Below are 124,021 nucleotides of genomic sequence, written 5' to 3' on the forward strand. Positions count from 1 at the left end.
CCAGTGAGCCACCAGGCAACCCTACTGTTTCATTTTGAAGGATAACAGAAGAAAGTCTGAGAACTAACACCATTGCCCAGGTGAGTTGGTAGTGGAAGGAAGAACAGTGAGAACCACCATGGCCAAACCCTAACAAGTAGCTGATGTGAGAGATCCAGAAGGAAGGTGGAGCCAAAAGAAATGCCCAGGTTGAGGGCAGGGCAGTGACAGTTCCAACAGGGAGATGAAATCCAAGAAAAGGAATATATCTCGGGGGAGCTGAGCAGTTCAAATTTAAAGTGGTTGAGTTAGAGAAGCCAATGGGAAACGCATTAATTTATAATATAAGGCTAGTTAAATAAATTTGTTAAATAAGTTAAATATGATTTATTTCTTTATATTTTTTAAATGTTTATTTATTTTTGAGAGAGAGAGAGAGATCGCACACTAGCAGGGGAGGGGCAAAGAAAGAAGAAGACAGAGAATCTGAAGCAGTGCTATCAGCACAAAGCCCGACTCAGGGCTTGAACCCATGAACTATGAGATCATGACCCAAGCTGAAGTTGGACACAACCAACTGAGCTACCCAGGCACCCCTGTTTCTTTATTTTTTTAAGTTTATTTAAAGAGAGAGAGAATGAGCAGGAGAAGGGCAGAGAGAGGGAGAAAGAGAATCCCTATCAGGCTCCACACATTGTCAGCTCAGAGCCCAACTTGGGGCTCAAACTCACGAACCGTGAGATCATGACCTGAGCTGAAATCAAGAACCAGACGCTTAACAGACTGAGCCACCCAGGTGCCCGCTTCTTTATTTCTTAAACTGGAAGGGAGAAGTCCATGGTAGACTCAATAGGGTTAATGATTTGATAACTCCTGCCCCACCCCACTCCCTCTACTGAAACCAGATCCTTTGTAAATTGGGTTCATACTGTAGATTGAGACACCCCTCTCCAAAAGATAGAAACTACACAATAGAGGCCTAGCTATCTCAGTCAGTAGAGCATGCAACTTTTGATCTTGGGTTGTGAGTTCAAACCCTACACTAGGTGTAGAGATATCTTAAAAAGAAAAAAATCTGTAAAAAAAAAATTAAAGGGGCACCGGGGTTGCTCAGTCAGTTGCTCCCAACTCTTGATTTCGGCTCAGGTCATGATCTCACGGTGGTGAGATGGAGCCTCGTGTCACACTGTGAGCTAGGTGTGGAGCCTGCTCAAGATTCTGTCCTTCCTCTTCCCTCTGCTCTTCCCCCACTTTGTGTGTGTGTGTGTGTGTGTGTGTGTGTGTGCACAAGCATGCATGCTTTCTCTCTCTCTCTCAAAAAATAAAAATATATATAAAAATATTAAAAAAGAAGGGCATTTGGGTGGTTCAGTCAGTTAAGTATCCAACTTCAGCTCAGGTCATGATCTCACAGTTCGTGGGTCCAGGCCCCATGTTGGGCTCTTTGCTGACAGCTCGAAGCCTGGAGCCTGCTTCTGATTCTGTCTCCTTCTCATTCTCTCTCTCTCTCTTCTCCTCTCCCGCTTGTGCATGCTCTCTCTCTCTCTCTCAAAAGTAAATAAATAAACTTTTTTTTTTTAAAGGCAGATTCTGCTTGTGCAGGTGGGTGGGGCTTGAAGTTCTGCCCTCTAACAAGCTCCCTCCCTGGTGATGTGGATGCTGCTGGTCTAGGAAGCATTCTTGAGTAGCAAGAGGCTGGAACACAGTGCTGCGATGTTGAGAAGGCAGGAGGGGAAGAGAAAGGAAAGAGAAGGAAAACTACCTTCTCAGCCTCAGAAATCACCTGCGTAACCTCCATCCTGCAATGCATCTGAGTTTGAGAATGCCTCCAAGGGCACGTGGACAAGTGATGGGAAGAAGTCTCAGGACAGACAGATCTGGTTTGGGATCCCAGGCTCTGAAACCTATTAGCTATGTAACCTGTGGCAAATTACTTCTGTCTCTAAAATGCCTCAATCTGTAAGTGATGCAGTAATGGCTACTTCCCAGGATGGGAAGTGTACAAGGAAATAAGCGTCAAGCCCAGCTCCTGGCATGCGTTAGGGATTCTGCCAGAGCTAAACGTGTTTTTCTTTTGAAATCTAAGAGAAGCCTATTGTACGTAACCCTCATGGACTTGTTAATAGACTATGAACAAGGACAGGGAGATGGGGGACAGGGGACAGATTAGATGTTGGCTAAGCTGGTGAGCTCTGGAGCCAGGCTGTCTGGGTTCAAATTCAGAGCTCTGTCGTTTATTCACTGTGTAAAGTGCTCAGGCTTCAGAGCTAAGTGGAGATGGTAAGAATGCACATCCCTCACAGACTTCTAATGAGCATGAAATGTGTAATGCCCTTCCACTTAGAAAACCCTCAATACAAGATAGCAGTGGTTAAATTGTGTCAAATTAGCAAAAGTGATCTTTCATAAGGAAGTAGTCAAAGACGGACTTTGTGTCCCTTGGCCGAACACCATCTGCAAGGTTGAAGACTCCACTCAGCTGCCCTTTCCCTCTGTGCTTTCCAGGCAAGCTCCCTGCCCGACACGCCTTTCTTCCTCTACCTCTTCCTTTACCATTCATTTTCTATTCCCCTTCTGTTTGCCAACAAGCATAGTCATGGTTGCCAAATTAATTCATCCTGGGAAAAATTTAAAAGCTGGCACGCCCGAGCTTTCTTAGAATAGTCATTTTTCCATGAGCTCTTTGCCTGCAAGCCAGCGGGTTTGTTGAAACCCGCCCCGTCCTTCTCCCCTCTTTTCCCAGGAGTGTGGACCTGGGGTATTTTTCAAGCCCAGGTTTACTGACCCCCTGAGACTCTCTTAACAGAGTTTAGGATCAGGAGAAACTGGACAGTGTTTTGCTCCAGATAAGATCTGAAGGAGGAGGGAAGCCACACCCACAGCATAGGCGCCTGTGTGCGTACACACACACACACACACACACACACACACACACACACACATTCCCTCCAGAAAAACCTCTTTGTCAGGAGTTTCCTGAGGGACAAAAGATAGGAGCTCACTCTTCACTGCCATTCCTGTTTGTCCAGACCCTGGAGAGTCTCCCATCCAAATATGGAGAACAGACCTTGTTTACAAGGGTTACATCCTTAGGAGTCAAAGATCAGAGTTGCAGATCAATCCCACTCAGAGACTGAGGTCATTCTGTTATGGCCTGAATGAAACTTGTTTGTATTTTAAATTATAAAAGTCACTGTCCTATCAGTGGCTAAAATACTCTTTAATGGGAGGTAGACACATTATTTTTTTTTTTTAACTGTATCTTTGCTTGTACATTTCCACTCCGAGAATGGCCAGCATCATGTCTTGCCTAAACTCTCGCCGGCCCCATCATCCCACAGTAACCCAGGTTCAAGTTCCTCCCGCATTTCCCTGTCAGCTCCCTGTTCCAAACCACTCCGTGTCTCCCTGTACCTGCAGCATAAAGCCCTGATCCCCAGTCTGCCACGTGGACATATAAGATGTCCCACAATTGGTCCTCATCTGTCTTTCACTGTTCTCTCCCACACACCCTCCACTCCACCCAAACAGGCTGATTCACTGTTCTCCCAATAACCCAAGCACATTCCAGCCTTAGCTCAGACCAGACTTCTAACCTCTGTTGATAAAGCTCTTTGTTCCCTGATTCAACACATTTTCACAAAGTCCCCACTATGTGCCAAGAGGAGAGACTTCACAGTGACAAGGCTTGTGAGGGTGGCAGACAAGGAATCGGACCGTCCCTTGACAGTGTGAGAAGTGGTATGGGGGTGGAGAGCAGGGTTCTGGGGGAGAGCAAACCAGTATGGGGGCAGGGCAGTGCATGGGAAGGAGGGGAAGAATAGCATCAGCCATCCTTACTGAGTACTTTTTTTTTTTTTAACTTTATTTATTTTGAGAGAGAGAGAGAAAGCACAAATCAGGGTGGGGCAGAGAGAGGGAGAGAATCCCCTCCACACTGGCGGTGCCCAGACCAACAACTCAGGGCTTGAACCCACGTACCATGAGATCATGACCTGAGCCCAAGTCGGACGTTCAACCAACTGAGCCACCCAAGCGTTCCCTTACTGAGTGCTTTCAATAACTGCTGGATAGCTATAGTTATCCCCATTCTGGAGAGGAGGAGGCTGAGAGCTTGCAAATGGCAGGGGTCTGGGTGCTGCTGGCCACCCTGCTGCATGTCACTGGGAGGCCCACCTCCACCACCAGTGCCCCCATATCAGACAGACCTAAGGGACCACCCCTGGCAAACAGAAGCTCTTGCCTTCTGCATTTCACTTGGCGAGCAAGGGCACCGACCCTTGTTCTTTGCGATGTTTTTAAACGTCGCGTGCATGTCGTATCTTGTCGTCCTAGCTGGCTGTGTCTCCGTGGGCAGGGCATGGTTTCACACACACTATTTTGCAGAGAGTAGGCAGCCCATAAATGCCTGCTGAATGAATAAGTGAATGAATGTACTCATAGCACCTGGTTATCAATCCGAATCATCTATCCTCAAAATTGCTGTACAAAAGAGAGAAAATTGTTCTTTCCTACTTCACAGGGAGTGCTGAATCGATCAGTTCACTCGTGTCCCTGATGAGACTTGAGATCTTCAGATGAAAAACACTAAATCCTGCTGGATGGAAAAAAAAAGAAAAGCTTGTAAATTAAATAAAATATATTTCACTTCACAACTGGGGCCTCTATGAAGCATAACATCTCATTTAAACTCAAATTGAAACAAAGAGAGTGGAGAGCAGAGGGGAAAATTAAGTTTTCTTCTTTAATGTCCTTTCTCGTTTTTGCAGCATCTAGGAAGATTTCTGGGCGCTGGGCTTGTGCTGCCAAAATGAGAAGAAAAGTACAAAGGGACGCTCGGCTCAGAATTGGCCTCTTCCTGAAGAGTGGGTGGCCCGCCTCCCCCAAGGCTGGGTCGCCAAAGCTCTGGAGGAGCTTCTCACTCAGCAATTATGGCTGCTGGAGCCACACCCAGGCCCCAAGCACCCTCCAGCTTTCGTCTCTGGGAGAAAATGCTGCTGAGCACTGAGGGAATCTGCAAGGAGATTAAAAATAATTGAGGGAGGTCTCCAGCTTTGTGCTCCTCGCCTTCCCTTCAGGGTGTGTGTCTTCCACTCCCAGGTGCCTCTGCTGGGTGGGAGGGGGCCTTCTGGGGAGGAACCAGGTTCGGCTGACCACACCCTTCTTCAAGGCTGTCCTCCCTGTGTGGAGGACTCCTTGCCTTCATTTTCTTCTCTCTCTCTGATCCTTCTGGCCACTTTTGCTGTCTCCCCTGCCTTCTCCTACCCTGTGCCGTCTTACCTGCCTTCAAGGTTGAAAGAAAAATTGTCTTCCCTTGTCTACTCATGTAACAGAACCCTAGTTTGTCGTCCGGTTGCACAGGAAAGCCCATCGCTGAGGAAGAAGTTTATTTGAAAGGCCACCAAAGGAGGGGACAGGAGCAAGGGCCTCAAATCAGCCTCCAGAAAGGGAAAAGTTGGGGTTTTTTAAAGGCAGGCCGAAGAGGGTCTACATGAGACAGGAGCTAGTGACTCAAAATCAGATAAAGGAAGTTACCAAGTAAAGGAGGGTTAGTCTCATTTTGTTGGTCTCAAAGAAGAGGTGGGTGGTCCCAACTGGTTCCAGCCAGCTTCTTGATGAAACCTTGAGTTCTCGCAAAACAACTAAATTAATACTTGGCTATCGTGGGCATCTTCAAGCAAGAATATTATCTTACGGGAACATGGTGGCAGACGGCGTTCTGAGAAGAGGCAGAAGTGAGGAAAGAGCTCCAGCTTCCCTTATCTGCCCAGTCAACTCCTTGGTTACTGGTTTCACTCACACTCTGTCTGGGCAACTCACTTATTCATACAGTCAAGTACCACCCCACACCCAGTAGGAACATCCATTTATACACTCGCCCTCCCAAAGTACCAACTCATTGTGCCCCCAAAGTATCTCATTCTGTCTCCCCAAACCTGGTCATCTCCTGATTTCCATCTTGATGGAAACAGTCAGGCCACTGTCTAGCCTGCTACTCTGGGACGCAGAAACCCAGGAATCACTGAGACACCCCACCCCCACTCCTTTCCCTCTAGCCACATGGCTGCTATGTACTGCCATGTCTAATCTGTTCCATCTCAACTGCCACTGCCTTGGTGCAGGTGCCACTTTCTGTCTCCAGAATGGCTTCTCTGTCTCTAGTTTCTCCTTCAGTCCAACTTCCATCTTGTGGCCAAGGGGATATTTCTAAAATGCCAATCTGATTATGTTCTCACCCTACCTAAATACCTTCAGTGGGATTGTGCTGCCTAAAGCAATAGTTTCTTAGAGATTTTGAAAGATCGAGATTGAGAGGACCCAAGAAAGGCTGAGTCAGGATCTCCAGGGACTCATAGGCAGTTAGCCTGGCATGGACCTGATACTGAAAATCACTTGCCTAAAGAATAAACTTCAAATTCCTTCAAAAGACCTTGGCCCCAATACTCATCCATTCTTCAGCCATCTTGATTTCATTTCCCCAAAGATGCACCCATTCTCTGCCCTGCTATTCTGCTACCCAGATGCCCTCCCCAACACAGGGCTTTCTTATGCCCTGGACAAAATCAATCGCATCCTCCTTTGGGCCTCCTCTGGACCTTGTAGTCAAGAAAACCCCTACTATATTACTTGTCATGTTTTACCTATACTGCATTTTTTAAAACATGTCTTTCCCTCCAGTTAGACTACAGACTAACCCCTTGAGGAAAGTCTTAACTAGTTTTGCACCCCTCAGCTCTTAGCACAGGGCTGGAACATCACTGGTTCTCGATAAATGTGTATGAAAGGCATGACTAAGTGAAGATAAATATAGAAGACACCTTCTTTCCACATATGGAATTTTAGAGAAATGGAATGATATGAAGAGCTACAAAAAAATTTTGCAGTTATGTAGGTTTTAAACTTTCTGAGACTCCAGAATCTTTCCATTTTTCTGCCTTGAGGTTTAAAATCTCCACATGATCAAGGGCACCTGGGTGGCTCAGTTGGTTAAACGTCTGACTCTTGGTTTTGGCTCAGGTCATGATCTCACGGTTCGTGAGTTCGAGCCTCACCCAAATCGGGCTCTGCGTTGACAACGCAGAACCTGCTTGGGATCCTCTCTCTTCCTCTCTCTCTGCCCCTTCCCTGCTTGCTTGCTATCTCTCCAAGTAAATAAGAAAACTTTAAGAAATAAAATAAAATCTCCACATGATCACTACAAGTTTCTTTTTCCCAGGATCCTCAACTAAAACCACCAAGCAGTGATGCACTAAGGTGAGAGTGCCATCAGCTCAGGTGCAGACATAAGGGATGGCTTTGTCTGTGAAGATTCCAAAGACAGTAATGAACCAATCAACATTCCTTCTGCTTTTATGGTCACCATGTGCTGGCAATTCTAAGCAGTGTGAGTCTGGAGAATCCTATGCCCTTCATTTTCTTCTGGCCTCTCTGACTGCTTCTTGCCTGTCTCCTCTACCTTCTCTCTATCCTTCCAGTCCTACCCGCCAAGTAATCTTGTGGTTCTTCTTCCTTTCACCATCATCTTGTGGTTCTTCTTCCTTTCACCATCATAAGTGAAGAGATATATGATGTTTAAAGCTTTCTCAATTAAAAAGAGAGAGAGAGGGGCGCCTGGGTGGCTCAGTCGGTTGAGCGTCCGACTTTGGCTCAGGTCACGATCTCGCCGTTCGTGAGTTCGAGCCCCGCATCGGGCTCTGGGCTGATGGCTCAGAGCCTGGAGCCTGCTTCCAATTCTGTGTCTCCCTCTCTCTCTGCCCCTCCCCCGTTCATGCTTTGTCTCTCTCTGTCCCAAAAATAAACGTTAAAAAAAAAATTTTTTTTTAAAAATAAAAAAAAAGAGAGAGAGAGAGAGAGGGGCGCCTGGGTGGCTCAGTCGGTTTAAGCGGCCGACTTCGGCTCACGTCATGATCTCGCGGTCCGTGAGTTCAAGCCCCGCGTCGGGCTCTGTGCTGACAGCTCAGAGCCTGGAGCCTGTTTCAGATTCTGTGTCTCCCTCTCTCTGACCCTCCCCAGTTCATGCTCTGTCTCTCCCTGTCTCAAAAATAAATAAACGTTAAAAAAAAATTTTTTTTTAAAGAGAAAGAGAGAGAGAGCAGAAAAAGCTTTTGACTGATGATTCAGTTCATCAATGATTGCCTTCCTTGGCCTGCTTGAAAAGATTCTTAAGAGGTCATGAAGATAAAAGAATTAGGCATTCATGTAAATATAATATTTTTAATTTTCTTTTCTTAGGTGCTCACACCAATGAAATAAAAAATTTCTGGGCCATTTCTGCAGTGTTTGTATATCCTTAACTAAACAATTCTTTTAGAATTTGTGACATAGTTCTGGGTAAAGATATGTGATGAGCACACACACACACACGTGCATCTAATTTCGTTCCCCTGAAATGTTAAAACCACGGCGAACAAAACCTGCACAGGGACAGGGAGAATGAGACAGGAGACAAAATAAAATTTTGGAAGCTGGAAATGGACCTGTGGTAAATGACTTTAGCTAACTTGAAAAGCTGAACACTGAGAAAATGGGGAAAACTGAGAACAACTTGATTTAACCCCAGAATCCTTAAAACACTCAGGAAATGGCAGCACCATTTCTGAGGTATCTCAGAAACCAGGGGTAAAGGAGATGTGACTCCCATCCTAGGGAGGATGAGGTGAAAGCTGTTTATGAAGCAGTTAATTAAATCCATAGATTCCCTCCCGCATTCCACGACTGCCTCTCCCCCACCGCAGTGTGAGGTGGGAGATCTGTTCTCAGGGGAAGGCAAAGAGAGGTTCTCTGATCTGGGAGACACCAGGTACAGTTAGGGGTGAGGAGACTCTCCTGAAGGGGGAAGATGACGTGAATGTTTACACACTGAGGAATAAGGCAGTTAAAGCCTCTACCTGTGCTAGGCTGGTTAACCAGGCTCTTGCCTCCCAGCAGGATGCTGGACTATCTATCCTGTGTGTGTGTGTGTGTGTGTGTGTGTGTGTGTGTATGTGTGTGAGCACCAAGGCCACAAAACTGGGTCAAGACAGAATTTTTTTGTAAACTGTATTGCAAAGATATGGAAGAAAGTATATTCATAAAAGAAGAATGGGATAATATGAAAAAGCTGCATTGAGACGATTTTTAAAAAGATATTGGAAATTAAGACTTTTCAAAAATGCAAATTCAAGAGCAAAAAGACAAAAAGATGACAAATAAAACACAGAATTGGAGATCCAAGGCAGAAGAGAGGTGAGGGGAACCTCATGAGACAATGAAGAGAGACCCCAGAATGACAGGTGTGCACCTGCACAGGGGTAACCGGCCCAGGGAGCTTTTGTGAAGATGAAGTTGATAGGATGTTTGATGGAAAGGAACATTTTGGGAAGGGATCTGGACAATTAGCAGAGAGTTTGGGATTGAATTAGTCATAGCCACACAGAAAAGGAGGCAATTTTTTTTTTTTTTTTTTAAAGAAGAAGGGCACCTGGGTGGCTCCGTCGGTTAATGTCTGACTTCAGCTCAGGTTGTGATCTCGCAGTTTGTGGGCTCCAGCCCCACATTAGGCTCTGTGCTGACAGTTCAGAGCCTGGGGCCTGCTTTGGATTCTGTGTCTCCCTCTCACTCTGCCCCTCCCCCACTCATGCTCTGCCTGTCTCTGTCTCAAAAATAAACATTAAAAAATGAAAAAAAAAAAAAGAAGATAGTTGTTAATATTGGGGAGGAAGATTTTTCCTATACCTTTTTAGATTCTTTTGGTTGGTCAAAGAATTACATTGGCATGAGATTAACCAGAGAAAATCAAATGTAATTACACATATATGGTGAATCCATATAAACACTACAGATTCCAAAGACAGGCAAAATGAGGTATATGTCATCCTGAACTAAGGAGAGGGGGCAGGAGTCTGGGATGAAAGAGTACATGATAAGCAAATGTTTGCAGGGCCACTCAGAAACACTGGAACATAAGGAGGAGTTTTAACAAACAGACTTTGCTAAGTTCCTTCCTTGTCTACTACACCTATTTTATATTATACTGTAGATATCTATGGTGATACTTCCCTTTCTGGAGCAGGTCCTCTATCTAAATTCTTCTAGACAGGGGAAAGGTCAAGGTTTTTCCTGAGCCTTCTGTTTCTTCAAAATACTGAGGCTAAAAGAATCTGCATGCCAAGAAGACACATTTGAGGGTGGCAAATTTTGCTCCTCTACATTAATTTGGGGAAGAACTCATAGCTATAATGGTTCAGGATCTGCTCTGAACAGCAGAAGTCCCACTGGCGTAAATACTGAAACTGATGTGAAATACAACTAACTGACCTGGAGACAGGGGAGAACAAAGGAAGTGTAAGTGTGTGGGCTGGGGCTAAGGGAGGATTAGACCTAATTCTCGTCTTTCATAGAAGAAAAATAACTAATGCCTTAGTCTGGAAATGAAGCAATGGTAATACAATCTTGCTAATTGGAGATATAGAGGCAAATACGAAAGAACCAACTAAGAAACAACTAAAATAACATAGCTGACACCAAAGGAGAAATAATTGGGGAGGGGGGAAGCATGGGGAAAGTGGTCTAAGACTATTTTCTGTGTAACTTGGTGACTTGACTTTTCAAAATAAATAATACATACACTTGACAATAAGGAAAACAATGAAATATGGGGATCTATTTGCAAGAGCAAAAAATGTTTACTCTAAACTGAAGCAACTTATTAATATAAAGTTTAGAATTTTTTAAGTAAAGAAAGAATCCACTGGCTAACACCAAAGTGAGTCAAATTTCTCACCTTAAGCAGGTGGAATTATTCAATTTCTGTAAGCAATTCATGACACATTTTTGAAAGAATGGTAATAATGACATGAACTATCTGTAGGAAATGCAAGTTGTGCACACAGAAAGCATACTTTCTACCAGTGCTTTTTACAGAACTAAAAGACATCTTTGTAAAGGCCAATTTTCATATTTCAGTATATACATAAAATATGATAGCTTTTAGAAGGTTTCAACCTTGGGGGCACCTGGGTGGCTTAGTCACTTGAGCATCCTACTTCAGCTCAGGTCATGATCTCACGGTTTGTGAGTTCGAGCCCCACATCAGCTCGCTGCTGTCAGCACAGAGCCTGCTTTGGATCCTCTGTCCCCCTCTCTCTGCCCCTCTTCCACTTGTGCTCTCCCAAAAATAGAAAATAAATTTAATAAATAAAGAAGTTTCCAACCTTGAAAGAAAACTTCTCCCAGTTGAGGTAAAAACTGATTTCAGGCTTTCAGAGTTAGAAGGGCCAGACCATTTGAACCATGAGTCTCCCAGTCAGGATTTGGGAATCTTATGTCTTTGACCAAACTTTCTTTGAAGAACCTCAGAGCAAGCATGGTATACCAGTCATGCTCCAGAGCAGATGAAACTAAAGCTTTTCTTTTTTCCCTTTGGATACAGGTATTCTCAAGACTTACATGTTTTTTTTTGTTTGTTTGTTTTTAATTTTTTTTTAACATTTATTTATTTTTGAGACAGGGAGAGACAGAGCATGAACAGGGGAGGGTCAGAGAGAGGGAGACACAGAGTCTGAAACAGGTTCCAGGCTCTGAGCTGTCAGCACAGAGCCCGACACGGGGCTCGAACTCACAGACCGTGAGATCATGACCTGAGCTGAAGTCGGATGCTTAACCGACTGAGCCACCCAGGCGCCCCAAGACTTACATGTTAAACTGGGTTTTGGATTGATGGTCTCCCCTCCTCACACCCTACATTCATTGCCTTTAGTTCAGAGATGTCCAGTCTACCCCCACCAGCCATATTGTTACCACCTGTCTTTTCTGAGCGCAGCCGTCACTCTCTGAATGGCCTCTTCCTTTCCCGTCCCCATGCTGCTCCCCACCCCCACACCCTGCAGACACACACCTAGCATCTGGGACTATTTCTCAGACAAGTTGCTCATGGAACAAGATTGAGAAACTCTTTAAGATGATCTCCTTCTTTCTCCCTTAAACCTGAGACTTCTTCCAGAACCGTAAGAATACAGTGCCAGTTCTGGGCTTTGTCTGCTTCCTCATATCCAGACCTGGTAACTTTCTAATTCCTTAAGACTTAAAGCTCTCTCCACAAATTCGTAAGGGCTACTTGAAAGTCTCTGAACATCAGCATTCCATGTATGAGCCCAAGGGCCAAGCGCTCTTGTGTTTTCAGGGAGGTTTCATCATTTGGGAAGAAGATCTATGTTCCCTGCATGCCTATGTAAGTGATACATTCTTAAGGAATACCCAAGAGATACAGGGGAAAAAAATAACCAAAGAACTCCATTTCTTTACAATAGAAAATGTTTGAAGAAAGGATGGCCACAGCGTGGGGAAAGCGACCATGCCTGTTTCTTGAGGAGTTTGCACTTTGGAAATGAAACTAGAGATAACATGGAAGGCAGAGGGGAGAGATAGAGGTTGCTCTTAGTCCAAACACACTGGAGTCCTGGAAATGCATTCCTTCCTGGCTGTGGGAGTGAAGATGAGGGTAAGATGGCTGTCCTCTGAGTCAGCTCACAGGGGCTTGGCTGGCTTCCACTGTGTTCTGGAGTGGATTAATTGTGGACTCTGCTAAACCAAGGCAGCTCCAAGCATTCGAGGGGGGTAGGGTGAGGTAGAATCCCCTACTTGACTGCATTGACCAGCTTGGAGGTTTCTTAGCAATGCTGAGTTCAATGTGTTCCTAAAGGCAACCCAAAGCTTCTCCTTCCCCAAGTGACCAAGGCACACACTGACCAACATGTCACATGTGATAAGAACACAGAAACGGTTTTATCCAGGAACTGAATACTAACTGAACAACAACATTCTCCATCCTAGAATCCTGCTGGGCCGAACTGGGTCATCTGCAAATTTTGAAGTATCCCACCAAGGCTTGCTCACCTCCTCAAGCCCGATGTAGGCACTGATTCCACAGCCACCTCTCCAGGTGGCTGCCAGCTCAGGACAGGAACCCCTTCGGAGTGCAGAGAAGTACATTCCTCCCCGCATAAATGGGTGCAGAGCGGATAACACAGTGTAGGACGGCAGAAGAGCTGACAGTTGTTTTTAGCATTGCTCATCCATCAAAAACTCTCTTGAAACCTCACACTCAGTTCCTACCTTTCCTCTTCTTCCTGTCCCAAATGACTAACAATAGGAAGTGAGGCAAAACTTTTAGTGTAGGAATAAATGGGATTTTATTTTTAATGGAATATAAAATGGTTATAATCCCTGTAAACTTTTAAAGTCATCCCATCAGGAGGAAATGGTAAATTATATTACCCTCACTTTAAAATAATAAGTCAAATAATTCCCAACCCTAATAGCTACCTGTCTTAGTCTGTTTGGACTGCTCTAACAGAATACCATAGACAGGGTGTGGTTTATAGGCAATAGACATTTCTCACTGTTCTGGAGGCTGGGAAGTCCAAGATCTAGGTGCCAGCAGATTCAATGTCTGTCCATGGACCGCCATGTTCTCACTGCGTCGTCACATGGTGGAAGGGGGCAGGAAGCTCTCTTTTGTAAGGGCACTAATCCCACGCATGAGGGCTCTGTGACCTAATCACCTCCCAAAGCCTCCACCTTGTAATATCATCACAATGGGAGTTTGATATTGACATATGAATTTGGGGGGACACAAACATTCAGTCTATGGAACGTTCTTAGAAGAGTCTTACAAGGATTGATTAATTAACTGAGATACTATTAGTTTCTTCCTCTCGGTAGTCCAAAAGAACAGAAACATTTCCTTCAGCAAACCACTGGCATAGCTTTCTATGAAGACTGAATAAGAAGGGACCACTATCCTAACATGGTACTGATATTTGGGATAATCATTTTGTGATAATCTTTTATTGTTTTGCCATAGTGAAAAAAATAATATATTAGAGTTGTGCATGATTTTAGACTTCATACCACTGTACTGTCTGTGTGATAATCCATCTGTGTGTATTCTTGTACCTCTTTCTTCATTTTTTTTTTCTTTTTTTTAAGTTTATTTATTTTGAGAGAGAGCACAGAGAGAGGCAGAGAAAGAGGGAAAGAGAGAGAATCCCAAGCCGGCTCTGTGCTGTCAGTGCAGGCCCGACACGGGGCTCGATCTCACAAACCATGAGATCATGACCTGAGCCAAAACCAAGACTTAGACGCCTAACCAACAGAGCCACCCAGGAACCCCATCTCTTCATTCACTTTCATGAGTGTCATATTGCATCATATGTGTAAGCCACTTTCCCCATCTATTGCAGGAAGACATGAAGCTGCTTCTAGTTTAGGGTCATTACAAGCAATGGGTCAGGAACATTCTTATATATGGCTCCAGGAGCACAAGTTTCTCTAGGGCAATGCTCTTTGGTAGAACTTTCTGCAATGATGGAAATGTTCTACATCTGTGTTGGCCAATTCAGTGGCCACCAGCCACATGTGGCTATTGGACACTGAAGTATGACCAGTGCCACTGAAGAACTTAATTTTTATTTATTTCATTTTACTTAATTTAAACTTAAATAGTCACCTGCAGCCTAGAGGCAACTATTGGACGGCACAAGTCTAAGAGATATACACAATAGTGGCATTTCATAGTGGTTCAGACCCTTAGCATGTCTGCACATCATTTCCAGAGCTTCCTTGTGGGGAAATAGGTTCAAGAATTCCTTATACTTTTATAAAAAGTTTAGACATTAAGTAGGAAAAAAAGCTTAGGGCGGAGAGCCGCCACCACAGGGCAAAAGCGCCCAAGGTTAGCTAGCGAGACATTATAATGGGATCACAAGTAACTTGTTATATCACCTGCAGGAAATTACTTTCCATCTGGCACCAATATACTATTGTCCTTTGATCACAAACTCCACCTGCCCCCCCCCCCCCCCGCAGACCCTTTGCTTCTTACACACAAGTTAATGATTACTATCTGATTGTTTTGTTCACGTTCACCACATGTGTAAGATACTGAGAGCTCAATAAATACAGAGACGAAACCCCCTGTTCGGGCCTCTTGGTCTCCTCCCGGACATTAGTCTCCCTTGTATTCAATTCTGCATCTGCTCTCTTGGACAAGAGAGAACTCCAGACTCATAGTCTGCAACACTTCCTAACTGGTTTCCATGCCATGACCTCTCTGCTTCCCAATCTATTCTGTGCCACGCTGCACTGAAACACCACTTCCATTAGCTGGTTGCTCCAGCACTGTCACGGTCTGCCTGTGGGATGGGTGCAGGGTATACAACCCTCTGGTACTCAGGTCCATTGTTTCTGGAGTTCCTGAGACTTCAGTGAGGTGATGCATATGATGTCTTTGAGCAGCATACACAGTAAGTGCTCACTAAGTGGTCGCCAACATCACCCCAATGGTTTTACTGATTAAGTCAACATTTCTCCACTCAGAGAAGGCCTTTTCCAACATGGTTCCATCTTACTTCATGTGACCTCGCTAGGCACACACTGTTGACTGCCTACCCAATGCCATTTCCTCTTTCCCCTTGAGAGAACCCCAAGTGCATCCCAGTAATACATCTTCCTCTGGGTGGTGGCCGTGTGCTTCAGGGGAAGTGGCCCATCCCTAATCCCAAGGGGAGAACCACAATTAGTCCTAGCCATCCTGGACTAGTCATTTGCAGTGCAATGCAATTTGCATGAAAATCTGCAAGGAGACCTCTGATAGATGTATTCTTAGCTGATAAAAAGAATAACGGGGAGGGGTGTCCTTTTTTTCTACCTCTGGATATTGTCATGAGAATGCGATTGCTCTGGTGATGGCAGGATAGAGTACCATAAAGAACCGGGTCCTGGATGAAGACCTTGGACTGCCAAGTTATCCAGCCAGGATGGGCCTGCCTCTAAACACGGGTGTAAGATAATGCACTAGCCCTGTTCAGGGCTTCTTTTCAGCAGGTACACACCTGTTGTCATATTCGTTGTCAGCATATTGAAATACGTCTGTGCTGCTTTGTTAATAGCATTGTCCCGAGCCTCCTGAGTGTCTCAGTACCACCCCAGCCCCTCATTCCTCCCCTAGAATTTGCTAGGCTTTCCCTTATCCCCGCACAATGGGTAAATACTGGCCATAGCAGAGGCCTCCAGGACCCTACTCCATCACCGCAGCCAGGGGCCATTCTTGTTATAGTATTAAAATCCATGCTGAAACTGGTATAACATTAAAAAATCAATTTTGTCTTTACTGTTTACACCACATGGGGCAGGGATTACTGTTACTTGCAACCCAAAGCATGCTAATGGACTCTTTCCTGCCAATCAGAGCAAGCCTTTCTAGGATGGCTCTTTGCCATGTAGCTCAGCTTTTCACCTTCCTACCCCCAAACTAACCCATCCCTTGATCTATTTCCAAGCCATACCCAACCACTCCAATCCGTACAGTTTGCTCCTCACTCCATATGCCTATAGCATATTGCCTATACCACACAATGTGGCTCTTAAAAAGGCTTGCATTATTTCCCAATTGTTCCGTGTAGGAGTGCACATGCACGTGTGTGTTTTATTCCATAAGGAAACAGTAACATTAAGGGCAGGAGCTGAAGTATAACCCTTGTCTATCCCCCAGTAGCATAACATCTGTAAGCTTACAATGATATTTAAATTAGAAAAGAAAGACTCCATGAATAATATGGCTACTGTTGATTTTCATTGGCTATTTATTCACGGGGGCCTTGTTTTTATTTTATATTTTTGGTGGGGGAATGGGCGTTTGGAAAATAAATCTAAGGTATGCAAGTCAAAATGGACTCTGAGCTCTCAAACCTCCCTTGTGACCTCAGTGCACATTTCATGTGGTCAAAGCCTCTCTAAGAATGCAATATGAAAGATCTATAAACCAGAGCCCAAGGAAGCCTCCAGATAGCATTTCATTCTGTTGTTCTACTTAAACAAAACAAAACAAAACAAAACAAAACAAAACAAAACCCAACACCACAAAACCCAGAGCAGACTCGCAGGCGGCTAAGAGGCTTGTCAGGGAGCTGGGGAACCAACCTTGGAGCAGCCTGGCTGTTCCCCTGGGTCGGCAGTCAAGCCGTTGCAACTTTGCCCTCAGAACTAGAGCAGAGTGCTGGCAATCACATCTACAGCTTTCTGCTTTCCCCTGGACTTCTTGGAACTGTGACTGAGAGCATCTAAAATCCCTTCAAGAACGGGCACCTGGGTGGCTCAGTCAGTTAAGCATCTGACTTCAGGTTGTGATCTCCCAGTTTGAGGGTTTGAGACCCACATCAGTCTCTCTGCTGTCAGCTTGGACCCTGCTTGGGATCCTCTGTCCCCTTCTCTTTGCCCCTCCCCCACTTGCTTGTGTGCTCTCTAACAATAAACATAAAAAAAAAGATTAAAATGGGGAGTGGGGGAGAGGGGAAATTGGGTGATGATCATTGAGAGCACTTGTTGGGATGAGCACTGGGTGTTGTATGTAAGCCAATTTGACAATAAATTATATTTATTTAATTTATATTTATTTATATAAAAATATAAAAAATAAACCATACTCTAACCTAGGGAAAAAAAAAGATTAAAATAAAATAAAATCCCTTCAAGAACAGGCCATGAGAAAGTGGACCTCGTTTCCACATCCAGGGCATAGATTCTGTGACAGCCCTCCCCTAAGCTGGGGACAACAACCACGGCCAGGAGGAGCCTTGAGGCTCCTTCAAGTGCCTGGATCTCTGAACCTTCCTCGCCAGCTTCAAGGAGATGACCTGATTGATGGAGGGGAGCAGGAACACCAGGAGTGGCTGGAGAGGCCAGACTGCCAAAGCCAAGACTGCCTGATCCTCACCCACCCCCACCCACTTAGGGGGCAAGCCAAGCTGTGTGGGGCTGGCCTCTGTGTGCAGTCTGAATGCCCATAAGCACTGACTGGGAGACCAGATGGATCCCGCACCACCAGTTCACAGGCACCGGGAATCGCCCTCGTCACTGGCCCTTGTTGTCTGCAAACACGTGGGTTTCCACTGTGCATGGGCGGTGCCTGGGCTGCCTCCATGTGACCATGGCACACGCCTGGGCAGCATCCACGCCCGTTCTCCGACGGCAGTATCCAAAGCACCCCTAGTTCATCTGATTCTCCACTCCGCCCCCCCCCCCCCCCCCCCCATCTCAAAACACATGGTTCTGGAAAACAGACTCCTGCACTCACTGGGCTGCTGATACCGGCTGGCACGTCACCCATCATGAGGGCCCAGGGGAGGTGGCTGGACCAGAGAGAGTCCACCAGGGCTGGGCCAGGACTCCCTTGGGCTTGAAGATTAGAAGCTGCTGAAATCTCAAACCCGAAATACAGCCATTCAGAGATCTTTTCTCCACTTGCCTTCTTGTCGGGGCTTGTTCTTTCTTTGTTACAAAAATGTTCTCCCTTTGTTAAGATGGTTGAAGGATTTTTTTTTCCCTTTTTTCTCCAGGACTGCCTTGTCTGCAGCAAGCTGGTCTAGTCAGAGAGCTAGATTTCCACCTTTGTGACACCTTTAGGAACTTGGATTCACTCTGAAGAGCTGTCCCTGGAGAATCCGATCTTCATTGCCCACCCCCTGACTCCAGAGGCAAGAGCATTTAAGCCCACAGTGGCCTATCCCAGGGACTCAGATCCACTCCCCAAGGTCTAAAGGATCTCTGAGAGCTGCTGGGATGGTGAATCCAGCTAATGTTCAGGACTGCTCACTGCCTTTTTGGTGAGGACACTTTCTGCCCTGGCAGGCACAGGCTAAAAGCAGTGAACATAATGTGTACTCATTCGTAAACTGGAGAAGAAGCAGTGAAACTAGTTCAGGGCGGAAGGTGAAATCTTAACCAAAAGCGAGCTTTCCAACAAAAGGGAGAGCTACTGGCTTTCTTCCCTTCCACTGAGCTGAGCAATTACATGTGCCAGAAAACAGCCATGACCTAAAGCAAACAGCCAAAAAGCAAAACGAAAAGACAGCCAAAGGAACCCAACCCATGTGTCTACTGGAGAATCCTAATTAAAACCTGGCCTGCCTGCCCAGAGGAACTCTGGGGTCCCGAAGTGGAGTGACATCCATTGCTCAGTGATTCACAGCCTCAGCCCCACAGCCCACCCTGTGGGATGAGCACGCACTCCTTCACCTAACTGGGAAGGCCAGCTTCTCCGAGTCAGGTGCTAGGTGTGGGTGCAAGCTCCCTGAAACAGCTCCACCTTGATCCGGGAGCAGCACACTGAGATCCCATGCCCCACATAGGGAGAGGCTTCCCAACAGGATGAGCAGGTCCTGAGAGCTAACTGACTCCTCCCGCTGTTTTAAGTGAGGGCAGGGCCGGCCCCAGGTAAAACTGTGAAGTCAGTAAGTTTGACTTTTGGACTTCTCCACCCTCCCCGTTCTGCAAACTCCTCACTTCCCACCACACCCCTTTGGGCATTCCACTGCCCTCTACCTCATTCAGGTCTGCTCAACAGAAATTAGCCTTTTACAATTTGGGGTGAATATGTCTCGAAATAAAATGCCTCATCTGCTCTTAAAAACTTATTTCCAGGGGCGCCTGGGTGGCTCAGTCGGTTAAGCGTTCGACTTCAGCTCAGGTCATGATCTTGTGGTTTGTGGGTTTGAGCCCCACATTGGGCTCTGAGCTGGCTTTGGATTCTGTATCTCCCTCTCTCTCTGCCCCTCCCCTGCTCATGTTCTGTCTCTCTCTGTCTCAAAAATAAGACATTAAAAAAAAATTTTTTTTTTTTTTAATTTATTCCCAGAAGCAGGTTGGTTGGTCAGTGATCCCACCGTATGTCAAGGGCTGTGCCATGGACTCCGTGGCCCCTTGCTCTGGAGTTCTTGGTTTTGAAGTTCTAAATTATCCTGTTTATAAAATAAAACATTCATTTTGGAAGAGGGTGACAGAGCAGTAATGTGGCGCTGCAAGTAAACTTGCATTCGAATTTCCTAGAATTCTGAGGGGAAACCGGCATTGATTACTTCCTACTTGTCAAGCATTGAACTTTCACTGACATTTGATTTCCATACCATCCTCATTTCAAATGAAGGAACAAGTTCAGAAAGTTCAGTTTGCCCATGTTGATCCCGCTAGTGAACACTGGAGGTGGAATTAGAACCAGTCAGAATTTGTCTGACTTGTAAGTCCTGTACTTAGGGATAGAAGAGACCTTAGCAACCTCCTGGTCTAGCCTCCTCATTATGGAGCTGAGGAGAAAAGGGCTTATATCAAATGGCTTCCCCAAGTTCACTGATCCTCTGCCCAACAGCTCAGGAAATTCAACCAGGCAACAAGTGTGTGTGTATATATATCTGTCCATACGTTTTTGGTATAATAACTTCTCCCTTCCTCCGAATGGCTTTGCTCTTTTTATTGACAGTATTGCAATATGCTGCTTACTGAAACCATTTAAAAATTCTTCGTAGATGCGGTATAAATAAAATAAGAAGGAATATCAGATCCTGGACTAGAGTTCAGTTTCTTAATTTAAATGTGGGACCTTTTCAGTTACAGCATGTGGCCATCTACCAACACCTGCATAAGTGTTGACAATACTATACATGAAGTGGCTATCCTACACACACTGAGGCAGTCTTTTATAACTTCATGTATGCTCCCCTAGTATAGTTCACATTTTCTAAGAAAAATCCTTACCCTCCACCCTTCATTTTAAATGGAATGGCACCTTTTAGAAACCAAAGGAGAAAAGTGACCAATACTTATTTTTTTTTTAATAAACATTTATTTTGAACTACGTGACTTACTACATTAATCCTCACTGCAGTATAATGGATACTATTATCTTACAATTTTCAAGCAAAGATCCTGCCACACTGTCCTCACCAGCAACAGACTTTAAAACACAATTATGATGGAGGCATCTGGGTGGCTCAGTCAGTTTGAGCCCTGCATCAGGCTCTGCGTTGACAGTGCAGAGCCTGCTTTGGATCCTGTCTCCCTCTCTGCCCCTCTCCAGCTCACACACACACTGTCCCTCAGAAATAAACTTTAAAAAAAAGTTAAAAAACAAAAACAAAAACAATTATGATGGTCCACAAGGGAACCTCAGATTAAACATGGGCATGACTGCCTGGAATATTAATATTACTTGGTGGTCATTTAAAACTTTCCAAAAAGTTTTTAGCAGGAATTTATTATTAATTAGAACACAAAATTCACATGGATTTTTTTTTTTAAGCTAAAACAAGAGATTTGAAAGAAATGTCATGCCTGGCAATAGAGTGGAATGCAGTGTGGGGCCATGCTTTTCTGTCCCAGTGAGTACCTTCAGTAGAAAAGTTTGAGGAGTAAACTAACAAGCTAACAAAATACTGTTAGAAAAAACAAGTATTGGGGCACCTGGGTGGCTCAGTCAGTTAAGCATCCAACTCTTGATTTTGGCTCAGGTCATGATCTCATGGTTTGTGGGATCGAGCCCCGCATCAGGCTCTGCGCCTGCAGAGTACAGAGCCTGCTTGGGATTCTCTCTCTCTCCTTCTCTCTCTGCTTATCTCCAGCACGTGCACACACACACTCTCTCAAAAATAAACGTTAAAAAAAAAGAAAGAAACAAATATTTAATGCCTCCTTATACTAATTTATTCTTAAGAAGCCCCATTTTTCTCTCTTGTATATATTATCTATTATCTATATTTAAGCCAAATGGAATGGCAATTTTACTTTCAGAAGTAATAAATATTCCTGAATATGAAATTTTAAAAACGTATTCATATACAAAATTTAGAATTTTCTACCCCACAAAAAATAGGTGCAATTAATTTTAATATATTTTCTTAATACTTATATGTTTAATATATTTATTAAATTATTAAAATATATTTAATATATTTTCCAATATAATGTAGTCCCCCTACCCCTTATCTAGGGGAATATGTTCCAAGACCCCTAGTGGATGCCTGAAGCCACAGATACTACCAAACCCTGTATATATAATTTTTTCCTGCACATACACACATAGGATAGTTTAATTTATAAATTAGACACAGTAAGATTGACAAAAACTAATAATGTAGAATAATGATAACATACTGTAACATAAGTTATGTGAATGTGGTCTCTCTCAAAATATCTTACTGTACTGTACTCACCCTTCTTGGGATATTTGATGATAAAATGTCATGTGAGGAGATGAAGCAAGGTGAATGATGTAGGCACTGTGACCTAGTGCTAGGCTGCTGTTGACCTTCTGAGGATACATCAGAAAGAGGATCATCTGCTTCTGGACCACAGTTGACCACAGGTAACTGGAACCACCGGTAAGAGGGAGCTACACCGCATGCAAAATATTATCATTGCAACATGGAATCAATATTAAAAAGTGACTAAGTTACTTGACATTCTTTTTTTCATATTAAGTTTTCAGAATCCAGTGTGTATTTTGCACTTTAACGATCCAGCCCAGCCACATGGCAAGGGCTCAGCAGTCATACGTGGCCTGTGGTTACCACCTGATGGCAGCTCTAGAATTCTGAGACCTCATCACTCAAACACTTTCACTTTCTAGAAGAAATTGAGGCCTAGAAAGAGAAAGTGAGTCTCAGCAAGTTAACAGCATGTCAGAGTCCCAATCTAAGGCTCTTCAAATGTCTGTTTCTGTGTGACTGTTACTCTTTTCTTGAAGTATGTGTGCTGTTTTCAAGTAAAACAGCTCCTGATTAAATGAGCTACAACTTCTGGAAAAATGTTATTGAGTTATTTCTCCAGGAGTTCTTTAAGAGGATTAATTCAAAGATCTGCCACCAAACATGCATCTGCCAACAGGATCCGTTCATTTAATCCTTTTCTAAGGGGAACGTAGAGATGAACTTGACCAGTGTAGCAGAGTCTAAAAGTTCTGGCAATCAGCAGCCTAAATGGCCATTGATACAGCTTGTAGGACATGTTGATAATCAGAACTCAAGAGCACACCTCCCTCTAGAGGAGCAAACATTATTACAAGGACAATGAACACAAAATTAAAATGGCACACAGTAAGAAAAAGTTGCCTTGAGATTATGATTCATATAAAAAGCAAATATGCCTTGTATGGTAACTGGCACCTTAAACCCATTTATTGTATCTTGAATAAACAAACTCTTTTAAAAGATGTAATTCTAGCCTGGTCCCTTGGTCTTTTTAAAATCACTGATGTGCTACACTTTTTAAAAATAATGAATTGTAAAGAAGAAAATTTAGGACTACCTGGTCTGACTCCCTCAATCCACAGATGAAAAATCTCCCCCCAGAGGAAAGTGGCTTACCCACTCCTCCAGCCAAGAGAGAGAGATTGGGCTAGTGGCTCCTTTAGCCCCTCAAGCAAAGTCTGACAGTGTTTACATGCTGGGGGAGCAGGAGACAAGCTCCCAACATTACTGCCAATGTTGGTACCATTTAATGAAAAACCAGGTTAGGCAAGACCAAATATGTAGTCAACAATCATGCCAATCTCCTGGGGATGGGGTATTCTTTTATGCCCTGTTGAGGGAACTGATCAGGATGGTGCCTCACTGTGGTAGTTTCTGAGCTTCTCAAGTGAGCAGAGGTCTTGTTTAAATTCAGAACCATCCTCTATTTATTTATTTAATTAATTTATTTAGGTTCCATGCCCAACGGGGCTTGAACCCATGACCCTGTGATCAAGACCTGCAGGGCACACCTGGGTGGCTCAGTTGGTTGAGCATCCAACTTTCGGCTCAGGTCACGATCTCGCAGTTTGTGGGTTTGAGCCCCACATCGGGCTCTATGCTGACAGCTCAGAGCCTGGAGCCTGCTTCAGATTGTGTGTGTGTGTCTCTCTCTGCCCCTCCCCTGTTCATGCTCTGTCTCTCTCTGTCTCAAAAATAAACATTTTTTTAAAAATTAAAAAAAAAAAAAAAAAGACCTGAGCTGAGATCAAGAACTAGATGTTTAAGAGGAGGGGCCCAGATGGCGGAGCAGCATGGAAGTTTTCTGTTTCTCTCATCCCTGAAATGTAGTTAGATCAACACCAAACCATCCTGCACACCTAGAAAACTGATCTGAGGATTAACACAACAATCTGCACAACCTGAACCACAGAACTTGGCAGGTAGGTGGCGCAGAGAGGTGAACTGGGGGAGAGAGAAGCCATGGAGGGTAGGGAGCTATTTTTGCTTGCAGAGAAAGGACAGACACAGAGGGGAGAGTACAGAAAAAGCACTCCCCCCCAAAGCAGCTGGAGAGAGAGAGAAAGAATGGAAACACCCATAAGGGACTGAACAAGAAAAGGAGAAAGGAGAGGGTTTAAATACCATTAGGACTCTATAAACAGGGCAGCACAGAGTCTGAAACTCTGCAGCTCAATACCTGGCGGAGTCCTAGTGGGAAGGGTGAATCCCCAGGAGCAGATAGTGAGGTCTGAGGGGTCCTCAGGCCACACAGGGAGAGGCAATTCCCCTGCTGAGAGGACATTTAGTAGAGGCTGTGCAGCCTTCCCATAGGCAAAGGTTCCAGTGGGCCCCGGAAAAGTGCCATGTTTGCTGGTGTTGGTACAAGGACGTTAAGGGGGAAGATTGACGCCAGATGTGTGTTGTGATTTACCATAATCCCTGAAATGCTGCTGCTACAAGATCCCTCGAACTTCTTCTGGGGTGGGCTGGCACCCAGCCACAGTCTCTGGGCATCTGTAGCAGCACAGTTGCACGAACATTCCTCAGGGAAGGCCGGCACCCGGCCGTTGCTCAACGAGACCCTCCCCCAGAGGGTCAGAGTAGGTCAAAGCTGCAGGGCCCTCAGAAGTGAAGGGTTTAGAAACACAGACCCATCTGAGATAATACTCAAGAGGGAGGTGCCACCTGGCAGGCTGATAAGTTGGCCACAGACAGTGTAGAAGTGGGAAGTGGATGGAAGCTAGAGACAAAGGAGAGGTACTTGATTGCCGGTCGGGGAGAGTACAGAGTTCTGATACTAGAGACTAGGTAGCCGGGTGATGACATTTTCACCCCTCTTGCGCATGCACCTACAAGCGTACATGTGTCACAGCAATTCAACCCAGTAAACTAAGCAGCAACATCTAGCAGAGAATGGAGCCATTATATCAAGCTCCGTCCAGCTGTGCCAACCGTGCTCTAGAGGAACACAAGTCTCTCCGCCTGCTTAGTTTATGAACTATAAAGTACTTCATAGTTTGACTTCTAGGGGAAACTGGATGTAATTTCAATTGTATTTCATTCTGTTCACTGGTCCATCTATTCAATTTTTTGTCTTTTTCTTTTCGTTTCTTATTTGTGAATACATAAAGAGAAACTTATTTTTATTTTCCATTTTTTTAAAACGTTTATTTACTTTTGAGAGAGAGAGACACAGACAGAGCACGAGCGGGGGAGGGGCAGAGAAAGGGAGACACAGAATCCAAAACAGGCTCCAGGCTCCGAGCTGTCAGCACAGAGCCCGGCACGGGGCTTGAACTCACAAACTGTGAGATCATGACCTGAGCCGAAGCCAGACACTCAACCAACTAAGCCACCCAGGTGCCCCTATTTTCCGTTTTATAAAAAGATTTTTATTTAATTTTTTATACTAAATTTATTTTTTTGTAAAATTTTTAATTCTATTTTGCTTTCATCATTTCATTTTATTCTATTTTATTGTATTTTTTTAAATTTCAAACGTTTTCCTACTTTTTCTTTTCTTTCCCTTTTTTCTCTATTCTACCAAGTTTCTTTCAACAACCAGACCAAAACACACAGGCGGTAGCATCCTTTGCTTGATTGTTTTGTGTCGTTTTTAATTTTTATTTTATTTTATTAATTCTTTTTCTTCCTCCAAAATGATAAAACGAAGGAATTCACCCCAAAAGAAAGAACAGGAAGAAATGATAACCAGGGACTAAATCAACACAGATACAAGCAAGATGTCTGAACAAGAATTTAGAATCACGATATTAAGAATACTAGCTGGGTTGAAAAAAGTATAGAATCCCTTCCTGCAGAGATAAAAGAAGTAAAATCGAGTCAGGATGAAATTAAAAATGCTATAACTGAGATGCAATCTTGAATGGCTGCCATGCTGCAAGGATGGATGAAGCAGAGCAGCGAATCAGCAATATAGAGGACAAACTTAAGATGAAGAGAGAGAAAAAGGGGTAGAAGGTTTATGTAAGCAAACCATAGCAGAAAACTTTCCTAATCTGGGGAAAGACACACACATCAAAATCCAGGAAGCACAGAGAACTCCCATTAGATTCAATAAAAACTGACCACTGACAAGGCATATCATAGTCAAATTCACAAAATACACAGACAAGTAAAGAATCATGAAAGCAGCAAGGGGAAAAAAAAGTCCTTAACCTACAAGGGAAGACAGATCAGGTTTGCAGCAGACCTATCCACAGAAACTTGGCAGGCCAGAAAGGAGTGGCAGGATAGATTCAAATCAGAAAGATTTGCAGCCAAGAGTTCTTTACCCAGCAAGGCTGTCATTCAAAATAGAAGAAGAGATAAAGAGTTTCCCAAACAAAAACTAAAGGACTTCGTGACCACTAAACTAGCCCTGCAAAAAATTTTAAGGGGGACTCTCTGAGGGGAGAAAAGACAAAACAAAACAAAAAAGACCAAAAGCAATAAAGACTAGAAAGGACCAGAGAACATGACCAGAAACTCCAACACTACAGGCAACACAATGGCAGTAAATTCATCATCTTTCAGTATTCACTCTAAATGTCAATGGACTAAACATTCCAATCAAAAGACAAAGGGCAAAAGAATGAATAAGAAACAAGATCCATCTATATGCTGTTTATAAGAGACCCATTTTAGACCTAAAGACACCTTCAGATTGAAAGTAAGGGTATGGAGAACCATCTATCATGCTACTGGTCGAAAGAAAGCTGGAGTAGCCATACTTATATCACACAATCTAGATTTTAAAATAAAGACTATAACAAGAGCTGAAGAAGGGCATTATATCATAATTAAGGGGTCTATCCAGCAAGAAGACCTAACAATTGTAAACACTTATGCCCCCAATGTGAGAGTACCCAAATATATAAATCAATTAATCACAAATATAAAGAAACTCATTGACAACAATACCATAACAGTAAGGGACTTCAACACCCCACTCACAGCAATAGATCATCTAAGCAGAAAATCAACAAGAAAACAATGGCTTTCAATCACACATTGGACAGGATGGACTTAACCAATATATTCAGAACATTTCATCCTAAAGCAGCAGAATACACATTCTGGAGGATGATGGAACATCCTCCAGAACAGAACACATACTGGGACACAGATCAGCCCTCGACAAGTACAAAAAGATTAAGATCATACCATGCACGTTTTCAGATGACAACGTTATGAAACTCGAAATCAACCACAAGAAAAAATTTGGAAAGACAACATATACTTGGAGACTAAAGAACATCCTAGCCAATGAATGGGCTAACCAAGAAGTTAAAGGGGAAATTAAAAAGTACATGGAAGTCAATGAAAATGTTAACACCACAGCCCAAAAACTCTGGGACACAGAAGGCAGTCATAAGAAGGAAGTATAGAGCAATCCAGGCCTTCATTAAGAAGGAAAAAAGGTCTCAGATATACAACCTAATCTCACACCTTAAAGAGCTGGGGAAAAAACCAGCAAATAAAACCCAAAACCAGCTGAAGATGGGAAATAATAAAGATTAGAGCAGAAATCAATGCTATCAAAATCAAAAAACCAGTAGAACAGATCAATGAAACCAGGAGCTGGTTCTTGGAGAGAATTAACAAAATTGATAAACCACTAGCCAGTTTGATCAAAAAGAAAAAGGAAGGGACCCAAATAAATAAAATGAAGAATGAAAGAGGAGAGCTAAACCCTTCACAACCAACACTGCAGAAATACAAACAATAATAAGAGAATAAAATGAGCAATTATATGCCAATAAGTTGGGCAAACTGGAAGAAATGGACAATTGCTAGAAACATATAAACTACCAAAACTGAAATAAGAAGAAACAGAAAATTTGAACAGACCCATAACCAGTAAAGAAATTTGTATTAGTAATCAAAAATCTCCCAAAAAAGAAAAGTCCAGGACTGGATGGCTTTCCAGGGGAATTCTACAAACATTTAAAGAACATTTAAAGAACATTCTTTTGAAGCTGTTCCAAAAAATAGAAATGGAGGGAAAACTGCCAAACCCATTCTATGAAGCCAGCATTATCTTGATTCCAAAACCAGACAAAGACCCCACTAAAAAGGAGAACTACAGACCAATTTCCCTGATGAACATGGATGCAAAAATCCCCAACAAGACACTAGCCAACCAATCCAACAATACATTAAAAGAATTATTCACCACGACCAAGTGGGATTCATACCTCGGATGCAGGGCTGGTTAAATATCCACAAAACAATCAATGTGATACATCACATCAATAAAAGAAAGGACAAGAACCACATGATCCTCTAAAAAGATGAAGAGAAAGCATGTGACAAAATACAGCATCCTTTCTTGATAAAAACTCTCAAGAAAGTAGGAATAGAAGGATCATACCTCAAGACCACAAAAGCCACATATGAAAGACCCACCACTAATATCCTCAACGGGGAAAAACTGAGAGCTTTCCCCCTAAGGTCAGGAACGTGACAGGGATAGCCACTCTCACCACTGTTATTAAACACAGTATTGGAAGTCCTAGCCTCAGCAATCAGACAACACAAGGGAATAATAGCCATCCAAATCAGCAAGGAGGAAGTCAAACTTTCACTCTTTGCAGATGACATGATATTCTATATGGAAAACCCAAAAGATTCCACCAAAAAACTGCTAGAATTGATCCATGAATTCAACAAATTCTCAGGATATAAAATCAATGCACAGAAATCTGTTGCATTTCTATACACTGATAATGAAACAACAGAGAAATCAAGGAATCAATCCCATTTACAATTGCACCAAAAACCATAAAATACCTAGGAATAAACCTAACCAAAGAAGTGAAAAATCTATATACTGAAAACTTTAGTAAGCTCATGAAAAAACTGAAGACACAAAAAAGTGGAAAAATATTCCATGCTCACGGATTGTAAGAATAAATATTGTTAAAATGTTGGTCCTACCCAAAGCAATCTACATATTCAATGCAATATATCAAAATAACACCAGCATTCTTCACAGAGCTAGAACAAACAATCCCAAAATGTGTATGGAACCAGAAAAGACCCCAAATAGCCAAAGCAATCTTGAAAAAGAAAACCAAAGCTGGAGGCATCACAATCCCAGACTTCAAGATGTGTTACAAATATCACCAGGACAGTATGGTACTGGCACAAAAACAAATACTTAGAACAATGGAACAAAATAGAGAACCCAGAAATGGGCCCACAAATGTATGGCCAACTAATCTTCGACAAAGCAGGAAAGAATATCCAGTGGAATAAACACAGTGTCTTCAGCAAGTGGTGTTGGGACAACTGGACAGCGACATGCAGAAAAATGAACCGGGACCACTTTCTTGGAACTAGAGTGTATTATGTAAGCAAAATTAGAGAAAGACAAATATAACATGATTTCACTCATATGTAGAATTCAAGATACAAAACAGATGAACATAAGGGAAGGGAAGCAAAAATAATATAAAAACAGGGAGGGGGACAAAACATCAGAGACTCAAATATAGACAACAAACAGAGGGTTGCTGGAGGGGTTGTGGGCAGGGGGGTTGGGCTATATGAGTAAGGGGCATTAAGGAAGACACTTGTTGGGATGAGCACTGGGTGTTATACATAGGGGATGAACCACTGGAATCTACTCCTGAAATCATTATTGTACTATATGCTAACTTGGATATAAACTAAAAAATTAAAAAAAAAAAAAAAGAGTTGGACACTTAAGTGACTAAGCCACCAAGGTACCTCTCAAGTCAGAACCATCTTTTAAAATAAATTTATCTTAAAAACTTTGTCTATTCAGTCTATATTTTAGAAAAGATGACAAAATGTGTAAACACAAATGTTGGTTTCAAAGATTCCCATTGTTACACATTGTGGTGATTGAAGAATTCATCAGTCAATCCAATTTTGGCTGAGCACTTTGGATAATGCTCAAATGGTGTCACATGGTCAAAGTCAAAATATCAATCTAGTTTAAAACCCATGAGTTCCAGGGACGCCTGGGTGGCTCAGTCGGCTAAGCGTCAAACTCGATTTCAGTTCAGGTCATGATCCCATGAACCGTGAGAATAAGCCCCAGCGTTGGCTCTGTGCTAACAGTGCAGGAACAGGCTTGGGATTCTCCCCCCCACCCGACACCCCCGCCACTCCCCTGCTCTTGTGCACACACGCTCCCTCTCAAATAAATACTAAAAACAAAAACCCATCAGTTCCATTGACTTGAGTGCCACAGGGGCAGTGCTATAGCCTACAGACAAAGCTCGGGTCAGCCACTTTAAAGTGGACACCGCTGGTCAGGGTAGGGCTAGAGAGGGTACAAAGAAGTCCACATCAACTTCTACTTTTCATTGTTATGAACATGAGGGGCGCATCCAATTGATGTAATACTCTCATTTTTGTTTAAGGAACACGACCTATCATTCACTTAAATATTTATGGAGCATTTACTATGTTTCAGACAGCATTCTAGGTGCTGGGATACAAAACTGAACAAAGGTAAAAATCCTTGCCCTTATGAAGCTTACATTCTAATCAGAGTTTCGGAAGTGAGCGAAGACACGTGATATACAGAAGTAAATTCAATATCTAAGTAAGTGAGTTAGAAGAGCTCTAGAAAAACAGTGCAAAGGTAATAAAGAATGTAGGGGCCTCAGGGAAGTGGGCAGACAGCCATGCCAAACAGTGGTTAGGATAGGGCACTCAGAAGGTGGCATCATATTTTAAAACAAGGATCAGGTTCGGCAGAACTAAAGCTTCCATCAGCCTTTGTTCTTTATACAGGTTCTCCAACTGCACCCTACTAGTGGCATCTGAATTTCAGACCCAAAAGTTCATTTCAAGTGACACCAAGCAAGTCCAGGACCAGTAGGCATCACGATTCTGCCTATACCGACTTTATTTGGCCCACATGGTTAAACCTTGATGCTCAGGCAAAAACAGTTACTTAAAAGTAATAAGACAAGTATATAGACACTAAGTGACAAGCCCTGTTTTTAATACGCTTTAAATCATCTTAAAAAACACTTTTATGGAAACTTTTATACATAGAAATAGAATAACACAATGAATCCTATACACCCATTACTCTCAGCTTTAGCACTTTACTAATGTTCTGATCTTGTCTTGTCTACTGCAGGGATGGGGATAAAGATGGAGTATTTTCAAGCAATCCCAGACATCCTATTTGTCTGACCCATAAAGTCTTCAGTCCACACAGAGAGCACAATTTTTAAAATGGAACAATACCACCCTCATATCCAGTAAAATTACAATTCCTTCCTATCATCATCGAATACCTACTCCATTTTAAATTTCTTCTGTTTGCCTAACAAACAAACACAAAAAGCCCATCTTCTTACAATTGATTTGGTCTAATCAGGATCCAAACGACGTCCCCAGCATTGGCATGCCTGCCTCTTAGACTTCTTTCACTTTTTGCAACAGTTTTTCTTCCTTTTTCCCTGACAGATATTCTGACTCTGGATTTGGATGACTGATTCCTCCCAGCCTCAGTTAATCCAGCCCCTGTGTGCCGCTGACCACATCTGGAGACTACCTGGATTCAGGCTCAGTGGCTTCTGTAGGAGGCAAGATACTTCACAGGTGGCTGTGTTGCGCTTCTTCCTACTCCACAACAGGAGCGCCCACGTGTCTGGCTGTTCCACTTTCAGTGACTGAGCAATGGGTCTAGGCATTGAAGGCCTGATCCACCCCTCACCAAGCTCTCCTCAGCGTCCTTCACAGGAACTCTGTGAGGTGGGCCCCACTACTATCTCCACAGAGGTCGCCGCATCTGTCTACTTCATGGCATCAGGTTCTGAGAACCCGAAGCCGCCAACACCACCAAGGCTTGGCCTGCACCTGAGCTCAAATAGATCCCTTCCCTTTCTAAGTCCTGAAACACACCCACGGGGTCTTTCAGAACTCGTTGTCAGACACCAAGAGCCTTGTGTCCTCAGCATCTCCTCTGAGGGTTCCCTTTTACTTACTGCATTTAAACTCTGGCTCTCCTGGGGGCACTGCTCGACTTGCCACCCTTAGTTTCATGTCATCAGACACCGCTCACTTCCCCTCCAAGTGGCAAGCATCGATGCCACGCCCTCCCCGGCCCACTTCCCTTCTCTCCCTGAAGACTGAAGCAGGGCTCCTACGGACACTCTAAAACTAGGCCTGTCCTAACACAGATGGCCCTGCCATGCCCTAGCCTCAGTTCCCTGGCCTTCCGGCCTTCAATGCTTTTGTCTGCTACCCTCCCGTGGCCACTCCCACCCATGGCTGCACCGCAGATATGTCCAAGGGCAGCTTTCCATTAGTATGACCTTAAACATACCTTTCTCTGGCCTCCTCTGTTTTTCCAACTTCTGCACGCTAGTAGCATCGTGACTCCAACAATTCTTTGGCCCCAAGGACCTACCACTTTTTCAATGACAAATCTAGAACCCCATGATGGTCATAAACAGTGGTTACACAGGTTAAAAATCTCATCCAAAGAGGATGAGGTTGATCAGCCTTTAAACAAAACTACTACTAAACAAACAAAAACTACTAAGTAGCACTCATGAGACATGGAAGCGTCTCAGAGAGCTACAAGTAGCTCTGCTCACACACTAGATGACCCCTTTACCATTCTGGGGGGGTGGAAAATGAGGACAAAGATTGTGTGGCTGTGTGGTTACTCTAGCTGTAGGACAGCCACCTCCTCACACTCATGGCCTGCCAGCACTCAAAGCACGATGTGCAGTGACACAGAAGATGAAGGAAAGCTGAAAACCAAAGTCAAGAATTCCACCAATTCAAGTCTTGGTTCCTCAAATTCAAGTCCAGAGGTTTCCATAACACTATCAACTGGGACCAAGATGCATGGAGAACACAGGTGCAAGAAAGGCATCTTCTACTTCGGAAACTAGCTTAGATGATTTGATACCCAGCATTCCAATTTGCCCTGGGGCATTTACAAAAGTCTTTATGTCCAAGGCAACACAAACCCAAAGGCTACAGAAGTTAAAAACTGCAACCGAAATGTAGGGACTGTGACAACTTAATCCGATTCAAAACACAGCATAAAGAGCTCTTGCTTAATGATTACCCATGGTTGAAAGCTGTGTCCATCTGATGTGCTCATAAAACATCTTCCTGGGAAACTATACTTTGAGGAGATGCTGATCAGTGCAACTCTTTCACCATGACAAAGTAACCCCCAGAAGTCAAGGTAGAACTCTGAACGGTCATGGTCTCTACTTACTGTGTGTATAAACAACTAAAAATTAGAAAACCTGTCAAGCTTTTGAAAACAAAAAGATTTTAATGTCTTCCTTTGGAGCCCATGACGTTTGAGATGTCCTTAAACCGAATTTTTTTTTTTTACCAGCTTTTAGAACTTTTCAACTCTTCATTTGCCAATCCAAAAGACTAATGAGATCACAGCCACAAAACAGGATAGGCCCACTACCAAAAAACAGCAAGCTGCTCACACTGAATTCAACAGAACATTCTTGAAAAGGAGAGACCATCTCAAACAACCCTTTGTACCAAACCAAAACGTTTTCCAACCTCTTGAGTCCATCTTCATCAAGGAGAGAGAAAACTGAAGGAAACCTGCTGCCAGCACAGACACCTGGGTTTCCTACTTGTCAGACTGAGACAAATAGTGCCACCATAGTTCCTGTCTTTTTGCTGCAAGGCCGTGCTCAAATGCTGGAGCATCTGGGCCTGTGCAAGTTCTGGTCCCAAACTGCTTCATCACAGGAAGGATGACACCTAGAGCAGCCCTGGAGATAGCTGTGATTTTGTGCTTCAAAGAAATTATCCAAATTTCTCACAGTTAACTTTTAGAAAGAACGTACATTATTTGAAAGGATTAAGTATCAACAAAATATGACAGGAAATCAGATACACGTACAATTGACAAAATTATGTACCAGCCTTTGAGTCAAAGACCCAAACCTCATCCCTCCAGATGGAAAGTAACTATACAACCAATAATCCATGGGCACTTAAAACCTGTCAGGCACTCAAAATTCAATTGCAACTGAAGTCAGCAAATAGCTCTAGAAGTCTGCCTAAGAAGAGACTCCTCCTAAGCCTTCTGGTGAGAAAGACAAGAATGGGGACATACAGTTTCAGACAAGTTTGCCAGGAATATTACCAGTGGCCCACAAATCCAAACAGGGAAACAGCCTATCAGCAAGACAGTTATTAGAAAAATGTTCCTCAAATTAGAATCTACCCCCCCCTTTGTTTAAAGTAGGTTCCACGCCCAGCGTGGGGCCCAAATTGGGGCTTGAACTCACGACCCTCATGCTTAACCAAGCTACCCAGACACCCCCTAGAATCTCCCTATAGTCCCAAATTTTGGTATTTTACAAGCCACTTCCTGCCGGAAGCAATGCAAATGAGAAGGAATTGTCCCTGTATCTTGCTGACACTACTTCTGCCCAAGAGAAATTGATTCCAAACTTCATAATTACATTAGATTCACCAAAAGATAGCACTGAGAAACTTGGCCTCTTCAAATACACCCTGTCAGAGAGTAAGACCAAACAAATACAACATAGGGAAGATCCTGAAGATAAAACCCTCAAAGGTGTATAGAATTGTTAAGTCTGTTTCTGCTTTCCCTTTGGTTAATTGTAGAATATTTTAGAGGGGCTGTTGTATTTCACTGAATTACATTTTGCATTTTGAACTTTTTGAAGTCAGGGAGAAGATCGTATTAACATAATAAATGTGACCTAATATTTTAAAAGCTTAGTTGACCACCCCCACTAGCCCACCAACCTTCAAACAAGCAGGTGCAAGCTTCAGTTTAAGGTAAACTAAGCTTATTTGTAGCAACTATTTCTGATGCAAGGGCTAAAACAGACATTTCTAACATAAAGTATATGGTAAAAGTTAAAAATTAATTTCTTTTGACCTTTGTGCTTTGTTGCAATGTAAGCTTTTATCTCATCTCTTACCCCCAAAACCTGCTCCAGCCACATTCCTTCCCAACACAGGAAGTGGCAACTCCAACAGTCTCTCAGTTGCTTGGGTCACAAATCCTGAAGTCATCCCTCACTGTCTGTCACCCACCTGATACATACTCCCCTCAGCACATCAGGGTTGCTCTACTTTGTGTTACACCCAGAATCCCACTGCTCTCTCCAAGTCCACTGCTACCATCCTAGACCAAGTCACCACCATCGCTCATGTGGGCTACCACCGTAACCACCCACTGGTCTCCCACCCTTGCTTCCTACTCAGGACTCCACACAGGCTAGAGAGATCAAGATCCTCCCAAAACCCAAGTCAGATCATATCCTTCCTCTGCTCAAAACCTTCTAATAGCCTGGCACCATCGGATCTCCTCTTTCTCAGTTATGGGAGTCTCTTGTTTCTAGAACTTTCTGGCACACTTCTGTCTCAAGGCCTTCCCACCTGTTGTGCCTGGAATACCCTTCTCTCCGAATATGCACACGACTCACATTCTTCAAGTATTTGCTCAAATGTAGCTACTTAGTGTGGACTGTTTGACAATGGCAGCCTCCTTCCTCCCCAGGAGTTCTCTCTTTTCTGCATCCTTTCTCTCCACAGAATTCACCACCTACTCAGATACTGTTTTTTATTTACTTGTTTAACGTTTTCCTTTCAAAATGTAAACTACCTGAAGGTAGTAATTTTTTGGTTTTGTTTACTTCTGTATCCCTAGCACCTGAGCCACTCAAATATTTGATGAGTGAACAAACAGGCCAAACAGCGGAGTGTGAAACAGCTTACGAACTGGGATGTCTGAACTCAAGAGTATCAGAGATGATGCATAAGTGCATCACAAATGAACATCAATGCATACCTCACGGTCGTAACAGTTGCAGTGAATGATTATGTCAACAGCCATGTGAATTCTCTTCGAAGGGAAACTCCCTTCTACAGAAACCGTGGCCCTGTGATCAAATGATTTCAGATGGGTCTCTGGCATGTACAAACAAAGCAAATACAATCTGCCAAGTCTGTCCAAAGTGACTTTACACTTAAAGACAATGAATGCTCATTACATTATAACATTTATGATGCCTCAAAAAACACACTGCAGGAGAAAAAAATACATATAAAAATAAAATTGTACAAAGTTCTTCATATAGTTGCTTAAATAAATCCTCTGTCAATACCACACAGAGGCAGTGACTGGGTCTAGATAAGAGAGCTTAGAGCTTTTTACATAATTAGATGAGAACACGTAACTCCGTCTTCACGACACTGCCGTGATAACCTCAGTTAAAATCAGTAGCACGTCTTCAAGATGCAGCTCATAGCTCACAGCGTGGGTGAGAAAAGTGACAGATGGTAAATTACTCTTATGTTGTGGCATTCTGATTCTATTTGCCCTTTTTCATCCTGGCGGTCTTCTCCTTTCTTTTTTTCACATGTTTTGGAATTTTGTTTTTTCTTTTCTCTCTCTGGGCTTCCTTGACCATCTTTTTTCTTTCCTGTAAAAAAACAAAAATAAACTAAAAGAACCTGCAGACTTCATTTGTTCAGGGTATTAACTTTACTATTACAACTAAATAAAAAAATATATGTGAAAAGATAAAAGTGAATATAGCTAGATGAAAATGATTATGATTTAGTAGTGCAATTTCGTTCGAAATTTGTCTTTGGAGTTTCTTAACAGAAATTTGCGGGGCACTTGGGTGGCTCAGTTGGTTAAGTGTCTGACTCTTGATTTTGGCTCAGGTCATTATCTCCCGGGTTCCTGGGTTTGAACCCCACATCAGGCTCTGCTCTGACAGCACAGCACCTGCTTGGGATTCTCTCTTTCCCTCTCTCTCTGCCTCTCCCTGACTCACACTCACTCTCTCTCTCAAAAATAAATAAACATTAAAAAAAAAACGGGGTGCCTGGGAGGCTCAGTCGGTTAAGCGTCCGACTTTGGCTCAGGTCATGATTTCACAGTTCGTGAGGTCAAGCCCTGCATCAGGCTCTGTGCTGACAGCTCAGAGTCTGGAGCCTGCTTCAAATTCTGTGTCTCCTTCTCTCTCTGTTCCTCTCCTGCTTACACTCTGTCTCTCTCTCAAAAACAAAGACTAAAAAAAATAAAATAAAAACAAAAAACAAGAAACAACCCTGAAGGCTGCCAGGTGCACCTAGATTAGTCAGTCGGTTAAGTGACTCTTAATTTCTGCTTAGGTCATGATCTCAGGATCCTGAGATCTATGCCCAGCATGGAGCCTGCTTAAGATTCCCTCCCTCCCTCTCTCTCTCTCTATCTCTTCCCCCCACCCTCAGCTCCTCCCCCACACCCTGTCTCTAAAAGAAAAGAAAAGAAAAGAGAAAAGAAAAGAAAAGAAAAAAGAAAGAAATTTGAAGACTGCCAAACAGAAATATCTGGGAGGATTATTAAATGTTTGCAACTAATTTTCTTCACAAGTTTCATACTCTAAGAGAAATAAAGGTTGGAAACAGACTAAGCATTTCTAGTAGATTGAAAGAGAAAATTCTGTGCACGTGAGCTCGGTATGTCTCTCAGAAGTCTTAGGACCCACATGTTGTAAAGTTTAAAGGATCAAGCTAAGAATGAAGAGTAACATTTACACAGCAGTCATGTATCATTCAGTCAGTAGTGTCTCTTGTCCATGGCTAGGAGTGGAGTAAGTCTTTTAGATCCTGGCAACACTTGACGGGGCCGCAAATCCCCTGTAAAATGGCGTTTCAGTATTTCATCGTGGGACAACTCCAACATCATTTGTATTTCAAGTGAATTACAATCATTTCTGATCAATGAATTCAGTGTGTCCTTCTCTCTAGGCAGTGCCCAGGGACCTCTTAATAGCAGTCCAATCCCTAAACAGTGTGACTTCCAAAGGCAAAGTTCACACTTAGAAACTAGATCTACAACTGGAAGCACTTACTGATCAATACTATTTTCTGCCATCATAATCTAGATACGTGAGCAAAGAGAAATGAGGCTGGCTTTGCTGCCACATTGAAGAACAAGGGAATCTGAGTTCTCACTAACCTTTTTATCAACTTCAGGGTCAGCAGCGGGTTTCCTGGAGCAGGCCTGGTCTCCCTGCTCTTCAGAGTCTGTGTCAGAACACTCAGAGCTTCCAGCATCATCTGAATCAGAACAAGCCTTTTCCTTAACCTGATCTTCCAGAAGTGCAGGAACCTTGAAAATATTACAAAACCATGTCATTCGAGACCACTTAGTTATCTATTGTTAAATGTGTTAAAGCCACAATTCAGATTTTTTAGCCTTGCAGATATACACTGAAAAACAACATCCTATACTGAAGCATCGAAAACAACAAAACATCAGGGCAGAAGCTAGAAAACAGCCCATCTCGTAAGGCTCAAGAACATACCCAAATGAAGGAACTGGGGCTTTCCTGGGTGACTCAGATCAAAGACAGAACTGAGCTGGAATATCGAAAGATGTGAAATATAGATGGAAGTAAGAATTAAAAGATTTATTTGGATAATCTCACAGCTGTTTTCCTATGAATACGATTTCAAGCAACAATTTATTGTTAATCAAAAGGGAAAACAATATTTAAACAAGAGAGATTTTCTTTTCTGACGTTTAGAAGTTTTAGCAGAAAGCATTTTTAAAGAACAAGAGGTTTTCTTTTTATAATAAAAAGTAAACTTTAAAAGGGAACTGTACAAAAAGGTTTCCTAGCCAGTTTTAACAAAATGTTCCTGGCCTGGAATTCATGGCACAACAGCCCTGTAACACTTGCTATATATAACACACAGTGAGTATGTGAGTTTTCCTAATTTGATTCTTCCAAAAACAAACACACATCAAATTTTCAAAAAGCAAACTATGATCCTTCACATTTAAGCCTTTAGTTAAGAACATTAAAATAACAAGAACTGCCTTTATTTACTACTGCTTAATTAGAATTAATCTGCACCATCCTGAAATGTAAAACAAAATAAAACAAGACTTTTCCAAGAAAAAACCCCTAAGGAATCCAGCGGTATAAGACTGCTAGACTCATGAGGAGATTGCTCTTCAACAGGTTATAAAGCAGTAGGAGACCAGATTCCATTGTGTTTTGTTTTTTTTTTTAAAGCTGACTGTAAAAACATTAAGAAATACATGGCTATCATCAATAATTTCACAAATGAAGACCAGGATATAAAAAATATCACTGCCTCAGCAACAACAATAGAACAATTCGGAGGCAGAATGAGAAATAAACCGTAAATTCCCAAATTTCAGTCTTAGGATTAAAAGAATGAACACAAAAAGGGCATTTCTGAAAATTCCCATGAACTTGGAAAGGATCTATACTAATATAATACCACTGTTAATTTAATTCTAGTATACATCAAGTTTTACACCCTCCAAAGGAGTATTCACGTAAGTAAACAGCAACACATGTTCTCATACCTTCTGAACTCCTGACAAATCTTTCTTCATTCCCGTAACAGTTTGGTACAGAATCTTATAACCAAAGAGACAAAAAAGAAGAGTCAACATAAACCTACGCTGTGAAGAACACACCCTGTAATATTATGGAAGAACGCTGGGAGCTGACCGGTACCTTCTGTGATTATTAAAAGGAGCCTAAAATTTACCTCCTCTTAACACACAGTTTATTCTTGGTGGGAATTATTCTTGCCCACCAAACATAAGAGACATGAGCAAACTCTGGCCCACAACCTGCCCACAACCTACCCACAGCTTGATGGTTTTTACAGATGAAACTCTGCCACCAACCTGATGACACAAAACTCTAACTCTGAATCTCAATTAAATGAAATGTATTCTGCTCCCCCAAATAACTCCATTCTTCTCTCATTAATAGGAATTGTGATTAGTAGGAATTGATTATTATTAAAGAGTGTTTAATTTCATCAATAAATACTTGGGGAAATTTTTTCTTTGTTATATAATGACCTACATAATAGCCTCCAATTTGCTTCCTGGCCTGCAAAGTCAAAAATATTTACTATCTGGCTTTTTCACAGAAAAAAAAATGTTCCAGACCTTGAAACACATATGTTAACAGACCCACTATAATAATGATTTATAGCCTAGACTTAAACAGATATCTTCAATTTTCTGCAACTATCGTCTATTGGACTCAAATGTGTCATTTTTTCACAAATGCCAGTGAACATCCTTTACATCCAATACACAGAAAGGACCTGTTAATGCAAAGGGAATTAGTCATCTCACTAGATTAGAAGCCAACAGTCAAGAGGCAGGTATGTGACAGTAGCTTCCTCTGTAAATTTGCTTGCTATATACAAATCAAGCTACTCACATTGTCTTGTTGGGCATTCATGGCCATATCCTCTTCCTTCAATTTCATCATTATATCCACATCCCTCTCGTAATTTTTTACTTCGTTTAAGGTTCTAGGAATGTATGCTCGCTTAAACACCTAACACACACAGAGAAAAGTAAAACCAAAAGTGTTATTCACATGCTTCTCTCATTCACTGAGCATCCCACACCCGTCATGTCACAGAATCTATCGTCATCTACAACACTGATTTTCAGCCAGGTTCTCCGCACACACTGGTGTTTACATCTGCTGTGTGGTGTGCCAAAAGGAATTTGTTACTAACGATAAAATATGAAATGATTTGAAGTTACCCTTAAAATAACATCTCTCTCCCTTCATTTGCATTCTCAAAAGCTTTTCTGAGTGGGAAAGGAAGGAATGGAGTTGCATTAGCAAGTGCTGCCCCTGGTTATGCCTTACAAAGGAACATGTTCTTACATGGAAATATTGTCTGTCCTGTGCTATGGTGAAAAGGGTTCAGAAATGGTGATAAATATAGGGTGCCTTATAGTCATCCATCACACTAATAGCTGTGAGAACATGGATCACACTCACAAAAAATCCACTGATCTTCAAGGCTAAAACAATTTTCTTTTTTACCAGAAATATTTAAAATCTACAATGTTACTGAAATCAACATATAAATCATTTTAAAATTCACAGTCATGAACTGAAACAGGATTTTCCTTCTTGAGTCAGATGTTTCAATAGCTTCTTTAAAAATGTGCTCTATCTCAAGTATTATACTCTCTGCTTTCAAACTACACTACAAAGCTATTATAATCAAGAGAGTATAGCACTAGCACAAAAACAGACACATAGATCAAGGAAACAGAATAAATAAGCCAGAAATAAACCCATGCATGTAAGGTCAATGAATTTACAACAAAGGAGGTAAGAACACACAATGGGGAAAGGACAGTCTCTTCAACAAATGGTGGTGGGAAAACTGGAAGCCACATGCAAAAGAATGAAACTGGACCACTTTCTTACACCATTCACAAAAATAAACTCACAATAGAGCCAAGACCTAAATGTAGGACCCAAAACTATAAAACTCCTAAAAGAAAATAAAGGCAGTAAAGTTAAACAACAGTGTTGGCGATATTTTTTGGATCTGTCTCCTCAGACAAGGGCAACAAAAGCAAAAATATGCAAATGGGACTGCATCAAACTTAAAAAGCTTTTTCACAGCAAACAAAGCCATCAACAAAACGAAAAGGCAGTCTACCGAATGGGAGAAAATATTTACAAATGATACATCTAATAAAGGGTTAATATCTAAAATATGTAAGGAACTCCTACAACTCACCACCAACAAAAAAACAATCTGATTTAAAAAATGGGCAGAGGACCTGAACAGAGATTTTTCCAAAGACACACAGATGGCCAACTTACCCATGAAAAGATGCTCAGGATCACTTATCATCAGGGAGATACAAATCTAAACCATAATGAGATATCACCTCACACCAGTCAGAATGGCTAATATCAAAAATAAATCAGTGTTGGCAAGGGTATAGATAAAAGAGAACCCCCATGCACTGCTGGTGGGAATGCAAACTGGTGCAGCCACTATGGAAAACTATATGGAGGTTCCTCAAAAAATTAAAAACAGACCTACCATAAAATTCAGCAATTCTTCTGAGTATATAACCAAAGAAAATAAAAATACTAATTCAAAGAGATAGATGTACCCTATGTTCACTGAAGTATTATTTACAAAAGCCAAGATAAGGGAGTAACTTAAGTGTCCATCAACAAAGAAAATGGAGTGTATGTATGTATGTGGATACACATACACACACAGTAAAATAAAATTATTAGTAAAAAAAAAAAAAGAATGAAATCTTGTCATTTGTTTAGATAACATGGACAGACCTCAAGAATATTACATTAAGTGAAATAAAAGAGACAGACAAATACTATAAGACTTCACCTATATGTGGATTCTAAAAAAAACAAAACAGAAACTGACTCATAATATAGAGAACAAGGTGGTGGTTGCCAGGTGGGGAGAGGATGAGGGGCAGAGCAAAATACGTGAAGGGGATTAAGAGGTACAAACTTCCAGTTTTAAAATAAGTCACATATAAAATACAGCATAGGGAATACGGTCAATAATATTGTAATAACTATGTATGGTGACAGATGGGAACTAGACTTATTGTGGTGACCATTTAGTAATGTATATAAATGTTGAATCACTGTGCTGTACACCTGAAAGTAATATAATACTGCACGTCAATTATTCTTCAAGTAAATAGAGTTCTCTATCTAGAAAAATTGTCTCATAGGCTGCTGAGTGGAATGATGTAGTGAAATGTATTTATATAATCTGGCTCAGTTAAATTATGCACAAGGAAAACAGTCATTTGAAAACTGCTTCTCTCTTAAAATCAAGTTTGTGACCTAGCATGCCCTTAAAACAAATAAAAAACAAAACACAAATAAAAAACAAAACACAAACAAAACTCAGTGTTTCCTAAGCCTGTGAGTAGATAATAAATCTTACCTCTTCATCCACATGATCTTGGCTGGACCTTTCTTCCTTGGTCCTTTGAGATGCTATTTCCATGGCCTTGGAAAGAAATCAGAAGTTACTTTCCTTTATATTCAACCTATAGAAGATGCATCCATTTCTCAATTTTAGTATAAACCTGCTCTAATTTTTACCAGTATCACCTCTACACTTCTGAAAGAAAAGACTCAGTGACCTCTAGTGATACAGGTTAGCTCTCTCAGTCAGACCTCACCAAAAAGGCTGCGGGAAGCTCACAAGTAACAGAATAAATCAAACTCACCTAGCCTCAGGGGATCCCCACCCCTTTCCTTAAGAGTAAAACTACTTTTCCTAATTTTTAAATGATTAGCAAAAACAGTTACTAACAGAAAACTGAGACCCAAAGAATGAAAGACGTATTCTTTAATTCTTGAATAGTCAATGAAAGAAATGAAAGAGGAAAGGTGGATTGTCCTTTTGAGTATGTGTCTCTAATGCTGTGGAAGCATCAACCACCAAAGAAAGCTCTTTGAACAAATGATGACTGACACTAAGGTGACAGATTTTACAAGAGTCTTCTGGCTTGTAAAATTGGATTCGTTCTCTACTTAGAATATACAGGAAAGAGGAAAAAATTGTGGTACTAGGTTTTTTTGTTTTACATTCAGACACTAAAATTAGTGCTTAAGAGTTTAGAAATAAAAATGATACCATTTATCCAATTAATATATGCAATTGCTTAGTATGCACCAGTACTGACTGAGGGACAGGCAATACAAGAAGAGAACTCCTGTCCCTTAACAGTTCATGGTCTAGTAAAGGGTGACAACACTAAAAAGAACTTAATAACAGAATGCAGTACAACTACTTCTATTACAGGCTCACATAATATGGGAAATACACCCGTGGAAACAATGATTTTTGCCTGATTCCTCCTGGAGAAAGCTTTTTGAATTGAGCTCTAACATTCACTAGGCAGAGCAAAATGTGCAAAGGTAGAAATGGGAAGGCATTCCAAGGAAAGGGGAGAATACAAAAAGGGTATGATAAAACCTGGAAAACTGTTTCGGGGCATATATGCCATGTATTCAGTATTCTAATATTTAGAGGCAACGAAAGTAAAAACAGATACACTGAAATCAAAAGGGTGTGAACAAGAGAGGGAAAAGGCAGCCCAAAGAATGGGAGAAAGTATCTATAAATCACAGATCTGATAAGGGGTTACTATTCAGAATATATAAAGAACTCCTGTAACTCAACAACAAAAAACAATCCAATTTAAAAATGGGCAAAAAAGTGGATGACATTTCCCCAAAGAAGATCTATGAATGGCCAACAAGCATGTGAAAAAACAGATGCTCAACATCACTAATCATCAGGGAAATGCAAATTAACAACTATAAGACACCACCTCACGCTCACCAGGATAGCTGTTCCAAAAACAGGAAAACACCAACAGGAAAACAAAACCAGAAAATGGCGAGGATATGAGTATGTGGAGAAACTGGAATGCTTGCACAGTGTTGGGTGGCAATGTAAAATGGTATAGCCACTAAGGAAAACAGTGTTAAAATTAAAAGCAGAATTACCATATAATGCAGCAATTCCACTTTTGGGTATGTGCCCAAAAAAAATAAAAGCAGGGTCTTGAAGAGGTATTTGTGCACCCGTGTTCACAGCAGCATTATTCACAACAGCTGAAAGGTAGAAGCAACTCAAGTGTCCATCCACACACGAATAGATAAACAAAATGTGCTGCATGCCACGAATGAATCTTGAGGACATTATGCTAAGGGGATCAAGTCAGCCAGAAACAGAAACAAACAGCTTGATTCCACTTATGTGAGGTACCTAGAGTAGGCAACATCACAGACAGAAAGTAGGATGGGCTGTGGGAGGGAAGAAAGAGGAGTTAATGTTTAATGGGCACAGAGTTTCTATTTTGCACAAGGAGAAAAGTTCTGAGATGGACGGTGGCGGTGGCGGCACATCATTGTGCATGCACTTAAGTGACATGTACACTTAAAAATGGTTACAATGGCAAGTTTTATGCTATGTACGTTTTACCACACTTTCAAAAATTCTAGGATTCAGAAAGACCTCTGAGAAACAAGGGAAACACCAAAAGCGAACAGGTCTCTCACTAAACATTCATGAACTTTGGCAGTCTATGTAACCCTGCCCAATGCTTCATGTCAAGAAACCTGGCTTTCTCATTGGCCTTTTACTGTACTTTTGATTCCCTATCTGCGAAATCAGAAGGAAAAGGTCTCAGGAAGCTGTCAAAATGAACATATGCTAAGCAATCTGAGTCCCTAGAAGCGCCATGTAAGTGCAAATTACTATTGCCATTTTCTGCCCTTTCCCTTCCTCGCCCCATCTCACCTTTGAGAGATAAGCATCTATGTTCTCATGTGTAATGGATGGATCTGTGACAAATTCAAAGAGTTCCCGCACAGTCATCACGGCAACGCTGTGCTTCAAAAAGAAATCTGTTGGAAGGAAAATATAATGATAGCTTTATGAGGGAAAAGGTTTATTCCAACTACTTTACAGAGAAACAAAGAGATGAATAAAAATACACAATCTCCTAGCAAATGGTAATCGCTGTATCAAATGATTTAGGGCCATATCAACAGCTTAACAGTGCAAAACCACTATACAAACAAGCTGGCTGGAAACTCCAATTCCCACTCACCGTTGATATTGGCACAGTCTTTTCTCAAGAACTCCAAGGCATGTGGGTGGTCATGCTCCACGGACTGGGAAACATCAATGATGTACACACCTCCGCTATGGTACCTGTGGGCCAGACACACAGGGACTTGGATGCTACTACTTTCCTGCATTCCTTGCTTAAAAAATTCTACTTTAAAAGCAAGGGAAATAACCCATAAGATGAACAAGGTGGGTAAGGATAAGAGGCCGCTTGACTAACAAGAGATGAAAACCCAGAAAATTTCCAAAGTCCTAGAAGCCTGTTAATGATCAGATGGTCAATTCTGTGACTGTGGTCACCAGAGGCAGAGAACACATCCTATACTATGACCGCATGGAAGCCAACTTTAAAACTTTAAAATTTAAAAATGACTTCTTAGATTGGGATTTTATTTTTTTAAAGGACATGAAACACCACGCAGGTGGCTCCTAAAGGACAAAATGCACTCACAGCATGTTAAATTCACTGAGATCCGCGTGGACGAGTCTGGCGTCTTGATACATCCTTCTCACGAGTTGGATGACCTGCAGATACAACTCCCGAGCCTTGGATTCTGAGAGCTGGACGTTTTTCAACAGTGGCGCTGGCCTTGAATAAAAATCAAATGAACTAAGATAAAATGCCCCAGAACAAGTTTTCCTGCTTTAGACTACATTGCTACATGCACTTCTTTTCGACAACTCATCGCTGAACAATTTGGCTCATGACAGATGTACCATTTCAATAAGCTGTCAAGAAACAAGTGCTCTTGCAGCCTACTATACAAAACATTTCTCAGAAACAGGGTGAACTTTGTTATTCTGAAGCATTTGGGGACTTAAAAAAGGTAGAATAAATTAACTCTATGCACTCATACAGTAAAAAAAAATCCTATGAAATACTTCAAGATAAAAGGAGCTATTTAAATGGGAAATATTTATACACTGTATACTTCAAAGCACTTAAAAATACCATTCTGAGCATGTAATTATTAGGCCTTCTACGTACTCACATGTCATCTTTACCAATGAAACCCATGACAAGAACATGACTTCTTAGCAGGATAGGTTCTGGGCATGGGATCTGTGCGGTGTTTAGCCTGTGATATTCAAACAGGTAAAAGGACGAGTGAGAAGGTGACACAGCATCTAAAGCAAATTATAATGGCTACAGAAGATTAGTATCACTGTTAGGAGGCAGCGCCAGCATGTTTCAACTGTATTATTGTTTGTCATAAACTCTAGGGCCCCAGTGATTTTCAGGTGACACCATGATGCACGACGAAGAATGACACGACACTGGCAATTCAACTACTCACAGTCTCTAACACTCGGTCCCATTCCAGAGATGTTAACCTGTCAAATGTACATCTCAGAATTGATGAGATACAGCAGGTATGTCTTTTCAGCTGACTAGCTAAACAATGATTAATAAAAACAGTTGGACTCAGGGTGCCTGGCTGGCTCAGTTGGTACAGCATGCGATTCTCGATCTCAGGGTCATGAGTTTGAGCCCCATGTTGGGCACAGAGTCTACTTACAAAACAAAACAAAACAAAACAAAACAAAACAAAACAAAACAAAACAAAACAAAACACAGTTGAACTCATACCTAACATCTAGCTAGCTAACTGAACACAGGAAGATTTCAGAAGGACTTTCAAAATAAGGATTTAATACTAAAGTATCCAATGTATGTTACCTCTGTATGGCACATACAAAGTTAAAAGTTATTTGAAAGAGAAAAAAATACTTCAAATTTTTTGAAAACCTTCATCTCAGCTAAGCAAGTTGCCTTCACTTGATATAAAAGGATCAGCACAAAGAATAATACATAAACATGTCCAAAACTGGAAAGAAAGAGGAGGGGTGCCTGGGTGGCTCGGTTGGATAAGCATCCGACTTCAACTCAGGTCATGACCTCGTGGTTTGTGAGTTTGAGCCCCGTGTCGGGCTCTGTGCTGATAGCTCAGAGCCTGGAGCCTGCTTCAGATTCTGTCTCTCCCTCTTTCTCTGTCCCTCCCTTGTTTAGGCTCTCTCTGTCTCTCTCTCTAAATAAACATTAAAAATTGTTTTAAAAACAACTGGATAGAAATAAGAAAAAGAAACTATAATAGAGTTTAGGACCTAGCAAAACTGTCTAAACTCCAATACCTATGACAAAATAACCCATCAGTCTCAGCACCAGATTGTGTTACTTCCCTGTTTAAAATCTTGCAACAGCCACTCTGGAAAATAGTATGGAGCTTCCTCAAAAAAGTAAAAATAGAACTACCCTACGACCCAGCAATTGCACTACTAGGTATTTATCCAAAGGATTAAAAAAAAAATGATTTGAAGGGGTACACGTACTCCAATGTTTACAGCAGCACTATCAACAATAGCCAAATTATGCAAAGAGCCCAAATGTCCATGAACAGATGAATGGATAAAGATATGATATATATAAAATGGAATAGTACTCAGTGATGAAAAAGAATGAAATCTTGCCATTTGCAACAACGTGGATGGAACTAGAGTGTATTATGCTAAGCGAAATAAATCAGGCAGAGGAAGACAAATATATGATTTCATTCACATGTGAAATTTTAGAAACACAACAGATAAATATAGGGGAAGGGAAGGAAAAATAAGATAAAAACAGACAGATAAACCATAAGATTCTTAAATACAGAGAACAAACTGAGGGTTGCCGGAGGGCACTGGGTGGGTGGATGGAGCCAAATGGGCAATGGGTATTAAGGGGGGCACTTGGGGTGAGCACTGGGTGTCACATGTAAGTGATGAATCACTGATTCTACTCCTGAAACTAATACTACGTTATACGTTAACTAACTTGAATTTGCATAAATAAATTAGGGGTGCTTGGGTGGCTCAGTCGGTTAAGCAACTGACTTCAGCTCACATCATGATCTCATGGTTTGTGAATTCAAGCCCCACATTGGGCTCTCTGCTGTCAGCATAGAGCCTGCTTCAGATCAATCCTCTGTCTCCTTGTCTCTCTGCCTCTCCCCACTTGCGCTCTCTCTCAAAAATAAACATTAAAAAAATAAATAAATAAAATAAAGTCCTGCAACAGCCCCCTATCATCCTCCGTATAAATTCTAAATGCTTTCACATGGTTACCAAGGTGCTTCAAACGACTCACCCTTGCTGAATAAATGTAAATTTTTCTATAATGGATTCTCAAAACAGAGAAGATAAGGTAGTTTCTATTTGCCCAGAAGTTGGTTTCTTTTGCATACCTCAGATCTAACACAACTGAACAGCACTATGAGTCCCCACCTTTACACAGAACCACACTGGGATTTGTCAGCAAGAAGGAGCTGGGGCCAGTATGCCTGGCACAGCACAGACACCCGCCCTCGAGAGTCACCTGATTAAGTTCCTCATTTCTTTTTCTGCCCAAGTTTTCACCATCTTTCTGGGGTTTCCTTTACAATAGCCATGACGAAATCTTGAACAAGAAAAACACTTGTTATTGTAATCGTTCTATTATTCTAGTTTTTATTTTTTTAGGATATAGAAATCAGGCCACTGGAAAAAGAATCTGAGCTCACTCACCTGAACTCCCCGCTTACATACTTATCCCGATCTTTGAACACCAAAATAGAAGTTTTGTAAATTTTGATTGCTCTGCTGTCTCCATTTGCTGTGCTAGCGTGGTACACATTAGCCTATTTTGCATCAAAAACAAAATAAGTTTGTATAAAATAACAAAAGTATTTTAATTTTCAACTGTTTGATTCTATCCTCAAAAGTCAAAAAAACAAAGTCAAGTGAACTGAAGTAGCATGTAGAAGAAACATCATCTTTTGAATACATCAATTAAAATATGAAACAATCATACCAAAAGGTACAGTAAGTAGATTTACATATAAGATCCAATTTATAATTAAGCATGAAGCAGTTTCAAACATCCTTGCATCTCAAGTATGTGAAAAATATTTCAAGACATTCTTACATCTCATGATTTATAAACTGAATTTTACTGAGGGCTGCTTCCCATAGAATGAGTTGCTAATTTACAAATGCCATGTCTGTCTGTCTCCATATCCACGTACAAAGAAAAACTGAGAAAGAGATTTGCTTATCCACAGAAACTAGACTATAAGCCCCTCCTCCCATAGTAACTATGTGGCAAGGACTGGGGCCTGCAGTAATCTGACCACTTATGCCTACCCTGGGCACTACCTGGACTCAGTGATCCAGTACAGCAACGATAGTGAAAAGGCCGATTTATGTGCACAACTTCCTACCTAGCCATAAATATTAATAAAGCTGTTTTTACAAACACTAATTAAACTATCCTGACTTGTGCATGCTTTTTTTTTCTTTTCTTTTAAAGGCACCATTTATTTACTACGTGCCTTAGTTTCATTTGGTATCTGAAATAAGAAAACTAACATGAAAACATTCAGGCATCCAAAGAAAAGCTCACTTCTTTTCCCGTGCTAATGCAGCCATTTATCTCTGATATGATTCCTCTAGTCAACATCTTGAATAGTATCATTCGTGTTCTAGGATCCAACACCTAAAAAAATGCAAAAAATAGAAAGTTCAGAAAGATAGTATCAAGTATTTCTCATTGAAGCACCTGACCATTAATAAACTGAAGAGCTTAAATACTATGCTATTCTGGCTGACTGACAGTCTCAATTGTGGTGTTTTTATTTATTCTGATTTTTAGTAAATAAAATACGACACGAAGGCCAAAGGAACAAGAGACAAACCAACAAGTTCGTTCAGACACAGAAGTCAAAGTCTACCAAGTTCAAAAGAAGCAGAAATGGACTCTAGATTGATATTAGCTAATAGAATATATAATGCAAGCTGCATAGCAGTTTCACATTTTCTAGTCACACTAAAAGCAGCAAAAAGTAGCAGGTAAAATTAATTTTGATATACTTTATTTAATGCAATCTATCTAAAACACTATCAATTTCAACATGTAATCAATATAAAAAGTTATCAGTAAGAGATTTAACATTTTTTTTTTACACCAAGTCTTCAAAATCTGGTTTATGTTTATAGCACATGTCAATCCAGACTAGCTACGTTTCAAGTGTTCAGTGGTCACTGTACTGGATTTGCAACTTTAAACTGGGGTCAGCACCCTACAGCACAGAAGTCAAATCCAGGCCACGGCTTTTTTTTCTGCAGCCTGCAAGCTAGGAATGGTCTTTACATTTTAAAAGTTGCTTAAAAAAAAAAAAATTGTGAGCCACAGTGCTTGAAATATTTATTATTTAACTCCTTATTTATTATTAAAAAAAAATTTTTAACGTTTACTTTTGAGAGAGAGTTAGAGCGTGAGCAGGGGAGGGGCAGAGAGGGAGGGAGACACAGAATCTGAAGCAGGCTCCAGGCTCTAAGCTGTCAGCACAGAGCCCGATGGGGGACCCATGGACCATGAGATCATGACCTGAGTAGAAGTCGGACACATAACCAACTGAGCCACCCAGGCACCCCATTTATTTTTTATTTGAGAGAGAGAGAGCAAGAACACGCGCACACACGAGTGGGTGGTTGGGGAGGGATGGGACAAGGGAGGTGAGGGAGAGAGAGAATCTCAAGCAGGATCTGCACTGAGTATGGAGCATGACCAATGTGGGCATAACCTGAGCTGAAATCAAGAGTTGGATGCTCAACCAAGCCACCCAGGCGCCCCTATTATTTAACCCTTTAAAGAAAGAGTCTGTGCACCTCTGCTATAGATGAGTAAATCAGGGAAAGGGTCTCTTTCAAAGTTAGAGCAATCAATCTTGAGTAAAAAGGATCCCAAAGTCCTCTTTAACAGAAAGCAAGGAATTTAAAGCCTGGTCTCATCCATGCCTGAACTCAACCAGCCAGATATTTACATGCAATTTCAAGGGACACTCACAGCAGCCCCTCCAGCTCCACAGAGAGAGACAGTGTGAAGTGGCCAAATCTAACTATACTTTAGGGTCTATCCTTCAGTGATGCAGCCACAGTCATACCAGAAACCTAGGGTTAATAAAAACAAAACAACCCTGGAAAGACTACAGGACAAAAAGCCAAACTGCAACTATGGCAACTAGAGAGGAATGAAAGGGAATCGGGCTAACGGGCCCTAACTGACATTCCCACTTCACTGCACAGGTCAGCAGAGGGAAGCGGCGCGCTGAGAATCCAGGCAGACACCTGTGTGGCTGCAAAACTGGGAGGAAGCCAAGGCAGGGGTGTAGGAGGAGCAACGTACCAAAATGGCTTAAAAACAAAATAGGGAAGAGAAACAGGAGAATGGAATAAACTTTACAAATACATATTTAAAAAGACAGCTTAAGACCAAGATATACATTGTTAATTCAAAATTAATTTTGAAAAAGGGGGAAAAAAGGATTTCTTGCCTTTGTTATTTTAGGGTGTTTGAAAATTATGGCTGCCTCACCTCTCTCAGCTGGACTATACGCTTTGTTTCCAACCACACACACACACAAAATAAATGAGAGGACAAGGAAGACACAGATCTCAGACCCACTCCTGCCCAACTACAGGTGGAATTCTTCAACTGCACAAATGGTTCTGGAGCTCAGGTTGGGTGTTACTCTGCTGGGGACTGAGGTGGCTAGTAGCAGGGGGTTCACATCTTGTATCAAGGATCTGGGGATCACAGGGGCTACTATTCCAAAATGTTTGTGCCTCTGTGTAGGGGTGAGAAGGGTGGTAGATAGCAGTAACAATGTTCTGACCCTTTTTACCACCTTCACGTCAAAAATCGGAGCCAATGCTAACTTCCAATTCACAACTCTCTACATATGGGAAAATTAGGAAAAATTTCCCCCATTCTTGAACAGAAAGAATAAAACCAGCATAATGTCTAAACCAAGTAAGGGATTTCTAGTGAAAATCTGAAGGCATTGCCCTATCCCTTCACTTTGTGACAGGTACCTTCTAATAAAGCTCACAAAATTCCTGCACATCTTAAGACAAAAGATTTCTGGACTTCCAGTAAATTCTGCATCCTCATAGAAGATGAAAACACCGCATGGTGGCCACAGAGGGGGGCATGACTCTAAGTTATCTATTATCAATAAAACAAAATGTAGACTTTTTTTTTTTTTTTAACGTTTATTTATTTTTGAGACAGAGAGAGAGCATGAACGGGGGAGAGTCAGAGAGAGAGGGAGACACAGAATCTGAAACAGGCTCCAGGCTCTGAGCGGTCAGCACAGAGCCTGACGCAGGGCTCGAACTCACAGACCACAAGATCATGACCTGAGCCGAAGTTGGACGCTTAACCGACTGAGCCACCCAGGCGCCCCTCAAAATGTAGACTTCTAAACTCAAAACTAGAAGGAGTAATTTTAGGTAACATTAGCATTAAGCAAGAAGAATGAATGCAAACTATAATCCCAAGAGAAAAGAAGTGCTAATTTAAAATGAGAACTTAAAATGCTAACTTAAAATGAAAGCACATTTAAATTGTACCTGTTCCACAGTTGCTCTGTCTGCCTTATCTTTGATGCGATACCTAACCAAAACCAAAAAAGAATGTGACATTCAAAATTCAGAAGCCAAAATAAAAAGTTCGAAATGTATCTCATCCCATAAAATTCCTAAGTAGGTACTTTCTTTAATAACCCATTTCATAATCTCATTGTAGTTTCATTGCTCAGTGTTGCTTCCTTTGTGTCCCCTTAATCATCAGTTCAGTTCCCTAGAGCAAAAGGAGCACATCTGCAGTAAGAAAAAATCATTCTATCCATATTTCAGAAGGATTAGATAAAGAGAGCAGCCGGGGTAAGGTGAACCATGCTGCAAAAAAGGAAACATCGGGTCTGTTAATATTGTCTTTCAATCTTTAATGATTCTATTAATCTAATGTGAGATTTAAAGTCATTTATATCACCTTCTCTTTAGAGTCCCTTTCTACAAAGACACGGGTTTTTGTCATCTAAAGACAGTTCTTGAGTTCTGCATTAAAATGCAGAGTCTGACTGGCTTCAGCTCAGACACTGATTCTATTAGCACACTAACCTCAACTCAAAGATTCAAACACAAAGATTCAGACACTTCTATGAAATAACAGATGACTATGGCAGTTCTCAAAAGGCTGGTATCTCTTGGGGATAGCAATAAACCAGAAGAAAAGTGATTTTCAGTCAGAAGAAAGTTGGTTTTTAAGTTCGGTTCTAACACTGCTAGTTGTATAAACTTAATATCATTTTCTACAATATGTCAATGCCCTAGTGTTTTTAGCATATAGAAGTTAGCTTGCACTTAAACAACTGGTTTTGAGAAGAATAAATAGAAATTATTCTTATTAGATCACTATTTAATTTTAAATCTTCCCTTACATTTTTTAAAATATTTCATGGAGGGGTGGCTCAGTTGGTCGTGAGTTCAAGCTCCACACTGGGCGTGGAGCCTACTTAAAAAAATTTAAAAATAATAAAATAAAAATTTAAAAACATTTCATGGAAGGGAAAAATTTTTAATAAGTTTTTAAAAGGAAGCATTTTTACATTTTAACACTTCAGTTTAAACTGGAATAAACATTTTAGTTTACCATTACCCTCCCAAGAGCACATTGTGAATTTCACAAGATTATAGTTTGACCACACATTTAAAACTCACTTAATATTCTCAACTTACTAAGGAAAGGACACCCTCATTTAAGCTAAAAAGAAAAAGAAAATAACTGGTTTAATCATATAAAGAAATATCCTTTCCAAAAGAATTATAACCAAGATGCTCATTTGTCTAGAATTAGTCCCTATCCGCCATGTTTTATAGTTAAAATATTACTTACATATCTGCTTCCTTTTGTCTAGACTTTTCGGTGACTTTATTTATGACAGAATCAGTAACATTTAGCTTATCTAAAAATTAAAAAATCCACAATGTAAACAACCGTTAAGACAAAAAGACAACATTTTGAATAGAATACTTTTTCCCTCTTCCTCCTCTATTTTCCAAATATTTTGTTACATATAGAATATCTTTTATTGATGAAAAACTATTAATGTTTTTAGATGTTGAGCATGAAGTTGTGTCTCCTTAGTGACAAGTGTTGTCACTGTCATCAACACAGCTCTAATTTGAGCCACAGAAACCCAGATCCAGGAATCTCCCCAAAATCCTTTACCTGCATATGCTGAATTTCAGACACTTGTTAATACTTTATACGGCTAATTTGGGAATATAAACTGCCCGAATTCCAAGTTTAACTCTAAAAACTACAGTTTCATTTCAAGTTATAGGTCAGTGATAGGATATGAGAGACACTGTGCTAGGTTTATAATGAATCAACTTCCATAAGACAAAGATGATCCTGCATTTTTTAAGAGGTGGTGGTTCAAATCAACATTCTGATTCCTTGCATTCAACAGCTCACTAAATGATTAATGCGTACATAAAAAGTGTCTAGTAAAACAAAACGTATTTATATTCAATATTCTAGTACAGTTGATACTTGAACAACATGTGTTTGAATTATGCAGATCTACTTATATATGGATTTTTCACAGTAGTGTACTGTACATGTATTTATGACTTAACATTTTCATTTTCTTTTATCTAGTTTCTTTTATCGTAAGAACTTAGTATATAACATACATAACATATAAAATGTGTTTATCAACTGTCTATGTGATCAGCGAGGCTTTTGGTCAACAGTGGGCTACTGGTAGTTAAGTTTTGAGGGAGTCAGAAGTTACACGTGGATTTTCAACTGCATGGAGTCAGCATCCCAACCCCCAAGTTCAACGGTCAACATATTTTCAACGTTCTAGTCTGAGACAATGCTACTTTAATACAAAACAGACGAAAACTTGAACAGATATCTGTAAATTTTTTTACAGCAGAGGAGCAAACAGAGCTAAAAAAGCAGAAGCTGAAGTCTCTTCCTAAAGCCAGGTCTTTAAATACTGAGTTTTTATCTTCTCTAAACATTATTATTATTCAGCCAGTAACACTGAACACACTCATTTCTTGACCTAACAAAATTTATGACACTTCATGGCTTCTGAATAACTTCCTCATAGCCCAAATATATTTTATGAACTCACCTAGATTAATTTTATTCTCAAATTTCCGTAAGACCTTGTCTGCTGGAGTAGATATTTTGGCCAAATTGTAGTTGGAAGTCTGCTGATTTGCCTAGAAGAAATAAGTTCCAGAGTTGAAGGCACTAGTTATAAATACAGACCTAAGGTTAGTTATTACATGTCTTTCTCCTTAGCTAACAGTTAACTATCAGAGCATCAATACTTGAAGGAGTACCCTAAGAAAAGGTTAAGAATCAATCATATTTGCTCAAGAAATTTTTTAAAAAGACATTTGAAATAGGACAAAGTTACTGGCTAAAATGAAGAGTCTGTATAATCTGTATTTTTTAACCTCCCTACAATGTATTCCTCATTATTATAAATAACAAATTGTAATTAAATGCATTTTTTTAATTCAACTGTTAATAGATTTAGAATTTGACAATGTTCATTTACCTCCAAAACGTATAATGAATGGCTAAGGCCAACATTAAACTCGTTCTAAGAATTTCATTTTGGGCCTATTGTCTCAAGAAAGGGAAAGATCAGGCATGAGGCTTACCACTTACACTGGCGCTATACACAAACTAAAATAATAACAAAAAGAAAGAACCCTTATTCAAAGGGAGTATAGTACAGATAAAAAGGGCTCATAACAATGACTGATTTACTCCACGTATCTCAGCTTACAAGTGTGAGGCTGACTGCATAGACCTATGCTGTCTGTATAGACCTATTTAAAGTTTTCTACCAGATATAACTTTAAAAACATTTCTAAGTACAGATTCACAGTAGAAAACACAGGTAAAATTTTAATCATCTACAATCCCAGCACCCAAAGATAATAGTTAACATTTAAGCATATACACTTGCCTTTTATTCTATCTTTATTAAAAGAGAATAAACTCTGTATTAAAATAGCTCAACGTCTCACCAAAACAGACAAGTGTGAAATTCATCTGGTTGTTTTTAAAATGCACTCATTCTTATCCACAATATAGCAATCTTAATATTCAAAGAAATACTGTTGGTTTTTTCCCCCTCCATCTCTTTCAGAAATCTTTATGCTTTAGTAAGATGTACCATGTTAATCCTAAGGCTCTGCAAAATCCTGAAACAGAGTACTTCCAGTTGAGAAGCAGGCTCTACAGTCTGATAACTTGTGCCCGGTACACAGTAGGTGATGGCAGATTCATGTCATTAATATAGTTTTTCACTGCAATGTATTTTACGGCTGCATAATATCCCATTGTGTGAAATCAGTCCCACAACAAATTTAGTCAAGCTTGTTTCCAGTGTTTCTCTATAAACAATGCTGGAGAATCATTCTCATAACACCATTCTTGGCACAATCTTAAAAGAATTGCTGAATCAAAGCATTTATTTTATGTTTTAAAAGCTTTTATCACATACCAGTTTATCCTCTAAATAAGTACTTATTTACTCAATCAGCAATTATAGATTTTGCATCTTGGTCAGTTTCATAAGTGAAAAAACAGCATTTCTACATATTTAATCTGCATTTTTTAATTATTAAGGAAGCTGAACTTTCTCTCCATGTTTCCTAACCATTTGTAGTGAACTGCCTATTTGCATCTTTTCCCATGCAGACTTTAAAGCTCCTAATCTTACCATAATTTAAATAGTTTTTAAAATGTACTGACTATGAAAAGAACCCACATCCAGGAAATTATCAGAAATACAAAAAGGATGAAGAACAAAACCCGTTAAAGGTTGGGGCTACAGGGCAACATAACCTGAGGGAAATCTTCCAATTCAAGTCAAGAACAACAAAAAGTCCTTTGAAAAAAGAAGACATAAATAACATAAAGATGTATACAATCATTTGTAAAATACCTGTGGGTTACTCCTTGCATTTGAGATACAACCTTTGGTGAGTTTTCCAACTCCATCATCCCAATCCCAGTCGTCATCATCATACTCCTCCTCCTCTTCCTCCTCCTCCTCCTTCTCTTCCATATCACCTCCACCCATCTTCTCAGGCACATTCTTCTGCAGATCTTCAAACAGAATATCTTCCTCTCTGATGGTCCTCAGGTCAATGTTTTCACTAGAAATAACAATGTGCAGCATGTTTCCACATAACTCTAATTGGATTTATACATGCAGCTATTTGTGATATAACAGACTAAATTTATACCAATAAATCTAAAAGTTTTCCTCTCAACGTTATCTCCCAGTAAACTCAAACTTAATACCAGGTTCTGTTTTTCAAAGTGGCATTCCCATTGTTTGCTTATCCTCCAGGTCCTACTAAAGAAGAGGTACATCAGATGTTAAACCACTTCGGCCTTAATGAAGTCAGGATTTACATTGTCATTTTCTCTGCTGAATGAATGCACTCTGACCAGTACACCAGACCCAATTCCAGGAAAACCATTCACAGATATGTCTTAAGAGTCAGCTGGGGGAAAGCTTTCTGACAAAATTTGGGACTAAGCCTAAAGCAGCCTTACCTTGAACTCAATACCACTCCAACAAAAGAAGCTATATCAAGATTTGTGCTACATAAAGAACTTCAAATCACCCCTATTCATAAAGGGAAGGAATGGTGAACATAAGCACCACAAATGAGTGGTGTAATTCAGAGCAGTCTGGGTGTAATTCAGTAAGAGAAGTGGTGATTGTCAAACCCAGAGATCAGGCCCAGAGTAAATGGAGCACAACCAATAGGGTGTTTTTCTGCCATGTGAAAATTCAGAGCCAGTGCTACCAGATCTTAGTTTTTCAAGAGAAGCCAGAAGTGTGGACTTTTAAATCTCCCACTTAACCGGTACATTTAATTTTAACCAAACACTGTGCATACCAAACAAAATATGTCTGCAGGTCAGATTCAACAGAGGTCCCACCAGTTTTGACCACTCATGTAGAGAACAAACACAGGAACCACATAGAACCCTGATAATGTGAACTACCAGCTTAAAAATGGTCAGACAAGAGTTCAGTAAATTCAGGTGATCAATCCTGATTATTAATTAGCCACAGCTCAAAGGGTTCCAAATCTCCATGGACATGGGTGGGAAGAGAATAATCATCAAACACCTGCTATTTACTACGATTTTGTAAACAAAATCCTTAATTTGATCCTTTAATTGCCAACAATCTACAATGGCACATTAAAGTTATACCTCATTTGTTTGTTGTTTTTTTTTTAATTTTTTTTTAATGTTTCTTTATTTTTGAGACAGAGAGACAGAGCATGAACAGGGGAGGGTCAGAGAGAGAGGAAGACACAGAATCTGAAACAGGCTCCGGGCTCCGAGCTGTCAGCACAGAGCCCGACATGGGGCTCGAACTCACAGACTGCAAGATCATGACCTGAGCTGAAGTCGGGACGCTCAACCGACTGAGCCACCCAGGCGCCCCAAAGTTATACTTCATTTGTACCAGAACTTCTCAACCTTGGCTGGACAATTCTTTGTGGTGGGAGGTCGTTTTCTGCCTTGTAGGATTTTAGCAGCATCTTTGGCTTCTACCTACCCAATACATTATGCTCTCCCCCCACCTCCCAGTGGAGTGGACCCTGGAGTGTGGCAGGGTCACAAAGTCCACTGGCTTATCTTCACAATATCCAGTGATGGATGGTAAACCAGTGTATACCCATTACTGCCAACTATTTACCAGCCACACTGGGCTGTTTCTTCTTCCTACTTCTTCCCTAAAGACTTTTATATGGTTATCTGGAAACATAAACCTGGAATGCATCTGAAATAAAATCTTCCTGTTTCTCTAAATCTTATGTAACCTTTCAGTATTAGATTATCATCATTTGGTCAGGAAAGTCTCCCATCTTCTTCATTCCTTTTTCCTTTGTACTACTTACCCAATTCTAATACAAATAATTTGTCCAATTATTTAATGTTTCTCCTCCTATCATGTAAGCTCTGTGTCAATCAGGGTGGTGTTTACAATGTATCCCTACCCACTAACACTAGACCTGGCACACAGAAAATGATCAACATATTTTTACTGGAAAAAAAAAAATCCCCAAATGACTACTAAAATCTACATGTAATGAATCTTTACTGTGAATATAAAGTAAAAAATGTTTTCTTGGAATTCCAAAGGAACTCTTATGTTTCATGTAGGAGTTATCCTGAAATCCTTTTGCCTCACATCCCACAGCCAATCTACCACCAAACCTTGTCACTTCTACCTCCAAAACATATCCCGTGACCCTATCTCTAGCTCCCCTCATGTCTGAACTGAATTACTTTATCACTTTTGAACTGCTTCCACTCATGCCCTCTACAACCATCCTCTCCATAACAGAGTAATTCCTTTAAATCATAAATCAGATTGTCATTCCCCTAGTAAAATCCCTCCTATGGCTTTCTGTTAAGACCTAGAATATCCCAACTGCTTATCGTCCCTTATAAGGCTCTATATGATCTGGCCCCTTCTCACTTCTACATCATTACCTAGCCATCTTCTCAACTACCTGTGCTGTGCTCTAGGTACACTGGCCTCTAGCCCTTTCTTTCACAGCCAAGAGTGATGCCAACGTTGGGCCTGTGCATTGTTGTCTCCTCTTCCTGAACTGCTGTTCCCTCTGCTCCTCCTGAGGTTAGTTCCAGATGTGGACTTAACTCATCCCTGACACTGTCATTACTTAATCTACCAACTGATTTTAATTATTTGCATAGAGTATATTATCTGTGGGGGGGTTTTGTTTGTTTATAAAATATCTGTATGTACTTAATTGTCTGCCCTCCTTCCCAAATAGAAGGTAAAATTCAAAGACTGCAGGGACTTAATCTTGTTCACCACCATCTCCCGCGCCGAGGACAAAACCTCGCCCACGACAGGTGCTCAAATATTTTTTGAACGCCAAATGCAGTTAAAGACTAAAAATCTACGTTTCCCAACCACTGTCTCCAACTCTGCCTTTCAGCGAGGCTAGCCAACCTGGAACTCCCTTGACAAGTGGCTTTCGTGAACTCCGGCGCAAAGTGGGATTAAAAGACCCGGCTGGCATGGAGAAAGAAGCAAAGGGCTGTGGAGAGACTACTCCGAATGAAATACCTGTCTCCCTCAAAAAGCCCGAGGCTGCCCGCGGCGGCGGAGACAGCAGAATCCTTACGGAGTCTGTGTGCCCAACGGGGCTCGCCCACCTGTCCGAGGAATCCGCGTCGTCGAACTGCCCGGGAACCACCCGACTCATCAGCAGCCGCCGGTAGTCCATGACGGAAGCGCGCAGAGCCTCGGCGCCCCTGGAGGCCGTCCGCCCCGCGCTGGGACGGAAGCCGCACAGAGACAGCGCTACACGCAGCCCATCCAACCCCCTCTGGGCAGATGCCCGCCTATCAAACTGTTCAGAAGCTCCAACGCCAAAAGCGAACGCCACGTGCTAAGAGAGATAAGGACCTACAACCAGGACAGTTAGGACCGCCCTGACCGGAACTCCCGCCCGACCGGAAGTCTCAATCCTGCCGGAAGTCCCGCCCTTCCCCCGGCCGCGCCCCTGGGGCGTGGGGCGTGGCGCAGGGCGTGGGAGCCCGCCTGGCGTCGTAGCGAGCCGAGACTGGCTAGGGCGGTGGGCGGGCGTCACACAGGGCCGTTCCAGCGCGCCCGTGTGCCAACTCCGAGTTTTTCAAAGCCTTTAGTGGATGAGGTCGTGAGGCGTTTTTCTTCCTCCCGCGAAACCCTGTGCGGAAGGTGGAAGCGCTAAATCCTTACAGCGGATCCAAGAAGCTATGGACCCTGAAAGTGAGCACACTTTTTAGACTTGAAAAGTTTGGTGCATTGTTTTGAGGGAAAATGAGAGGAGTGATTTTTAAAATGTTTGTCATACAACTGAGAGAATTTTACAACTAGAATGTTGGTGGTAACTCCAAATGACGACCCTTTTAGCGCCCATCTTAAAACAGCTTTATAATGTTCCTGGAATATCTACCCAAACATCTGAATAAATACTTTAAAAATGTTGGCAAAGACCTGGTAAGGACAGGATGAGAGATGGAAAAAGTAAACCTAACTTTAAAGTAAGTTGATAGATTGCGCCATGTGAACAAATTTATAAAAGTGTAAATGGAAGTTCTAGGTTCACCAAGAAAGAAATTGAAGAAATAAGGGCTTTGAGTTTTTTTGCGTTTGGAGAACGAAGATTTTTCAGATTCCTTTCACCACAGCCTAGGCAGCAATTATGTGTTCGGAAGGTGGAAAAGGTGAGCATAAAGTTAGGCCTTTCACTAAGCCCGACTAGCCTGCTTGTCTTACTGGCTTTTTATATTTCAGACGATGGCATGGCTTTGGGAAAACAAATCAAGCCTCAATAAATTGTTCATTAATTCGATAATTCAATAAAAGAATCCGAGCAAATAGGTAGCAACTGTAAATTGAGAAGTTTTAATAGAAATAAAATCTTTGGACTGCAGGATTCATTCGATCAGTATTTACTCTGCGAACAACATTGCTGTTTGCTGCGGTGATTACTGGAAAATCATGAATGGACTCTTCTGGAGGCATTTATAATCTGTAAATACTAACACCCTTGAAAGGGTGGTAAAAGCTAAAACGGTAAAACAAATAGGTGCTGAATTGTAGAGATTTCCCATGTTGCAGGAATTTTTTAGGTAGATGAATGGGTATATAGGAAGGCTTTAGGAGAGAGAAGCATTTGCCAGGTCAGACTGAAATAGTAAGGAGTAGGATCTGACTAGAGCAGGCGAGTATTAGATAGGTAATGTGGGTCCAGGCTATGGGAGTCCTAGAAAGTCCAGCAGAAGAACTTGGACTCCAGGTGATTGGACATCCTGTCCACTGCCATCCCCGACCTGAGGAAGTCATGAGAGTATGGGCCTGTGTGATGGCGCGAGTAGTAGAAAGAAAGCATGGGTTACGAAAAACATTTTTAAAAGAGAAATGGACGGACTTGGTAATTGGATGGCTCATAATGATGAGCTAGAAGGATACCAAAGGCATCTCCAAGTTTTCAAACCCAGTGGCCTGAGAGAATGGGTGTGGCATAGGAAAGTGGGGGAAACGGATTTACATTGTTGGATTTGACTTGATAATGAGATAATAGAAAGTACCAAGTACATAGAAAAACAGTATTCTGTGGAACCTAATAGTTCTCTGATAATATTTTGTAAATATCTTTTGATTAAGTAACTGAGAGGTCCCTTCACTTTCTGAGTCCCAAGTCTTCTAGGGAATTATTGGATAGTAGCCACACATATCGACTTGTTTTTGTCCAAATCAGTATTTGCACTATACAAAGTGAGCATGGTATACTCAGACTAAAAAATTTCTTTTTCTAATAACTTGACCAATGACATTTTAAAATTTAGGACACTGAACTTTGCTGCTTTCTTAATGTGAGAAGGCATGGGGGACAAAGCTCTCTGTTCGCATGTACTAATAAACATTAAAATTATGTTTTTTTTTAAAAGAAGACTTTCATCATTCACCAGTTAGGAACAAGGATTATCAAAAAGTTTGGTCATCACCTTCAGATCCTGTGCATTTTGAAGTGGATGCTTCTCATGAAAAATTAGAAAGCAACTTGGAAGCGGATGCCAGGAATGTCAGCAGTCTTTGTCAAGACTTAACTCGCTCAGATTCTCCCTTCTATATGGACACCAGCAGTACCAATTCAGACTTGCCTCAGGTGTGCATTACTTGTAAGTTCTAGGAGGTATAGATGTATTCGGCTTTCACGTTGTCTTCCTCTGAAAATGTCCTCAAAAATACGAAAAACAGTAAAAGAATCTCCAGTGGAGGCTCAAAGGAGGGGAATACACGGTCTTGTTTTCCCAAAGGTAGAACGTTACAAATAGAGCATTAAACCTGATCCTTTCTAGCCTCCACACAAAGTCCTAAGCATGCAGCCAGGGGGACATGGCCACAACAACTCGGTTACAGAGGCAGGAAAAGAGCCCAACGGGCCAGACATCTGGTCTTGAGCATGTTCTAATATGTCAGCATGCAAATGATTTAGATGTCATTCATCATGGTATTGACAGAGCCCTGCATGTAAATGACTTTATCTTAATGACAATTACAAGTGTCCTTTCTCATAAACTAAAAAAAAATTATACTGTCCCAAATTGTGATGAATGTTTGACAATTACTAGGAGTGTAGGGAAATAATAGGAGTGAATTAGTTTGTGCCATATGTAATTGCCTTTTTATAGTTTGAAAATGGACAAATATTGACAATTTCATGTGGGCTAACCCATAAATTGGCATAAACTATCTAAAGGGCTATTTAGTGGGGTGCCTGGGTGGCTCAGTTGGTTAAGCGTCTGACTTTTGATTTCAGCTCAGGTCATGATCTCCTGGTTTGTGGGATCGCAGAGACTGCTTGGGATTCTCTCTCTCCCTCTCTCTGTGCCCCTTCCCTGCAGACATGTGCATGCACAGGCGCTCTCTGTCTCTGTCTCTGTCTCTCTCTCTCTCAAAATAAATAAAAACAAAACAAACTGAAGAAACACATCTTTAAAAAAAATAAAGGGCTATTTAGTGAGACGAAATTGCATTTTATTTTTAATTCTATCTCAAGGAAGTATGCAAATGAGCTATGTGCAGGATTACCTATAATAAATAAACATCAGGGGTGCCTGACTGGTTCAGTTTGAAGAGCATGTGACTCTTGATCTCTGGGTTGTAAGTTCAAGCACCACACTGGGTGTAGAGATTATAAATAAACAAGTAAACTTTCATGAAAGGCATTATTTAAACACTAGAAGCAACCAAATTTTTACCAATAGGAACCTAGTTAGATGTTTGCACAGATGTACAGTAGATATGTAAACCTTAAATATGATAATACAGATACACAGTTGACCCCTGAACAATGCAGCACTTAGGAGTACTGACTCCCCTCATAGTTGAAAAGCTTCATATGACTTGTGACTCCCCCAAAAGTTAACTAATTGCCTACTACGACTAGAAGCCTTACCAATAACAAACAATTAACACATATTTTGTGTATTATCTTTATTATATACTGGAAAGAAATGTGATTTAGAAAATCATTAGGAGAATAAAATACATTTATAGTACTATACTGTATTTATAAGAAAATCTGTGTAAGTGGACCCGGGAAGTTCAAACCCATGTTGTTGAGGGGTCAACTGTATATTTGGTGACATAGAAAAATGATCACATTGCTTCTCACTGGGTAGTGGGCTTTTGAGTGTTTTTTACTTTCTCTCTTTTTTAAAATGTTCAAGATTATTTTCATAATGATAACTTTTATCATATTTTCGTTTATTTTTTTAAGTTTATTTACTTTGAGAATGCATGTGTGTGCATGTGCATGCAAGTGGGGGAGGGGCAGAGAGAAAGAGGGGGAGAGAGAGAGAGAATCCCTAGCAGGCTCAGCACTGATGCAGGCTCCAACTCACAAACTGCCAGATCATGACCTAAGCCAAAGTTAGAGGCTTAACCAACTGAACCACCCAGGTGGCCCCTTTCATATTTTCATTTTAAAAGAAAATTTCATCATAGTATTACAGTGTTAGTCAAAGTCTAACATATTATATATATCAAATTGTAAAGAATGAATCTCCTAAATTATGTAAGAGGTTCTCTGTCTTGGAACTCACGGAGTATTTTATTCTTTATAAAGAATTTATAAACCAAAGGAACAACAAGCATATTTTAAAGACAGTATTATCATAGAAGGCTAGAGTTAGAGGTAGTCTCCGAAATTCAACGAGTAGTGGAGTTCCAAGAAGTTTATGTAAATATAACATCAATACATGTGAATAGTACTATTTTTTTTAAAGGATATTCTTCTTGGGGCGCCAGGTGGCTTCTTGGGGCGCCTGGGTTGAGCGTCCGACTTCAGCTCAGGTCACGATCTCACAGTCTGTGAGTTCAAGCCCTGCGTCGGGTTCTGTGTTGACAGCTCGGAGCCTGGAGCCTGCTTCGGATTCTGTGTCTCCCTCTCTCTCTGCCCCTTCCCCGCTCATGCTCTGTCTCTCTCTGTCTCAAAAATAAGTAAAAACATTAAAAAATAAATAAATAAATAAATAAAGGATATTCTTCTTGATATGTTTAAAATCTAATTAGCAGGAATGGTCTAAATTAGCAAGAAGTCTAAAAAACAAATTTTTATAAAATATAACTCAGTTTTTATCATACTTATTAGGTACCTTCAATAAGTGGAACAATGTTATAAAAAGCATGATTGAATAGAAGCGTGTAACCAGCTGATTTTAGTAGGAGATACAAATTTTTTAGAGCATCATTTGTCTTACATGCCTGGTACACTGTTCATAATGAAACCAATGTTTTCCTCAAACATTTAAAATATTACTTAATAAAACCTTTCCCTTAGATAACATTGAGATAACTTTGAGAATAAGTCTTACATGAATTTTTATAGATTTTTATCTATTGGAAATCAGATTTCACCTCATTACTGGAACCCACTCTGTATCTTCACTGTTAAAAGACTTGAATGACAACTACCCTAATAGATTTTTAGACCAGATTTAACAGACTCCAAAGGATTATCAGAGATTTATACATTATTATATACTCATGTTTGTGGTACCACAATTTGACTTACAAAAAAAACTAAAATATTAAAATAGCAAGATACTTGCTTAACGTCATTTAATATCGTGACTCCCTTAGCATGGTTTTACTTTTTAGTAAAAGAGCTCAGATATACAGTAGGGAAGGATACTGGAAAGTACATTCTACCCATGCAACAAAAAATACTAAGAGAAAAGTTACATAGCAATGTACATACACATTTAGAAGAAGCTTCTGATGTTTGTTTAAAGTATTAACACTAATGCCTTTTTTATTATTAATACAGAATGAAATAAAGAATGTAAAAAGGGAAGATGAGTCTAAACTCACACTTGCTGAAGAAATTTATAGCACACTAGATGACTGGTTAGGTGGTGAGTATCTCTTTGTTGGCAATACACAGAGAAACAAGATTTGTGTGTGTACGTGTCCTGTGATAACAGCAATAATAATAATAGCCATTTGCTAATATACACTTTATATGCATGATCACACTCCACAAACAATCCTATGAAATAGGTTTTTTTTTTTCTTTTTGAATAAGGGTTGTTTTTATCTACCCAGATGAGAAGCATGAGGCCCAGAGAGTAACATGAGAAGTACAAACCATTAGCAACACATTTGACTATCTTAAAATAAAAAATAATTTCTATATGACCAAATTATAACCAACAAAATTAAAAAAAAAAACAAGACACAGACTAAAAACACATGCAATGTATACATTGACGAGATTAGTATCCAAAATAAAGAACTCCAATAAGAAAAAGACCCCTAGAGCTTGATAGACAAACAGGCCAAGTGTACGTATTAGCTTGCTGGAGCTGCCATAACAAAACTCCACAGATCGGGTGACTTCAACTACGGAAATTTATTTTCTCACAGTTCTGGAGTCTGGAAGTCCAAGATCAAGGTGTCAGAAGAGTTGGTTTATCCTGAGGCCTCCCAGATGTCCTTTCTTCCTTATAAGAACACCAGTCATATTGTATTAGGGCCCCACTTTTATGACCTCATTTAACCTTAATTACCTCTTTATAGGTCCTATCTCCAAATACAGTCACACTGTAAGATGCTGGGGGTTAAGCCTTCAGCATGTGATTTTTGGGGAGATTCAGTTGAGGCCATAACAGTATCTAACAGGCAGATCACAGAAAAGGAAACCTGCAAGACTATTCAAAAGACCACAAAATACCATTTAATGCATACCAGTTTAATATGCGTTGGAGGGACATAGTAGAGCAAATAAACTTCTATGCTCTTGTTGGAAGTATAAATTGGTACAGCTACTTTGGAGGGTAAGTTTGCAATGTCTAGTGAAGTTGAAGGTAACATTTTCTATAATCCAGTGATTCTACTTTGAGGTATGTATATCCAGAACCTAGACAAAAATTCTTAGTGTACAAGGAAACATGTATAAGGATGTTTACTGAAGGTTGTTTTTAACAGCAAAATTAGAAACATATCTAACAAAAAGGGATTAAAGTGTAATCCTTCAGTAAAATGAACCAAATCACAGATATTTACATGGCTAAGTCTGAAAAGCAAAATTTTAAGTGAAATAAAGACTTTTGTATGGATATAAGTATATACATATGTTTTATGTCTAATGTATATGTTACAAATGTAATTTGAGTCTATTTACATACAATTTTAAAGCACGGAAAATAGTACTGTACTGTATATCACCCAGGGTGCTGCATGACATTTTGAAATATTTAGGAAGCTGTGACACTGGACATCTGTTGGACTCCACAAGCTACCAGCTTGAGATAGTTTACTATTTCAGTGTAAAACCATACTATAACCCTTTCTATAAAGTATTATTTGCAAAGCTGGGTCTTTGAAGGTTGCTGTGATAAAAAGCAAGTATTGTACAAAAATCAATGTAGAATAGAAAGTGATGGTTGGCATTGTCCTATCTGATTCCAAGATTTGAGACATGTGATACCCAGTAGTGCATCCAAGTAGTAAGTTCAATTGTATGAGAATAAAATAAAGCATTATATTTTTCTTTCAGTTTGTGTGTAATTTTCAAACATCTAAGTTGTTGAGATAAATACTGAAGTTGAGCTTCACTACTTAATAAATGGAACTGTTAGGTATTTCTTTCCAATTCTTGGAAGTTGATATATATTATTTAAGGTACATAATTGAGTAATGAAAGCAGAAAAATATGGGTGGAAAGAATAAATACATACCAGCTTTTGTAGTTATCTCTCAAGAGGGGGAAAGGAGGGAATTTAGATAGAAGGAGGCATCATTAATTAGTTTTGTAACGTTTTATTGCCTATTTGCTTCTGATTTTTATCTTTTTAATTTTTAAAATGTTTACTTATTTTGAGGGAGGGGGAGAAAGAGTGAGGGAATGCTGAGCATGAGTGGGGGAGGGGCAGAGAGAGAGAGGGAGAGAGAGAATCCCAAGCAGGCTCCACAATGTCAGCCCAGAGCTCAACTTGGGGCTCAAACCCTAAGATAATGACCTGAGCCCAAACTAAGAGCTGGACGTTTAACCAACTGAACCACCCAAGCATCTCTACTTCTGATTTTTAAAAATTTCTTGGGGCACCTGGGTGGCTCAGTCGGTTAAGCATCCAACTTCAGCTCAGGTCATGATCTCGCAGTTTGAGAGTTCAAGCCCTTCATTGGGCTCTGTGCTGACAGCTCGGAGTCTGGAGCCTGCTTCGGATTCTGTGTCTCCTCCTCTGTCTTCCCTACTCATGCTCTGTCTCTGTCTCTCAATAATAAATAAACGTTAAAAAAAAATTTTTTAAATGTCTTAAGTCTGGATAACTTGTCATGTTGACAAACACAGCATTTAGAAATAGTGTTCTAGAATCCCAGATGCACTGCCTACCCAACCTGTGACATTAGGCAAGTAAGTGACTTAACATCTCTTATGTCTCAGTTTCGTTATCTGTAAAACAGGGATAATAACAGTGCCTGGCTCAGGGGATTGCTGTGAGATTAACCAAGTTTATGTGTGTTTGTAATTATACTGTTCATTGTGCTTTTGTATTCTTTGGACACATAATCAAAACATTTTAAAATTAAGTACAACAAAAGAATTTTGAAGATATCTTGGAATTTGTTGTAATGGCATTTGACCAGAATGATGTACAAACTTTTTTGGTAGCAGTCATTTGAGAACTTCTGGTCTCCATGTAAAAAGTAGTTTATTTTGTTTGCTAGCACAAAGCCATGCTGAAATACACTCAATAAAAAAATGTTGACATAAATATAATTTTAAAAAGACTCCCAACAGTTTATTTCATAAATGTAAATATAACTGTTAGCATGTAAATGTATGGACAGCTAATTCTTATTTCCATCTTTCTCTTTCTAATGAGATTTCAACATTGGAAATGACTCACAGAATGTACTACCTCAACTAGTTGACCCCAGCATTTCTTCCTTCAGACAATTTGAACCCATTTGCAAATTTCATCACACAGAAGCATTTAGTAATGAAATGATAACATTTCAAAATCTGAAAGAAGGCTTACCTTATACAGTACAACCCGAAATGCAAAATCATGTGTATTATTGTGCAAAAGGCACTAATATAAAGGAAGATTCATTTAAGGAAGAAAATTCACTGGGAACTAGCACTTCTACAAATGAAGAGCAATTTGCTCATAAATGTGTCATACAACCTTCTAGAAGTCCACCTGTAGTCCACAGCAGTGGAGAGACAGTGAAATTCATGGAAATGTCACTGGCTAAAAGTGCTGCCACAGAATCTGCCCTCAAACCTAGTCAACCTCAGAGCTTCTGGTATGAGGAAAATGTACCCAGTGATGTTGACAAACCGTTTTACAAAGAGAACGGCTTTAACCAGCTTGATCTGAAAGCTAATTATGCAACAGAGAAGGTAAATTTTGGGGTGGTCAATATAGCTTGTGGAGTATTAAAATATGTGCTTTCAAAAAAAACCCCCAAAACTATGTATATAATTTTAGACTTTTCCAAGTACCACTAAATCTAATAATCAGCAAGAGGGACATTGTTTCTCTGGGGAAAATACCTTCTGAGATCTTAATCAATTTAGAAACAGATTTTTGTATTAAAATCATGTCCATACATGGAGATTAGCCCTACTGAATCGTCATGTCTTTGAGGACCAAGGCTCTGTCTTACTCATCCTTTTATGTGTCTTAGCATCTACATGGTGCCTTGGCTTTTATATTTGTGAATCAAATTGGCTGGAACTCAAGAGTTTACAGTAAGGAAAAGGTTGAGAAGAGGAAGAAGGATGGAGGTATTAAGTTATTTGACAGGAAAATCTTAAAATTTTTCTATCATGAGGGATTTCAGTTAACAAGTATAAAATGTTAGTTTTTCTACCAAAGTGAAAATACTAATTTGTCTTTTGACTTATTGATTCTGGGCATACATGTAGTATCCTAAGAACACTGAAGATGCCACTAGTATAAATTCTATGTGCTCTCTGAAAATTTTTTAAAAGTAATAGTTTTAAGACTTGGTATGGGCAAATATAATCCAAGAATAGTAAAAATAATACCTTTTTATTTTAAGTCTGATGAGAAAAGCTATGACTATTTTTCATCTCCAAGTATGAGCAGTTTTTTTGTTCATTTATTTGGAAGCACTATTTAAAAGAGAACTTTATTTCCCTGTATTGATTCTGGAAAATGGCATTTAAAAAATCTGCTTAATTAGCATTTCTCAAGATTGCTCCTTCCTATTTCCACTGCATTTAGTCATTTATTCAGTCAATAAATACTTTCTGGAACCTATTCTGTGCTAGGCTCTATGCTATGTGTTGATTATATAATGGTTTTAAAGAATGTGGATTTTGTCCTCATGAAAGTAACACCTTAGTAGAGGAGACTCACATTAAAGAATCACACAAATAAATGTAAACTTTCAACTATGATAAGGCTCTGAGTGGTTACATATAAAGTGTATGTAAAGTGTAGATAACGTGCTGTAGTATTACATATAAACTGTAAGCTGCAAGGATGGTAAGAGCTGTGAATAAAATGACAGGAGTCTTACTGTCCTAGTCAGTGAGTTTGGGGGAGGCTTCTGGAAGTAGTGGTCATTGAGCTGAGCTCTGAAGGATAAGTTATGAGTTAAGGAACTGTGGGTGTGAGCGCATTCCATGCAGAAGTAACACGTGGAAAACCCTGTGGCTTCAGGGAACATGGCACCCACTAGGACCTGACAGAAGCCTGGATTGAAGGAGGCATGTAGTAGATGAGGACGAAAGGTAGCCTTAGGCAGCAAGACCGGATAGTAGAACCTGTAGGCCTCTGTAGGGATAGTTGTTTTTATCCCAGAATGATAGTAAACCATTAAAAGAGAGGTCCAGTGACACCTGAGTGGCTCAGTCAGTTAAGCTTCCGACTTCAGCTCAGGTCATTATCTGGCAGGTTCATGACTTCGAACCCTGCATAGGGCTCAGTGCTGACAGCTCAGAACCTAGAGCCTGCTTCAAATTCTGTTGTCTCCCTCTCTCTCTGCCCCTTCCAGGCTCGCTCGCTCTCTCTCTCTCTCTCTCAAAAATGAATAAACATTAAAAAAAAAATACAGGGGTCCAATATCTCTAAGTTCTAGGAAGTTATACAGCCCATCCTTGCAAATATCTTTTACGGGATTTTTAATGTCATATTCATTTCAGTATTTTCTTACTACAACTTATTGTCCTTTGAAAAAGGACTCCTAAATTGGTCTCCTAATTGAAAATTAGGAGATTGGTCTTTCCAATTGAAAAATTGGTCTCCTAAAACCTGTGTTGTGGGCAGAAAGTCAATGGCAAAACATGTTCGTCTGACATTCTTACATTCACAGGAGTCATAGCAATGAGATAATGGTTTAGCAGGCAATAAAAGTAGTTTTCATTCAGGGGAGCCTGGGTGGCTTAGTCGGTTAAGCACCCAGCTCTTGATTTCAGCTCAGGTCATAATCTCACGGTTGTGGGATCGAGCCCTGCATTGAGCTCTGCACTGAGCCTCATGCCTGCTTAGGATTTTCTCTTTCCCTCTCTGCTCCCCCTCCCCCATGTGTCTGTTCCCTCTCTCAAAAATAAATAACAGCATTTTTTATTTTTTATTTTTTAATGTTTATTTTTGAGAGAGACAAAGTGTGAGTAGGCAAGGAGCAGACAGAGAAAGGGAGATACAGAATCCAAAGCAGACTCTAGGCTCTGAACTGTCAGCACAGAGCCCAATGTGGGGCTTGAACTCACAAACTGTGAGATCATGACCTGAGCTGAAGCCAGACATTTAACCGACTGAGCCACCCAGGCACCCCAAATAAATAAATAAACATTAAAAGAAAGGTAGTCTTCATTCAGAAGAGGCCTCACAGACTGTAGGGTAATTGATAAATTTGTTTTAATTCATTTGAAGTCAAAGAAAGTACATGTGTTCAGAAAATTTCGCACCATAGAAAGTGGTCAGAGTATCAAAGCTGAGTTTTTCTTTTGTAAAAGTAAATATGATACCTATCATATACCTACTCTTTGTGCTCTGCTATCGGTGCTATATATATACTTAGCAGTTAATACCTAAGTATGTTTGTTAAATAGGTATTATTGGAAGTGGATATTATCATTGTTAGAGCTGAGAAAACCAAACTAGGGACCTAGGACTTAAGGCTAGCTCTGATTTCAAAACTTATGATCTTTATACTCTTTTTCACTTATTTTATTTACTATAAGATTTCAGTGTCTTCGAAAGGAATCCAGAGTTTCGGGGATATTCCTGAGATGCCAGTCAGTCACCAAAAGGAAGTCACAGTGGAGGACATGGACAGACCAGGGACTGTCTCATATTGGTCTCCTGCAGTCATTTCTTGGAGTAGTGGAGTATCTCAGGAGGACAGCAAGGCACCTGACATGGAGCAGAGTTTGGAGAGCTTACAACCTCTGGAAGAGGACATGGCTTTAAATGAAGTCTTACGGAAATTAAAACATACTAACAAAAGGCAGCAAACTCTGATCCAAGACCTGCAGTGTAGTAACAAGTATTTAGAGAAGAAGGTCGAAGAGCTCCAGAGGCAGACTACCAAGCAGCGGGTGTTCGTTGACATAAATAAGCTAAAGGAAAAGGTGGAAGAACTAATTGAAGACAAATACAGAGTGATGCTAGAGAAGAATGATACAGAGAAGACACTGCAGAACTTGCAGGAGGTTTTGGCTAACACCCAAAAACATCTCCAGGAATCTAGGAATGAAAAGGAAACCTTACAGCTCGAGCTTAAGAAGGTCAAGGGCAATTATGTTCACCTACAGGAAAGGTACATGACTGAAATGCAACAGAAAGATAAAACTGTAAGTCAGTGCATGGAGATGAACAGAACCTTAAGTGAGAAAGAAGAAGAGGTAGAGAGGCTGAAGCAGCTCAAGGGAGAATTGAAAAAGGCCACCACTTCTGCTTTGGACTTGTTGAAAAGGGAAAAGAAGACCCGAGAGCACGAGTTCCTGTCTTTACGGGAGGAATTTCAGAAACATGAAAAGAAGAACCTGGAAGAACGACAGAAACTGAAATCAAGACTGGAGAAACTGCTCACTCAAGTTAATAATTTACAGTTCATATCTGAGAACGAGAAGGGGAAGAATGCCAAACTGAAGCAGCAGGTCAGCTCAGTAAAACAAGAAAATGTGAGGCTACAGCAGCAGATTGCAGGGAGCAAGGAGCAAAATTATGCCCCTCGGTTTGAGACGGCTCATTTAAAGGAGGACTCTGGGGAGGCAGTGGAGGCAGATATCACAAAGGTATGGTCACAAATTCAGAATCTCTAACGCAGAATTTCAGGAGTTTCTAACAGTTTGCTCATGCATATTTAGATGCAGCACTTTGTCAGCAGAAAGAATTATTAACAACGACAAAAAAAGGGAGAGTTGGAAAAGGTACCACAGATTTGGAGAAGCTTCTCTGGTTCTTGGGTACTCACATTAAAGACAGCTACTTCTTGGATACTCACCTAAAGAGGCTATTTCTGGCCTCTTGTGACTATTTTGGTAGAGATGAAAATTAACATGGGAATTTTCTGGGTACCTATGACCAATCATCTGAAGTATCCTTTGAGAAAGGGTTTTCTACGTGGGGATCTCTATGTTTTCATGTCACTTCTGCCTATTCAATGATAAAACTAAATAACACAATTACGTATTTGGTTTACAAAGTAAAACAAAACTATATTATATCACATATTAATTTTATGAAAGTATACACTTTTTGATTGAGGTGTAATTGACCGATAACATCAGTTTCCAGTTTACAACATAATTCGTTATTTGTACGTGTTGCAAAGAGATCACCACAATAAATCTAGTTAACATCTGTTAAAAATAACATGAAAGCCTCATAACAGTACATTTCGAGAGGCTGTAATTTTGTATTCTATGCAGTTCAAATGACTTGGTAGACAAGAACCTGGAAGCATGTCCTGGAAGTGATCATTTTCATAAGCCAGAGCACATCTATTTCAGTTTTGAAGGCTTGTCTTGAGATGTTTATAGTATAGGGGCACCTGCATGGCTTAGTTGGTTAAACATCCAACTCTTGATTTTGGCTCAGGTAGGATCTCACGGTTGGCAAGATAAAGCCCCAAGTTGGGCTCTACACTGACAGCACGGAACCTGCTTGGGATTCTCTCTCTCTCTGCCCCTCCCATGTGCATTCTCTCTCTCTCAAAATTAATAAACTTAAAAATATTATTTATAGTACAGCCTTATTAATTCTGACTATTTAGAAAGAAGGCTAATCTGGGGGCACCTGGGTGGTTCAGTTGGTTAAGCGTCTGACTTCAGCTCAGGTCATGATCTCACAGTTCGTGGGTTTGAGCCCTGCATCGGGTTCTGCGCTGACTGCTTGGAGCCTGGAGCCTGCTTTGGATTCTCTGTCTCCCTCTGCCCCTCCCCTGCTTCTGTTCTCTCTCTGTCAAAAATAAACATTAAAAACTTTTTTAGAAGAAGGCTAATTTTTTTAATGATTCTTAGGAAAATATTGTCTTATACTTAAAAAATTCTCTCTGTGATCTTTTCTCCAGAAAGAAGTTAGGATTTTCTATGCCAGTGGTTCTCAAGCTTTAGCATTCATCAGCATTAGGTGTGAAAATGCAGATTGCTGGGGCCCACCTCAGCATTTCTGATTCAGTAGGTGTGCAGGGAGGAGGGTGGTGCTGAGAATGTGCATTTCTAAGAAGATCCCAAGTCTCACCCTTGCTGCTGGTCCCAGGGTCACACTTTGAAAACCACTAACCTAAGCAGAGATGACCTTAAGTTTAGCTGCTAACCAAATCATGACAAATTTTGAATTGGTAAACTCTGAATAAGTTAGTACAACTGTACAGAGGTTTATCACAGTACATATTTTTTTTCTTGAATTTTCTTTAAAAAAAAAAAAGTAGTGGTGCCTGGGTGGCTCATTCGGTTAAGGGTCTGACTTTGGCTCAGGTCATGATCTTGCAGTTTGTGAGTTCCAGCCCCACATTGAGCTCGCTGCTGTCAGCCTGTTAGCCCAGAGATCGTCTGCCCCTCCTCTGCTCATGCTCTCCCCCAAATAAATATTTTTTTTAAAAAAGGAAAGTTCTTTGTTTTATCTTGACTAATCAATTTCTTTAATATCCCTAAGTCATCCTTACTCTGCTTTTAGTTTTGCTTTTCATGAACTCTAGGTCTGTTTTCTCAAAAGTGTGGTCTGGGAATGTCCATGCGATGAAAAGTATTTTCATAGTAATAGGAAGATGTTATGCCCTTGCCAGTCTCATTTTTTTCACAAGTGCTCCCAGTGGCATTTTCTAGAAACTGTTGATCATTGCTTTTATGGCTGCTCCATGTGTGAAGCAGATGTAAGAATCATGCTGTCTTCTATGAAGTCAGCATTATAGATACTTACAAAAATGTAAAAGATGCCACTCTTTCCACTAATTTTTTCCTTTGGAAAATGTGGTAATTTCATATTAAAATTGTTATTTATGTTGACACAAAGGATTTATTGTTATTTGAATAGATTAGTAAAAATTTTTATTTTATTTTTTTAATGTTTATTTTTGAGAAGGAGAGAGAGAGAGAGAGAGAGAGAGAGAGAGAGAGAGAGAGAGAGAGAGAACATGCACACAGAGAGTGGGGAAGGGGCAGAGAGGGGAGACACAGAATCCAAAGCAGGCTCCGGGCTCTGAGCTGTCAGCCTAGAGCCTGACATGGGGCTCAAACTCATGAACTGTGAGATCATGACTTGAGCCAAAGTTGGATGCTCAACCAACTGAACCACCCAGGTGACCCAGTAAACATAATTTTTAAATGTTCTCAGTCATAATTTCTTTTTTTTTAAAGTTTATTATTTTAAGAGAAAGCATGTGCATACACACGCACCAGTGGGGGAGAGGCAGAGAGAGAAAGGAGAGGGAAAGAATCCCAAAAAGGCTCTGTACTGTCAGTGTGGAGTCCAACATGGGGCTCGATCCCACCAACCTGAGCCAAAGTCTGGAATGGGACGCTTAATCAACTGAGCCACCCAGGCACCCCCTCAGTCATAATTTCTAATACAAAAAATATTGATAGATATAACCCATATAAACAAAAAGGCTTTTGGGATTCTTATTAATTTTTGAGTCCAGAAAGGGGTCCTGAGAATCAGAAGTTTGAGAACCACAGCTCATAATTTTGTTTTTTTTAAGTATTAACATTTATCTCCAATTTCGTTTTTTTTTTTTTTTTTTAATGGTTATTTATTTTTGAGACAGAGAGAGACAGAGCATGAACGGGGAGGGGCAGAGAGAGAGGGAGACACAGAACCGGAAGCAGGCTCCAGGCTCTGAGCCATCAGCCCAGAGCCCGATGCGGGGCTCGAACTCACGGAGCATGAGATCGTGACCTGAGCCGAAGTCGGAGGCTCAACCGACTGAGCCACCCAGGCTCCCCCAATTTCGTTTGTTTTTAATTTTAGAAAGAGAGCATGAGCAAGTGGGGAAGAGGGACTGAGGGAAAGAAAGACTCTTAACCGGACACAGGGCTCGATCCCACAACCCTGGGATTATGACCTGAGCCGAAATTAAGGGTCAGACACTCAACCAGCTGAGCCACTCAGGTGTCCCACTATCTCTTCAAATTTAAATTTGAGTGCCACGTTGTTAGTGCTGCTCAAAGTTTTAAAGAGTGGTATTTAATTCAGAATTTTACTTAAAGAGCAATCCAGACTCTCTGTCTTTATTGTAACACCTCTGAATTGTGTACACATAGGATGCAAAGATGATACATTCTAATTTGTTCCTGAATTGCTCACCTTGTGAAAAAGAAAGCCTGAATCCCCCAGATGTGAAAAGAACCTCTCAGCTGGTCTCCAAACTTCACAGTCTTCTGGCTCTGGTCATAGGACTTCTCACATGTCAGGTAATTTAAAAAATTCATATTTTTTATTGGGGAAGGAAGAAATATAGAAGTTGGACTAAACCAAAGAAGCAATATAAGGCGTTGGAGTTAAGTCATGAGAGAAAAAAATGGAAAACAAAATTCATACCTCCTCCTGCTTCTTTTTATCTTTAACACCTAATTCCCACAAGTAAAATAATATAATCAGATACAAGATAAAGGCACCAGAGAAAACCTTTTATTCGGTACTTCTTACATGTCATGGAAACTCTATCAGAGTGATAGTCTTGTTCTCTGGCTCAGTTGGTTCCTAGTGATTAGTGAGTGTTCCCATCATGGAGCTGTTTGCCCAATCTAAAATTTAGCTTTTGGGCAGGGGGAGAGCAGTGGGGAGTTGTATACATTAGTGGAATGAAGAATGAAATTAGTGTAGGCGAGTTTAAATTCTGACTTCACCACTTTCTGGCTCTGTGACTTGGCCCAAGTGACTTTGCCTTTCTCAGCCTCAGTTTCTGCATTGTAAGTAGGGGAAATGATACTTGCCCCTGCCCTTGGGAGGTTACAAGCACTACATTTAATGAGAGATGACAGTACAGAGCATGACATTTGATAGCTTCTCAAATGAGCTAGCTGTCTTTCTTCCTCTTCATTATTGTCCATTTCTTTGATCTTGGGTGTAGTCATCAGAGCCCAAATTGGGGGGCATGGTCTATGATGTTCCTGATCCAACACAACCCTTATTTCTATTGTGTTTTAGCTAAAGTTTGTTGCATGCTAGCATTTATTTAATGCTAGACACTGAGCTGAGCATTTTATGCAGAGATCACAAAGTGGCAGCATGCAGACTATATCCACCTAACGTTTTGTTTTTATATATGTGACTCTGAATGTGGCACAGACTCTCCTTAGCTGCAAACTTTTCCAGCCTACTTTGTTCCTTCAAACATATGCTTACTTACTGTAAGCCTCATTGGAGGCTGCTTCTCCACCACACCTCCCCATGAGGAGTGTGTCCTCATCCCTCTTGTTGGTGGATGTCATCCCACACCAAATATTATCTGTTTGCTTATTCTGTGTCTCCCACCCCCACCAGAGTGGAAGGCTTCAACATCAGAAATGTGGTATGTTGTATGCCCCGTATCTAATTCTGATGAAGCCCTTAATCAGCACTCAACAAATATTTGTTGACTTTCCAACCTGTCCTTGGAGGCATTTAAATTTACTGTCCCTGCCTTTCATGGGTTATCTCATCCATTCCTTATGTCAGTCTTTATATTCTCAGGCTTAAAAAAAAAATGGAAACAAAACATGGAAAAACAAACTGGGACTTAGAACTGTAAGGTGTCTTGTCCAAAGTCTCACATAGGGTTAAGCGACAGAACTCAGATACAAACTCAGGCAGTCTGACTCATGCACACAGTTTTGGCCCTGAGGTTATACATACAAATACCTTCATTCTAGGCACCTAGAGCTTCAGTATTGTTGGGGATGTCTGATTACTCTGCTGTTAGATATAGCAATTTGGCTGAAATTTGGATTTGTAAACTGACCGGGCTAGGCTAACAGGAGATGTTCACCTTATTATAGGTGAGTATTAACTTCCCAGAGATTATACCAATCTGTCCCAATAACCACTTACATACAAGTGTGAATCTATAAGAATTCTTTCTTATAACCCTTTATTAGGTGTCTTATGGATGAGTAATTGAGTTCAATATTATTTTATCTCTTTTGGTTTGGTCAGGTATTATGGAATTGTGTGTGTGTGTGTGTGTGTGTGTGTGTTTTCTGTCCTTCTTTTAGCTTTAATGAAAACTTTTTAATATAGCTTCTCAAACTATTACCCTTTAGGACATTACTACTACTGATGCTGAATATTTCAAAGATTGTGAGAAAATCAGTGATATAATGCTACAAAAACTGAAGCACTTCCATCTTAAAAAGAAAAATTTAGATAAAGAGGTACTGCATTCTTTATTCTAAAACCTGTATCATTTTTGGTGAAAATAATAGTCAAAGAGAAAGGTAACATAAAACTCTCCAAATTTTGATTTTTTTAAAAGAATCATTTTGGAGGACCAGATTAGTTTTACTATGGCCCTAACTAAGGAGATACATTGTTCAACATTTGGCTTGTTTTATAACTTAAGTTTGTATTACAAAATATTATTCATCTACCAAAAAAAGGTATGATTATTTTTTCCACTTTTGCATGGCACTACTGATTCTTTTTTTTTTTTTTTTAATGTTTATTTTGAGACAGAGAGAGAATGAGCACAAGCCAGGGAGGGGCAGAGAGAGGGAGAGAGACACAGAATCCGAAGCAGGTTCCAGGCTCAGAGCTGTCAGCAGAGAGCCCTATGTGAGGCTCAGACTCACAAACCACGCGATTGTGACCTGAGCCGAAGTCAGATACTTAACCGACTGGGCCACTCAGGCATCCCAGCACTACAGATTCCTGAAGAACAGTGTATTTTGATATCCCGATAGTGGTTTCAAACTTTATCACTTGGAATAGTGGATACATTGAAAACCAGTCATTTTATTTTTCAAGTGGCACAAGCATAAGGGAAGAGATTCCTAGAATTTCTTCAATTATTCTTTTCTTGGTATAGTGGTACAGAGATGGAGGGACAGATTAAGAGAGTAAGTGAAATGGGGAAGGTAATACCAGGATGTTAACTTCTGCCAGTTTTCATATGAGAAGAAAACAGAAGTGACAAGTTTATCAGCTAACGGAATAAAAATATACTCAAGTATGGGATCTTGGATTGTAGTAACAAACTCAGTCCTATATTATCAGGAAATTACTTCTCTGAACTGGTGTGGGTAGAAATTTATGCAGGTATTCTGGGGAGTCTCTTTGTCTTCTAGTTAACCTGTAGAGAAAAGGATCAAGGAATAACAGATATGCAGAGAAACAGATACATCCTCCATTTTTTAAGCTACCCTTCAAAAATAGGCCCCATTGATGGGGCACCGGGGCGGCTCCATTGGGTAAGTGTCTGACTTCAGCTCAGGTCATGATCTCACGGTTTGTGAGCTCAAACCCCGTGTCGGGCTCTGTGCTGACAGCTCAGAGCCTACAGCCTGCTTCGGATTCTGTGTCTCCCTCTCTCTCTGCCCCTTCCCCACTTGTGCTCTGTCTCTCTCCGTCTCTCAAAAATAAATAAATAAATAAATGTAAAAAAAAAAATTAAAAAAAAAATAGGCCCCATTGAGGGTTGGAGCAGGATGTTATAAAAATACAATATCAGATGTTTGTGTTCTTTTGGTAAATTTACCGAAATATTGGCAGATGAAATGATGTGGGGTCTGTGATTTGACTTAGTGAAGGGGAGGATTGGAGTGGGGAAGACATGGTTGGGGATATAAATGATACAAGATTGGCTGCTAACCGTCAATGGTCGAAGTTGGGTGATAATTAAATGAAGGTTCGTTCAAGTTTTTTCTCTATCTATATTGGAAATTGCTCATAATAATAATTCTGTGCTTCATAGTTTACCTCACTGATTTTTAAAGAAGTTTGAATTTTGAAGATTAAGATTTATTGTTATTATACTGAAGGAACAAATTAACAAATAAGAAATGATTATAAATTACACCTAGGAAAAATTGGTAGTTTCTTTTTTTCCTCTAAAGAATTCTGATAGCCTGGTTGTAAAAACAACTGAATATTGGCATAAGCTCCCAGAGATTCCCAAGCCCACCCTCAGGTTCATTGATTGGTAGGACCCGTGGGACTCTGCACAGAGTCATACTCGAGGCTCTGTTTCACAGTGAGGGGATACAGAGCAAAGTCAGCGCCTGGAAAAGGTGCTCGGGGCAAAGTCTAGAGGAAAACAGATTCAAGCTGCCAAGAGTTCCTTCTCAGTGGAGTCACACAAAATGCACTTCATTTTCCCAGCAATGAGCTGTGACAATATATGTGAAGTTTTTACCAGGGAAGCTCATTAGAGACCCAGCACGCAGGATTTTTATTGGGGGCTGCTCACATAAGCACCTCTGACTAGCACATACTAAAATTCCAGACCGTCCAGAAGGAAAGAGGTGTTCAGTAAACACTATATCTTTGTACAGATAGATGAGGCACAATGAGCTGTTCATATTACGGAACGATGGAAATCCTCCTGCAATCCAAGTTTCCAGTCCCCAAGGGAGCAATCTGACTAGCAGGCCTTTCTAAGGAGAGCAGTCTCAGATCTGCTGTGTGATCGCTTTTCTGTACATGAGCTGTGAAAACAGTAGATCTTTGGAGACCAGGGATTAGATGGTGCATGATTTGATGATTTTATTATAAATGTTATAGAATGTAGTCTTATTTTGTCTTCTTTTCTGAAAGGTAAAATGCTTTTCTTCTTAGCTACTGAAACATAAAGACAGAATCACAGCTTTTAGAGAGTTGATTACTAATGAAAAAGCATTTCAAGATCGAGTTACTGAGGTGAGTGTAATATTTACTGTGCACTGTCCTTAACATACAAAAATACAATTTCAGATATTTATGTTCTTCTGGGAAATGTGTTGAAATCCTCCCAGCTGTATGTTCTATACGTCTATGATTCTAGCCATTGAAGATCTCTTTGATTGTTAAACTTATAAAGTATTTATTGTCAAATTTTCCAAGGAATGTGGAAGTGTTGGAAGTGAGCACAAATGTATGTAATCTCAGGTTACAGGCTTTGATTCAGATGAAACCAAGAATGTTGGAGATGTACCTATCTTACTGGGAGCCAAACGGAATAAGTACCACAGTTTGAATGAAGAGCTTGATTGCTTGGTAAGAAAGATCTTTTGTTGGTTTGCTATCCTTTTTATCCATAGCACCATTTTATGGACAAGTTTAAGAAACTATCAACCTTCGGGGCGCCTGAGTGTCTTTGTTGGTTAAGTGTCCAACATCAGCTCAGGTCATGATCTCACCGTTCATGAGTTCAAGCTCTGCATAGGGCTCTGTGCTAACAGCTCCAAGCCTGGAGCCTGCTTCGGATTCTGTGTCTCCCTCTCTCTCTGCCCCTCCCCCACTCATGCTCTGTCTGTCTCTCTCAAAAATAAATAAACATTAAAAAAAATTTTTTAATTAAATAAATAAAGGATTCTTTGAATCAAACTTAAAAAAAAACTATCAACCTTCAAAAACTTTGTTCATTAAAATGGTCTTACACCGGCACTGTGGCAGTATTATTTGACCACAAGAGTATAGAATTGAAGTTTGTACTTTCAGGTTTTGAAATTTTACATATTGTTCTACCTGATATTGTTTAAAGTAATCAGATTTATTTTTTCAAAATGCAGAAATAAAAAAACATGTGCTATTTTTCACAGCGATTGAAGCACATTTATATTTTTGCACATTATTTATTTTAGTAATCTCTACACCCAACATGGGGCTTGAACTCACAGTCCTGAGATCAAGGGCTACATGCTTTTCTGACTGAGTCAGCCAGACACCCCACTACCATCATTTTTATATCAGTATATCAATAGCTGTTTATAACAACTATGATTTAGGAGTACTTTGGGAAATAGTTCTTATAGTTTACTTTAGATGCCATCTAAAGATGAAGGCATTACCACAGAAAAGAAATAGTAATTATGTGACTTAAGGGAGGTGTTAGCTAATGTGGTGGCAATAATCATTTTGCAATATAGAAGTGTATCAAACCAACATGTTGTATACCTTAAACTTACACAATATTATATGTCAGTTATATCTCAATAAAGCTAGAAAAAAATAAAGATAAAACATGAAAAATATGTTATAAGAAAGTGAAAATGTGAGGTGCCTGGGTGGCTCAGTCAGTTAAGTGTCCAACTCTTGATTTCCGCTCAGGTCATGATCTCACAATTTGTGAGCTCAAGGCCCGAGTCAGGCTTTGCACTGACAGCATGGAGCCTGCTTGGGACTCTCTCTCTCCCTCTTTCTCTCTGCCTCTCCCCTGGTCACACTCACTCTCTCTCTCAAAAATAAATACATAAACTTAAAAAAAAAAAAAAGTGAAAATGTGATCTTGGTATCTAGATAGTTACAGAATTTCAATCAATTGGATTTTACTATAATGAAAAGGTGATTAATTAATGTAATTTGTTTTTTAATAGTGATTAATTAGAGAAGTCTATAATATTTCTAAATTATTAAAAATTGGCATTCTGCACTAAATTCATAGCATAACCATTCATCTTTAAGAGAGAAGAAAAAGTCCAATGGGCTCAAAAGTTTCTTGTAATTCATTAACTTTTTAATTTAATAAGTAATTATTGACTTCCCAGAAAAGGCTAAAAGTTGTAGTCACTCTGGAGACAGAGAGCTAAATCAAACATGGTGTCCACTTCTTTTTGTTTTAATTTAGTGTTTATTTTTGAGAGAGAGAGAGCATAAGCAAAGGAGGGAGGGCAGAGAGAGGAAGACACAGAATCTGAAGCAGGTTCTAGACCCTGAGCTGTCAGCACAAAGCCCAATGCAGGGCTCGAACTTACAAACCGTGAGATTGTGACCTGAGCCGAAGTTGGACACTTAACTGACTGAGCCACCCAGGCAACCCCCTGATGTCCACTTCTAACATAAATAACTATTCATAAGGGGTAATGGAGAATTTTTTTAAGTTTATTTATTTTGAGAGAGAGCACAGAGAGGCAGAGAGAGAGGGGGAGAGAAAGAATCCCAAGCAGGCTCCACACTGACAGGGCAGAGCCCAACATGGGGCTCAAACTCACGAACCATGAGATCATGACCTGAGCTGAAATCAAGAGTTGGGCGCTTCACCGACTGAGCCACCAAGGCGCCCCAAAGGAGAAATTTCTTAAAAAGTGATACAGTGACTAGCATCTGTCAGAGGCCATGTTTGTTGAATGAGGAGTTCAGAGGAGGACCAGATGCTGTCCAGGTGGGGGAGTCATGGAACACCTTGTGAAGGAGAATGGCTGGTTATGTCCGACCATAGAGGGATGAGAGCAGACCCTCAGTAAGTTCATTAGTAGTTTCTCTGCTTCAGCATAGAAGATACTGCGAGCGAACTTCATGTCCCCAGCAGTGGGAAGCTGGGAAGGACAAAGCGCACACAACTGGAAGCATGTCAGATACACGATGTCATTTTTTTTTTTAACGTTTATTTATTTTTGAGACAGAGAGAGACAGAGCATGAATGGGGGAGGGTCAGAGAGAGAGGGAGACACAGAATCTGAAACAGGCTCCAGGTTCTGAGTTATCAGCACAGAGCCCGACACGGGGCTCGAACTCACGGACTGCGAGATCATGACCTGAGCCAAAGTTGGACGCTTAACCGACTGAGCCACCCAGGCGCCCCACGATGTCATTTTTAAAGTGTGCTGTGGCCTACTTGTGCAAACCATGTCTCAGACCAAATAATTGATGAGGAAGGGACAACTCTTCACTGGAAAAGTAAGCTATTAAAAGCGGAAGAGAAGAGGCATCTTTTCCTAGCAATTCTAATGGCTGCTAAAACCCTACATTCAAGACTGAGGTGGGGTGCCTGGGTGGCTCAGTTGGTTGAGCTTCCAACTTCAGCTCAGGTCATGATCTTGCAGTTCATGGGTTCAAGCCCCGCATCGGGCTCTGTGGTGACAGCTCAGAGCCTGGAGTCTGCTTCCAATTCTGTGTCTCCCTCTCTTTCTGCCTCTCCCCTGCTTATGCTGTCTCTCTTTCTCCCTCAAAAATAAATAAACATGAAAAAAATTTTTTAAAAGACTGAGGGGGAACTTTCAGTGAATGGGTCAGACTGACAACCACCTGAGCCTGCTGATTAATGTCAACCTCACTAAAGGGGAGACACACATGCCTGTGCCCCCTGACGTGCCACAGGAAGGACACACACACAGCAGCATCTATGAAGCCTTTTCAGCAAAACAGCTGGGTCCGAAGGCAGCTTTCTAGACCTAACTACCTTGACAGTAGATAAAGAGATGAATTAAATGACACCATGGTAATAAATGCAGAATGTGAAAAACTCTCATCAGTCAACAATGGACACAAGGAAAGGAAGGAAGCGAAGGAATAACGATTATAGACTAAAGGAGTTTGGAGACAAGAAACTAATCAACCAAATGCAGTGAGTGTGTGACACCCATGTATACAGGTCCTGATTTGAACAAACCCACTATAAAAAGGTATTTGTGAGGGGCTCCCGGTGACAGCTCAGAGCCTGGAGCCTACTTCAGATTCTATGCCTCCCCCTGTCTCTACCCCTCCCCTGCTCACACTCTGTCTCTCTCTGTCTCTCAATAATAAATAAATGTTAAAATTTTTTTTTTAAATAAAAAAAAGGTATTTGTGAGATAGTAGCAGAAAAATCAACACAGTCTAGGTATAATATTAGAAGTTATTGTTAATTTTACTAAATGAAATAGTGATATCACTGTGTTTTTAAAGCCCTGATCTGTTAGTGATACATATTGACAAGTATGTGTGAATGAATTAATAGGATGTCTAGGTTTGCTTTAAAATACCCTAGGAATAGACACTTGGGTAGCTCAGTTGTTTAAGAGTCTGATTTTGGCTCAGGTCATGATCTCACGGTTTGTGAGTTTGAGCCCCACGTCAGGGTCTGCACTGGTGGTGCACAGCCTGCTTGGGATTCTCTTTCTCCCCCTCTCTCTCCACCCCTCCCCAACTTGTGTGCACATGTTATCTCTTTCTCAAAAATAAATAATAAACTTTAAAAATAAACTAGGGGGGCCTGGGTGGCTCAGTTGGTTGGGAGTCCAACTTCGGCTCAGGTCATGATCTTGCCCGTAAGTTCTAGTCCCAGGTCTGGTTCTGTGCTGAGAGCTCAGAACCTGGGGCCTGTTTCAGATTCTGTGTCTCCCTCCCTCTCTTTGCACCTGCCCCACTGGCGCTCTCAAAAATAAATAAACATTAAAAAAATTTTTTTAAATATTCCAGGGAAATGAAAAGGCGGCCAAGTTGGGGTGGTGGGAGGTTGAAAACGGATGAAAAAACAATGGAAAATGTTGATAAGTTGTTGAAGTTAAGTGCTGGGAACATGGAGGTTCATTTATACTAGTCTCTCTACTTTTGTATGTGTTTGGAAATTTCCCAAATAAAGAGTTTTAGTTGTGTTCTTTGTTTTTGAAGTGCAGAAGTATGCTCCAAAAGGCTCATTTCTCATTCTCTAAGGAACTCTAGGCCAGCAAGACTTGGTCTGCTGGAGCTAAATTTGAGGCTCATACCTCCTCTCCTTTGCCTTGTGCTTCTCTTGTGGCCCTTCTGACCCCTTGCTTTTGGTTCTTCTTCACAATTCTGATCCTCTTGTTGCTCGTTTCACCTCCTGACCTCTTCCATCTTGAGACAGCATCCTTGACCGCAGCTTTGCCTACTGACTGGCTCTAGCACTGTGGTTGTTTAACTGTCAAGTGCAAAATGTATCCTGATCCTAGAAGCCCTTGATAAGGTACACCAAAGGTGGGGATTTAGTCAGAGGGAACAGACAGGCGTCTAGTTAACAGTGCTGAAGTTCAGGGGTGCCTGGGTGGTCCCAGTTGGTGAAGTTTCCTATCTGACTCTTGATTTTGGCTCAGGTCATGAGTTCAAGTTCATGAGATCAAACCCTGAATCAGGCTCTGTGCTGACTGTGCAGAGCCTGCTTGGGATTCTCTGTCTTCCTCTCTCTCTCTGTCCCTCCCTCCCTCAAAATAAATAAATAAACATTTTAAAAAAACAGTGATGGGGCACCTGAGTGGCTCAGTCGGTTGAGAGCCCGACTTCAGGTCAGGTCATGATCTCATGGTTCGTGGGTTCGAGCCCCGCATGGGGCTCTGTGCTGACAGCTCAGAGCCTGGAGCCTGCTTCTGATTCTGTATGTCTCTCTCTCTCTCTGCCCCTCCCCTACTCGTGCTCTGTCTCTCTCTCTCTCAAAAATAAATAAATATTAAAAAAACAGTGATGAATTTTAGGGTTCAAGTTAGGCTAGTTGTAATGATTCTTCAGGGTCCTCCTAGATCCCATCTTCAGTAAAATAGGAATTTTTTTTTTAAGTTTATTTATTTTTAAGGAGGGGGAGGGGCAGAGGGCAAGGGAGAGAGAATCCCGAGCCTACTCCATGCTGTCAGCACAGAGCCGAAGGCAGGGCTTGATCTCACAAACCATGAAATCACGACCTGAGCCAAAATCAAGAGTCAGACACTTAACTGACTGAGCCATTTTAGTGCCCCCAAAATCTTTTTATAAAAATAAAATACTTTTACACCAGTATTATAGAAGATATCCTTTTTTTTTAAGTTTACTTATTTATTTTGAGAGAAAGTGTGAGCAGAGAGAGAGAATCCCAAGCAGGCTCTGTGCTCTCAGCACAACAGAGGGCTTAATCCCATCAACTGTGAGATTATGACTTGAGCCGAAATCAAGAGTTGAATGCTTAACTGAGCCACCCAGGAGCCCCTAGAAGATATCCTGTAACCATAATTATATAATAGTTGAAGACTAAAAACTGAAATACTATTCTAAAACATCCCACTTTACTGTAACACTCACTGTATTAGATGAAACGTTAATTTATTCTTTTGGTAGTCTTAAAAGTTAGAAGTTTATTTCTTCTCAAGGAAATGCTCAGAAAGTAGCAAATTCGCTTCATTTTCATATTCATCTCCTATAGTCCTAAAAATAAGGAAACAAATATTATATAAGGCATAAAACTACTACTCTAGGAAAACTTTTCTAAGTAAGCCAAAAGAAAACCATCACAACCCAATGTCGTATGGTTCCTCTGAACTATTAAATATACCCACCAGTTCCTGGATTTGGATACAGTATTTCCTTGAGTAAACCTTACAGTTTGTGGGCCTCTCTGCCACTGAACCACCAACCTCCTGAGGAAGATTCTGGGCTCACTGGAACTCAGGTCACACAGATGGGAGGGCTATCCAGTTGGGCGGAACACTTGCTCCTCAGTTTCCACAGGAAGATATCGACCTTACCATCTGTTTCTTTGCCCTCTCCAGCACCCAGGGCATTCATGGGATACTCTGCTCCCTTTCCTCATCTTTCTGGTTTTGATTTTCCTAAATCCTATTGTGAAGCCAGTGCAAGAAGCAATACTTGCACGACAGATCCTGGTTGCAGGATATAACATCAGTCTATTTGTTGACCAACCTAGAACTTAACTCTTCCATCTCTGAAAAATTATCTGTGCAGCCCTGTCATTCCTCCCAGAGCAATCCACGGTAGAAAATGCATTTCACTTCTTGGTCAAATACACATATACCCCACGCACAGAAGAAACACTGGGTTTTTATTGTTCTGTTCTATTCCATTTTTGTGCATGTTGGTCATAAATTCATTTCACTGCTTAATGAGTCACAACCTGGATCATGATTATTAGCAGAAAGCTGCTGCTTGAAACATGTTGTCTTGGCCCTCCAAAAGGATTGCTTTTACCAGGTTGTGTTTCGTGTTATGCCCTTAGCAATCCTAGGAAACCTCTTTCTCTATTTGTTACAGAGAGATTATTGTTTCACTTAGTGCCATGTGGATGAGAACTTCCTTTGAGGCCTCAGGCCTACTAGGAAAAACTCTTTAGAAACAGGTGTGTTTTCATCACACGAATAATGCAAATCATGTAACTGGCCAGATGTCAGTTTTGCTTTAGCTGCCAGGAAGTTCAGTATCAAATGCATGGCTCTGTAGTGCAGGTTTTAACTGTCTTCATGTATGCATCTTGTTCTTCACTTGTTCTGTACGTTCTGGTTTAATTGCATTTAACTTATATTTTACTATATGTATTCAATCTCAAAACCATGTAAAGAATTGGGAAATCAATCAATCAGCCAGCCTTCAGATGTCCCAGTCTCCTAGGCCATTCATAATAATGACAGATATATTTACGATCATGGTTAAACGTTATTTCTACCTTGACACACTTTCTCTGTAAGTTGACAGCAGCAGAGCATAAGACAATCCCATTTGAGGAAAAAGTGTTAGTGTAAGCAAAAAAAAAAAAAATTTTTTTTTCTTAGGAAACCTGGAATTATGAACTATGTAGAACCAAATAGCTTGACTGTATTACCAGGCCACTTGTACCTCTCATCATAGAAGGCCTCAGTGATCCTCGCAGAGGTGTGTGGGAGGCACAGCAATGGCCACCCAACACGGCAACAGAGATTTTGTGTCGCTTAATGAAATAAAAAATCTAGGCACTTACAGCAAAAGGGACTTGGTAGCTATGATTAAATCAAGGAAACTTCTGTGGAGATAGATGATTAAATCAAGGTCCTTGGGATGTGGAGGTGGATTATCCTGGATTATCAGGATGGGCCCAATCTAATCTCATGCATCTAGCCATGTCTGAGAGAGCTACAGCCTTGAAGAATGTTAGAGATGCAACGTGCTGGCTTTGAGGATGAGGGAAGGAGACCACAAGCCAAGTGACGTGGGCAGCATTTAGAAGCTGGAAAATCTCCCCTAAAGCCTTCAGAAAGGAACACAGCCCTGCTGACACTTTGACCTTAGCCAAATGAGATCCCTGCCAGACTTCTAACCTACAGAAATGAAAGATAATAAATTTCTGTTGTTTTAAGCCACTTAGGTTTGTGGCTATTTGTTACAGCAGTAATAAAAAGCTAATACAAGAGGTATTGGCCTTATTTTTTTGGGGGGGTGGATTTCAGTGCCTCATAATATATTAGGGCAAGTTAATATATTATTAACTTGGAACTATGTCCATAAATCTAGAACACAGGGGGACTGTAAAGGGGACCCAACCCAGGAAATCTTCCTCCGGAGGACTTTATAACTGAGCAGTAACACCTGGTCCGAGGGAACCTCATCCAGCACCACCAGCCAGCTGGCTTCTTCACCTCTCAGTACCTGTATCCACACAGCATGGAAAGCAGCTTTCCGGGAGAACTTCGTCCTCTACTCTGGCCAAGTGTATAGGGCCTGTGAATAGGGCCAGACACAGGTACTCTTCCTCTGCCTAGCTCAGCCCTACCCTGGGAGCCTGCCTCTTTGAGATCATTGGCAAGGCCCCTCGCCACTGCTGTAGGTCTGCATTTGCACCACGTGCTCCAGCACACGTGGGCAGACCCCACAGGAAGGGAGGTGCTGGGGAGATGAGAGAGCATGCCCCTGCACTTGCTGTCAGCCCTCGAGCACCCTCCAGATACTTCTTATCTCCACTTATGCAAGGGCTCTGATGCGATCTTAAAAAGTATTTATTTTAAATATTTCACACCAATATAATATAATAAATAAATATAATATATAAATAAATAGCCCTGTATGTACCACCCAGGTAAAGAAATGAAACGTGAATATAGTTGAAGCCCCCTGTGGCTGTCTCCAGTTGCATTTTCATCCCCTCCACCCAGTGGTAACCATTATCCTGAATTTAATGTTTACCTTGACCATGCAGGTCTGTATTTCCTGCATATATATGTATCTTTAAACAATGTGCAGTATTGTTTTGCATATCTTTTATTATTTTACAGATCTTTTTTATTGTACATCCTTTTCTAAGTTTTTTGGCCTCAATCCTGTAACTGTAAGGTTCTTTTTTTTGTGTGATAGATGTAGCTGCATTTACCCATTTTCACTCCTATGTAGTATTTTAACATATGAATAAATCATAGCTCACACTAGAACGTTTCAGATATACCGAGTCTTTGTCCACAAACCTTTGCAGAGTTGAAATCACAATGTCTATATACTGTTGAATTTTAATTGATATATCACACATTTTTATGTGCTACTATACTATCCTTATAGATTGTATATAGATTATATATAATTCTCAATGGCTGCATAATATTCCGTAGAGTGAAAATACAATAATCTTTTAGCGATTCCCCTTATTGGATGATTGAGTTCTTTCTGGTTTTATGGAGAGGCTTTTCATTTGTGATTATTTCCTTAGAATAAATTATTGAAGTGGCATTACTGCTTTTAAAGCTATAAATATGCATGTGAATCTTTATGTACATAATCAAATGAATTTCAAAAGACTAACTTTACCTTACAGATATCAGTGTGTTAATGGTGCTATTTCATCAAATATTACCACTTGAAATGTTTCTAACAATTGACCTTTTAGTTTATACTTGTAGTAAGATGAAACATTTTTTAACATACTGTTTTTACAATTGTGTGTGGGGGACAGTCTCACCTGCAGATTTTTTTTTTTTTTTAATTTTTTTTATTTTTGGGACAGAGAGAGACAGAGCATGAACGGGGGAGGGGCAGAGAGAGAGGGAGACACAGAATCGGAAAGAGGCTCCAGGCTCCGAGCCGTCAGCCCAGAGCCTGACGCGGGGCTCGAACTCACGGACCGTGAGATCGTGACCTGGCTGAAGTCGGACGCTTAACCGACTGCGCCACCCAGGTGCCCCTGCAGATTTTAATATATACAGAGTTTAACAACTCTCTTTTAACAGAGATTTTAACATATGCATTATATTTTAAAGAATAATAATTGTGATAGAATAAATAACATCCTGTTATATGCAGATTCCAAACTGCTTTCCAAGACAAAGTTTTAAATGTTATTGTATATATTCCTAGGCCTGATAACCATCTAAAGATTTTTTGCTTTTTCTTCAATTTCACGTGTCCCCAAATCTGATTTCTCTTCTACCTTCACCTAGTTATGGAGACTGACCAAGGAGGGTGGGAGGCATGGGGAGCAGGGGGAGGAGTTTCCCCGTGAGGGCTGAGATCCTCACTGGGCGCAACAAAGGATGCCAAAATCAAAGGACTAAACAAGGCCAAAAACCATGCAGGAATGTCATGGGAAAGACCCAGAAGGGAAGCCACAAGAATCATCGACCAGATAGGAGGATGGGGTGGAGGTGTGGTGGCACCAGGTACAGTACCTATGGATCCAGAAATCTAGGGCCAGATAGAATAGAGCCAAGTTAAGCCTCTTCTCTGTGAACCATGTGGTGAATGGGAGCTCTATCATCGGTTTGACAGTGGTCTAGATCTCCTGCTATTTTAAGCCAAGTGCATAGATAGTCACTTTACTACTCTTCAGTTTCTCATACTTCATCCAAATCTACTTTCTTTTAGTGGAGACTTCAAGTGGGTTCAGGTTAGCATTCAGCTCAGAAGTGCTACAGTGTCTCTGAGACATCAAGGAAAAGACACATTAAAGGACACCTTTCATTAATATTATTCAAATATCACATTCAAGGTTATCTCATGGTATCTTCCTTTACAAAAGAAAAATGTTACCACCACTCCATCCTTTATTATTTAAATATTACTTTACATATACTTTTTGGTATGCTTTCATGAAAATGTTTTAGACTTTTTCAATGATTCAATTCTGTCTTCTAAAATTTTTCTTTTTCTTTTTTTTTTTTTTTTTAGCTTATTAGAGAGAGAGAGAGAGAGAGAGAGAATGTGCATTCAGGGGAGGGGCAGAGAGAGAGAGAGAGGGAGAGAGAGAATCTTGAGCAGGCTCCGCACTCTTAGCACAGAGCCCAGTGTAGGACTCCATCTCATGAATTGTGAGATCATGACCTGAGCTGAAATCAAGAGTTGGATGCTTAACCAACTGAGCCATTCAGGTGCCCCTAAAATATTTCTATTTTGAAATTTCTTTTAAACTCTAAAATTTGAGCTTTTAATGAAAAGACAAGCAATGGACTGGGAGAAATTTACAAATCACAGGGATATTTTTAATGTTTATTTTTGAGTGAGAGAGAGAGTGTGGGGGAGGAGCAGAGAAAGAGGGAGACAGGGGATCCAAAGCAGGCTCCATGTAAAGCCTGTTGTAGGCCTTGAACTCATGAACCATGAGATTATGGCCTGAACTTAAGTCAGATGCATAACCAACTGAGCTACCCAGGTGCCCAACAAATCAAAGATTTGATAGAGGACTTGTATCTAGAATATGTAAAGCACCAGGGTGCCCAAGTGGCTCAGTTGGTTAAGCGTCCAACTTGGGCTCGGGTCATGATCTAATGTTGGTGGGTTCGAGCCCCGCATCAGGCTCCATGCTGACAGTGTGGAACCTGCTTGGGATTCTCTTTCTTGCCTTCTCTCTCTGCGCCTCCCCCACTCATGCTTTCTCTCTCTCAAATAAATGAACTTAAAAAAGAAAACTTAAAAACATATGTAAGGCACCCTCAAACTCTATAAGAAGAAAATAACCCAATTTATTTAAAAAAAATTTTTTTTGGGGTGCCTGGGTGGCTCAGTCGGTTGAGCGGCCGACTTCGGCTCGGGTCATGATCTCACGGTCCGTGAGTTCGAGCCCCGCGTCGGGCTCTGTGCTGACAGCTCAGAGCCTGGAGCCTGTTTCAGATTCTGTATCTCCCTCTCTCTGCCGCTCCCCCGTTCATGCTCTGTCTCTCTCTGTCTCAAAAATAAATAAACGTTACACAGAATCCGAAACAGGCTCCAGGCTCTGAGCTGTCAGCACAGAGCCAGATGCGGGGCTCGAACTCACGGACTGTGAGATCATGACCCGAGCCAAAGTCGGCCGCTCAACCGACTGAGCCACCCAGGCGCCCCGAAAATAACCCAACTTAAAAAGTGGGCAAAACGGTTTTAATAGACGCTTCACTAAAAGGATACATGGATAGCAAATAAATATGTGAAAAGATACTCATCATTGAGATGCACATTAAAACCACAATGAATACCACTACATAACCCATTATAGTGTCTGTTAAAAAGACTGATCACACTGAGGATTGATGAGTACGTGGAACAACTACAAGTCTCATATGCGGCTGATGGGAATGTAAAATGGTACAGCCACTTTGGAAAACATTTTGGCAGTTTATTAAAAAGCTAAACATACACCTGCCATTGGTCTACTCTTAGGTATTTACCCAAGGAAATGAAAGCATATGTTTCTACAAAGATTTGGATGTGAAAGTTTCTAGCAGCTTTATTTATAATCAAAAACTGACAGCAACTCAAATGTCTAGCAACAGATGAATGGATAAAAAAATTGTGGTATGTCCACACGATGGAATACTACTCAGCAAGAAAAAAGGGATGAACTACTGATATACATGCAACCTAGATGAAGCTCAAAATTGTGTGGAGTGAGAAGAGCCAGACAAGAGTAAATACTGTTCGCTTCTATTCTATAAAACTCTAGAAAATACAGACCAGTCAATAGTGACAGAAAGCAGATGGGTATTTGCCAGGGCTCACATAGAGTGTGGGAGTCAGGGAAGACAGGCAGACAAGAAAGAGGAATTACCAAAAGGCAAGAGGAGGGGCAGTGATGGATATGTTCATTATATTGATTGTGGTGATGGCTTCATGGTTGTATATATATGTGAAAACAGCAAACTGTACTCTTTAAATATGTGCAATTTAGGGCCACCCAGCTGGCTTGGTCAGTTAAGCGTCTAACTCGATCTTGGCTCAGGTCATGATCTCATGTTTCATGGGATCAGGTGCCATGTCAGACTCCATGCTGATAGGATGGTGCCTGCTTGGGATTCTCTTTCCTTCTGTCTGCCCCTACTCCAATCATACATGCACATGCTTTCTTTCTTTCTCTCTCTCTCTCTCTCTCTCTCTCTCTCTCTCAAAATGGGTAAATAAAAATAAATAATAAATGTTTAATAAAATATATTTAATAAATTGAATAAAATTGTTTAATAAAAATATGTGTTGTCATATGTCAATAATACTCTTTTTTTAAATTTTTTTAACATTTATTTATTTTTGAGAGGTAGAGAGAGAGAACAAGTACGGGAGGGGCAGAGAGAGAGGGAGACACAGAACTTGAAGCAGGCTTCAGGCTCTGAGTTGTGAGCACAGAGTCCCACGTGGGGCTTGAACTCACAGATGGTGAGATCATGACCTGAGCCAAAGTCAGACCCTTAACCAACTGAGCCACCCAGGCGCCCCTCAATAATACTCTTAAAGCAGTTAAACTTTACACACACTTCAGCAGAAACTTAAAATTTTGATTCCTTTTCACTGTAATCCAAAAAACTGCTTTATGAGAGCTATTCCTTCACCTCTAAAACAAATATTCTTTAAGGAATATTCTGCTCTTATTTCTTTAATCTGAGGTTAACAAATTTAAAAAATTCAGTCAGCAGATTTAAAAGAGTTATTACTTTGATCTTGAAAGCCATTAAAGAAATCCAAAACGTGCCATGAAGTCTATAAATGAAAAACAGAAGTGAGTAAGAATTCCATATTGCTTTAGTTAGAGGTCACGAGATACCTGAAGCTCCAGGTGAGGAGTGCAGGGAAGTAATAGAATGGGAAAAGCCAAGCCCTATGCTAATAGTTGATCAATACGGATTTTAGTCTTCCCCACTTCTAGACCTTTCAAAAACTTTTAGATTCTCTTCCCCTTGATTCCATCTGTTAAACTGAGATCATAATATCTGTACTCCCTACCTTAAATAATGTATGTAGTCAGAAGAATAGGACCATTAATTTGGTATTGTCCCCATTTATTTACATAAGAGAGAATAAGAGAGTGGCTATTCCCGCAGCAAATTTGTTTTGCTGTTGCTTCTCCTATGGGATTTCACTACAGACATGTAAGTATATCTAAAACATTAGAAGGTTGATGGCCATTTTGGGGGCACCTGGGTGGCTCAGTCGGTTAAGTGTCCAACTGCGGCTCAGGTCATGATCTCAGGGTCTGTGAGTTCAAGCTCCACATCAGGCTCTAGGCCGACAGCCCAGGGCCTGGAGCCTGCTTTGGATTCTGTGTCTCCTCTCTCTGCCTCTCCCCCACTTGTGCTTTCTCTCTTTCTCTGTCTCTCTCTCTAAAAATAAACATTAAATTTTTGGTAGTTTTTTGTGTGTAAAACATTAGACCTTAGGTCAGAACATGACATACATTGAGCTGAGCCTTTTTAAAAACTTGGTGTCATTTATGCAAGTTGAGACTATGTATCAAACCTGAAAATGCATCATCAGGGACATCAGTGCTTTACTTCAGATGGGAGCAAATATATCAATGCACTGGTTATAAATGGAAAGAGGATAATGAAGATTTTGGGCAGACGTTCGTTTTCACTAACAAATGTTCAATTATTTGCAAAGGTCTTTCATAATGTTAAATTGGAGGAAGTTATAATTGTGAGTATAAAATTATAAAATTATTTCTGTTCCTCTGTTATAAATGCAATCTAACTAGGATTAGTGTCTATTAATTCACTTGTGATACAACTTGGTTTAAGAGAATCTTGGAATAAGGGCACCTGGGTGGCTCAGTGGATTAAGTGTCCAACTCTTGGCTCAGGTCACGATCCTACAGTTGTGAGTTCAAGCCCCACGGTTCAGCGCTGACAGTGCTGAGCCTACTTGGGATTCTCTCTCTCTCTCCCTCTTTCTCTGCCCCTCCCCCACTAGTGCTATCTCTCTCTCAGAAACAAATAAATACACTTAAAAAAAAAAAGAATCTTGAAATAAAGTATAGGCTACTGTTCTCATTAGTTCTCAGCAACCATGTGTGGTTTTCATGGCAGTTTCCAGGTTAGTATTTTTACTGATGTTTCTCCATAGATCACAAAATTAGGAAATCTTCTAGAGTCAAAAGAAGACCATTGCAACAGACTCACTGAAGAAAATGACAAATATCAAAGATACGTAGGCAACTTAATAAATAAGGTACAAATGTTCTTATAGAAATATTTGTCTTTAAAAACTATGCCAAATATTAAAATAATAGAATTTTAGTGCTACAAAGGATCTGAAGAATGATGGAACACATTTATATTGATTCTTTTCACTTCATAATGACATTATAAAATGCTCCCATCAGCCTTTTAGCTGACATCTAACAAAGAACATTCTGTGTATCTATCCCCTGCTGTTGGCAATTTTAGGTCTTAGTATTACGACTTCATTTTGAGGGTAATTGTAGATCTTTTCAACTTAACATTCTAGTTTACCTTCTGAAAACTGCATTAACTTTAACCAAACAGGCTCTAACCCTTAGCTGATACATCTACCACTTGTGTGGAAGACAACTGGATTATAGTTGACTCACTACAGTTGTCCATTTTCTGACACTTCACTCTTTCTGCATGATGAATAGGTACTTTATGATTCTATTTCTATTCATATTCCTGATTTCAAACTGTAAGGAAGATGTTTTGCCTACTGTAAAGCTATTGATGAAATTCACATAATTGAACTTCAACTGAAGAGATTTTTATAAAAGCAAATATAAACAAAAATAAAAATTCTAGAATTTATCATAGAATAATTTTTTGGCTTATTTTTTTCAAGGTTACATCATACGAAGAAATTATCGAATGTGCTGACCAAAGGCTTGAGATATCCCGCTCCCATATTGTACAGTAAGTTGAAAAAAGCTTAGTTTTTAATTTTGTAAACATTTACCGGTATTTTATTTTGCTCTCTGGCTTACCAAGTTTATTTTTTTAGGCTCCTAGAAAGAGGAAAAATGTGAAGTTTTTATAAATTAAGGCCATTCTTCAATCAAATAGTCTGCTCAATGTCTGACTACTTGAATAACCAGATTTTCATCTTCTTTTCTCAGAGCTCCCTTTGATTTCAGGGAGGGGGGTGGTGACAAACTTAGTGAGAAACATCCAAAAATTTCAGGAGCTATTCCATGGTGTTCAGGTAAAATAACCTTGCAATGCTTAGACTTTATTCACAAAAAGTTTTGAATGCACACCAAATGAAACATATATATATATATATATATATATATATATATATATATATATATCAAGTACCAACTAAACTCTCTCATGAGAATGAGATTCAGCTTGAGGCGTCTGGGTGGCTCAGTCAGTTGAGCGTCCTACCCTTGATTTTGGCTCGGGTCATGATCCCAGGGTCATAGGATGGAGCCCCACATCAGGCTCCACTCTGAGCACAGAGTCTGCTTAAGATTCTCTCTCTCCACCTCTGGCACTCTCTTTCTCTCTCTCTAAAAAAAATAAAAATAAAAATAAAAAATAAGGTGCACCTGGGTGGCTCAGTCAGTTAAGCGTCTGACTTTGGCTCAGGTCATGATCTCACAGTCTGTGAGTTCAAGCCTCACATCAGGCTCTGTGCTGACAGCTCAGAGCCTGGAGCCTGTTCAAATTCTGTGTCTGTCTCTCTGCCTGTCCCCTGCTCACTCATGTGCACTGTCTCTCTCTCTCAAAAGTAAATAAACATTTATAAATAAATAAATAAAATTCTGCAATTTTTTTCACTTATTATCTTCATTTCTCATATGCTGTTTCTTCATCCTTCCCCCAATTTCATTTATACTGTGCTGGCTATCACTAAGCTTAAGCAAAAGGTCTTACATAGGTAAGGAACATAGAAGGCACATTCTTACATAGAAGGCACACCCCACATGTGAACTTTCTATAGGGCTAACTCACCACAAGATAACTAACAAAGGCAGTTCGGGTATTTGTACCTTGGGAAGTTTGTTTTTGTTTCTTATTATTGTATCTAAGCAGAATGAATGTTAAAACAATTTTCCCATTTTTCAGACTGACATTGACAAATTTTAAATTTGAAAGAGGAAAGGAGTGTTAATTATACACTGAAGACAAGTAAAATAAGACTCCTCCTTAGCTTGTAACCAAGAAAACTCAGCCAATGTTCAAACATCATGGGCTCATGAAATATAGAAATAACAAATAACCTAATATTTCTAAACCAATATCAAACCATCACTCTGGCCACATTTCTTTGTCGCAGTCATTTTTAAAATTCAAATTTTTTTGAACTTACATTTCAGAAAAGTGACTGATCCACTTTGTGGCCAAGAAGAGATTTGAGGGGCACCTGGGTGGCTCAGTCAGTTAAGCATCTGATTCTTGATCTCAGCTTAGGTCATGATCTCACAGTTGATGAGTTCAAGCCCCACACTCTTCACTGACAATGTGAAGCCTGCTTGGGATTCTCTGTCTCTCCCCTCTGCCTCTGCCCCTACCCCGCTTGCTCTCTCTCAAAATAAATAAACTTAAAAAAAATTTTTTTAAGAGAAGAGATTTGGGGTGCCTGGGTGGCTCAGTCAGTTGAGCATCCGACCTCGGCTCAGGTCATGATCTCACGGTCTGTGAGTTCAAGCCCCGCGTCACGCTCTGTGCTGACAGCTCAGAGCCTGGAGCCTGCATAGGATTCTGTGTCTCCTTCTCTCTCTGCCCCTCCCCCATTCATGCTCTGTCTCTCTCTGTCTCAGAAATAAATAAACATTTAAAAAATAAATAAATAAAAAATAAAAAGAAGAGATTTGACATCTGGGTTCTATAAATTTTACTAAAATGGTTGTCAACTGTGGATGCTCATTAAAATTCCCTTGAATGCTTTTTAAAAATATCACAGTGCTCAGACTCTACTCCCAGATGCAGTAAACTAAAATAACAAGTGGGTTCTGGGCATCAGTGTATTTCAAAAGCTGTCCAGGTGATTCTAATGTCTGGACAGTTCAAGAACCACTGCCAGATGTCATGTGAGTTGATTTGCTTTAAGTGATAAGAATCATCATTTTTTAAATCAAATATAGTCTCTTACATTCATGAAAGCAGTTTTTTTAAATTATCATGAATTAGCTTTGATCTTTAAAAATATTTTTTGATGCTTTTATTTATTTTTGAGACAGAGAGAAAGCACAAGCTGGGGAGGGACAGAGAGAGAGGGAGACAGGAACCGAAGCAGGCTCTGCACTGACAACAGATATTCTGGTGAACTCATGTGAGATCATGACCTGAGCAGAAGTTGGATGCTTAACTGACTGAGCCACCCAGATGCCCTAGTTTTGATCTTTTTAAAAGGTGTATGCTACATCAAAAATTATCAAATACATCATTAGAGCAATGTTTCTTTAAGGTGGTGCTATTCTGTTAAAATTTAGCAGTGTTTGAAGTATCTTTAAATATTTTCACTGGATATACTGTAAGTTTTCAATTTACATGCCTTGAATTTTAGAAACAGCTGCTTGCTTATAAAAGCCGTTAATGACACTTGATTTTTCTAAAAGACTAAATAAAAGAAGGAACTTGGTGAGATCCATTTTGCGCATGCAGCCAGAGTAATCTTTCTGAAATATAAATCAATCTGATCATGCCTCTTAAAACACTTTTAGTGATTTCTTCCACCACTTTTAGATAAAAGAAAAATCCTTAACATGACCTAAAATTTTCTTCACAATGTGGATTTTGCCTGCCTCTCCAGTCTCATCTCCACACTCCCTGCATTGCCTTCAGCCACACTGGAGACGTTATAGCTTCTCGAATGCATCACATTCCCTTTGGCCTCATAACTTTAGCATAGGCTGTTCCACCTGGAACGCTAAGGCTACCTGCACCTCAGTTATCTCCTACTGTTCTTAAAATCTCTACCCAAGTGCCCTTTCCTCAGAGGTATATTCACTGTCTTCCCAGTCTGAGTAAGGCAGCTTTTCCGTAATGCTACAGAGATTCAAGTAACCAAGCATCTGTCTCCCGAACACTGCTCTCCCTGTAATACCTGTGGCCAGATCAGTTTCAGGTATAAAAGTACCGCTCCATATATTCCTGGTTCAGGGACAGTTTTCTATGGAATTTTAGACTTGTTCTCTGTACCCTCCTCCCCATCACATCTATGACAACATCTTGGTGAGAGGTAGATCCTCTCACAAAAATATCCCAGTTCAGAGTGCCTGGGTGGCTCAGTTGGTTGTTAGGCTCAGGTCATGATCTCATGTTTCATGGGTTCGAGCCCCACGTCAGGCTCTGTGCTGACAGCTCAGAACCTGGAGCCTGCTTTGGATTCTGTCTCTCCCTCTCTCTCTGCCCCTCCTCCCCCAAATAAATAAACATAAGCAAAAATTTTTAAAATATCCTGGTTTAACATACAGATGGCCAACAGTTACATGAAAAGATGCTCATGTCACTAATCATCATACAAATCAGAACCACAAGGAGAAATCACCTCACACCTGTTAGAATGGCTATTAACAAGACTAGAAATAACAAGTATTGGCTAAGATGTGAAAGAAAGGCAACTCTCATGCACTATTGGTGGGAATGTAAACTGGTGCAGCCACTGTGGAAAGCAGTACGGAGGTTCCTCAAAAAATTAAAGATACCACTACCATATGATCCAGCAATTCTACTTCTAGGTATTTATCTGAAGAAAATGAAAATCACTGCAGCATTATTTACAATAGTCAAGGTATGGAAACAACTGAAGTATCCATTGATGGCTGAAAAGAAAAAGAAAATGTGATGTACGTATGCAATGGAATATTATTCAGCCATAAAAAAGAAGAAATTCTACCATTTGTGACAACATGGATGGACCTTGAAATGCTAAATGAAATAAGTCAGAGAAAGACAAATACCATATGATCTCACTTATATGTGGAATCTAAAAACTAAAACAAAACAAGCTCATAGATACAGAGAACAGATTAGTGGTTGTCACAGGTAGGGGGTTGGGGGGGCGGTGAAATGGGTAAAGGGGGTCAAAAGGTACAAACTTCCAGTTATAAAATAAGTCATGGGGGTGTCATGTACAGCATGGTGACTGTAGTTAATAATACCATGTTGCATATTTGGAAGTTGCCAAGAGGGTAAATCTTAAAATTTCTCATCACAAGAAAAAAATTTTGTAACTCTATATGGTAACAGATGGCAGCTAGACTTATTGTGGTGATCATTTCACAATATATACAAATATTAAAGCATTATGCTGAACATCTGAAACTAAAATGAAGTTTTATGTCAATTATATCTCTCTAAAAATTATTTTAAAAGCCACAAATTAGATAGCACTATTTCAAAGTGCATTAAACCCTTGAAGAGCCTCCCCTCACCCTTAATATAAATGCAAACTCTCCACTACAGCTGCTAAAACCCTGAATTTTTTTACCTCATGCTCTTTCTCCCACCTCATCTTGGTCTCTCCTTACCTATTCCTTGTAGTTGCTAGAACTTGGCAAGACATGTCTGTCTCAGGGCATTCACACTTGCTCTTTCTTCTGCCTAGAATGTTTTCCCCTGACCTGACATTTTGCCCTTCTCAACCTATAGTCTCTGTTCAAATGTCACCTCCTCCGAGACCTTCTATGACCACACTATCTAATGTGACCCTTCTTCCAGTCCCTCTGTATCACAGAAATACATACATACATAATACATGCTCAATGAACAGGATAGACAGTAGACTGGTCACTGAATAAGAAAGAATAAGTGAGTTAGAAGAGAAAAAAACGCATACACTATTACACAAACACATAAGAAATAAAGGTCAAGTGAAACTGCTCAGAGGAATAAGATCCAAACTACCTGGAATTTCAGAAAAAGAGAATGGAATGGTGGAGAATAAACTATGGAGGATTTTTCAGAACAGGATAATGTAAAGAAACCAAGACCTAGAAATGTTGTTGTAAAATTAAAGAACACTAGATAGGAAGAGGGGATCTTAAAACCAGGCTTAAGAGAAATGACCTTATCTGCAAATGCAAACCAGCTTGACTGACCTCTGTCCTGTGGATAGCAACAACAAAAGCCAGAAGAGAGTGGAATACTGTCTGTGAAGTGCTGATAAGAGTCACTGCCAACCTAGAATGTTTTATCCACTTGAACTCTTGAAGAAATGCAGATAAGATACAAAAACTTCAGACAAAAACATAGATCATTTCTTGACAATAAGACTTTATTGCTAGAAACTTCGAAATGAAATGAAAACAGAGAAATGACAGCAGGTGCAGCAGAGATTAATTAAGGAGATATTATAATAAAAACTTTATACCAATGATTTTGAAAAATTAGATGAAATGGAGAGTTTATAGAAAAAATATTAAAAGCAAACAAGGACAGCCTGAGAAGCATAAATGATAAATTAATTTCATCATAAACATAGATACAAAACTTCTCAACAAAAATAAACAAACTGAATCCAGCAATGAAAAGAACAACAATGCTTCCTGAGCAAATTGAATTTATTACAGCAATGAAACATTAAAAACTCTATTAATAAAATCCACCACATTAACTGATTAAAGGAGAAAATAGCATTTAAATAGGCTCAGAAATTCTACAGCAGTATACATTAAAAATATTTTTGTACAGCTCATGACAAAAATACAAATAAGGGAATCTTGTACTTTTTTTTTAAGTTTATTTTTATTTATTTTGAGGGAGACAGAGACAGCATGAGTGGGGGAGGGTCAGAGAGAGAGAAGACAGAGAATCCCAAGCAGGCTTTGTGCTGCCAGTGCAGAGCCCAACACGGGGCTCAAACTCACAAAACCACAAGATCATGACCTGAGCCAAAACCAACAGCTGGCCGCTCAATCGACTGAGCCACCCAGGCACCCCAGGAATCTTCTACTTTTTGATTAAGGGTATGTTCCCATCCCATGCCCTCCCAAAACCCAAAGCCAATATAATAATCAGTTGAAACACTGTAAGTATTTCTTTCATCTGAATATCAGGAACAAGATAAATAAACCCATTGTTGTTGACAATTCTATGTAGTAATATGCTGGCAGTCCCCACCAGCGTCCTAAGAAGAGAGAAAGAAATTGAAATTGTGAATATTAGTATAAAAGTAACAAAATTGTCATTATTTTCCAATGATATACTTGCCTACCCAGAAAGCCCAAAATAATCTACAGATGAATTATTGATATTTACAAATGACTTTAGCAAAATTGACAATCATGAAAAACTTCTAAAGTCAATTTAATTTCTTTACACTGTAAATAAACTAAATAAAATTTTAAAGTCTATATATAATAGCAAACAAAAGTTCCCTACAAAAAATGTGCATGAACTTTTGAAAGAAATTTTTGTCTTTATTGGAAGATTAAAGAATACATAAGTAAGTGGAGTGCAATAAAATATTCATGGAGTAATGAGTAGAAAGCTTTAATAATTAAAAAAAAAAAAAACCAGGGCACCTGGTGGTACAGTCCATTAAGTGTCCAACTCTTGACTTTGGTTTGAGTTCAAGCCCTGCATCGGGCTCTGTGCTGATAGCACAGATCCCCTCCCTCTCTCTCTGCCCCTCCCCTGCTCATGCTGTGTGTGTGTCTCTCTCTCAAAAATAAATAAATATTAAAAAATTTAAAAAGATAAATAAAATTCATATGGAAATTCAAAGGGCCACAGAATGGTCAAAGGAACTTTGAGAAAGAAGGACAAAATTGGGGGAAAACCTGATTTTAAGACTTTCTGTGAAGCTACAATAATCAAAACAGTGTGGCATTGATGTTAAAATAGGAAAAAAGATCAATGGAACAGAATATGGAATCTAGATACAAACCCACACATATATGGGTGACTGGTGTCTCATAAAGGTGCAGACGTGATGAAGTAGAGAAAAGATTGTTTTGACACATATGGTGCTGAAATACTTGGATATTCATTTGTTTAAAAAGAAAAACTTTGGGGCGCTTAGGTGGCTCAATGGGTTAAACGTCCTACTTCAACTCAGGTCATGATCTCATAGTTTGTGGGTTTGAGCCCCATGTCGGGCTCTGTGCTGACAGCTCAGAGCCTGGAGCCTGCTTCCGATTCTGTGTCTTTCTCTGTCTTTGCCCCTCTCTGTCTCTTTCTCTCTCTCAAAAATAAATTTAAAAAAACTTAAGAAAAAACAGAAAAACTTTAATTTATACCTTGTACTACAGCCAGAAAAAATTCAAAATGCATATTAGATCTAAATTTAAGAGCTAAAACTATAAAACTTCTACAAGAAATATAGAAGAAAATGCCTCTAACCTTAGGTTAGGCAATGATTTAGAAAAGACACTAAATCCATTAAAGAAAATTTGAGGGGCACCTAGGTGGCTCAGTCGGTTAAGCGTCCGACTTTAGCTCAGGTCATGATCTCGTGGCTTGTGAGTTTGAGCCCCACATCGGGCTCTGTGCTGACAGCTCAGAGCCTGGAGTCTGCTTCCAATTCTGTGTCTCCCTATCTCTCTGCCCCTCCCTCACTCATGCTCTGTCTGTCTGTCTCTCTCAAGAATAAATAAACATTAAAAAAATTTTTTTTAATAAAATTTGATAATTGGATTTCCTCAAAATTAAAAATTTCTTAGGAAAAAAAAAATCCTAAAACTTATGTAGAATCACAAAAGACCCTGAATAGCCTAAAGCAAATGTTGAGAAAGAAAAACAAAGCAGGAGACATCACACTTTCTGATTTCAAGCTATATTTATAAAGTGATAGTAACCAAAACAACATGGTACTGGAATAAAAACAGACACATAGACCAATGGAACAGGACCAAGGGCCCAGAAATAAACTCACACATTTACAGTCAACTAATATTTGATAAAGGAGCCAAGAATATTTAATGGAGAAAAGACAGTCTCTTCAATAAATGGTGCTTAGAAATTGGATATTCACATGTAAAAGAATAAACTAGAACACTCCTTTCCACCATTCAAAAAAAGAACTTGAAATGGATTAAAGACATAAATGAAAGACTGAGAACCATGAAACTCCTAAGAAAAAAGATAGCTTAAAAAGCTCCTGGACAGGGACGCCTGGGTGGCTCAGTCGGTTAAGCGTCCAATTTCGGCTCAGGTCATGATCTCACAGTTTGTGAGTTGGAGCCCCACATCAGGCTCACTGCTGTCAGCACGGAGCCCACTTTGGATCCTCTGTCTCCCTCTCTCTCTCTGTCCCTCCCCCTCTTGCACTCTTTCAAAAATAAATAAAACATTAAAAAAAATTAAAAACAAAAAGCTCCTTGACATGAGTCTTGATTTTTTTGGATGTGACACCTAAAGCACAGGCAACAAAATAAAAAAAATAAAGAAGTGGGACTACAGCACACTAAAAACTCCGCATGATAAAAGAAATAACAAAATGAAAAGGCAACCTGCAAAATGGTAGAAATATTTGTAAATCATATACCTTATAAGGGGTTAAAATCTAAAATATGTAGAGAACTCATACAACTTAATAACAGGAAAACAAACAATCCAAGTTTAAAATGAGCAAAGGACCTGAATAGGCATTTTTCCAAAGAAGATATTCAAATGGCCAACAGGTACAGGAAAGCATGCTCAACATTACTAATCATCAGGGAAATGCAAAATCAAAACCACAATGAGATATGCCTTCATACCTGTTACAATGGCTATCATCAAAAAGACAAGAGATAACAGGTGTTAGCAAGGAGATAGAGAAAAGGAACACTTATGCACTGTTGGTGGGAATATAAATTGGTGCATCCACTATAGAAAACAGTGTAGAGGTTCCTCAAAATATTAAAAATAGAACTACCACATGATCTACAAATTCCATGTCCTGGTGTTTATCCAAAGAAAATGAAAACACTCAAAAAGATATATGTATCTTTATGTTTATTGCAGCATTATTTACAATAGTTAAGGTATGGAAGCAATCTAAGTGTCCATAGATGAATGAATGGATAAAGAAAATGTGTTATGTACACACACACACACACACACACACACACACACACACAGAAGAATACTATTCAGTAATAAACAAGAAGAAAATCCTGCCATTTGCAACAACATGGATGAAACTTGAGGGCATTATGCTAAGTGAAATAAGTCAGAAAAAGACAAATACTATGTGATATCACTTATATGTGAAATCTGAAAAACAAAATAAAAGAAAACCCAAACCCATAGAAAAAGAGATCAGATTTGTAATTAACAGTGGTGGGGGATGTGAGGAGGCATGAGAATTAGGTGGAGGTAGTCAAAAGGTACAAATTTCCAGTTATAAGATATGTAAGTACTTGGGATGAAATGTAAAACATGATGACTATAGTTGAACATTGCTGTATGGTATATTTTAAAGTCCCTAAGAGTAAATTATAATATTTTCATCACAGGAAAAAATCTTTTACTCTTTTTTAAAAGTTTATTTAATCTGAAAGAGAGAAACAGCATACATGCCAGAGAATGGGAGAGGGGCAGAGGGAGAGAGAGAGAAAATCTTAAGTAGGCTCCACACCCAGCACAGAGCCCAAGATGGGGCTTGACGCAGGGCTCTATCTCACAACCATGAGATCAGGACTTGAGCCCAGATCAGGAGTCAGACACTTTACCAACTGTGCCACCCAGTTGCCCCTATTTTCTCTTTATTTTTCATGTATTGATATGAGATGATGGATGTTGACTAAACTTATTGTGGTTGTGGGGAAATAGGTTCTACTTACATAAATGGGTTAGAAAAAAGTTTAGGGTGGAAAGCCACCACCACGGGGCAAAAGCACTCGAGATTAGGTAGTGAGATATTGTAATGGGATCATGAGTACTTTCCATTCTGACACCAATATACTATTGTACTTTGATCACAAACTCCACTTGCCCTCAAGATCCTTTGCTTACACACAAGTTAATGATTACTATCTGATTGTTTTCTTCCATTCACCATGTGTGTAAGATCTTGTTTTCTTCACATTCGCCACGTGGGTAATATCTTGTTTTCTCCACGTTCACCATGTGGGTAATATCTTGTGAACTCAAATACGGAGACGAAACCCCTGTTTGGGGCTCTTGTCTCCTCCCAGACATTAGCCTCTCACATATTCAATTCTGCATCCACTGTCTTGCTGGACAAGAGAGAACTCCAGGCTCATAGTCTGCAACATGTGGTAATCATTTCACAGTATGTATAAATCAAGTCATTATGCTGTACACCTTAAACTTACATAGTGCTATGTATGTGTCATTGTGTCTCAATGAAACAAAAAAAAAAATTAAGCTTCTGCTCTTCAGGAGACAGATAGAGGAATGAAAAGACAAGCCACAGTCTGAAAGAACACATTTGCAAGTCATATCTGATAGAGAACTTTTATCCAGAATATATAACAAATCTCAAAACTCAGTAGTAAGAAAACAACCCAATTAAAATGGCAAATATTTGAACAGATACTTCACCAAGAAGATATATGGATGATGAAGAAGCACATGGAAAGATACTCAGCATCATTAAAAGACAAAACCACAATGAATAACTCTACACAACTACTGGAAGTTTTCAAAGACTGACTCTACAAAGTATTGGCAAGGATGTGGAGCAGCTGACCAGCTCAGACCATCCCGGTGGGAATGGAATATGACACAAGCCACTCTAGAAGCAGTCTGGCAGCTTCTTCCAAAGTTACACAGACACTACTGTATGATTCAGCACTCCTACGTGTTGATCCAAATGAGGAGGAGATGCCAATATTAAATAGGCCCCCTGTTTACAAACAACTTGAGTTTATCATGCTTCATTATTAGAGAAAATGCCATGGAATAAGTCTTTGTATTTCTAGACTTGTGTACACACAAAGATGACTGTGCATGCCAGCTTTATTTGTAATAGCCCAGAGCTGAAAACAACCCATATGTCCCTCAAATGGTAAAATGATAAATTGTAGAATAGCCACACAGTAGAATACTACTCAGTGATTAAAAAAAAAGAGAAAATGAATGGACTCTTGGTACATGGCAACAACATGGATCAATGTCAAAATAATTGGACTGAATGTAAGATTCCATTATATAAAATTCTAGGTGATGGAAAGTAATCCATAGTGAGAGAAAGCAGGTCAGTGGTTGTCTGGGGACTTGGGGGCAAGGAGGAATGGGAGTGAGGGATTACACAAGTACATGAGCAAAATTTTGAAGATGATGGATATGTTCACTATGTTCATTGTGATTATTGTTCTCTGGGTGAATATATATGTCAAACATCAAACTGCATGTTAAATTTGTGCAGTTCATTATATGTCAGTTATACATTAATAAAGATGTTTAAAAAACAAAGAACAAACGCCAGTGCTAACACAGACTTTACAATGGGTAAGTCTGACTTCCACTCCCAGGCAGGGACATCATGCCATCTGTTGGCTTGGTCCAGTTAGCACTTTCATTCTGCTGGATGGTGCTGCTCTGCTTGCTTGGCTTTCTGCATGAGCTGCCAGTGTTCTTCAAGGGAGGATATCACTTCCCCCATGGAAACCAATGACTCCACCTACCTGGCCTTAGGCTGTGACTTTTTGTCCTCAGCTCTATGCACAGGAGCACTGTGTATAAGTACGTTACATTGGTGCTTGCAGCACGCTTAGAAGAACTTTTCACTCTCTCTCCTTTTTTACTTTTTTTTTAAATCCTAAAAAAAATTGTTTTTAATGTTTATTTTTGAGACAGAGAGACAGAGCATGAGCATGAGCATGAGCAGGGGAGGGGCAGAGAGAGAGGGAGACACAGAATCCGAAGTAGGTTCCAGGTGTCAGCAGAGAGCTGAATGCAGGGCTCAAACCCACAAACCGTGAGATCATGACCTGAGCTGAAGTCAGACGCTTAACCTACTCAGCCCCTTTAGTCTCTCTCCTTGAGTATCCTTTTCCTCCACGACTTGGGCTGTTGTTTGTGAGCTCTAGAAAGACAAAGATTTATTCCATGGCATTTTCTCTAATAATGAAGCATGACAGACTCAAGCTGTTTGTAAACAGAGGACCTATTTAATATTTTCATCCCCTCCTGGATGGACAACATCTCCCCTTTAATCTTTGAAAACAAAAGCCTGATATCTCTGGACAATAATGCAGAGGTTTCAGAATGACACCCCATGAGGCATATCCCAAGGCAGATGTGTTTTGTTTGGTCCATCTAATGTTTAAAGTATTTTTGAAATATTGCTAATATTTAAAAAGGAAGATTTCCTGTAAAGATTTAGATTTCCATCTCTTCTTTAAAATTAAGATCTAACATCATTAGTGCAACATTCCCACATGGCAACATCAGGCAACATCAGCCAAGTAGCAACTTTGTCCTTTAGGCAGGGAATGGGTATGATTCCCTCCCAATCATGGGGGCCCCCAAATGTGGGGCGACCAGACTTAGTGGAAGCCAGTGGCCTGGGCAATGAAAGAATTCACATGAGGCAGAACAAAGGAGATAGAAGTTTATTGAATACACCGAAGGGAGCAGTGGGCAGGACAGCAGAGGAGAGACTGTCTGCCACAAGGCAGTGGGTGGGGACTGTATTTAAAGAGGGAAGGTGAGGTGGTATGGTGACCAATGGAATTTTCCCTTTTTTGGAACTGTGCCTGGCTGTAAGTAACCCATTGGTCAGCTAGGGCTTATGGATATTTTGAGGTAGGCTGCCTGATGGGCCGGGTCTGTATTCAGCCAGGAGGTTGGGGTCACTGTGGGCCCTTTTGCCTTGATCAAGTTTTCATGGCTCAAGTCTGTTACTTAAAAGTGACCTCTACAATAGGGGCAAATGCTCTCTGGTTTGTCCAAATCCCCACTTAGCTGGCTTTACTCAGTTCACATACTTGCTTGACTCTTCCATAGGCATTTGAGGTAATGACTTCTGCAAGAGAATTTCCTATCCTCCACAGATCTGTTTACTCTCCATAGTAGTCTGAAAAACAGCTTCCCAAAGACATCCAAATCCCATTTTCTGGAACTTGTGAATGTGCCCTCGTATGGCAAAAGAGGCTTTGCAGGTGTGATTAAATGAAGGATCTTGAGATGGTGAGATTACCCTGCATTATTCGGGTGAGCCCTAAATGCAGTCCCAATTGTTGTTACAAGAGGGAGGCAGAGAGAGTGAAGTTTGATGACAGAAGATGGCAATGTGATCAAGCAGCAGGAAGAGTAAAGGCCATGTGCCGAGGAACCAGGAGCCAAGGAATTAGGACAGAGGCCAGAGAGAGGGAAAAGGCAAGGCAAAGAAGGCTCTTTCTGAGCCCCTGGAGGGAGCACATCCTTGCTGACACTCTGACTTTAGCCCAGTGTATCTGATTTCAGACTTCTGACCTCCTGAACCGTGGGAGAATAAAGGTGTGTTTTTCAAGCCTCCAGCTTTGTAGTCATTTGCTGCAGCAGCCACAGGAAACTAATAAACTGTCCCTGGATGGGAAAGGGAGTTTGGGAAGAGACTACTTTAATTGAATTTGCCCTCCTAAAGGCAAGAAGGGAACCTGCTTGTACCTCTCTTGCTAAAAGCCATAAAAGTAGAACACAAGTAAATCTCTAACAGGCCACCTGCGTGCTGTGATCCTTCCTACGACACTATTACACATTTCCCCCATGTTAAAGCAGTTCACAGCTCAAGGGTTGTGCTTTTAAAAATATTTTTCTTTTGAATGTTTGTTTATTTTTGAGAGAGAGAGCACAAGAAGGGGAAGGTCAGAGAGACAGCGGGGCAGAAGATCTGAAGAGGGCTCTGCACTGACAGCAGTGAGCCTGATGCAGGGCTTAAACCCACAAACTACAAGATCATGACCCGAGCCAAAGTCAGACGCTCAATCTCTCAATCGACTGAACCATCCAGGCGCCCCCAGGGGCTGTGTTTTTAACATGTTATTCCCAGGATCATGTTGAGTTTCCTCGAGCAAAGGGATCAGTTCTCTCACTGTCTGTGTAAATGAATAGAACGTCTGTCACTTTATAGGTTTACTACTATCTACTTTCCTTCTTCACTACTGGAACCTATAAAGGAAGAAATTAATTAAATAATTTGAGTTGCTAGGAAAGAATCCCAAATTCTCATACGGTGAGGTGGATGGATGATATACAGGAAGCTAGATCACCACTTACACTTATCGTCTCAAATCCCCCAGTGAGTCCAACAAAATATTAGTTTAGAAAAGTCAGTTTTAGTCATAAAATCCAATTGTTTCTTCCTTCAGTTTAGAAAAGAGAAATAAACATCTGGAAGATTTAATTAGGAGGCCCAGAAAGAAAGCAAGAAAATCAAGGTAAGTTTTCTCTTTGTTTCTAAATAATAATGTCTTTAACTTTAAAACATAAGTCTAATGAATAATACATTTAAAAAACTTTTTTTTTCCTTTTCTTAATTTAAGATACACTATATGCAAGTGCTTGGTATTTTGCCTGGCATAAAATAGTTGGTAGATAAATGTTTTTTGTAGAACTTGAATTGGAAAGCCAGAATACCTGCCCTCATGGAACTTACAATCACCTCTAAGGAAGATTATATAAAGATATGAGCTAATATTTTGTCTACACCAAAACAGCTTACATATATATCTTATGACCAGATTTTCTTACACTAATATTAAATCTTATAATACATACATTATTTCTGTAATTTTGATGCTACAAGGTATATGCACAAGCCCTATGGGGTTGATTAAGACCATAGCAGGATATTAAAATGGGATTCCTCACGGCCTAGTCCCTGAGGTGCTAAAAAAACAGTTATCAGTTCTCAAAGTGAGAGTGAGTTTCCCCATGTGCAGAGTTTCTGAAGGAAATTGCAAAGAACTGCTTTCAGGACTCCTATCTCTTGACCAGATCCAATGTATAAAAACTGTGGAGAGTGGGGAAGACTGGAAAAGAAATTTCTTTGAATCCCTCATATCGTGAGCTCCCATTGCCCCCGAGTAATTCTACCTCTTTTGCTTAAAGCCTGGTGTGGGGGTTTCCAGAAGATCAACTTGAGAGCTTTGATATGCATGCCCTAAAAGTTGGGAAACAACGCCAGTGACACACCATGCCTGAGATAACTAAAGCAAGCTGTGGCAGATCCAAAGAGGGGCTGTGATGGGGTGGCCTGTTCTCTCTGAGCTCGTCAGCAGGACAAAAGATGTGTGTGATAGTTTCTTAAGAACCAGACAGGAGAGAGTTGAGTTATCTTGGGCTCTGCCCAAAGCTGCCTGGAAGGCTACCAGCACCAAGAGGCCAGAAGGGAATGCCAGATTTTTAGAGGCTGATGGAGTATCAGGTGACCACCAGAAGGGAGATGCATTGGCCTTGGTCAAGGGAACTGCAGGACAGAGGTCCCTAGCAGTGGCAAGCTCCACAGACGCAGTCAGCTTAGCCACTACAAGCCCAGAGACTGAAGTCACCATACCAAGTAAAAATGTCCCAGCACCTTACTTCTCCTCCCTCCTCCTGCAAATGGGGGAGATGGTGAGTGAAGAGGGAGCAGAAATTGACCCCCAATGGCAGGTGGTGCTCCCAACTACATGCCTTAGCTTGGCAAGGGGGAGGAGAAGTCCTACTTTTGAATGAAGATTAAAGGATTAATATGCAAGACCGGACATTCTGCTTACTGAATTGAGATTGTGTTCGTGCCCCACAGTGAGGACTGACCTCACCTTAGAGTTAGCCAACGACATCACTGGGCCTGCTGCATATTTAGCCAATGGCAAAGGAAAAGCTTTCTTGAGTGAAGAAAGTCTAAAGCAGAAATGGGAAGCAGATATTAAAGTTGAGTTTTGACTATGTCATGAGTCACGAATGTTCAGCATACCATTTGCAATACAACTATGTTTTGAGAATTAAAACCCCTTAGCAGATTATCCTACTATTTGCAAAGTGATAGGTTAACTATGATTTTTTCCCCCTAATATGAAAGAATACAATCTGATGCCTGGCATATTACAGATGCCCTATAGTTGCTAATTTAAACTGAATATGAATCTTCTCTGAATTGCTGTCAGAAACTGTGGAATGTTTTTCCCATCCTTATTTTAAAATAAGAAAATTTGCATATAAATTTACAGATTTCACTAGTACAGCTAGTTGTTTATTTAGCCTATTTTCACAGTTGGTTTGAGGCCCATTTGTGTAAACTTCGAATGGCCTTTGAAGTCAGGGGGTGAGCTGAAGTAGAAGAGCCCTTTCCGGCTGGTCAAGGCTGTTTCTTAGAAAACTGGAGACTTACAGGAGCCTTCAGCCACCACCGTCCTTGAAGCTTCCCCTCAGCACGGGGAACACACTTTAGACTACCTCTGCACTGCCTCAGAATTGTGGTGCTCCTGTCACTGACTGTCTTCAGTAGTGGAAAGAGTGGGAAATTCGGAGATAAAAGTGAGCACGTTAATAGTTTCAGATGTCTTTTTTTTTTTTTTTTTTTTTTTTGCTTCTAGTTCTCTATCATTTTCAAGAGCCAGAATCTTATCCTAAAGAAGTCCATGAGAATGTTAAAACACAAGACTGTGGCTCAATATTTTTATTTAATTGCAATGAGACTGATCCATATATTACACACTGAAAAGCTTTCTCTGAATCTTTTAGGTGCTCATAGTTCTATCCTAAATGGCAATTTCTCCTTGAAAGTGAAGGCAAGAACATATTAAATAATGGCATACTTGTTCACTAGGGTCTCTATTTTAGCCCGCCACTTTTTTTTTTTTTTTTTAACGTTATTCTCTATCTCCTACAGACCAAGAAGATTAGAATATCATCCAAAGTCCTTGACCGTGGTAGGTCATACTGATGATCACTATAAAGAATATTCTGTTTCCATGTAATTTGACCGTAGCACAAGATTAAATAGGAGTTCCTAAAGTTACATTTTAGTAATGTTCAGTGTCGCTTTCCTTTCTGTCCTCAGATGAGGCCTCTTTGACCTCTGATCATCATACATCCTGTAACTGGGAACCTTCCTTCTGAAATTTTCCTTGTATTCATCCTCTTCACTGCATCCCTACAGCCACTGCCACATGTCAGGCCCTCATCATTTCTCATCTGGCCTATGACAGTCATCTCCTACTTGTTTCTGCCTCCAGCTTGGCACCCCTTCCTTCCATCCTCCACAGAGTAGACAGAGAGTCATCTTTCAGAAGCAAAAAGGATGATGCCCCTTCCCTACATAAAACCCCTCAGTGGTTCCCACTTGCATTCTGGATCAAATCGAGCTCCCTAGCGCAGCATGTAAGGTCCTCTATGATCTGGCCCTCACCCTCCTATCCAGCTTTCTCATTCACTGCTTCCTCTTTGTCATCATACACCAAACCACATCTAACCACTTGCCATTTTCCAAACATGCTGTTATTTTTATGCCTTCCTGGTATGGCCCATGCATCTTCCCCTGCCAGGAATGTTCTCTCTCAATTCCTTTTCTCCTCTTACTTCAGTTCCCACCTCACAGACTTACAGACCAGTTCAAGCTCCATCTCCTGTATAAAGCCTCTCCTGCCCTGTCTCCCACATGCAACTGACTGGCTTCCTACCATGTGCCCACACTGTCCCCTTTGATAAAACAGCACCTGCAACATTTCATTACTGTTCTCTACTTGCACATCCCTTAACTTGACTAGAACCCTTTTAGTGCAGGGATTGTCTCATATTCATTTTGGTATCCCCCAGCACCTATCCCCTAATAGGTACTAAATAGGAGGGGGTGTTAGGCAGACTCAGGACCCAGGACCAATGCTACCCATGGTGGAGTAATTCCTAATATAAGATGTAGCCACTGGTGCCCTTGTCCTACCCCAAGCCAAGGGTATGTATTCATGAAAACCTGTGGCCTATTTGTGATATAGCTTTGTGGAAGAGGGGTACAGTCAAGGGCATGTCTGTATATGCTCCACTGAGACCCAGCTGTTCTAATAGTGGAGTTATGAGAATACCTTAATACTACCTACCAGTTCTTAGTTATACTGTGCTGGTAAGTCATTTTATGAAATATTTACATTCTTGTTTCTATTCCTTTTTCTTCATTCTGCCAGCTGGCAACCAAACCAAGGAAGATGAAACTCAACCACCCTTGTTCCTTGCCATGTTCCTTAATGAGAAAAAGGTTGAAACAAAAAATTATTTATTAAAATATAGTAGTGGTGTTATCTGTGAAGTTTATCCATCTACAGGCTGTACTACTTTTCCATATGTATATAAGAATTAGCTGTTTATGCAGTAAGAATTGTATATATAATTAAGAATGCCATATGTAATCAAGAATCAGCTGTCCTGTCACTGAATGCCTGTGTTTCCTAAAAACTTGATACATTTTTTTCCTTTCATTTTTAGATGCCAGATATTTTAGAAGGAAATAGAAATTATTTAAATTAAATAGGATTGAAGATTAAACATTAATCATTTTCGTCAACCAGTCCAGGAGCACAGTCATTACTAAGTATAGTAACCAGATCAATCATACAAATGATACATTAAAATCTGTATAAATGATGAAATTATACATCCTAAAAATTGTGATTACTTTTCTTCTAATTTATTCCTGTGAATGACAAAACATATTTACTTTAACATAAACAGAGGAACAAGTGGCTTCTTTTGCAAATGTCTATTTTCATTCACACAATATCACTTCCATATTATCAAGCCTTTAAGGACACATAAAACAGTAATGTATCTCATTCCAACTTTTTGTTTCTGCCTGTAGGACATCGTTTTTCTCTTCCGGCAGGCAAGCTCTTCCTACTACCAACCAAATTTTAAGACACTAATTCTGAAATCCTTTGGAATTAAAACACAGATGAAAGGGGAGGACTGGTCCTTTGAGACCTAACTCATAATTTCTACTTTAACATAGTTTTGAGGAATTAGTTCTGAATTTAAACAAAGGAACCAGAAACAGCTGATTTTGTGAGATAAAACAGAAAAACAAATGTGCCTACATGCATATTATCCTCTTGCTAAATCCCAGAACCAGGATGGAGATGTAGCTGTTGAATCAACTATTGGAAGGGAGAAATTATTTTAGCTTGCTGAAATTAGTTTTGCACTGAAATTACTCAGGTAAGTACAAGAGAAGAATATATGGAGAATATATATCTGCACTTGAAGGAAGCGCTGAATAAATAAAAGCTATTATTATTGTTGTTATTTTTGCTGAGGAATTCTGTAAGACAGATCTTATGTGAATTTTGAAACAGAAATTTTAACTTCTCAAATTCAAAAAGTTGCAATACCATTTAAGACAAATGATGAGAAATGCACAGAAAAATGCAGCTGTGACAGTGTTGTGTTTCAGAAAATTAAGCATTGAAAGTTTTGGAAATGATTCCAGTTTTAAAAAGAGAGATTAACATAAAGATGGCTAATGCAGTTCTGCAATCTGTACACGATTGTGATGAAACTTTTGGAAAGGAGGGATTAACATAGGCTGTCTGCAAACAGGAGCGTGTGCCTAAGCACCACATTTGCCATGTATGTTATTAGACATTTATGATATTTTACCTGCAGGTTGTCTCAAAATGAATGTGCCTCCTCTGGTGCATGACTGAAGGATGCTGAGTCTAAGCCTGTACTTCTTTCAAAAAACATTTAGTGACTTTCAATAAACTGTGTGACAGCCTCTATGTTAGATGCCAAGGACACAAAGAAAAATCAGGCAAGGAAGGACTACATAATCCAAAGAAGATAGATACACTGTTCTAGAGTGGGGTGCAGGTGTAACTGTCCAGGGTACGCTAGAAGCATAGATGAAATGACCCAGGACTATGTCAGGGAAATTCAGTACACCTGAGCCAGATCTGTCCCTGAGTGGACAGTCCCCAGACAGATAGAAGGGGAAAACAACAGCACAGTCAAAGCACAGAGGCATGATAGGCTCTATTACATCCCATGAACCACAAGTCATGTCTAAAACCCACATTCTTCATATGGCAGGAGGCGAAGATGGTCATGAATAGCATTGTATGCCTGGCCAAAAAATCTGAACTTTATCCTTATGAAATCTCAAGCTCCAAAAGCTTTAAAGTAGAGGAATGATGTGGTCATATATGCATTTTGAAAGATCACCTTAAAAGTGATGTAAAGGGTAGGTTGATGGTGGGTGATGCTATAATCAGAAGTACCTGTTAGGGGCACCTGGGTGGCTCAGTCAGTTGAGCGTCCGACTTCGGCTCAGGTCATGATCTCACAGTTCATGGTTTGAACCCCACGTTGGGCTCTTTGCTGACAGCTCAGAGCCTGGAGCCTGCTTCCAATTCTGTGTCGCCCTCTCTCTGCCCGCCCCCCGCCCCCAGCCCCCGTCATGCACACTTGCTCACTCTCTCTCTCTCTCAAAAATAAATAAACGTTTTAAAAATAATAAAATAATAAAAGATTGTGACACTTGCCTATAGAAATAAAACGCTGGGTATGAGCAAGTAGCATATGTAATTCCGGAAGCTCCACTCTGAAATATTTACAAAGGACTCTAGGAGTCAGTATGAATTCATAATTGTACCTCTGGGGTACTTTGTGAAACTGAACATAGATCCTCCCGTATTTAGCAAGGCCAACCTTGCATGAAGAACAATTAGAACATGGTTTTTAAGAAATTCCAGTGAGCACGATATGGTGAAAAATTCAATGGCACTAATGTACACTTGAGGGTCCTTCTAATAAATGGGGCCAAGGTCAACAAAGATGTTCTGAGAAGAGAATTTCTGTGATTTCACAGCACAACCACTCTACTGATGAATTCCACTTCCATTTGGACTAGAGGATTTGAACATCCCTATCAGAGACCTTTGGTACTCGGAGAATAGGGTCTAGGAAGAAGTCAGTTCCCTCTCTCCCATGTCTCTCCTTTACTCTGATGCTACTACCACACAACACTCTGACACCAGATGTGTGGTGTTTTTTCACACACCAAGCATCCGACAGCAATTCTCTGTGACATCCGCTGGGTGTCCTACAATTTAAATCAATTCTGACACTCCCCACCTGGAGGTAGCATCAGACTCCACAGGGTAAGGGCTCAGTCCCACAAGACTGCCCTCACTCCACGGCAGATGCCTATCACTAGTCCAGGTGATGACCAGCTATAAATCAGAGGTTCCGACAAACCCCTCCTCGGGTTTGATTAATTTGCTAGAGCACCTCACAGAACTTAGGGAAACACTTACCTTTAACAGTTTATAAAAGGATACAGATGAAAAACCAGACTAAGAGTTACACAGGATGAGGTCTTGGGAGGATCCTGAGTGCTCTGTCCCCATGGAGTTGGGGTGTGTTCCCTTCCTGGTATTTGGAGGTATTCGTCAACTGAGAAATTCATTGAATCCTATCCTTTTTGGATTTTTATGGAGGTGTCCTCATGTAGCCATGACTTATCATTAAATCCATGTCCAATCCTTTTCCTCTTTCTGGAAAATAGACAGTAGAGCTGAAAATTCCAACCTCCTAATCATGGTCTGGTCTTTCTAGTGACCAGCCCCCAGCCAGGAGCCATCCAGAGCTCACAGAGTTGCCTCGTTAGAACAAAAGATGCCCCTAATGCTGTTCTCACTTAGGAATTGACAAAAGTTCTAGGTGCTCTATGACAGGAACTGGGGTAGAGACCAGTGTATATATTTTCTTCTATCTCACAAATAGGTATAAAAACTACAGTACATAAATACATGAGGAATTACTACAACTAATACATCTTTTTAATATACTCTTCCCTTTATTGAGGGATGATCTACATACTGTAAAAGACACCTATTTTAAGTGTAGAACTCAGTGATTTTACAAAGTAAATGTATAGTCATGCAATAATCCCCACAATCTAGTTTTAGAATATTTCCATCTCACACACCCCAAATCTCCTCTAGCCTACTGGCAGCCAATCACTGCTTTCACCCCCAATTTCTTCAGGATTCTGGTCAGTCTTGTTCTTGGGAAACATACAAGAGAAGGGTTAGTACGACAAACTGTGATCAGCTGCTGTGTCTGAACATGAGGCATTAAGGCTGCTACTTGGTTACTTTCTTGGTATTTCACTGTCATCTGCCATGACCCATCTAGTTCTTGTAGGGGCCAGCTGGCAAATTAAATTGGAATTTGATGGAGACCACCACCCTATGAGAGTGGCACACACTTCTACTATTCCCTTGGGATGTGGGTGTGCTTTTAATTTACTATCTCCATTGGGAAGGAGAGTAGTAGTGGCAGCTTGAGAAGCTTCCACTGAGCCCTTCACACTCTTAATACTCTTGATAGCTCCCCAAGGAACCAATGTAACCAACCACCAAGTATGTCCATTCCATCTGTACTTTCAGGGACCATATATGGTGGGTCTGATAACCTGAAGGATCCACTGTTGGCTGGACCCAGGATGAGACTCCATTTATTGCCTGGCTCCTTTATACTCCTACTCTAAAAGGGGGCCATGTTGGCATGTTAGATCCTGGATATAACATCAGTTCAGACCTTGTGTCCAAGAATCCTCCAAAGGCCTGGTGTTCCCCTTTCCTCAATGCATGATTACTGTGAGTAAATGTTCGTCCTTTGAAGAAGGATGGGGGATTCACAACTGAATGGCAACTATTGTGGGGTTTCAGGACTCCCCATCATAGTACCCTGGCTTCTCTGCAGTTACTGGGTTCTGGAATTGAGAACCAGCTCAGGCACAGCTGAGGAGGGGACCATGACTTTTTCCTGGGTGACTGCCCTCAACACCCTCCCGATCTTTCTTGATTTCTTTAATTGTATAAATTAACACTAAGTTGAGTGCCCACGTATCTTATTAACCATTGCCGTGGCTCTCTCCAGGTTACTCCTCCTGCTCGTTCTCCAGTCCTCTCCCTATCAGACTTTGCAGCTCATGGTGACGGTGATAACTGAGCCCACCCTGTTGGATGGTTAAGGGGTGCCATCTGGTCTTTGTTCTCATCCACTCATCCTCATTGCTATCAGCCCAGTTCTGTAACAGCATCCTTTACCCTCAGCCTGGGCTACAGAGGACAACCCACCACTGGCCTCACTGAGGCTGGAACCCTTCTTGCCTCTGCATTCCTCATTGCTTTGGTAGATGGAGTGTCCTCCAGGCCCTCTCCCAGAATGTGAGCTGGTGAGTCTTCCAGCCTTACATAGTAGATCCATTCCAACAGGCTTACGTTTAGGAGCCAGGCAGAGGAGGAGGGGCTGGTGAGGTGGAAAGAGAACTAGGAGAGTAAGGTTGTCACTGAGTCTAGAGAAACAAGTGTGAAAGAAGCGGGGAACGGGGCTCAGATGAGGACTTTGGGGTTTAGCAAGATGGAGATGTTTTACTGTTGAAAAGAAAAAGCCCAGTTGGAATAGGTGGAGAAGAAAGTTGAAAGGTGAGCTAGTGAAGTTTTACTGTGTCAGAAAGCAGGGAAATGAGGCTGTTGCTGAAGGGGAACAGGGGCCACGGGGAGTTTTGTTTTTTTTTAATTTTTTTTTTAACGTTTTTATTTATTTTTGAGACAGAGAGAGACAGAGCATGGACGGGGGAGGGGCAGAGAGAGAGGGAGACACAGAATCGGAAGCAGGCTCCAGGCTCTGAGCCATCAGCCCAGAGCCCGACGCGGGGCTTGAACTCACAGACTGTGAGATCGTGACCTGAGCCAAAGTCGGACGCTTAACCGACTGAGCCACCCAGGCGCCCCGAGTTTTGTTTTTTAACTTGGGCGATATTACCGTATGTTTGTATGTTCATGGGAGCAATGGATTGGAGAAGTAGAAATGTATTATGAGGTAGAAAAGAGAGGGCTATCTTTGAAATACACGTTTTTGAGCAGGGGATAGGATGCGCACCACAAATGGTGGATGCCCTTGGTGGGCCTATAAATATTTTTGTTGTAACAGAAAGGAGGGCAGAGCCTAGGTGTACAGAAGGACATAAGTGGAGGGTTTTGTGGACAATGATCAGGTGATTGTGCTTTTGTCTGTCCATTCTTTTCAAGGCAATATGAGCTGGGGAGGTCTGTGAATTGTGCAGAAAGAGAACCAGATGGGAAGAGCAGCCGGGAGAGAATGTAGGACCTCCTCCTAAGTTAGGAGAGCTTAGAGAGCCATGACTTCTTTGTGTGTGTGTGTGTGTGTGTGTGTGTGTGTGTGTGTGTGTGTGTGTATTTTAAATGTTTATTTTTGAGAGAGAGCATGAGCAGGGGAAGGGCAGAGAGAGGGGCAGACACAGAATCTGAAGCAGGCTTCAGGCTCTGGCTGTCAGCACAGAGCCCGATGTGGGGCTCAAACCCACAAACTGTGAGATCACGACCTGAGCCGAAGTCAGACGCTTAACTAACTGAGCCACCCAGGTGCCCCAGAGCCACAACTCCTACGAAAGCTTTCCTTATTTTCTGTTTCTTTTTCCTGTCATGTCCCCTTTTCATAAGGAATTTCTTTCAGAGGTAAAGTATAGCACAAAAAGCCCAATTCTTTTCTTTAGCCCTTGCTAGGTGAAGTCTTTGCTTGCATGTAATGAACACACCATTTTTTTTGCTTGATGTTTTTTCATTTCCTATTAAGCCTACAATTAAACTTCAGTTGCAAATTTGTGGAGAACAGATGTCAATGGTAACAATATAACAAATTCAACAAATATTTTCTGTGTTATCACAGAGTGTACTCTTCTGTAACCGTGACGCCTAGGCACACTGATCCCTGGCCTCAAGATGTTTAAAGACAAGACACATAATAAACTATATATTGTGTTGAAGGTAGTAAGCACTGTGAGTGAAGAATAGAGAGAAGGAAATAGGCAGTGGGGGAGAGGGGGAGGGAAGGCTGGAGGGTTGCGATTTTAAATTAGGAGATGAAGGTAAGCCCTCAAGGTAACAGCTGAGCAAGAGTTTAAGGGACATGAGGAAGTTCCTCAGCGATGTGGTAACCTGGAGAAATAATAACACAGAACAAAAACTGGTGCTTAATGAGCCCATTTGCCAAAGAGGCTGAAGGAACACTTAAGTAATCAGAGGAAGAGAAGGCTCTGCTTTTGCAAATTCTAAGGGAATACAATGACCAAAGGAGAAATTCAACTGTGGATCTGCCTGAGCTGTAGGAAGAGAATAACCAGGATGTGGTATATTCCTGGAAAATGAGTATCTTCAGACAGATAGGTGCAGAGGTGAGAGAAAAAGAGAACATGGGGAAATATTTGGAAAGACCTAAATAAATTAGTAGATTCTTTCTTTCTTTGTTTTTTTTTTAAATTAAGATTTTTAAAGTAATCTCAGTACCCAATATGGGGCTCAAACTCACCATCCCAAGATCAAGAGTCACACATGCTCTACTGACTGACCCAGCCAGGTGCCCTTAAATTAGGAGATAGATTCTTAATTCCATAAATCAAGGATTGGAACCAGCTAAGGGGGAGAGCTCTGGGTGGGCACTATGGGAAATCTGCTTATTATTGGGAGAATGTAGATCATAACACAGGATTTGTAAGCACCAAGATCAGGGTAAGTATTTTACTTCCCTGATCCACAGGCAACTACTTTTTATTTTTGATGTTTATTTATTTATTTTGAGAGATCTAGAGAACTCGCAGGGGAGGGGCAGAGAGAGGGAGACAGAGAATTCCAAGCAGGCTCCGCACCCTCAGCTTGGAGTCCAAGGCGGGGCTGGAACTCACAAACTGTGAGACTATAACCTGAACGGAAACCAAGAGTTGGATGCTCAACTCAGGCACCCCAACTACTTTTTATTTTAATACCAACTGGGCAGTCACATAGGTTTCTTTGTTTTCTGTTTGTATGTTTTTATTTTTCCTAAATTCTGCATATAAGTCACTTCCAGGATAGGCACACTTTGTCTCTGATGAGTATTAGGTAGCTGGCTGCCTGAAGTTCAAGTCACAAATAAAATCAATTAGTAATCATTTAATACCTGGTGTGGCAGTCCTAGTTTAAGACTGAACTAGATTATCCTCACCGGTTCAGGCTACTGTCTAAACACGTCTGAGAACTGGAGACAGACCTACCAGGAATCTCGTTTGAGTTGTAATGAGAATCCTCCCCATGGGAAATCAGTCCTCTGAAGGGAAATGAGAGTCAGTGAGACATCCTTGGTCCAGTGAGGAGACAAGAGGTGATTTTGAGTACTGAACATAATGCCTATACTTTGTTACACGGCTCACATTGGATTCATTCTGGTACAAGGAGAGAGCAGCAAGTTAAATAGGATTGTTTGTCAGAAACCTGTCACACATCAGTAACTCAGAAAAGGCCTGATTTGAAACTCAGGGAACAGAAGCTGCCTCACGGTTGGGAAGGAGAGTCTTCCCGCACCAGTAGAGTACTCGCAAGGTTCAGCCACAAAGTGTTGACCGTGGCCTTGGTGGCGTTGGCAGAGTGGCAGCTTTGGCAACCGAGCACAGAAATGGAGGC

The 124,021-nt window shown here is 40.5% G+C and overlaps 2 protein-coding genes across 12 annotated transcripts; one reads left to right on the plus strand and one right to left on the minus strand.

Moving 5' to 3' along the window:
* Window positions 1-30,977: 30,977 nt before the first annotated feature.
* On the minus strand, window positions 30,978-60,853 carry RIOK1 (RIO kinase 1). Of its 2 annotated transcripts, none has more exons than XM_007073121.3 (17): window positions 60,640-60,853; window positions 57,362-57,575; window positions 55,526-55,616; window positions 54,268-54,337; window positions 52,944-52,986; window positions 49,933-50,025; window positions 49,056-49,168; window positions 48,868-48,948; window positions 46,505-46,591; window positions 45,964-46,101; window positions 45,493-45,596; window positions 45,180-45,286; window positions 42,807-42,872; window positions 40,268-40,387; window positions 39,388-39,441; window positions 38,002-38,154; window positions 30,978-36,472 (listed from the first exon to the last, which is right to left on the minus strand). In XM_007073121.3, the coding sequence occupies exons 1-17, from the start codon at window positions 60,708-60,710 to the stop codon at window positions 36,362-36,364; spliced, it is 1,716 nt and encodes a 571-aa protein (XP_007073183.1). In that variant the 5' UTR covers window positions 60,711-60,853; the 3' UTR covers window positions 30,978-36,361. The 2 variants fall into 2 exon arrangements, with proteins under 2 accessions (XP_007073183.1, XP_007073184.1); XM_007073122.3 differs by lacking the exon at window positions 60,640-60,853 and adding an exon at window positions 60,551-60,625.
* Window positions 60,854-61,023: 170 nt separating this feature from the next.
* On the plus strand, window positions 61,024-116,797 carry CAGE1 (cancer antigen 1). Of its 10 annotated transcripts, none has more exons than XM_042985770.1 (14): window positions 61,024-61,234; window positions 62,920-63,137; window positions 66,306-66,393; window positions 69,367-69,890; window positions 72,705-73,760; window positions 77,229-77,378; window positions 79,209-79,319; window positions 81,721-81,801; window positions 82,030-82,137; window positions 96,811-96,915; window positions 97,540-97,610; window positions 111,896-111,964; window positions 114,400-114,439; window positions 115,688-115,801. In XM_042985770.1, exons 1-14 carry the CDS (start codon window positions 61,222-61,224, stop codon window positions 115,781-115,783), a joined length of 2,730 nt encoding a protein of 909 aa, XP_042841704.1. In that variant the 5' UTR covers window positions 61,024-61,221; the 3' UTR covers window positions 115,784-115,801. The 10 variants fall into 10 exon arrangements, 9 of the variants coding, with proteins under 9 accessions (XP_042841704.1, XP_042841705.1, XP_042841706.1 ...); XM_042985771.1 differs by having other exon boundaries at window positions 62,923-63,137; XM_042985772.1 differs by having other exon boundaries at window positions 62,941-63,137.
* The last annotated feature ends 7,224 nt before the right edge of the window (window positions 116,798-124,021 follow it).

Source organism: Panthera tigris, chromosome B2, assembly GCF_018350195.1.
Source record: "Panthera tigris isolate Pti1 chromosome B2, P.tigris_Pti1_mat1.1, whole genome shotgun sequence".
Taxonomy (NCBI): Eukaryota; Metazoa; Chordata; class Mammalia; order Carnivora; family Felidae; genus Panthera; species Panthera tigris.

Bases quoted from the DNA above. Each gene is read 5' to 3' on its own strand.
- RIOK1 (XM_007073121.3), bottom strand. From the start codon at position 60,710: ATGGACTACCGGCGGCTGCTGATGAGTCGGGTGGTTCCCGGGCAGTTC. The intron at 55,617-57,361 runs GTATTTTACAAA...TATTTCTTCTAG, and splicing joins ATGCAAGGAGTAACCCACAG to GCAAATCAGCAGACTTCCAA. The intron at 46,592-48,867 runs GTGACTCTCGAG...TGAATATCACAG, and splicing joins GAAATGAGGAACTTAATCAG to GCTAAACACCGCACAGATCC.
- CAGE1 (XM_042985766.1), top strand. From the start codon at position 61,671: ATGTGTTCGGAAGGTGGAAAAG. The intron at 63,138-66,305 runs GTGTGCATTACT...TTATTAATACAG, and splicing joins CCAATTCAGACTTGCCTCAG to AATGAAATAAAGAATGTAAA. The intron at 77,379-79,208 runs GTAATTTAAAAA...ATTACCCTTTAG, and splicing joins TAGGACTTCTCACATGTCAG to GACATTACTACTACTGATGC.